This window comes from Nuphar pumila, chromosome 6 (genome assembly GCF_984573655.1).
Source record: "Nuphar pumila chromosome 6, dmNupPumi1.hap1.1, whole genome shotgun sequence".
In the NCBI taxonomy this organism is placed as follows: Eukaryota; Viridiplantae; Streptophyta; class Magnoliopsida; order Nymphaeales; family Nymphaeaceae; genus Nuphar; species Nuphar pumila.
The window spans coordinates 129,571,845-129,716,023 of record NC_143254.1 but is presented as its reverse complement, the minus strand read 5'-3'; the positions used below and the strand labels follow the sequence as shown (position 1 = coordinate 129,716,023).

The 144,179-nt window shown below is 39.1% G+C and overlaps 3 protein-coding genes across 4 annotated transcripts; 1 reads left to right on the top strand and 2 right to left on the bottom strand.

Annotated features, from left to right (window-relative positions):
- Positions 1-3,938: 3,938 nt before the first annotated feature.
- LOC149836204 (protein RESPONSE TO LOW SULFUR 3-like) lies at positions 3,939-4,710 on the bottom strand. Its single transcript, XM_090009058.1, has one exon. The coding sequence runs from the start codon at positions 4,575-4,577 to the stop codon at positions 4,251-4,253; it is 327 nt and encodes a 108-aa protein (XP_089865184.1). The 5' UTR covers positions 4,578-4,710; the 3' UTR covers positions 3,939-4,250.
- Positions 4,711-29,927: 25,217 nt separating this feature from the next.
- LOC149836202 (DUF3754 family protein, putative (DUF3754)) lies at positions 29,928-140,983 on the top strand. 2 transcript variants are annotated; one of them, XM_090009057.1, is made up of 15 exons: positions 29,928-30,379; positions 31,855-32,172; positions 33,585-33,764; positions 33,882-34,017; positions 36,188-36,510; positions 43,032-43,161; positions 44,057-44,173; positions 44,306-44,350; positions 95,409-95,488; positions 108,131-108,227; positions 138,143-138,232; positions 138,328-138,381; positions 139,101-139,166; positions 139,242-139,415; positions 140,365-140,983. In XM_090009057.1, exons 1-15 carry the CDS (start codon positions 29,985-29,987, stop codon positions 140,374-140,376), a joined length of 2,217 nt encoding a protein of 738 aa, XP_089865183.1. In that variant the 5' UTR covers positions 29,928-29,984; the 3' UTR covers positions 140,377-140,983. The 2 variants fall into 2 exon arrangements, 1 of the variants encoding a protein (XP_089865183.1); XR_016432405.1 differs by lacking the exons at positions 138,328-138,381; positions 139,101-139,166; positions 139,242-139,415; positions 140,365-140,983 and having other exon boundaries at positions 108,087-108,227.
- Positions 92,466-93,499, bottom strand: LOC149836203 (uncharacterized). Its single transcript, XM_090010824.1, has 2 exons — positions 92,831-93,499; positions 92,466-92,594 (listed from the first exon to the last, which is right to left on the bottom strand). Exons 1-2 carry the CDS (start codon positions 93,462-93,464, stop codon positions 92,566-92,568), a joined length of 663 nt encoding a protein of 220 aa, XP_089866950.1. The 5' UTR covers positions 93,465-93,499; the 3' UTR covers positions 92,466-92,565.
- Positions 140,984-144,179: the final 3,196 nt, after the last annotated feature.

Sequence of the window (144,179 nt, the reverse complement as noted above, 5' to 3'; positions counted from 1 at the left end):
AAGACTCCATGCACGGCTGGTTTTCTTCATAATAAAAAACAAAAATCCAAAAAGACTACAGTTTAAAAACTTGTCGGGTTGACTCAGTTGGCTCGGCCCGCTCAGTCACCCGGTCAAAAACCAGGTTTAACTCAGCTTTAACAAAACTTGGCCGAGTCTTGGGTGAGTCATACATATATATACGCATGTAATATATTATATATATTATAGGAAATATAATAGAAATATAATGTATATTATATATATAAATATAATTATATATGTATTAATAAAACTATACATTAAATATATTGTAAAAATATCATATAATATATATTATATATAATATATTGTTAAAACCGTCTAATTGAAGGGAGAAGAAAGGGTCATAAACACAAAGAGCCAAAGAATGAAAGCCACTGATCATGCCCCCACGATGAGTGGAGTCCGGATCAGGTGCAATATGATTGCACAAAAATTTGTCCATTAAGCCCTAGATCGCCTTCCATCAGGTCTTGTTCCCACACGTGTGATCAGGTGCTTAATGCACAAATACGTGTATCCTACACAGGACAAGTTAATGACGTCAATTGCCCTTAGGAGGTTCAGCCTTTTACAACAACTTGATGGATGCAAACTAATTTAAAATTGACGGATATATATTTGCTATTATCTACTATATTCATAATCTTGTTGAAAAAACATAAGCGAAAGTTATATCCACTCAATCTGCCCTCGTAGAAATGTTTAACATAGTTTGTTTGCTATAGATTACCTTTTAGATCTCTATCTTCATGCAAAAAATATAATTTTTTTGAGTCATAACAGTTTTGCATATCATGGGCCCTTGATTCTTAAAGCCCATAGAAAACCAACTTATATGATGCAAAAACATAACCCAAAATTCTGTTTTCTACTAAAAAATTATATAGATCACATCTATTAGGTTAGATCTACAAAAAAAATGGAGAAAAAAAGGATGAAAAAATAATGTTTTATACTTAGATTGCATGTACAAAATTATTGTAGCAAATTTATTTTCTAGCTAAACGTGACCATTTGTGAATTGAGATCAGGTGCAATATGATTGCACACTTTTAGTGTGCACGTAGTTTCCTTGTTCTTCTCTCCTTTCGTGGTTCATCTCATTCGAAACAGGAGCGTTTCTTGAGCAATCGACTTTCCTTAATTGGTTTCTCTCTTAAACTCTCGTTGAGATGGCCACCAAAACTACTTTGCCTTAAACCGAGCTCAATCGGTCTGTAACAGCCCCTCTCAAGTTCATTGGGGTTGAGACCATGTTGAACTTGCTGCACAACATTTTGTGTTGACTGAAAAAAATTTGGTTAAGACATGCAATTTGATCATTAGATGATATGTACCTTCAACTGCTTGCATAGTTGGTGTATGAAATATTGGATGAGAAGTAAGATGAGTTGTCCCAACATTATTACACTACAGAATAAGAGAACTGATCATCTTCTCATTAAACTCTTGCAGAAGATAATGGAGCCACACAAGTTCAGCTATAGCCATAGGCGGAGCTGGGGGGGGGGGGGGCAGTTCTGCCTCCCGGCCCAGTTAAAAAAAATAAAAAATTTAAAAGCCCAGCCCTGATTCCATATGAAATAGATTTTTATCCATTTTTGTAGCCCAGTCCTAGCCCAGCCCTGACTGCAGCAAATAGTTTGATTTGTCCATATGGAATAGATTTTTATTAATAATTGTAGCCATTTTTTATTTTATCTCAAAAAAAAAATTGGAGGGCGCTGCCCCCGAACCCCAGACTATCACACAAAATTTTTTTTTCTACACCCCTGTTTGCCCCCCCCCCCCAATCCCCCGCCTCACATGAATCTTAGCTACGGCCCTGACAAAGCTGGGGGGGGGGGGCAGTTCTTTCTCCCGGCCCAGTTAAAAAATATAAAATATTTAAAAGCCCAGTCCTAGCCCAGCTTTGATTCCATATGAAATAGATTTTTATTCATTTTTGTAGCCCAGCCCTGATTCCATATGAAATAGATTTTTATCCATTTTTGTAGCCCAGTCCTAGCCCAACTAATGTGTTTTTTGAAATGCACCTGATCACCCACCATCTTTGAGATGCAACCTATAAGCTGTGGGGCCCAATAACAGTTGGTGGGTGATGAGGTGCAGCAGCACACTTAAAGTGTGCAATCACATTGCACCAGCTGATCCTCCCTCGCCAATTAGAGTAACTGGGCATCATAGTAAACTTTAATCATGCTTGGTATATTCTTAGATTACTTAAGAATATGCGACTGCAAGTGCAACCTCAATAATATAGCTGGCTACAAGCACTTGACCCCACTAGTGAAAGGATCCAAAGTGCGTGCATCAACAAAGTATAGGAAAATAACAATTATTGGCGAACTTGAGAGGTATAGCTGGGGAAAAGCATTATTTATCAAATCTTACTAAAAGATTTCTCCACCCCTTTTAGTTGAAGAAACTTCTCCAAGTAGAGCTGGAAAAATTTATACCAAATGATAAAATCCTTTATACAAAGATTTTACCATGTTTGGGAACAGTTGCGAAGATTCCGTTATTTCCAGTCTTCTCCAGCTATTTTTCAACTTTCAAATGTATGATAAGGCCTTGCATGCTTGGACATGATAAAAGTATTATAGAAAAATTAAACTATTGCCATGGAAAAAAAATGTTGTGCAGCCGAAAAGAACGTTTGTGTGAAAATTCTTGGTCTAAGAAAAATTTCTCTGCCTCCCTTCAAGGAAGAACTTGACGTACAGTGAGAAACATTTGCCTAGAAAAAATTGTGTGTAGAGTAAACATCGGCCAATTAATAATTAGATTTGGGTTCAATATTAGAGTTTTATATCAGAATCCAAACCAACTCTGAATTCAATATCTGAATCTGGTTACATATAAAAGGTATATCCAAATAGATATTCAAGCTAGTTTGATCTGGATTTGACATATTAGTTTCATCATTTTAATCCGAATCCGACTCCAAACCCGATTAGGCATGTCTTATTAGGTCAGATTCACCTCTAAGGGAATAATTCGATGCACCAGTTATCCATAAAAAATAAGATAATTTGTAAAATGAGATAATTAGGTAAGGGTCCTTTTCCCACCACCGGTTCCGTCAATTCCATTTGGCTCGTTCTCAATTCTCATCAATGCCATTGTTTTCCCTTCTTTACACCGTCAGCAAATCTCAACAAATAGCAAACCTCATCAACCACGACGATGAGCTGGCTTAATTGAAAAGTCTTGCAGCTGTCTCAACGCACGGATCCCATCGTTTCAAATTGGATGGGTTTCATCACACATTCAATCCTAACCGTTCAGCATAACCATCTGCATTGGATGGTTAGGATTGAAAGTATGATTGGTCACATCTTATTTCAAATGATAGGATCATATTCCTCTCAAACGGAATAAAAATAAAGAAAAAACTTTCAAATCACCATAGCAGGTCATGCACGTTTAGTGGCAAAAAAACGCCCATTGTTTCTCACCTTTCACATCTTTCCTTCTCATCTCCAAAAAGATGCGTCCAACTTTGAATTGTTCAATCAAACCCAATATACCCCCACCAACGGGGTTTCGCTTGTTTGGTAGGAGCTCTTAGTACACGTCACCTTGTGTTGCGACGTTGCAAGTTCAAATCCCAATAATATGATGTATAACTGGTGGGTCTGCCTAACCCCAGCTAAGACACGCTCCAACGGGTCTGGTACAGTGGAGGGGCCTTGTTCATCTAAGCTGGTGGTCAGGGTTCCATTCTCACGAGCGTCAGTCATTTGCATTAAAGAAGGTATAGGATAAGCCCTTGTTTAGCTGAAGCTTTAGGACTCCCTTAAGAAAAGAGGTACGCCCACTGGCAGGCTTAACGAGAGCGATTAATATTAAATCTCTGATTTAGAGAGTGGTTTCTCCGTCTTTTTTGATAAAAAAAAACAATGCACAAGTTTCGAGAATCATTATGTCCATTACCAAAACTAAATTCTGTATTAACACATTAATTACACGGATCAATTTACATTCTTCTCAAGGAAGAGCACAGACGGAAGATCCACGAGTACTACAAACATGTAAACACACACTCAAATCAAAACCAACCCCTAAAGGCAAGCTGGGTTGGGCAGACCCCTACCAGTTATACAACTATACCATTGGGTATTAAGTTTTGAACCTGCAACGTCTCAACACAAGGAGATGTGCACTAGCTGCTCCTACCAGACAAGCGGAGACCCCTTTGGTTGTGTCTCATGTGGGCGTGGTCAACCATGGGACTTGAGGGCGGTCTGGAGGAGGTGGTGGGCGCGGGAGAGCTGCTCGGTGAGGGACTGGATCTTGTAGTGGTAGGATCTCGCCTGGTCGACGTTCTCCGCCTCGAGGTCGCCTAGCTGCGAGCAGATCCGCTCCTCCGCCTCCTCCGAGCACTTCAGCCTCACCCTCGTTCTCTCCAGCTCGGCCTTCATCTGCTCCTCCCTCTCCAGGCTCCGCCTCAGCTCCGCCTCCAGCTCGTCGTTCCGCCGCCTCAGCGCCACCTCCTCCTCCTCCGAGCGCCACCCCTTCGTAGCCGCGAAGGCGATCCCCGACGCCATTTTCCGGCGACAGAAAACTTCGCCCTTATTTTTTTAGGGGATGGGATCGGGAGCTTTTAAGAGATCTGTGCGAGTTTTCATGAGAGCGGTCTGGGTCGGTTTTATAGAGTGAGAGACGCGGGGTGCCGGGCGGAAAAAGGATAAATGTATGAAGGAGATACGTTTGCTTGATAGCTTGAGGGCGAGGCTACTAAGTGACGTGAAGGTTGACAATTCTATGGTTCCACGTGGCGTGATGAGGGGCCGTCTACCTGTCACCGTCTGGCTACTATTGAAGACGCAGTGAGCCGCTCATCTCGCGAGATGGACGGACGTGACGTTGCCCATGGAAGTGTGCGTGGGTGTTCCGATGCCGTGTCATCTCAGAAGCTTACCTGTATACAGCAGCGCATAAAAGAAATGGATAACTTGGAAAGAAGGTAATTGAAATTCGGAGAACTGTTTGAGGGCGGATCAGGTGCAATCACAATGTACATTTTGGGTATGCCGCTGCACCTGACTGCCTTTCGTCCGTGGGGTACAACCTGTAGTGTCAGCTGTGGCACTCGATAGAAGATAGAGGGCAAATTAGGTTCAGCGGCAGCGGTCGCACTGGTATGAATATAGGAATGTCAATGTGGATCTGATTTTGTCTTATATATGATTCTGTTTAGTTGAATTTGGTAAGTCCTAACTAGAGTCACTAGAACATGAGAACTACAAATATGAGCATTTTTAATATTTTTTTTGCAAATCCAACTATGTGGTTGTGCTTGGCATAATGAATTTGCTAAGAATCAACCAATTGAATGCTTGAATATTTATGAAAATTGAGCCATATGAATCAAAATCCTATGATTCAAGAGCGAGTTTTTATAGAACCAAGCATGTAAATCACATCTGTACTGTTAGATTGAAGAGACAAAAACAAAAACTTCATAAAAATAGCAGTTCACACATTAGTTCTCATATTCTAGTGACTTGTCCTAACTATATTGGATCATAATCGGCTGCAGATGTGATTTTGAATGATGTCCAAATTTAGTGGACATCTGAATCTGATTACATGCAAATTAACTGAATTTGGTATGAGCTTTTTATCATCAGCATCTGAATCCAAACTCATATTTGTTTAGCCAACATCCACTTAGTCGAATCTGGAGTTAGCCACGTCTGACAATGTGTTGTCATTACTGGATCTGATACAAACGGATCTAGCTAATGGATTTCATGCTTTAGTGCGGATAAAAAGTGCCTTATCCAAATCCTTTTACACGTATTTTGGTTTTGGATTGTCAATCATAGCCAGCTTCTTTTAAGATTTGGATATGTAACCTGTCCCGTTTATCCAATTGGATCAGTAAGGGCTCGGTATTTGGCCAGTCATTTTGTAAGGTCTTTTGGTTCATGTGTTAGGCCATTTATTTGAAAGCTTTTGATTCAAATCTTTATTGGTGATCAGGGGCGTAGCTAGGATTCATGTAAAATAAAAAATGGCTACAATTATTAATAAAAATCTATTTTATATGGACAAATCAAACTATTTGCTGCAGTCAGGGCTGGGCTAGGACTGGACTGGGCTACAAAAATGGATAAAAATCTATTTCATATGGAATCAGGGTTGGGCTAGGACTGGGCTTTTTAAAAAAAAAAACAAAAAAAATTAACTGTTTCGGGAGGCAGACCCCCCCTAGCTACGCCCTTGTTGGTGATCGGATTTTGTCTCTTCCCATTTGTAATCAACTAAAACTAATCACCAACGGGGGGGGGGGGGGGCTCCGCTTGTCAGGTACGAGCTGTTTGTGCATGTTACCTTGTGGGTTGTGACGTTTTAAGTTCCAAACCCAATGTTACGGTTGTATAACTGGTGGGGTCTGCCTAACCTCGATTCCGGATCGGGTGCAATATGATTGCACAAATATGTGTACAATCATATTGCACGTGAAAAGATCACGCCAAACCTCAGCTTGCTTTAAAAAAAACTAAAACTAATCAATTCTTGGAGATCAGAATCTTGTCTCTATTTGATATCTGAATTTGCCCAGCACATTACCTGCTCCTAATTTGCAATTGAAATACCCCACTTACAATACATGAAATATGCAAATAAGAAATGGTTAGAGGGCATTTTTATAAGTATTCACATTATATGCAACCGGGGTGAAGTCGCTGACAACCACCCATCTTGACATTGCTCAGGATTGCAGGACACTACAAGAAATCTGTGGATTAGCGATGATCTCAATCAGTCGTTAATCTGTCGCTAAATAATTTAATGATGGATTAGCGTCGGCTTAGCGATGGATAGCTTCCATCACAAAATTATAGTCGCTAATTAGCAACGAAAACTATCTGTCCCAAATTTTGTCGCTAATTTGCGACGAATTAGCAAATAACATGATTCGTCACAAGGTCGTCGTTAATATACGGAGATTTTGGTTTTGCGACGAATTAAAATATATCACAAAAATATTGGTCGATTCACATTTACGACGGATTAATATTCGTCCCTAATCCATCGCTAAATTGGACGCCGGTAGTAAATAATGACGAAAAATATTCATCGCTAATCTGTCACAAACAAGAAAAAAAAATTAAAAAAACTATTTAAAACATAAATATTGAGAAAAAATTCTCATGGTACAATTTATATTTTTTGTGTATAAAAAACAAAGTACACATGAAAAATACATATAAAAAGCAAATAAAACAATTTAACGGTCCAGTATACTTTTCGCCAAGTTCTAATTATTTACAAGTGAACATTTACATTTTTGAAACAATAAGAAGGTACAACAAATTCAACACATGAATCTAATCATCGCCAAGATTATGTGTGTCATCTTCTTCACTGTCTCGATCTGCCCCTTCAGCTCCTCCACGCTGATTATCTGTAGCAACCTACAAGAGAAAATAAAGGTTAATATTGATAAAAAAATATAATAAAATAAATTATATGCAATGCACCTAAGTTAAGGCAATCAAAGTAACAAGAAATCTAACGACATGCAACACATCACATGGAACTTTCATACCTGAGAGGCACCTGCAGACGAAGTTCCCCTGTCCCGAAAAAACTGCATAACTCATTACGAATAACATCGAAAATTGCTTCATGTAAATAGTCACACATTGTGTCCTTAACGAGCTGGCGTACACCAGCCCAATAATTAGGTGGGTCAGTCGGATGCTTGGAGCTGATCCTAACGAAAGAACTCTGTGAGTCGTGACTCGAGGAAGCAACGACTGGTGAGGTGTTCTTATTACTTCCAAACCCAAACACACGACCCTTTTTGGGTTCACCTATTGCAGTCACCCATGCTGCGGGATCAAAAGGTGAATGCTGAGTGAAGTCATCGCTCTACCATCTGTTGCTTGTATGACTCCTACAAAGTAATGATTACAGTATGAATTAAGAATTACAATATTTATGATAACTTATATATTATAATGTTTATTAATACAATAAATACATATCATTGTCGTTCTCGCCTTCTCTGATACGAACTCTCCCGTGGTCTTACGTTTATGTGTTTCAACAAACACATTTTTGTATGGCACAATGCCTCCTTTTTTTTCTTCCTGCGAAGTTAAATGATAAAAGAATTATTTAACAGGTTTGCAACAATACTTATAAAATTGACAATATATAGATTGATGAGTTACCATTTTCCTCAGATGGCTCCTAAAAGTTCTAGATCCACCTGTGTGTAGATGGGCAACAGACATTTTTGCTCAGTTTTGTGCAGCCTTCGTTGTGCGGTTTCAAAATTCATGTCCCGCCCACTTGTCGCATATTGCATCCCAAACATCTAACCTGATAGTAGGAGGTTCATGGCTCTTCCACTGCAGTGGATCATCTATCCTGCCAGATGCTTATCTTGCTGCAGTCTTCATATTGTACAACATGTCTGCAAATCGATTGACATCTACCTTTTGTCACACCCTCCTCGCATTCTTCTCCTCCATCGTAGTCGCGAAGTGATTCAAAGCCTACAAATATTTTTAGAAAGTTAGTAGATAATTATAACCAAAAATTAAATATGAAACACATTAACTATGAGAAATGATTGTATACCATGAATGCAACACCTCCTTCAGGTACTCTTTTCATTGAGCGATCGGTCCTCGTAAATGTTAAACTAGTGAATTCCTAATCTCTCGTATTACTTCTTGTTGCTCGAGCCTCGCGCTACACATGAATTGATACACATTAACTATCAATATATAATATTTATAAGATAAGTGAAAATGAAATACTTACGGTTGATTATCAATATACACTATTTGAATGAGTCTTCTTGTGTCAAACTGAGAAGACCCTGCATCCAGCGTTGTCTTGTGACTTGTACGAACAACTGGTGTAGGTGGGTCATGTGTAGGCGAAATATCATCTGTAGAAAAATGAGTTAGAAATTCACAAAACGCGTATTTAAACTAATTAAGTATACAATTAGTTAAATGATATACCTATCAAAGCAACCCGTGAAGATGAAGGCTGAGACTGGCTACCACTGGGTGATCGACCACTGTAACCTCCACGAACCATATTCTAACAAATAAAAAATGTCATGTAATACATTCAAACATTGCAATACATTCAAACATTGCAATACCTTCAAATTATTATAATATATTTCAATACATTCAAATAATTCAAATCATTCACATCAAATATTGCAATACATTCAAATCATTCAAACATGTTACAATACATTCAAATCATAACTCTATACATATCAAAGATATATTCTAATAAATAAAAAATGCCATACAATACATTCAAACATTGCAATACCTTCAAATCATTGCAATACATTTCAATACATTCAAATCATTCGCATCAAATATTGCAATACATTCAAATCATTCAAACACGTTACAATATATTCAAATTATAACTCTATATGTATCGAATATACATTCTAACAAATAAAAAATGTCATGCAATACATTCAAATATTACAATACCTTCAAATCATTGCAATGCATTTTAATACATTCAAATCATTCACATCAAATATTGCAATATATTCAAATCATTCAAACTCGTTATAGTACATTCAAATCATAACTCTATATGTATCGAAGATACATTCTAACAAATAAAAAATGTCATGCAATACATTCAAACATTGCAATACCTTTAAATCGTTCAAATCATTGCAATACATTTTAATATATTCAAATAATTCAAATCATTCACATCAAATAGAGGTTTGTATTACAAGATTTATTTCACTAGCTCGAGAATTCTTCTTCATCACTTATTTAACTTTCATATTCTTCTTCTTCCTCCTCCTCTTCTTCATTTTCTTCTTTGTTCGCCTATCCACTTGGTATATCATTTGGATCACATTCTTTCATGAATGTTCCATCGACCAATGAAGATATGACATGCATACCATACGCAACATCGTGACCATAAGAGAAGTCATACATATCATCTGATTGATAGCAATCACTCTCTTCAGTTAACTTGTCTTCCTGTAACTGATCATACTCGGGGTATAGTTTGGACTTCACTTTGCAAACTGCCCACCATTCATTTCTATCTGACTTCTTTGTACTCAGATATGAAGTATAGTAAATTTGTTGAGCTTGCGAGGCTAATATGAATGGTTCATATGTTACAAACCTTGATTTATGATTTATCTCCACAATGCATGAGGCTTTGTCGACTCTTATTGTAGTGGGATCAAACCAATGACACTTGAATAAAGTTACCCTATTATTTATGCCTAAGCTAACTCCATTATTTCTTTTATAACATCGTAGTAATCATGTTCATTTTCACAGTAGCTACTACCCTTGACACACACGTCACTATTCATTATTGATTTGTTTACATTGTAGTCGTTTGTATAGAATTAATAACTATTTACGATGTACCCGTTGTAATATTGCACAACTTTGGTTAGACCATTTTGTAAATCACATATTTCTTGATTTTTAACATCACCATGACGGACTTACAAACATAAACAATGATTGTGATCACGACCAATTAAGTAACTTCTTGTTTTTTACACGAAGACAATTTATGTCATCGTCCTTACCAACTCTTTAAATCATGCCACAAACTTAGTTTCACGTTCTTTGTGTACTTTTGCATCAGTGAGATGTGAAAGTTCTTTTCGCAACTCTAGATCAAATCGCCTGCACTTATTAAATACTCATATTACTGAACCATGTATGCACGTATAGAACATAAAAGAATATAGATTTGTAATGCGTCTACATATACTTACTCGATGTATGGGTCGATCGTTGAGCAATTAAAAAGGATATAGATTTGTGTTGCGCCTTGCTCTCGATCTTCCAAGAGTCTTGACCGGCAACAGCCAAAGGTATGCCCAAGTGGTTGAAATATCGACAGTTTGTTAGTTACAGTAAATTTTTCTCCATCATCGTTACGAGGTGGGCATATGTAACGTATTGGAATGTGAGGTTCAAAGTACATAGATGAGAAATTTGAAATCTCTTCTAAAGTGTATGCCTCATAAATAGAGCCCTCTACTCTTGCTTTATTCTGATTTTTTTTTAGGCCAAACATGCATCTGTCAAAAATATACATCTCGGATTATAATAAATTTCTCAATAGCATTGAAGAGTCAAATATAAAAAAATATATATCTTTCAAATGGGTACATCCACCGATATTGCACAGGACCATTAATCCTTAGTTCATATGGCAAATGTATGATCAAATGTTTCATAATATCGGAAAATGCTCGCGAAAATATCTTCTCTAACAGATAAATAGTAGTGACGACAGAATCCCCAAGATTCTTTACCTCAGATACTATGACTTCCGATGCGCACAAATGTTCTAAAAAATCTACTCAACTCAAATAATATCCCTCATATAGGTTTGTCTAACATATCATCGAATGCTAAAGGTATCAATTGTTGCATAAAGACATGATAATCATTGCTCTTCAACCCATATAATTGTCCATCATCTATCTTCATAGCCCGAATAATGTTAGAGATGTATCCATCTGAAAATCTCAACTGTCTCAACCGTTGACATACCTGCTTTATTTGATCTGGTCTAAGCACGTACCATGTCTTTGGTTTAAGTACTTTGTCATTGTACTCTTGGAGTTCAAATTCTAGTCTTTTACATATTACTTTTAAATCCATACGGGCTTTCGGATTATCCTTCGTTTTCCTTTTAACATTCATTACTATATTGAACACATTATCAAACACATTTTTTTCACATGCATCACATCGAAATTATGTCGTATCAATAAGATCGGCCAATATGGTAATTCCCAAAATATAGATTTCTTTATTCAATTGTGATCCTTTTCAAATCCAAGGAAGGGTTGCGGGCATCTGTCAGTCCATATGAAAAGTATCACAATCTTCTTAAAAATTTTATGTCAGACAATCTTGTGGGTGGACCTTTCATTTCAGTTGTGCCTGCTTAAAACACATTCTTTTGTCGTCGGAATGGATGGTCGTTGGGTAGAAATTGATGGTGACACTCAAACCAACACGGTTTTCTTCCATGCGTTAATCTAAATGATTTTGTATCCTCCATGCAGTACGGACATACCAACCTCTCATGTGTGCTCCAACCAGATAAAATATCATATGCAGGAAAGTCACTGATTGTCCCGACAACCACAGAGAGAGAGAGAGAGAGGAGGGCAGGACATGGGTTGTCGGCCCTCCGGCAACCCGAAAGAGGGGGGGGGGGGGGAGATGCGGTAGGGGGCACCGGCCTCCCGACAACCACAGAGAGAGAGGGGAGGGCCCAGCAGGGGTTGTCGGCCCTCCGACAACCCGAAAAAGAGAAAGGGGCAAGCCCTCCAACAACCACAAAGAGAGAGGGGGGCGACAGATGCAGCAGGGGGCCACCGACCTCCCGGCAACCACACACACACACAGAGAGAGAGAGAGAGAGAGGAGGGCATGGCAGGGGTTGTCGACCCTCCGGCAACCCGAAAGAGAAAGAGGGGGCGGGAGATGTGGCAGGGGTCGACGGAAGGAAAAAGAAAAGAAAAGAAGAAGAAGATAGAGGGGTGGGGGTTCACCTGTGGTTGTCGGACGGGAGGCGGGCGAGCGACAGAAGGTCGCGGGGCGACGGGAGCTCGACGGGCGGCGTGCAAGCGACAACAGAAAAAAAAAAAGGAAAAAAGAGCTCGCATTAGGGATTTACGAGAAATTTAGCGACAGATTAGCGACGGCCAAATTCCGTCGCATACTCCGTCATAACTTTGCGATGAAGTAGCGACAAAAAAAAAAATTTGCTGAGCCATCGCGTATTTGCGATGGAGTTTGAGACAAAATTTGATCGTCGCTAACTCGCGATGGATTCGCGATGACATATTTTCCATCGCTAATTCCACAAATAATTCGAATGTTAGCGACGAATATTTTTCTCTCGCTAATCCATCGCAAATGGGCGACGAAAAAAATCCGTCGCAAATATCCATCGCTAAATGAACCCAACAGTAATTAAATTTGGTTTAGACATGTGTCAGCCACTTGCTGCAAGGTCGAAGCTGCTTGAACTCCCCGATTGAGTAGGGTGGACCTCAAGGATTTTACCAATCTAAGGTCATCCAATGTGCGGTCAGTGGTGGGGGTTTTTCGTTAGATTATCTTTTTTCCAAAACTAATCTAACCAAGCGGGTTGGATGTGGTTGCCGATGTTGTCATGACTGGATCTGATGCAAACAGATCTAGCTAATGGATTTCATGTTTTAGTGGGGATAAAAAGTGCCTTATCCAAATCCTTTTACACGTATTTTGGTTTTGGATTGTCAATCATAGCCAGCTTCTTTTAAGATTTGGATATGTAACCTGTCCTATTCATCTAATTGGATCAGTAAGGGCTCGGTATTTGGTCAGTCATTTTGTAAGGTCTTTTGGTTCATGTGTTAGGCCATTTATTTGAAAGCTTTTGATTCAAATTTTTATTGGTGATCGGATTTTGTCTCTTCCCATTTGTAATCAACTAAAACTAATCACCAACAAGGGGGGCTCCGCTTGTCTAGTAGGAGCAGTTGGGTTGTGACGTTTTAAGTTCCAAACCCAATGTTACGGTTGTATAACTGGTGGGGTCTGCCTAACCTCGATTCCGGATCGGGTGCAATATGATTGCACAAATATGTGTACAATCATATTGGACGTGAAAAGATCACGCCTAACCTCAGCTTGCTTTAAAAAAAACTAAAACTAATCAATTCTGGGAGATCAGAATCTTGTCTCTATTTGATATCTGAATTTGCCCAGCACATTACCTGCTTCTAATTTGCAATTGAAATACCCCACTTACAATAAATGAAATATGCAAATGAGAAATGGTCAGAAGGCATTTTTATAAGTATTCACATTATATGCAGCGTCACTGACAGCCACCCATCTTGGCATTTCTCATGATGGCAGGATGGGTGTGATCTCCATCTCGAGAAATGTTAAGATGGGTAGCTGTCAGCAGCATGCAGCGTCACTTAAAAAATGTAATGGGATAGCATTTGTTACCCGCGTGGGTAGGAACTCCTTGGTTGAAACTTACAGGTGGGTTGTTTTTTTACCAAATCTCACCTCATGGATGTGTTTAGCATGGTGAAAAATAATAGGAATAGGCCTTTGGGTCATAGTTTTTTTTATGTAAAAATGTGTTTTGAGGTTAGAAATTTTGGTATATTATAAGCCGTTGATTTTTTTATCCCTATAAAACTTGACATATCCGTCAGAAAATCATGACCCAATGGTCAGTTTCTACTCAAACTTAATAGATCACATCTGGAGGGTTAGATGTGCAAAAAAATAAAAAAAAAATATTACATGTATTTCACTTGGGGGTTTTCTTACCCACGAGGGTAGAAAACATTAACCTAATATTCCTTACTAGTTACTTTTGAAAGACCGACAAGGTCCTTCAAGTATATTTCAAAAATATATACAGCATAAGCATAAAGATCTTTATTGTTGCGCAAACTGATTGTTTACCAGTATAGATAAACATCACAATAAGGGGGCGTTTGCATGTCACATAAATTGGGGCTTTTTCACGAAAACGCATCGACGGGCAAGCATTTATGCAGGCCCCCACCGTAACCAAACAAACTGAGCACTCCTTTTCCTTGTAGAAAAGGAGCCCAAAGTCCATGAGATCACACCACTTTCAGCGAAAAGGGTTTCAGTGGGGTGACCAGAATCGGTTTTCATGGAAAGGAACGGGCACACACACAAACGCCCCCATGCTCATGGCCAGCATGCATGTTGCATATATTGTGAAGGCATAAATAAATATATAGGAGTGTAACTGGGTCAAGTACCCGGCCCGATATTGGTGGACCCCTGGGTTTGGGTTGGATCCAAAATATAGACTCGTAGTAAAAAACATGTCAGATTTTGGGTATTGTAAATGAAGACCCGAACCCTAACAAACCCAACCTGGATTATGTACTCTGACCTAAATGGTTCTCCAAAACTAAACCAAACCCGACCCGATCTATCTCAACATTTCTAATCACTAAACATTACATATTCAACTAAACATTTAAAGATGTTGATGTTAGGAAAGTTTTAAAATTGGTGATTTCTTTCCACCAAAAGTGCTTTAAAAGGTTTAGTCTCATATCTAAGAGAAATCAGTTTTTCTAGTGGTTTAAATACAGTCTTTGTTCTCTATTCTTTACTTTGGTAAGCCTTGAGTCTTTCGGTGGCTTGCGGACGTTGTTGTGCATCATGCAGCAACAGACGCGTGTGTGCGTAAGGGCGCTTGAGGCGCAATGTGGCGATTTGATGGCGTACTTTGCACTTCGCATGCTCGCAGTGGTGCGAGGTGCAAATGTCTATTTTGACTTTTCGGTTTTGAGTTATCTAGCCGTTTGAAAGGCTTTAAGTTGCATGTATATCGAGTTTATGTTGCATTGTGACTGTTGGACGCTTTTGAAGGTCTTTGATTGACAGTCAAAGGTGGGTGACCGTCCAGGTACCTTTTCGTTCTATTTTCAAACCGTCAGATTTATGGTCATTAATCTCATTTATCGCAAAACGTTTTGGCCTCTCTAAAAGTTTATAAATATCTTCTATTTTCATCTTTTGAAAACACAAGAATTTTCTGACTCTCCAATATTCTTCTTCCTTCTTCTCGATTTGGCTTGTTGAGTACAAGTGTGGTAGAGATCATCTGTCCTTGTGAAGCAATGACTCTCTTGAGGTTCAAGCCTAGTTGTATCCTGGGAACTCTGTCGCAACAAACCCCTTTTCGCTTCTTTGGACTTTCCGGAGTGGGGCGATTGAAGTTCTAAAGATAGCGATCTTAAGAACGTGCCTCTAGGCTTGAGATCTCTTTTCTGAAATCCATTTTTCACAAGGTTGGACTAACAATTGATAAACTTAAAATTAATATGCATTGTATTTTTATTAATCTAAACTTTAATTTTATTTTTGCATATACTTCTTATTGCCCTTTTATCCTAGAAATTGTTGGATTGAAGCAAATCTCACAATAATACTTTGAGAACTCATTAAAGTTGATACATTTTGAATATGATATGTCATTAGTTTTTTTATTTCAACTTTAAATGTTTGATTGGCATGGATATATATTTTTTATATTCTGATTTTATCACTATTTAATATAGATATTAAGCTTCTATTTTGTTAGCATAAAATCTTCTTAATAAGAAGTTAATTACATCAATTTATGGGGGTAACTAAGACTAGAATATTGATCATACGAAGACCTAAGTTGAAACCCGGACCTGTTAAGACCCGAACCGTTAAAAACCAAACGTGTTATGAGTCTACTAAAAACCCGACCCAATATATACCCAAACTTGTTAACCCATATGTTTTGCCTCTTGTCATCCAAACGAGGCCTTAAAACATTGAGACAATTTATTTATTTTATGAACGAGCCAGTTTGAGCTTAAGCAGGCCAAATTTTATTATTTTAAATTTTGAAAAAAAATGTACTTTTTTTGGGTAAATGACCCAGTTTAAACTAGGCTTATTTAACTTGGGCTTGCCATAAACTCAACCTCGGCTCAGCTTGCCACAAACAAGGAACCAAGCTTGAACACCCTCTCTTCGGTTAGTTGGTACATTGGGCTCATTTACCTTTCATCTTTCAACTTGAATGCCTTCATGGGGCCCACTTAACCATGTGTAGAGCCTTAGTGGTCGAGCTCTTGTGGGCTGGTAAATCCTTTACTATATCATACAGCCCTACCTCGACGTTGTTGGTAGGAGTTGTCAGTGTGCATCTCCTTGTGGTGGGGTGTTGCAGGTTCAAACCCCAGTGGTACCTTGAATAATAACGGGTGTGTATGCCTAACCCTAACTTGCCTTTTTTTAAAAAAAAAAACATAGAGCCTTGTGAAGGGATGACATATCACAATTATTTTTGCATAATACCAAATATGATGTGATGGGACCACATTTTTAGGATCTTTGTTTTTAAGGCTAGGCCCTTGCATCTCCTTTGTCCAATTGATTTGCGCGGAAGGTTCGCGTTGGAGTGCAAGTTGTCTTTGCTCTTTCTTCTTTTGAGAACGGGTGTGAGGCGCCACTTGTAACACTTGTGAAGTGTGTGCTCGTGAGTATGATTTCACTATAGCATCTACACTATTACAAGGCTTTACAAAGGGGTTTTGTCTAGCTAACTTGCTAAAATACAAGGCCCTTACGAAGCAAGCTAATCTACACACTTGAATGGGCCGATCGGCCTATGCAACCAATGTTGCCAAGGCTGCCACTTAAGAGAGCACCTCCACGCTGCACACACAGCAGGGAGGTTCTTAGCTCGAGTTGTCACGCAGGACAGGCTTACACAGGCCAATTGCAAGGCATTGCACTAAGCAACTACAGGAAGGCACGCGGCAAGGTTGCTGCAGGGGTGCGGCGCATGGCGCAAAAGATATGCATGGGCGCGGCAGTGCACGACTAAGCGAACAGACGTGGTGCGGTGCAGCAGGCGCTCAGGGAGGTTGTGCGGCAGGCGTAGCGTGCGGCAGGCGGTGCGCGCTGCAGGCGATCGGATGTGCGACAAGTGGACAACGCGTGACGGGGGCTATGCACTGAGGGAGGTTTGCACTGCAACATAGAGCAGGGGTGCGGCAAGCGCGTGCGCTGTGGTGCGCGGAACGCGTGTGCGTAGTGCGGGCTGCATCATGCGGTGAATGCGCATGGCTGGCAGCGGGCGCAGAGTGTGGCACAGTCAATAGGATGACTGTCACGGCACAAGACCGATCCTGGACCTGTGACTTAATTCTGAAGGATCACCGAACCAGAGGTGTTAAACCTCCACTGCAACAGCTGGACGATGTCTTCTAACCGAGAAACCTCCTTATGTTCGTAGACATATAAAAACTCTCGCAAGCCTCGGAATGCTTGTCGAATGGCCGATGGAAGTCCGTGTCGATCCGGTAAGAAGATCACATGCAACGAAGTGAATATCCTTCCTGAATCAAACTGAAATAGATGAGAGATAAGTCAGGAGCTCACCGATTCTTCGGATGAGGGTGCACACTCTTGACATCTTCTCAGCAACTCGCATTTGCAGAAGATTCGCAGAAATGCCAGATGTGCGTTGAATCAGTCTAGGCTCGAAGCACTTGACCGAACTCAAATCCAACACTACTAGCTTCAGACTAGTAGCAGTTTGCCCAAGGCTTGATGCGCACGTCAGTCTCAAATTTCTCCAAAAGGAGAACTGAATGCACAAGGCACCAAGAGAGAAAACTCTCAAAGACCGAAGTTAATTTCCATTCAATTATTTCAAAGATACAAATGAGTACACAAGAGCCTTATTTATAGGCTAAGGAAAACCGAATACCGCCCTTCTCAAGTGGTCCCCAACTGTAGTAGCTCCCATGCGTTGAACCTGGTCCGTTCTTGCTTTGGCACCCCAAGCGCCCCTGCATTGCATCTGGTCCTGCTGACCTGGCGCTCTCTCCACCGCCCATTAGTACCTGCTTGGGTTCGCTGAACCTAGTCAAGCTGAGGTGGTTGAGGCGCTTACACATGTTGAACTCCACGCTGGTAGTTGTAGCCTTTTGTCGTGGCTTGCGCTGGCGTGACAGCACTACTGAGGCAACCGGCTAGAGGTGACTTCACTGCGGGTCGCATCAGTCCACCACGCTTCGCCTACTCTTTGTCCTCAAAGGCAAATTTTTCTTCCTTATGGTTGCTTTCTTCCATTCGTGACAATGCATCTGCTACTCTATTATATGAATCTTTTTTATATTCAATCTCAAAATCATAGCTTTGTAATTTTACAATCCATCTCTGTTGGCTCACTATAGTGATGCGTTGTTCCATAAGATATTTGAGGTTGTGATGATCAGTTCGTACTTTAAAACTTTGCCCAAGTATATGTGGTCTTTACTTCTCAATAGACAATACTATAGCGAGCAGCTCTCGGTCGACCCCCGAAAATGGGAAAACCAAGGCTGGCACTATGTGCCAGCCCAGCTGCCAACGCACTCAGGTCTGAACTTGGGTTCAGACCTGAATGCAGCAGAAGGTTAGCCGAACGGGGTAAGGGTGCTCAACACCTAATGGTGCGCACCCAGTTCCAACAAAGGGGATACCAAAACCGGGCTGGCACCAAGTGCCGAGCCCGGGCTGGAGCTTGGCTCACGAATTAGCCAGCCCAAACGGGCTGTAGTACTGGTCTGAACCCATGGTTCAGACCGACACTTCAACCCAAACACAGCTACACAAAAAAAAGAAAACCAAAAATGTAAACATTGTGGGTGACTAAGGCTGGGCACGCGAACCATCCGCAAGGTGCCTGGCGCCAAATGTGTGATGAAAGGGTTGGCTAAGGGGTTTGGTCCGCTGGACCAGACCGTGCAACCTCCAAGGTCACAAACAAGATCCCATGGCTCGTACCACAGCTGAAAGAAAAGGGTTGGGTGCCTGCCATGGGCCGGCCTCAACCTGCTAACTCGCTTAGGTGACTCGTGCGCCAAGGATCTGAATGGGACCAATGAACCTCAACTGAAAAAAAAAAAGAAACCGAAGGGCCTGGGCCCTTCTTTCTAATGGGGCCTGGTCACACCGTGACCCAGGCCACACATGGTTGCAGCACCAGTCCCAACATGCTGGGACTGGGTTGATGTGATCATCGCAAAATTTTTTTTCCTCTCTTGTAGTTTTTCTCTCTTCCTTCTCTTTTCTTTTTCTAACCTCTATTGTTCACCTTTTTTGGTATAGCCTTACTCATAAATGTTATAGGTTGTTCATGTTGAAGGAGAACTGCCCCAATCTCATAGTCACTTGCATCTGTTTCAATTACAAACTCTTTTGAGAAATCTGGTAATACTAAGACTGAAGCATTGTTCATGGCTTCTTTAAGTATTAAAAACACAGAATTGGCTTTCTCATTCCATTCAAAAGCATTCTTTCTCAATAACTGTGTGAGGGGGGCGGCAATGGTTTCATATCCCTTAATGAACCTTCTATAATACCCTGTTAGGTCAAGGAAACCTCCAAACATTTTTATATTTTGTGGTTTAGACCATTCAAGCATATATTTTTTTTTGTCGGGATCCGGCATTACACCAGTTTGTGATACAATGTGGCCTAAATACATGACTTGAGTTACTCCAAACAAGGAACCAAGCTTGAACACCCTCTCTTAGGTTAGTTGGTACATTGGCTTATTTACTTTCACTACTTTTGACATCTTTCAACTTGAATGCCTTCATGGGGCCCACTTAACCATGTGGAGAGCCCTAGTGGCAGAGCTCTTGTGGGCTGGTAAATCCTTTACTATTATATCATGCAGCCCTACCTCCACGTGGTTGGTAGGAGCTGTCAATGCACATCTCTTTGTGGTGGGGGCGTTGCAGGTTCAAACCCTAATGGTACGTTGAATAATAACTGGTGGGGGTATGCCTAACCTTAACTTGCCTTTCAAAAGAAAAAAATGATAGAGCCTTGTGAAGGGCTGACGTATCACAATTATTTTTGCATAGTACCAAATATGATGTCTGTTGGTTCAACATCAACAGAAGCTTCTAGAGAAAGAAAAAGTGTTCCCTTCGTTTATTTTTTGAAAGTCAAGCTAAGGTTAGCTGGACCCCGACTAGAACAACAGCCGCCCCGTGTGGCAGAGGGATTGGATCTGGGGTTGATTAAGACCTCGGTGGTAAAAGTGGCCCCTTCTTGGCATCTTCTTTCCTGTGATATTATCCTGTAGGCTTATCTCCCTGCCCTAGCTAAAAAGTAAAAAGGTTCTCAAAGAAACACCATCAAGCTACCTAAGATACTCTTTTGAGACCTGTTATATTAAAAAGGGCAACCTATATATAGGTGCGTAATGTATTGTGAATTTTAGTTTTTCAATGTTTTAGATATGTGCTTGGCTTTTCTAAGAAATTACTCACGTGATTACTTTTACTCGCTGGAATTATTTGTGAGTGGGGAGTAGGTGCCTATTGGGAGCTGCCTTGAGTAGAGTAGGGGTGTCAACTGGTTGGGTTTGGTTGGGACCATAGCCGTACCTGTGTTTTATGGGGCCTGAGTGGGAGGAAAAAAATGGGCCCCTTATTAATAGTAGGAGTTCGGGGCAGCGCCACAGAAATTTTTTTTAAAGAATCAAAATAACAATAAAGTTTGCATTCACATTAAACAAATATAATATTTCAAATATTTATATTATATTAAATAAAAATGTATAAAATATTCATATAAACTACCTAAACAATACTCATTGGCCTTAAAAATGGGCCCCTAAAATTTTTTAGGGCCCAGGGGTCCTGAGGCCCAAGCCCCATTAGCCTCTTTACAGGTCCGGCTCTGGTTGGGACCCAGGTAGAACCAGACTTGAATCATATTTTCAGGTATGGTATTGGGTGCAGACCTGAGTCTAATCAGGTCTACTATAAGAGAAATCATACCCGAACTCGATAAGAACTATATGAACTAACTCTGACCATACCTTGTAAAATAATATTTTTTACATTGAAAAATTACGGCGAAACTCGGATTGGGTTTGGTTCAGACTCAGGTGAAACTAGACTTGAATCGTATTTTCGGGTATGGTATTGGGTCCAGAACTGAGTCTAATCAAGTCTATTATAAGAGAAACCATACCCCAGAAATCGATAAAAACAAAATGAAGTAGACTCGAACCATACCTTTTAAAATAATATTTTTTTATCATTTTTACATTGAAACTCGTGTTGGATATAAAGTTTCACAAACTATACCTGGGTCCATGTATTAATCAGACCTTTGAGTCCAGACCGGGTCTTAATCGGGTTTTCTTATTTGTCATCATACCCGGACCCTATAGGGTTTGGTCCGGGTTGGATCCGGTAACCATGAGCCAATCGGGGGACTCATTAGATGAGTTCAATGCTAGAAAACGATGCTTGGATCATTTTTTTTTAATGAAAAATCTAGAATTTTGAAGCCTGAAGATTTGTGAAAATTTAAACCTTCTATTTTCAAACCTTGGGATAGACGTAGGGTTGGGATCGGAAATGCCTCTACGTTCAATGTATCGAAGGAGAGTTCGTTTTGCTTGAGGGCGAGCCTATTGGGTGACGTGAAGGCTGACAATTTTGTTGTTCCACGTGGCGAGGTGTGTGGCTGTCGACCTGTTTGTTTTCCCTGTCATCGTCTGGCTGTGATTGAAGACGCGGTGAGCCGTTCATCTCGTGAAATGGACAGACGTGGCATTGCCGATCCAAGTGCGGTGCTTTACGGTACCATGTCAATCTCGAGATGAATGGTTTGGATTGGGGAAGGTAGTTGCATACAGCAGCGTGAAGAAACGGATAACTTGGGAAGATGGTAATTGAAATTCGAAGCACTAGTGTTGGTCGACGGTGGGATATAGGCATGTCAATGGATGATTTTAACTATATAGATTTGCAGTTGCAATATAACCAAGGTGAAGGGCAATCACGTGCTTAATGCACAAATTTTGTGCCATGTGATAGGTACCCTATCCGTACTCGTAGCGAAGTTACAAATGATGCAAATAAAAAAAATGGTCTACCATTAGGGTTTGAACCTGTAAAGTCCCACCACAAGTAGACGTGAAATGACAGCTCCTACCAACCACACAGAGCCCCATTGGTAAATATTCCTTCACAGTTACTCTTGAAAGTAAAACAAGTTTTTTTTTTTCTTTTGATGACGAAGAGTTGTCTGCAGGTTCAAACCTGAGTAGTGTGGTAAGTTTAATAAAACTGGTGGAGTCTGCCTAACCCAGCTTGCCTTTCAAAAAAAAATGGTAAACACCACGATAAGTACTAATTGGTCAGGGGCATCTTTTGAGTACAATTATACAGTCCATTAGTGCTGTCAAAGGGTTGGGTATGATTCCATCGAGCAGGTTTGGTAACAAATAAAGGGGTCAAATCAGATTGCCATAATGGACCCCGCAGGAACCCAGAAAGGAGAGTGTCGTATCATGAGGCCTTCGTCAATTACTTGTGCATCAGGCACTAAAACACATTGGACTATTTTGATAAGGCACATTCAGCGGAATTCTAATGTTCTGAAAAGCAACAGTAAATTTAAAAAGCCCGACAAAATTGTTAACGACAAAATTATCAACGATACATGAACTGTTATTAGAAGATAGTTAGGTGTGTCAAGAGAAGAATTACACTCTTAATAGAATTTAAAAACTAAAATATATGATCATCAATTTTTGCGTATTGTTAGATTCAATTGTAATTATTGGTATATCGAGAAATAACATTAATAGATCTTGACATTAGGTGATGATTCTTAATATTTTGATTGGTAATGATGATTAAAACTTAATTAATAAAATATAAAATATGTGTTAAGATATAATTTAAAATTGCTTTAAACTTTGAGAATTTAACCTGTTTTGAGTATCTACAGGTTTTTATATAAGTGAGAACTTGATTATATGCATATTAAGTAGAGACATAATGCAAAAATAATATTGATAATTAAAATTAAATAAATCATTTATGCATATTGCATTGATTCATGCATCCCTAAATGTTTAATTTAGCATAAGATTGTTGTTGAATAAATTGAATTGCTTATATGCAAGCTTGTTCTGAATATGCGATGTTTGTTGAGCCTTCTTAAACTTATACTTTATTTGATTTATGCTAATTTCTTTAATATTAAACTTAGAGAGGGTATCATACTAGAACTTTAGTTCTTATCATGTTTTTAAAAAAAAAAATCAAATACAGAAGCATAGTGATGGAGGGAGCAACTTACTGAAGGGTGCGGGGGTTATGACGTGGTGACCCAAATTCTGACTGTGTTGGAAGGTTTTTTGTTTTGAGAAAATATGTGAACCCTAATTAATGGGGACTATTCAATTAAAATAAATTCAATTTCAGTTCATAGTTTGCTTTATTATATGTCTGCAACGAAGAAATAAAGTTACATTCATCAAACTTTTGATGTTCTAAAAAGCAAAAAGAAGCTTCAAAAATTAAAAACCTGAGAGAATTGTTAACGACACATTAATTGTCGTTAGTAGATAGCCAAGTGTGTCAGCCGAAGAATTACACTCCTAATAGAATTTAAAGACTGAAATGTATCGTCAACAGTTTTCTAACGACACATGAATTGTTGCTATCATCTCCCTAACAATACATAATTTGTCGTTTGCATTTGCCTTACAAAATTGGTCAAAATTTTCAAAACAGCCTCTTTAGTGATCATATCATGCATTTTTATGCATTCCTATGCATTTCATCTTGCATTTTTTTTAACATGTTTTATTGCATGAACTCAATTAATTACCAATTAATAAAAGCCTACATAATTTTATCTTAAGATTATCCCGTGGAGCTTTTACATATTAATTTTGGAGATCTGCAGATAGAGGCTATGGATGGAAACGTCTTCAGCATATTGCATGTACTTCCAGAGTCAACAATATGTTGTTGACATGATTCTCTCAAACTATTTGGTCACTTAAAAAGAGCTTGACATCATCATCAATCAGTTGATGTTTGCTTAGAGACAAAAATCTGCTTACACTAGGCTGGGTTAATCTTTTATTTTTTCGTTTCGTGGGATTAGAATTACTAATTATTTAATTCTCCATATTTCCATGTCTTTGAATTGTGGCATCATGAAGTATGAGTTAATCTGATTGGTCTCAAGTTAGTTTTTTTTTATTGGGTGTGTTAGTTTCTAGGTTATTATGGCTTTGAACTATGTATGCTTTATGGAAGCCTTTTAATACCTAGGGTTCTTGTTTCTTTACAATTTGCTTCACTGATCCCGTGTGGAAGTCATTTCTCATATACGCATAAGTTTGTACTAGTCTATGGTCTTGGAAAATTGATACTTATATTCTCTCCCCTGTGAATATCTCTTTGGTATCTGGCTTGTTTATAATATAGTTTCAGAATGTTCACTTCTTGCAATTGGTTTGTTGACTTACGTGCCTTTCTAGCGATTTCAAGTCAAGTCTAAGAGGCCGCGTGTGTATTATTTTTCTTACTTATATGTACAATATTAAGTAATTGTGCTTTTATTTATTAACTTTATGATAAAGATAAATCGGTGAACAATATAAAAATTATTAAATATGTTTGTTGTTCTTCTTTCTTTTGATGTTATTTATATGGTTTTTGAAATATTGACTATTTGATTACTTATTTGTTAGAAGTTTGTGCTCCTTCCTTACATCTTGTTGAATGCATTTTAAAATCTAAACATTATCTCGGGTACACTGCATTATCCATAAAAAGGTACTCACTTTGGTCTTCATATCAAATAAAGCTAAAATTTGAAGTCCAAAGATATCTTATTAAGGAGAACATGTTGATTCAAGCAAGGTTGCTAATTATGAATATGGTAGTCTCCCCTCGCTAGTATAAGTTATTGTAATAGTAATTGTTTTTCCTTTTTGTTGCGCAGTTTGTTTCTACCATGGTTTAGATTCTTGGCTCTGCCGTTGGAGAAAGTAGGTCAAAGATGGTTGTGGTAGAAGTAGCAGCCGGAAGAAGTTCTCTCTCTACAACAATGAAAGTAGTGACTGCAGCCGCAATGGCCACAGGTGTTGGTATTGGTAGGGGTTTATGCCAAAGCCTACATCTCTCTCTCTCTCTCTCTCTCTCTCTCTCTATATATATATATATATATATATATATATACACGTGTGTGTGTGTGAAAAGCGGTAGGCGTTTGAACATGTTGGCCGTTCATCACATGCTTGAAGGATAATTAGTGTAAATAAAAAATTAATGTCAAAAATGAGTTTTTTCTTTCAAAAGAGTAATAACAATGACAAATGTTCAAACACCTACCGCTTAGCAACAATTTTTGTTACATTGACCTTTAGCGGCAACTTTTATGGCCGCTATTGCTCGTTTGGCGAAAAAACTTGTTTTTGACGCTGTGATGGACAACCCAGATAATGAAGTGCGTGTCAAGTACCTATACACTACTCTCTCTCTCTCTTATATATATATATATAAATAAGAGAAATTGATAGTTGCTCAAACGTTAGATTCTCAATGAACATGCTCAATGGGTTTTTTGGCCCTATAAATGCCTTGGGCATGGTCGATTTACTAAGAAGACACACTTGGATCATGTGTTTTCAACTATAAAATTGATGTTTGGAGTCTCAAAAATTTACAACAAAGATTTTGGATCGTTGATTTTTAGAACCTTATAAAAACCCAGCCATGTGTTGGAACAGAACGCTTCAAGAGCTAATCCCTATAAAATCATCACGTTCGTTGGGCACTTCACATCTACCAATCACTATATATATATATATATATATATATATATATATATATATATATATATATATATATATATATATATATATATATATATATATATATATATATAATGTAGTTTCTGAGCATCCAGTTTATGGGAGCGGATCACTGACATAAAAACCAAAGCTCAACCTAATTAATGTCAGGCGAAACCAGACCAGATAATAATCTGGACTGGTTTTCGGCGGCCATTCGAATCATTTGGGCCCATCAGGCCTTTACGGCCTCAGCCCGATGGCCACCTCTATTGTAAACTAACAAGGGTTGCATAGCTACTTAATTGCAAGTTATATATCGATCAAAGCAGCATGGTTGATGGGCAAATAATTTGGAGCCCTAAGTTGTATCCAAGAACTCCAAAATGTATTAGCAATTCTCTATATTCTGAATGTTTTGAAAGGAAAGTTCAGTTACTTGAATGCCGCAGTCAAGTATTTTCCAGGCTTGTATTTCAAACATAGGGAGCTCAACAACGGTTGCGAGTTCGAATACCAATGGTATATGGTTGTATAAGTGGTAGGGGTCTGCCCAACCCACCTTCCTCTGTCAAAAAAAACAAAAACAAAGGGCGGCTCGAGAAATATTTTCCATATCGGGATCTTTTTTTTTTTATGAAGGACAGAGAAACCACCCCGAGTAAGAGATCTGACTGCGCTGGAGGCAAACCTAAGGTCGCTTGCCTGGTGCAGTAAAACTGTAGCGTACCCTTCGTAATCGCCTTGCTTCGGCTTAATGTACAAGGAGCGGACTCCTGTGAGGTTTGAACTCAGACCACCCGTCTAGCAGCCTAGGCCCCATCCCACTGCATCAAACCCCTTCGGGGCTATCCGATTGGTTCAGACTTTTTAATGGCAAACAGTCCATTGTTAGGCCGAATGAACCATGTTGTTCAACTTGGTCCATGAGGCCATCGAATGGTTTGGACTTAAATCATTCACGGGGGTTTGCAGGTAGGGGTGGCAAAATCTGACCTGACCCGACCCGCCAGCCCGCTTCTTAACTGGGTTAGGGTTGGGCTTAATCGGGTTCGTGTCATAAACGGGTCGACCCGCCTAACCCATTTATTAAACATCTCGTGTTCATGTTAAGGGTATGCCAACCCGCAACCCGTTTATATATATTAACTTATTTAACCCAAACTCCTAACTTTACACTTTAGTCACTCACCTAACTCCTTCCTAGCCAGCTGCAACCAAGAGCCTGAGACCTCTCCTCTCCACCTCGTTGCCATCACCGCACATGCGCACACCACCACCCTCTTCTCTCCTCCCTCTTGTTCCTCCTCTTGGTTTGGCACCCAAATAAAGCACGCCCAACGTTTCATCTCTCCCGCTGAAGGCACCTCATTTTTTGATAAATGGGTCGTTATCGTGTCGGGTTATCGGGTTACCCGTTTAATAAACGGGTCGTGTTCGTGTTGAGGTATTCTGACCCGCCAATCCGTTAACCCGACCCACCAACCCGCCGACCCGATTGCCACCCCTATTTGCATGTCACGGAATGGGGTGTCGCAGCACCCCTTCCATGGATTCATCTGCCGCGGAAATGGAATCGGATCTCCCCACGGAACCGTTTTTGCGAAAAACCCACGTTCAGACGTTCAGCGTGTATGACACGGTCGTCGAGGTTTTTTCCGCGGAAATGGTGGATTCCACTGTTTGTTTTGTCACTCTGGGCCTGCAAAAATGTACGCCCGTCAATACGTTTTTGCGAAAACAGCCCGCTTTCCGTGACACGCAAACGCATCCTCAATCTTCTTGCGTGGCTGAGCGAGAGGCACAGAGAACCAAACAAGATCCAGACCGTTTAGAAACGCCCAAAACCTACTCTTATCCTAACTGGGCTTGTCGCATGCTGCGATGCAAACCAGTAATGCGGGACGTGGGCTTAAGTAATGTGCTCGGACTCTGGCCTAATTGAAAACCATACAGCGAACATGGAGCCGGACCCAAACCTAGGGAGGTGAACATGATGGATCTGGGTTGGATCAACCTTGACCCGACCCTCTGATGGTGGATCCAGACCTGACTTGAATCTCACAATAAACCTTCAGATTCGATTATGAGTTGAGACTTGTGGTACTGGATCTGCTGAAATAGGTAAAACACTTTTTTTTCTTTCTGGAAATGCAAAACTGGTTGATCTAGACCCAGTTAAGACCCAGACACTACCAGTTCTTTTTACCTGATTATGATTAGGATCCAGCTATTCGGGGCCATATTTGCTCCCAAAGATACCCGGGTTTGAATATATACAGATCCTATATTACATATATCTAGGGATGTAAATGGGTCGGAGTATGGTTGGATATAGGCATTACTAAGTGACTTAAATTGATCAAGCGTAATTGGATCCAGATTTGCATTTGGAGTCAGATGGGGATCCAACCTTCTTAAAATCTGGTGTTTACGTCACCTTGTGTTGGGATGTTGCAAGTTCGAATCCCAATGGTATGGTTGTATGCCTAACCCCAACTTTCTCTTTCAAAAAAAAAAGAATTTTCTTGGATTTGGATGGATGTGTGGAAATACAATAAAAGATAAGATTCAGAACGAGGAGATACGTAAGAAGGTAGGCGTTGCACCCATTGAAAATAAGATGAGAGAGAATCGTTTACGGTGGTTTGGACATATTCGGCGAAGGCCTAATGATGCTTCAGTTAGAAGGATGGAAAAATGGGAAAATATATTAGTTAAAAGAGGTCGAAGTAGGCCTAGGAAGACATGGATGGAGGTGATAGGAAAGGATATGAATGCTTTAAACCTCACCGAGGACATGGCATTGAATAGAAATGATTGGAGGAGAAGGATTCATGTGGAAGACCCAAAATGATTTTCTTTTTTGGTTCATATCGCCGACCCCAATTGTTTTGGGATGAAGGCGTAGTTGTTGTTGTTTGGATTTAAATGCAATAACCTGATACTGAATCCAGATACATTTATTAATCAGACCCTATTCCGGCTCCGAGGACCTGAATCCTAGCCATTTAAACAATTGCATCATGACCGGGGTCACCCACGTGGTCTGCGGGGTTGCTGAGACAAAGGCACCGGGTCAAATCCCACTGGCGCAAGTGTCAGTCGCTTTCAGAGGTGGGTCACGTGAGGCAGGGTGGTCATGGGGACCACCCGAGGTTTTACTCAATTTTGTGAGGGTTCCCCGTCATAAAAAAATTAAAAACAACAAAATATCGACAGCCAAAAACTTGCAAGAAATAATTTTTTTTCAAAAAACTCATGGTTTTCGGCAAAATATCAGCTATTAAAAACAAACAAAAAAACTAAAACTTATGAAGAAATTTAAATAAAATATATTTTAAAATAAAAAACACATTTTTTTTTCACAATAAATAGCTGTCAAAAACATAAATATCACGTTTAAAACGTGTTATTTATGTTTTATGAAAACCATGATATTTTGAAAAAATCGCGAGAAATTGCTGTTTAAAACTTTCAGATAATTTCTCGAGACATTTTCATAAATATCGCGATATTTGTCACTATCATTTTATTAAATTAATTGATTTAAGGAAAATATATGTTTTCAGGAAAGAAAAAAAGAAAAACAGAAGCGCAAGAAATAAAATCCGCGGAACGCCGATTCCCTCCACTCAAATCTCCATCGCTCCCGCTTTACCGACTCTCTCTCTCTCTCTCTCTGGTTCGTTCTCCAACGAAGCGTCATGAATTCCCTCCTTCACCCTTCGTTTTCCCCTCGATTCCTCTCTCCCAACGCCCCGAACGCCGTCTCTACCCTTCGCTCTCGCGAGCCCTCTTTCATCTCCTTGTGCTTCGCCACCCAACCTCCCCTCCTCACCACATCGCAGAGAACCGTTCCCGAATTCCGTGAATTCCAATCCAAGAGCGAAGGATTCAGCGAAGCCGAGGAGGAGGAAAAAGAAGAAGAAGAAGAAGAAGAAGAAGAAGAAGAAGAAGAAGAAGAAGAAGAAAAGAGTATCTCGGGAATTCCCGTTCCCAGACAGCGGTACATCCCTGTCTCGAAGCAGGCTCTTCTTGATGGCTTGCTGTCGTTGTTCAAGTCGCGGGAAGAAGCCGACGAGTTCCGTCTTGTTTCCTCGTGAGTTCCCGATTGGTATATGTTTTTTTTTTCGAGATTTTGTTTTGCTTTGTGTATTGTGTCAGATTGCGATTCGTTTCAGGGAGCTATGGATCGATCCAATCTAACTAGGGAGCGATTGATCGATCCGATCTAACTTTGGAAACATTTTTAGGGTGTTTTTTTGGTTTTTTCAATTGATAGGAACGTCCATAACTTGAGGAAGAGTCACGAGTTGGCAAACAGAAGAAAAAATGTGTTGTATTTCGGGAACTGATTTACGTTATAGTCAAATTTCCGGGCAAAGCATAATTTCCTTTGTTATTGTGCGAAAATTTCCGGTTGAATCTGGCTTTATCTGCATTATCTTGCATGTGATCCAATGATTCCAATATCGATCATGCGCGTCACTCAACCCGGGGAGAGGGGGGACGGTTTATGTATATTGTCTGTAATAATGCATAACTGCCTTCGGTTCAAGTTTCAGTGTTATTATGTAACAATGCAGACTGCTAACATAATTTATCAGAAAATATGCTGAACTATCGGATAAATATTCACTATCACTTGATGCTGATGATTGCAACTACAGTTGCTACTCTATGTCTGATTCACTGGCTCATTGTTCCCAAGATGCACGCCAAAGAAGTTAATAGACAAAATGTAGGAGGCTCGATGATTTATCGTTAAGGATCAATTTTGATGTTTTGTGAAGGTTTCATTTCTATCTACTGGATAAACATGGCTATCACTATAGCTAGAAAGAGATATGCAACTTATAAGGGACAGACTCTATATTTGAAACCAATGGATCTATATCCTTTTTACACTTGCTATCAGAAAAGAATTGCCATAAGAAAAGAAAGCTTGTCTCTGTTCTTGATTGAATTAAAGTGTTAAGTATTGCATCAATCATATAATTGAGGTTCAATTCCATAATCTATCTATGCCGGCTGTTTTGAAGCCTACAATGATGGTTTCCAGCATAATATGCAGAGATAACAGTCAAGGATGTGAAAGTTACAATCATAGCCTGCATGTCGTGTGCTTTGATACTTAGAGTGAATCATAAAAATTGTATTTAGATGTCATTATATTCATCTCTAAGTCTATGTATCTATAAGATTCTGAACCATGCAAGTGCACACACACACATATAATTCACTTGATTACGCCTGAAAATATTCTAAACATTGTGGTTATGATTTTGACCATGATAACTTTGAATAGAATGCTTCTGACAAATCTCAAACTCTGTGTCTCAACCTTTACACAAAGATTTGCTTGATCCGCATCTGATGTCTATTAATACTTAATTATGTCACTAAAGTAGTCTGCTGTGCCCTATTTTTGTGTTATGCCTCTAGTTGTCATGCTTCATTCATATTAATGATAATTTTCTAGCTGTCATTCCTTTTTCTCTACTTGAAGATGTTATGTTCCTGCACATCTTGGGGTTCAAGCAAATTGAAAAATTGACAATGTTCTGACTGCAGGTGTCTGGATTCTATCATTCATGCAGAACACAAGGGCATGCTGGAAGAACTGAGATCAGATTATGCTCTTTCTCATTCATCATACGTAAAGGAGAATGAAGATACTGAGAGAAGTAACTTCCATAATAGAGAAGACAAAAAAGTCACACCCAATAGCCAGACAATAGCCATGCAAGATTCTGTTGGACTTGAGAATGTTCAAATTAATCATGAAAAGCAGGACATAAGTGAAACGTCACTGCATTTTCCATTGAACCTGAGTTTCCTGTCGAGATCGACTGTTTGTGATGCTCCAAATGTTTCAGCTAGCAAGTCAAGGTTGGACACTTTTTCTTGAGGTTTCAATGGATTATTGCCATAGGCCGGTTTGTGTTTGAACTTTGAAATATTGGTAATCATAAATGATTGAGAAATATGAAAAGCCATCCCACATGTCGATGAGACAAGGCTTGATGATCCTTATGTTTTAACAATTATGATAGGTTTAGATGCACTATTTAATTCAGCTCGTAAGCACTCAAGTTGAATTCTGCAAATCTTGATGTATAAGTATAACAGATAGTCGTTTTCATCTATTTATGTTTTTGTGCCTATTCAATATGTGTCACCTACAGCTGCATGATTGTATAAAATTAGTAGCATACAACTGCCCAATTCCTTTTTCCATCTGCAGAAAACACACATACCACATGCACACACTGACACACTTAGTAGTCATCAACGCTAGGCCTAAGCATTGACCCCTCTAGGTGCTAGGCAGTGCCTAGACATCAACTAGAGAACCACAGAAGAATTTAATTACATAAAAAATATAAAAATCATAAAATTAGAAAAACTGAAAAACTTAAATGTTTCAAAGCACACAATCAAAACATGATTACAGTGTTTCAAACATTATAAAGTATAAACACAAAAGCGGTTAGCTTGCATCTAGGTCATCTAGGTGGCTTATGTGGAATTTCAAATACTAAGCTCACACGCACACACACATCTGAACCACGATACCATATCTATTGCGGTTTTGAACCATGATACTGTATGGTGGTATGCACTCTTGTTTGCATAGATCTAGCCACCCAATGTCGGATTTAACCATATAGATGTGTTTAACATGGTTTGTTTACCACATTGGTAGGTTTAATCATCTCCAATACATCATAAGATTCAATTTTTAAGATTGTGAAAATGATGATGGTTTAGAAATGGCCAAAAACATCAGCACAAAAACATAGTAAATAAATCATTCTAAACATGATCAAAGGTTAGATTTTACTTTTGGAGATCCGATCTATGCAAATTAAGAGCTTACCTGGTGGTTTGGTACCACAACAGACTCACCGTATGCATACTTGCTGACTGATATTGCAATATCCATTGTTATGGTGGTTAATGACCAGGTGCTTTATATGATTATCCCACCTGGAATAATGGAAAATTGCAATATCAGATCAAGCCACTTGGAATATTCCAATCGGACCATGCTCTATATCTTCTGAACCAGAGATGAGAGATGAGGGCTTGCCATGGAGTGATATTTTCCTTTTGTTTTCTGTATGTTTGATTGCCTTTTGGTGCAGTTGTATGCTTCTTGTGTAACTTTTACTGTCATTCTTTAAGCTTTTTAACATTGTTCTTGATCTTTTTTCTCATATATATAATATAAATCTCATGCTTGCATAGCTTAGTAAGATTTATCAGGAACTCATCTCATTATAGGCAATTGCATGTAGAGTTGCTGTGGCAACTCGCTTCCAGCGGTCCTTCATGAAACTTCTGCACAATGCTCAGTTTGAGGAACTCTCAGTTCATGATTTACAGTTGACTTCAGCACTGAACACTGATTATCTTCTGACATTACCAGTTTACGTTGATTGGAAGAGAGAATTTGAATCCAATGCAATTATATTTAGGTGAGTCATTAGTCTTTATCAAGAATTGATTCATTAAATTTAATTTTTACTGACTCTGCTTCTCTATGTTGGAGTTCTGAATCCTGATATACATCGAAATTTCCTGCTATAAGACAGACGTGGGTTTGCTGCTGAGAGACAGAAGGGGTTGTTGATTGTTGAAAAATTGGATTACCTACAGTCAAAACTTCTGCAACAGATCTTCCGAGTTCTCTCTAAACCTTTGGCGAAAGCTGGCATGTGGATAAATGAGGTAAATCGATTTTATTATGCTTCAACTAACAACAGGAAATTTATGTGAAATGATTGTATGGAAAACATCCACTTTCAACATGACTTGAAAATTTTTGGGTTATTTTTTGTGGAACTTATAGATTTTTCTGAGATTTTAGCTGAATCAACAGCTGATAATTTCGTATAAATAATGGTATCATCATTAGATAACGTCATCAAAACTGTTTAATGGAATCTTGATGTACCAAAAATTATCGAAAAAGGCTGCTGAATGTGGTTGCTGAAAGGTATGGACTCAAAGCATTTGTTTTGAACTAGCTTTTATGCATGTAATACACGAGACAAAACAGAAGATCTAAAAGTCATCATTACTCAACAATATTATATACGCGAATGGTTTATCAGCAAACTATTTATATAATCCACGCTATGCTCATCCTCTGATTCATTTGTACATGTAAAAGATAAAAGTTCATGTAAAATATGTGTCAACTGTGATGATCTGGTTTATGATCTCCTAGCGAATCCGTTTGCAGAAAAATACAGTGGAGATTTGACTCTTTTGATCTAAGGTGCACCTCGCTGGATATACTATTTCCCTTTTGTTCTAGTGCTTTGAGAATTGAGATATGATGTCTTTCAGATATTTTCATCATTCCTTCCAATATCCTTCAAATGAAGTAAAACCAGTCACAAGTATCGGTATCAACTATATCTCGGTGAGGCTATTTATATTATAGGTTTGGTGATAAATCATGAAAAAATCTTGGGAAAATCTCAGTGCTTAAAAAATATAAAAATAAAAAAAATAAGTAAGAAAATATCATGTTTAGATAATAAAGTACATATATAATAAAAGAAATAAGTAAAAAAATGCAAAATAAAGAAGAAAAATACATTTAAGATATAGAAAATAAATAAAAACAATAACAATAATTGATAATATCACTATATTTTCATGAGAATAGTGTAATATTCTCGTGATACTATTGCATTATTATCAAATTGGTAATTTTTCAAAATATCTTGATATTTTACCTATAATATCGTTTGATGAAAATACAATGCTAATATCACAATATTTTGAAAATATCACCGATATCTGTGACTATGAGTAAAACCCTAAAACTATATCTTCATTTCAACCCCAAAACACCAAAAATATCCACACGAACACAATATAAGAAATATACCCTAATTGCTCAACACCAAAGGACTCAAATACCTAATTCATCAAATTCTCCTCCACACCAACATGGATTTCCAAAATGAGAATAGATTTGGCATACTTGAACCCCACGTATTAGGGCTAGCTTTAGGGTTTGCTGTAGAGATAAAACAATTAGGGGCCAAGAGAGAGAGATCTAACATCATTGGCTTTAGAAGAAGAAGAAGAGAAGTATAAGAAGGAGGAGGAGGAGAAGAGGAAGAAGAAGGATCCTAAGCTACAACATGTTCATGTGTGCAGAGAGAGAGAGAGAGAGAGAGAGAGAGAGAGAGAGAGAGAGAGAGAGAGAGAGAGAGAGAGAGAGAGAGAGAGAGAGAGAGTTCTGGTGCTGGCGTTGTGGGGCGTCCAGTAACGTTTTTGCCGTGTTTGTCGAGGAGCTCGATGCAGGTGATGGAAGAGAGGAGACAACGAGCCCGATAACGAGGAGATAGAGAGCCCTCAAATTCTCAGAATGAAAAATACTACCTAGGGAGGTGGTAATTCAAAATTTAAGAAATTGAGGATATTGAGAATTCTCAATATCATGCTTAGATAACCCAAAACACTGGAAATTGACCTGGCAAGGCTTGATAATTCCCATTCCTACAATTTCCACCCTATCCAAACACACCCTTAATATCATTTGCTGAATTTGCAGTAATAATATTGCAATATTTTGAAAATATCATAGATATCTGCGTCTATGATTATGTGAGGCATTATGGTCCAAGATGAAGCATAAAGGGTTTAATTGTACATCAAATTCTGCTTCCACATCTGATGGATTTTTTTTTAATGTTTTTAGACATATTTGAACCATAGAGTGGTTATCAGTATATGATAATTTTATGACAGTCATGTACAAGTTTTTCACTTTCTTATTCTTATTTGTGCTTTGAATTTTGAAAGCTCCTTCAATGTATCTTCTTTATTTGTATGCATATAATTGAAGTGAATATGTTTCTTTTTCTTTCTGTATTAGATGTGGTTCCAAACTGGTCATATGGAGTGGATGGAGCAGTTGCTTTCTGTGCTAAAGAAGTCATATTGGTCAGAGAAATTGCTTTCTGATGATGAAAATGTTTCAGATGACCAATCAGGAGTCAATCATCAATTAGATGATGACCTTCCAATGTGGCTTGCAGCACAACGTGCAGTTCTTCGTTATGAAGGTTTACTGTCTCCAGTCGGGCCCCGTGGAAGATTACTAAGGAAATTACTTGCATGGATAGGATTTATTCCCTCCTTTCCACCAAAATCTATAGTACCTAACAGCAAACAAATAAATATGGAGCCTTATTTAAGGTCAGCATACTTAACTGTTTATTGCTCTTATCTTATTTGTAAAGATATACCATCAACGGATGTCTTTGCTGTTATTACTTTTGTGATGAGGATGTACTATATATTTGTATTGCATGTGATCAGAAAAATGTTTGAAAGTTACAAAATAAACCATTATTAAAGGAGAATTAGATTAATATTTTGTCAGCCGACTGCAAGTAATCGGGATAAGGTTTTGAGGTGCTTTTAGCTCTCAAACCAGCTAGGGCACAAGTAGACGCTATCATTGCTATTTCGTACTAGTCGATCCATCAATGATGATGATCACGAAAAATACTTTAGATCAAGGCTGTATGTATCATATCGGAAGCCATATCGTTTGGGCCCAAAATAAGATACGTATCATAAAAAATCATAAATTTTGAAAAAAAAAATAAAAATGCTAAAAAAATTGTAAAAAATCAGAAAAAAATAGCAAAAATTCTAAAAAATCATTACACCCAAAACACTGATGAAATGCAAAAAATGCAACCACAAAATTACATGTGAAGCATTTATGTCTCTACGAGCTACATAACACATCATCAATCATCAAATCTCACAAGAACAATAGTAATATCTTCAATTAAGAAGTAAGAACATGCCACAACATTCATCAAAACGAAAAAAAACCAAGTTTATGAATACTTAACAGTTACAAATTACAATACATAACCAAGTTTTTAAAAAGTATACCATCAATCATCATTATCTTCTCCTCCTTCGACATTCAAATCATCTCCTTTAAACAGGGGTATTCGTCATCTACGTCCTAAGCTCCCTTCATGTTTATCCATTAAATATCCTCTTTATTTTGGAGGTCTGCTTCTTCTTGAACCCATTCATCCAATACATCGAAGTTCTCTAAACTGATGGGATCAATCAAACTGTTCTTTGTGCCTCCTTAATGACAACTTTTGTATTCACTTAAAAAGATAACATGCAAATTTAAATTTAGTTGAGTTTTGTATGCATAAAAAAACATTAAATAATACATGAATATGGCAAATAAACTTTATAATTTTAAAATTACCTTTGCCTCGGTCGTAGGTTGTAGCGAATGTACACAAGGTCATCGAGCATTTTGTGCTCTAATGTGTTTCTTCGCTTTGTATGAATTTGCTCAAAGACACTCTAATTTCTTTTGCATCCACTTGCACTGTATGTTTGACTTTTGATGCGAATAACAAAAACTCTTAGGTTTGAAACATCACTTTCAAATCTAGTCCACCAGATGTATGAAAAAATAAGAAAATGAAAAATCAATAAGACAATAATTGATACAAATCATACAATCATATAAAACATCATAACTAAATAACAATATGAAATTAAAATTGAAATAGACAAATAAATTACCTGAGCGTATTGTGGTACGGTTTTTCACTGTTGCAAGTCTCCCCATATCATACAATGCATTGTCGTAAATTTTCTTTTCCTTATGAATTTGATCTTGAATGGCATAATCAGGGTTCAACCTTTCAATGCAATCTAAGAGACCCTTGTTGACTTTCCTGTCCATCTTAAATGTAGGGGAGTATCTAAGTGCAAGATTTAAATAATACGTTGCAACATGAAGATGTTGAAGAAGCTGCCCAACCAACCTATGGTCAATGATGTTCCATACAGTCAAATACAATTTTTTCTTTCTATTTAAATAATCTCTAATGACCTCTTTTGCCTTATCCATGGCCTCATAGATATAATCCACAGCTGGTCTGTCTTCGTTGTCAACCAATCGTAGCATCTTCGCCAAAGGTATACTTATTCTCAACAACTTAATACATGAATCCCAAAATTCATTTCTAAATACAATATCTCCAATTTCTCGTCTTTCTTTTTTGGGAATGAGGATATGCATTCCAATCATCTGAAGAAAATATTTTTTTAAGTGCACTTCTATTCTTTACAAGACTCTGCACAATAAAAAAATTGTAACAAATCTAGTAATTGCACTACGAATCAACTCGGTACTATTATTATACTTTCTCATTAAGCTCAAAACTCATGCATGATTATAAATAAATTTTATAATTTCTTGGCAGCATTCAACTGTATGTTGTATGTCATTCATGCTGCCAATGTTCTCAAGCATGAGGTCTATGCAATGGGCAACACACAAGGTCTAAAAGAATGACCCATAATTTTTTGCCGGTTCATTACCTGCTACCCTATAATTCACTGTATTATTAGTAATGATCTGTACAATGTTTTGAGGTTGAACCTCTTTCACAACCTGTTAAAAAACCCTCAACAATACATTTGCTATCTTGGGCGTATCAGACAAATCAATTGATTTTAAAAACATGGTTCATTTGAGGCAATAAACAAGAAAATTTATCAAAGTCCTCGACCTTTTGTCTGTCCACCCATCTGCCATGATGTTACACCTAGTCTCTTTCCATGATTGCCTCATCTCATTACAATAAGCCTTCACTTCATTTATATTAGCATTTAAAATCTTTCCTCTCAAAGCATGATATGAAGATATCTTGTATCCATATCTAATACTGGTTATGACATCTGCCATGACCTGAAAATGAAATGAATTTGCTGCATCAAAAGGAATGCAAGCATTATAAAACCATCTCCCAACTACGATATTCGCCTGCTCGACTAAATGTTGAGGAGTACTAACAATATGAATGTCGGGTTGCGCCCCAAGAGCATGTAAAAGTGTCTTCAAAGAGACACTACGATCAAGACCCTAAGTCTTTGAGAAATGAGGTGTGCACAAAGGCACAATAAGAACTCTTAGAACACTTGTGCACAAAAGCACCACCCACAATGGCTCACAAATGCACAAAGGCATAAAAGAATGAGTAAATCTCTATTAATCAAAAAATGGCTTTGACACAAAGCCTCTCAAAAAATACAAAGAGGAGAGCTCTATTTATAGAGCATCAAAAGGCATTTAGTGGGCCTTGGAGGGGCTCCACATAAGTACATTATTTGAAAGAAAAGAAAAAGAAATAAAAGAAAAATAAAATTATACAAACATATTCAAAAAGATGAATATGCGTAAAATAAAAAAGAGAAAAAGACTAAAATACCCCTATAACTGATGTATATTTGTATATATATAATTAGATAGATACATGTATATTATATGTATATGTACCTCTCTTTATATATATAATATATGAGCATTACAATGATAATGGATTACAATTTAACATGGCAATCCTAGGAGGGAAAAAGCTCTTAATAGATCCTCTAGCTCTACTTCCTCTCGAAGAACTCTATCTTACTCCTCTTCTTTTTGTGCTCGTGACACTACTACTAGCACCAACCACACATTTTTTCTTCGCTGTAGAACTTTCTACTTCTGATGCTATGTTAGGGGCCGTAGGATCAGAAATAGGGAGTTTATCTTCGTCTTCCCAAGGTTGCACATACCCAATTTCTGCCTCATTCATCTCCTTTTTTTTTTCTCAAACCAGTAAGTAATTGTTGGCATTTTCATTTCACGGCATCCGACAAAGTCCTTGATGTACAAGTGCAACATTTAGATGTATCCCAGCTAAATGATGCTTCAACCGAGAGATACCACTCGAAATAACAGTACAACAATAGTTGCACTCGATTTTCAACCGATTTTCGCTCAAAAAATGAAAACATTACGTTTCAGCCCCTTTTTAAATTCACAACACCTTTATTGTACGATACATATGATACACACTCGTATCGCGATACGAGTGCGTATCATATCGTTTTTCTTCATAGTAACGATATGCAGTGTTTTAAAACTCGTCGAGTCAACTCGTTGACTCGGCTCGGCTCGACCCTCCAGCGAGTCAACCCGGCAAGGCAAACTCGGTTTGCCAAAACTCGGGCTTGACTCGGCCTGACTCGGGCGAGTTTTGGGATGTTTGAAATTTGTTTTTTGAGTTTCAAATTACAGTTTCAAAATATATAAGTACATATATTTTAACAAGGGTTACGCCCAGATTTTGTATAAAAAAGAAAATAAAAATCATTTAAAGATAAAAAAGCATTTAAATCCATAGAATAAAATCGCCATGTTCGAACTACTGTTCACCCTGTGTTATCAACTTATTCTAGCAAAATATTTTAAAGAAATGATTCTCACTATATATGGAGGGTCAACTGTGCCTATGGGAAGTCACATTTAGGTTTCATCATCCATTTGTTATGTGAACAAGCATGGTACATATTCAAATATTAGTAGTCTTTTTATAGTTGTGCCATTAATATATTTCCTGCATAGTTTTATACATGAGAAAATTGCTTATTTATGTTGATATTGGGCATTCTGTAAACTTTCAATATGCACATATATCCCTATTTTACATTTATGGATTTGTTAGAGAGGGAATTAAAACTTTTAAAACAAGCTAGCATATATGATTGGCCATTTTAGGAACCTTAGGTAGTAGCAGACTGAACTCATGGTGACCAAATCCTCTAATTCAAGTCATGAATTAGTCAAAGTGCTTGTATAGATATCAAATTCAATTATTCAAGCAAACCTCTATAGCTCTTTGCAGTTGTTTTTATATTCTTATAGACATTTGGAGACTATGTTTACTCAAAAACATGGTTTCAGACAAATTATATATTGCTTTTCTTTTAAAATCAAAAGTTAACAAAACCCGGTCCGAGTCACCGAGTTGACCCGCCGAGTCACGAGTCAATAAAGAACGAGTCGAGTTCCGAGTCACGGGTTTTAAAACTTTGACGATATGTATCGTACCATACAATACAGTACGATACAAATACAAACGACCTTGCTTTAGATACGAAGTAATATATATTTGTATTGTAATGCGATCATGAAATCAGAAGTGACTTGTAAGAAGTTGGCCAGTTTAAAGTTTAGCAAAAGTATGGCAATGTAATAAGATCATCCAAATTTTGCTATCTGATGTGGTGGCTGTCTGCCTCAATGTGTTCGGTATGGTATATGGTGTTTTTCTTTTAGAAAAAGAAAAATGGTTTGGGTAAGATGACACCTTTATATGAACAGACCAAAGCTGGCAGGCTCCATAGGCATAAATAAGAGAATCACTGAAGAAAATGTAGAAGTCACATGTCGTCATATTTTCCATGTAAACTGTTGCCTTTAGAACATAGTACCAGAGTATTAAAATTTAACTAATCATGTATGCTGGTGCATGATGTTCAGAAGGATGATGGTCATTTAGATTAGGCTCCAAGATGCTGCATAGAGTCGAAAAGAGATGCACCATCAGATGCATGCTTCCTTGTGTTCAGCAACTTGTATGTGCCAGCCATTAAAATATTTGGAGACAAGTTCTAAGATAAAATTCAGTTAAAAATTTAAAATACCAGACACTCATCTGGAGTGTACGAAACCTCAAACCAAATCTGTGAGAAATGTTAAGTTTGTTATCTCAAACTAACAAGGGTGTGGCATGAGCATGGCACCTAATTGTTGGGTGTGGTCCATGGATAATGATTTGTGGTATTTAATTGCTAACTGATGTTGAGCATTAAAAAGTAACAGAAGTGACAAAGCAGGACTGGAGATCAAACATCCGGAGCTCTTATCCATTAAGCTTTTGATACAGAAGTTTTTTGTATATGTGGGACATAGAGTTTATCATTGCTAATTGTCAAGCACGAATAAAGACAAATTACTTTTATTTATGTTGCATCTGCAATATGCCACACCCAAAAAGATATATTTCTTCTTATTAATGTCGCACAATCTTATGGTGTGAGTATCAAAGCTGATTCCTTTAATAAATTCCATGCCATGCATGGAGAAGATACTTCTGATGCCTTGCATACTATGGATCATGGTATTAAGCAACCCTAGAAACCCTAGGCCTTGCTCTCCAAGAAATTTTAATTTCTTACTAGCTCTGTAGCTCATCAACTGTAAGATTCATACTGTTCCATCTTTATGGAGGAAAGTGAAGCGGTATGTAAACAATTGCCCAAATGATAATAGAAAGGTGCACACAGCATCATGTATATAGACATCCACAAGGCTATAACATAAAAGTAAATTAAGATGGTTCTTGCCCCAATTTTTCTATATGGATAAAAAGTTAGCGAAAATCCTGCCAGCATATTTGTGGATGAGACAATTCACACTCATCTGCAAGCACAAAAAACAGAGAAGTTTGGAGAACTGTTCTAATGTTAAAAATTCTGATGCTTTATTCCATTGTTGACTCTCTGTCATTAGCTCTTAGTGTATTTTGATCATTTGATATATTTGAGTCCTTGTTTAGTATCAAATATTGATTGGTCTGGCTTTAATTTGCTTACCTTGTGTCAATATTTCTAATAGCTTCAACATGGTATGCTTATACTGTTGTTCATAATAACACTTATGATATAGATTGTAGACGTACCAACTTTTGTCTTTATAGATTATTTGGTTCAAATTGGTAGTGTCCATTTTTCATTGCAAAAAAAGCATCCATATTTTTATTATCAAATGCACGATCGTATGTTGGTTAAGATTGGATTGATCAGGTATTTATTGCATGAATTGTCTTCTTCAGGCCTAATTTTTTGTCAAGGATAACTCTCAGTGATATATGGAAACCAGCAAGCAAAGGATCTTGTGAAAATGATTTGTGGAAAATGTTTAAGGCTGCCTTCCACATACTTTTCACACAGTCGGTTCTTCAGGTACTCTGGGAACTAGTGAAGCCTTGTTTTCTCATACTTCTCTGCTTTATTTGACCTAAAAAGTTGTTGCTTGAAAATATTTATCTGTTATTTAGTTTGATCTTGTTTGCTTACTGTTGCGCCTTAACTTTTATCTAGTAACTACCTTTAGAAAATCCACTATGTTTTTCTTAATCATGGTTTCCTTGAACCAGATTAATGGTAATATAAATATCCAAGTTGTTATACATCTCAGTTTGATTTGTTGATGCTTGGATTCAATTAATTGACTGATAGTGTTCCTATTAAATGATGCCACCAACGTGCCATAAGTGCATGCTTAATTATTCAATAAGCTGTTATTTTTACTTTTTGAGCAATGGTCATTACCCATGCTTGTCAAACATTGACCTTTCAGTAGGTATGCAAATTAAATATGATTCCAAGAGGTTTATTTTTGATCTTTCATTTAGTGGCTGTACAGAAGAGATATCTTGCTTGGCTCAGTTTTTTTTATCGTAATTTTACTTCAAGTAGTAGATAGAAGCTAGAGATGGGGATGTTCTCTCAAAGTGAATGAGTTTCCCAGTAACTGATGCTATCTAAGAAGAAATTGCTTTCGTGGAAGTACAAGTACCTGGCAAACTCCCTGTTATGCCTACTGATTCTTGTATGCTTGCTTGATCATACTTGATTAGTTGTTTCTTATGTTACATTGGCACAACTTTTAGGATTTCTTTTGTACTAGGCATTTTCACAATTTGGTAGTTTCAAGTGGCAAAAGAAATTTGGTAGAACATTCTATAAATGTTTTTTTATGACGAGGAACCCTCGCCAAAGCGATGGGAAACCCCGGGTGGGGCCCCACTACACCTTTCTTTTCATAATATAATCTAAAATTTTGTCACAAATTCAGGAGCCTGCTTTCAAAGAATTGATATTGCTTTATTCAGAACAAAGGGACCATATAGAAGATGAGCTTCCTTCCTTACAGTTGAAAATTTATGAGAAAATCCCTGTTCCAGATCTTCCTGTAAGTAATACAATTTTCATTTTCTTATTTTCTTTCATCTAACTGTAAGTTTGGCCTAACATTTATGGTCATTATTGCATGATCTCTCTCTCTCTCTCATTGTAATTTTCTTTCTCTTTTTTCAACTTTTAGGTTATATTTCCACACAAAAAGTTGTCTTTTCGGATTCTTGACACGGTAAGTTGTTTTATGATTTTTTGTCATGGTATGTGATCCTTGTTAAGACCACATACATTTAGAGACACTTTGTATGCACAATAGGTATTTCCATAATTTGACTTAAATGAAATTTAAGGACATTATTGTAATTCAAGTTATAGAGTATTATTAAATAAAATAGGGCGTCCTGCCCTATCTCAAGTCTGGATGCTCTCTTTGGTTTCTATTTCTCCTTCTCTTGCAGAGTGTATCATTGGAGGTGCTCAAACTTCTTAACCATATGTTTTATTACTTCATCTTAGCTACATCCTAATGAAATTCTCTTAGATATGTATAAATCAGTCTTTCTTGGGGGTCTTAGGTCACATTTGGAAGTGAGAAATAGTAGGAAAAGTGAAAGTAGGAAAGAAAATATTCTAACTTTTCCATCTGTCCCATACGAGTTTTGAATGATTTTTTTTTTCTAAAAATTCAGATTTTTGATAGGAAAAATTCCTCTACATGTGGGGGGTGGAGGAATTTTTCCTATAAAAAATTCTCTTTCTGCATTAGGGCAACCACTCACCCAAAAAATCTCATTCCATCAGCTGCCACTTTGTTGCTTTCATCTTCACCTTCCTCCGATGCACCTCCATTTTCAGATCTCTCTCTTGGATCTGGTCGACCCACCTCCCTCTCTCTCTCTCTATATATATATATGTGTGTGTGTGTGTGGAGAGAGAGAGAGAGAGAGAGAGAGAGAGAGAGAGAGAGAGAGAGAGAGAGAGAGAGAGAGAGAGAGAGAGAGAGAGAGAGATTCCAACCTTAATTTTCTTATTACACAAAAACAAGATAATTTTTCTGACACTTTTCAAGTCCGTTTTACTCATGCTACACAATCAAGCAAAAATTCATCATTTAGAAAAGTTATCATATCAAAACTTCTCATAGGAATTTTTTTCTTTTCCTATGGGATTTTTTCTTGCTTTTTGATGCATTCCTCATTTCTGTGGACTTAGCTCTCGATCCAAACGATGCAGAACCAACCTCAAGTGACCCAGATCCAACACCATTGGTCTAGAATTTGCAACCGCATCTCCTGCAGGACAAACCCGATCCAAGATCCACCCCATCCATGCAGCCACATCAGCATGTGACCCACCCTTGGACGTCCCCCTATGAAGGCCTTGATGGCAAGTGGGACCCACATGGGGCTCCCCCTCTAGAAGCATCCATGGAGGGGCGTGTTGGTCTACCCCCTATGCACACCCCCAAGGGCCTTAACTCCTCCAAGAAAATCGTGTGCCCCTTGGGGTGCCTTCCTTAATAGGCTTTGTTTAAGCCCAAAATGCCCTTATGAGTTGGGCCTCCTTAAATGCCTTGAGAAGGGTTTTTACTTAAGATAGATTAGGTGCTTTGGTTCTTGTATTTTGAGTTTATGAGGCTTAGAGTGTTATGCTTTTGCTTTAATATTTCTTGTAATTGTTGATGTCAATTATGGAGGGGGGTCCATCTTAGTGTTTTGAACAGGAATGAAAAATATATGAATCATGAGCTGAAGCTCTCTCCTCTCCAAATTCGTCTATCTCTCTCTATCTTGGTCCTGACCCTTTCTTCTCTTCTTTCCCTTGGCTCGTAGGCCTTCTTCCAAACTCGGGTCCTTCTTTGACCTTATTGCGAGTCTCTCCCCTTGATTAGTCTCTCTTACTCATAGTGATGACTGATCCCTAGTGGATCTGACCACTACAAATGGACCTAGGCTACAACCCATGCCCATCTTCACTAAGGTGCTCAAAGACTCACTTAGGTGGACTCACCGTTCCGAAGTGTTCGTGCGTTTCCAGTGGTTACAACCCATCCTCAGCTGTACCAATCAGTTGCAGACCTTCCCTAAGACCCAAAAAGTCAAAACCACCTTCACCTAGGCTCAAACCCACTTTTGTACCTCCTTGACCCAAACCGAATATAGTTAACCAACCCAATTATGCATGTGATTTGCAGAATTTGACCCAACTTCCCTAGGTCATATCTCCCTCATCCGACCTTATCTAACCCTGCAATTTTAACCATAGGTGCTCTAAGGTGTCTCCAACCTACCTTCCAAAAATCAGCCCCAAACTTCAAACCATTTAGGAGAACCAACCTTTTTATTGAACCTTGCCAAACTTGAATCCCAGTCCGGACTCTATTTTCGTTTTGCTGTTCCCGACCTCATAAATCCCAGACCCTCAAATTTTAACCAAACATTCCTTCTAATAAGACAAAAAGTATAAAATTATTCTGCATTGACAAATGTAAGGAATTAAGGAATAATTTCCATTTAAATTTAAAAGCTTTCATGATAAATGTCATGATATAGTGTAGATGCCATAGACTACCTTTAATATCGTTTTGTCAAACATTGTGATAACATCATGTGTTTTCTTCAAAGTCACCACAAGATAAGAGATATTTTTGACTATTGCATGGGCAATTTGAGCATTGTGACAAACATTTTCCAATATATTCTAAATATTGTGTTAAAATGCAGAATTTTGTTTGGAAGTAGGATTTATAAATTTGTGATAAATTGAATTTTGCAGTCTTAGTGGGAAAAATGTATATCTCATGACAATGCCATGATTGTTCAAGTTGTTGGAGAAAAAACTATAATGAAATATGCGGAAGAATCCAAGAATGCTAAAGCATTCACTATGTCCCACACGGACAAATGCAACAAGCAAAAGAGAGGAAATCCACTAAGGGATATACGAAAGGCCTTATAAAAAGGCTACACACATGAAAAATAATATCACTATTATTGAAGAGGAGCTCTCAAGAGCAATACAACATACAAGGGGGTTTCCCCCTATTTATAAGAAAAGGAGACCAAAGGGGCTCCCAATAGAGTCGTTGGAAGCCCCCAACGGTCACAATTGTGACCGTTGGGGGCCCCAACGACTCTATTGTGGGGCCCCTTTTCGGTATCCAAAATACATTTTAAAAAATAAAAAAACAAAAATAAAAAACAGCAAAATAAAAGAAATAAAACAAGTACCCCTATTGGGTACTTGTGAAAAGACCATAATACCCCTATCGGGTATTATGGTGAATATACATCTATATTTATATATATATAGATGTATTATTACATATGTTTTAACACCCCCCTCAAACTTTACGGGGGAATGACCGAAAGTTTGCCAAGAAGGAACAAGAAGCGAGGAGCAGGCAGGGCTTTGGTGAAGAAATCTGCAAGTTGATATTCTGAAGTGACATATGGCAGTGTAACTGTCCCACGAAGATATTTATCACGTACATAATGACAGTCCATTTCAGTATGTTTAGTCCTCTCATGGAAAGTGTGGTTGCTGGCAATGTAGATGGCACTTTTGTTGTCGCAACAAAGCTTCGAAGCACCGGTAATTTCGACTCCCATATCTTGAAGAAGACTTCGAAGCCACACCAACTCCATTGTAGTAGTTGCCATAGCCCTGTATTCTGCTTCAGTAGAAGACAATGAGACTTTCTGCTGTTTCTTGCACCTCCAAGCAATTAGCGAATCTCCTAGGAAAACACAAAAGCCAGTAGTTGAGATTCGATCATTTGGGTTTCCTCCCCAGTCAACATCAGTATAAGCTAGTAAATCTAAGGAAGAGATTGAGGATAGGAATAGCCCTTTAGTCAAAGTATTTTTAATATATCGAATGATCCGGAGCACAACACTCATATGCACAGATGTAGGAGCATGCTGAAATTGGCTTGCAAAATGCACAACATGAGCAATATCCGGCCTGGTGATAGTCAGATAGGTGAGGGAGCTTATGAGTTGCCTGTAGGGCGTAGGATCATCCAGCAGAACTCCATCCTCCAGTCGTAGTTTAGCATTGATAACCTCGGGAGTCTCCACCTTTTTATCATCTGAAATCCCAGATTTGGAACATATGTCTGCAGCAAGCTTCATCTGTGACAATATATACCCTCGAGGAGAGTATGCAACTTCTATACCAAGAAAGTACCTGAGAAAACCCAGATCATACATATCAAAATTATGTTTTAACATATTTTTAACTTTAAGAATACCACTTTCATCATTGCCAGTGATGATCATATCATCAACATAAAGCAGAAGGATGATGATACTATTACCTGCACGTTTAACAAAAAGAGCATTGTCAGTATAACATGAGCGAAATCCCAATTGTAACATGATAACACTAAATCTATCATACCAAGCCTTAGGGGCTTGTTTAAGACCATATAAAGCTTTTAATAACCGAAGGGTTTGACCTTGGTTAACACTGATTCCCGGCGGAGGGTCCATATATACTTCTTCATTCAACTAACCATTAAGAAAGGCATTTTTAACATCTAATTGGAATATAAGCCATTTCTTAGATGATGCTACCACAATTAAAGTTCTAACGCCTGTCATGCGAGCCACAGGAGCAAAAGTCTCCTCATAATCGATGCCATACTCTTGTGAGTATCCCTTAGCAACTAATCTAGCTTTATAACGTTCTAGGGAACCATCACTTTTTGTTTTGACTTTGTAGACCCATCGACATCCTATAGCTTTCTTATTTGGAGGAAGGTGAACTATTTCCCAAGTTTTAGCTTTATTTAAAGCATCTAGTTCAACTTTCATTGCTTCAACCCAATGAGGTATACTTTTTACTTGATTATAATGGGAAGGTTCATAGTAAGAATGCAAGGCAATTAGACAAGCTCTATAGTTAGGTGAGAGAGTTTCATATGAGACAAACCTATTAGGTAGAATTGATGCTCTAGAAGAACGCCTAAGGGAGGTCTCTTCTAGGGGTTCATTAAGCCGCAAGAATTTTTCTAAAGCACTAATAGGTTGGGCTTCCTCACGCCGAGTGTATACTTGGAGATTGTCACCATTAGTTGGTGATACATCATTATCATGAGAATCACGAGTATTTTCTAAAACTTTCGGATGACTCAAAGAGTCATCATTTGAATCTTCTAAAAGATCATTGATAAACATATAATCAATTTCATTTGGTTTTTCCAATATTTCAAATCCATTTTCATCTTCTAAAAAGGTCACATCTTTGGAGATAAATAATTTATTGTTTTTATAGTCAAAGCATCTATAGCCTTTTTGATTTTCACCATATCCTAAAAATACACATTCTATTGCTTTAGGTGACAATTTATCTCTTTTATGTAAAAGAACAAAGCATTTACACCCAAAGATTCGAAGACGATTGTAGTCGGGTTTCATATTAAAAAGTTTTTCATAAGGATAGATATTGTTCAATTTTGAAGATGGCATCCTATTGATTAAATAGGTGGAGGTTAACATGGCTTCGGCCCAAAAATTTTTAGGAATATTTTTAGAAATGAGTAAGGATCTAGTGGTTTCCAAAATATGCCTATGTTTTCTTTCTGCTAGACCGTTTTGTTGAGGAGTTCTTGGGCAAGATTTTTGATGACAAATGCCATGTTGTTTTAGATATGATTGAAAATCATTTGATAAGTACTCTCCACCCGAATCGGATCTAAGAATGGATATTTGACTTTGAAATTGATTTTGAACTTTTGCATGGAATTCTTTAAAGAAGTTAAAAACTTCCGATTTAAAGTTAAGAAAATAAATCCATACATATCTAGTATAATCATCAATAAAAGTAACATAATACGAATAACCACCTTTAGATAGAACCGGAGATGACCCCCAAACATCAGAATGCACCAATTCAAAAGGTCTTGTTGTCACAAAGGATCTAATAGGAAAATGATTAGACTTTATTTTGCCAAAAATGCAATCTTTGCAAATGATATCTTTTTCTTTAGAAAACTTGTGTCCAAAAGGAAAAAGATACATTTTAGAGTAACTTGGATGTCCAAGCCTTTTATGCCAAGTTTCAATATTTTTGTCTTCGACATAAGTACAAAATGAGGTATTTGGAAGCATTAAGTTATTCATAAAATAAAGGTCTCCCTTCCTATGGCCTTGCCCAATCCGCTTCCCGGACCGGAGATCCTGCACAAAGCACCCTTGGGATGAGAAAGATATTTCACATCCATGGTCGGCTATTTGAGAAACGGAAAAGAGGTTAAGATTTAATTTTGGCACTATTCTAACTTTTGGAACAAGGAAATTTTGAACATTTTTAGAATCAAGAGTTCCAACACCATTTATTTTGAGAAAAGTTCCATCGGCCGTAGAGACACAAGACATTTTTGAATTGGTGTGCACATTGGTTAATGCATTTTCATGAGGGGTCATGTGAAAGGAAGCTCCGGAATCTAAAATCCAAGAGTACGTACCGAGAGGTGATGATGAGGCAATGGCGGCACCGGAGGTAGAAGAAGTAGCCTTTAGAATTTGTTGGAGAGCGAAGGAAATTTGTCCAAGAGTATCTTTGAGATCCCCGTTCTTGCCGTCATCTTCTTTGGTGGATGATTCTTCAACGGAAGCCACCTTTGGCTTGAATGCTCAATTTAGCTTTGGGCAAACGGGTTTAATATGCCCTGGCTCATAACAATGATGACATATAATCATTTTTCTTCCACCACTCCCTTGCTTACCAAAATGAGGTGGTTTGTATGTTTTGACATGATTGCCGGGTTTAGATACGGCAAGAACTTCATCAATGCTTTTACCCATATTATGCCTAGTCTCTTCTTGAGTAATCTCGGCAATAGCCTCTTCTAAGGGAGGAAACGTAGATCTATGGAGAAGTGAGGATCTAACTTGTTCAAATTCGGGATGAAGCCCAAATAAAAATTGAAACAATCTATCTTGTTCCATTTGTTTTTGTCTTAGTACCACATCCTCCATAGACACCCATTTAGGCTCTAAAAGAGCCAATTTATCTCACAACGGATTTAGAGGACTATAATAGTCTTGTATGCTCATGTCACCTTGTTTTGTGGTTCTCACTTTTTCTTGCAAAAAATAAGCTCTTGCAAGATCCTTTTGGGTAAACATACCCTTCATAAAAAACCAAGCTTCATTTGCCCGACGGAATTTTGCAATATTTGCACATACCTTAAGTTCAACATTGTTCATAAACCATGCTAGGATTTTTGCATGGTTACTCTCCCAATCTTCCATTTGATGATGATAATCTTCAATAGCCTTGAGACGAGCATCGCCTTCAAGTGCTTTCTCTTGATCTTCTTCCATCTTTGTGAGCTTAAGTTGGGGTTCCGGAATGGTCCCCATTACATAACCCCAAAGCTTCTTGCCTTTGAGATTATTCTCCATTGCGGATGCCCACATCATGTAATTTTTCCCATTGAGCTTGAATGATAGATCGATCTTGACTTCCATTGCTACAAAATGGAGGTGAGAGAAAAAAAAAAGAGGAAGTACAGAGATACACGATTTTACCTTAGAAGATCGTATGGCTCTGATACCATGTAATGAAATATGCGGAAGAATCCAAGAATGCTAAAGCATTCACTATGTCCCACACGGACAAATGCAACAAGCAAAAGAGAGGAAATCCACTAAGGGATATACGAAAGGCCTTATAAAAAGGCTACACACATGAAAAATAATATCACTATTATTGAAGAGGAGCTCTCAAGAGCAATACAACATACAAGGGGTGTTCCCCCTATTTATAAGAAAAGGAGACCAAAGGGGCTCCCAATAGAGTCGTTGGGAGCCCCCAACGGTCACAATTGTGACCGTTGGGGGCCCCAACGACTCCATTGTGGGGCCCCTTTTCGGTATCCAAAATACATTTTAAAAAATAAAAAAACAAAAATAAAAAACAGCAAAATAAAAGAAATAAAACAAGTACCCCTATTGGGTACTTGTGAAAAGACCATAATACCCCTATCGGGTATTATGGTGAATATACATCTATATTTATATATATATATATAGATGTATTATTACATATGTTTTAACAAAAACTCCAGTCTGTTTTTTACTCCCTTTTGTCAATTTTTTTGGCTTTCTCCTTTTTCTTCTTTTACCAGATTCTTCTAACCAAAACTTTAGGAAGTGAAATTTAGGATAATCTCATGAGAAGTTTATGGCTGGAAATTTTCAATTTTAACTTTGTGGTTGTGAGTTTTAGGAACTTATATGATTGAAAACAACAATCCTGGGGTACAAAAAGTAAAACCTTGCATGACTCTTATCTTCCAAGGTTAACGTGTGCGTACTATAGACATGTATTTTGTTAAATGTACTAACTAAAACTGTCCTCCCAATGGAGAGTCAAGGGTTTCATCATTTAAGGAGATATTGTAAAGAACCAAAACGCCTTTGATCGTAAGCAAAAGTCCACCAATAACCAAAGTGGATTAGCACAAAAGTGGTCACTAAGGACACACCTGCAAATCCCACAAAGGGGATATGCACAAAGAAGACTCAAATATTAAAAAATAATATTTTATTATTCACTTAAAAATATGCAAGAAGCATTACAAGAATGAGGGGATTTATCCCCTTTATATACACTCAAAAAGACTCAAATAGAGTTGTTGGAGCTAGTCCAACATTTATATATGTAGCCATTGTACTAGCCCAACCGTTAGTCAAAACTAGTCGACATTAGGTTGACTATTCAAAAAGAAAGAAAAATTAATAAATAAAAAGATTTACAAGTTGTATTGAAAGTATATATATATATATATATATATATATAGAATATATATTATATGTATATACAATTTAACACTCCTCAAACTTACGATAAAATAACCGAAAGTTTGTCAAAGAAGTGAAATTTAGGAGCAAAGAGAGGTTTGGTGAAAAAGTTTGCCAATTGATACTTTGATGTGACATAAGGCAGATAAATGACGCCTTGAAGATATTCTTTTCGTACATAATGACAATCCATCTAGATGTGCTTGGTTTTCTCGTGAAATTTGTTGTTGCTGGCGATATAGATATCACCCTTATTGTGACAACATATCTTTAAAGCTCTTTCAATTTGGATTTTCATTCCAGCCAACAATCTTCTCAACCATACCACCTCCATTGTAGTAGGGGCTATGGCTCGGTGTTCAACTTCTGTTGAATAAAGAGAGACTTTCTGTTGCTTTTTGCGTCGCTACAAGATTAGAGATTTACTTAAGAAAACACAAAAACCTGTGGTTGAATACCTATTGTTGGGTTCACCTCCCTAATCCTCATCAGTATAAGCAAGTCTAATGCAGATGAAAAAGACATAAACATGCTTCTTGAAATAAAATTTTTAAGATATCTAATAATACGCAAAACAACCCTCATATGAACAGATGTCAGAGCATGCTCAAATTTCCCGGCTATGTGAACAACATGTGCTATGTCTGGTCTAGTAATGACAAATAAGAGAAAGCTCTAATAAGCTGTCGATAGGGGTGTTGTGTCGTCAAGAGGCTCCTCCTCATCAATTTTCATTTTGACATTTGTAATTTCAGGAGTATAAACACTCTTATCATCCGTAATTTCAAACTTGATAATAATATTAAAAGCAAATTTAGATTGAGATAATAGATATCCTCTAGGGTAATATGCAACTTCTATCCCTAGAAAGTATCTTAGAAAATCCATATCAGCCATTTCAAAATTAATTATAAAAATATTTTAAATATTTTTGACTCTCTATTTGTCCCCTGCAGTGATAACGTCAATGTAGAGGAGAAAAATGGCTGTACCTGCTTCCTTAGCTGTCATAGGCGCTAGGCGGTGAGGCCCTAGGCATGGCCTAGGCGGTACCCAAATAATTTTTTTTAAAAAACATATAAAGCACTCACACCAAAAGCCAGCACTAATTTCAATCAGTTCATAACCACCACAATAACACCAAGATAGCACAACACAAAAGAAACCCAATCTGAATCAATCTCAAAACCGTAACTGATATCACAGATTCACAGCTATGACAAGCACTCATAAAGAAAGCAATCGGCAGCACTACATTATATTAATAACTCTGCCTAGATTTTCCAGTGATTAGGGACTCTCTAATCAACTAGTAAGAGCATAAAAATCCAATAAATTCTAGCCTTTCAAAATTGGACAAAACTTTATGTGAAGCCTAAAAGATGTGTCATTTCAAGGATTTCGGTCTTTCAAATGGTTGCAAGAAACCTGAAAATCCAAGACACTCATAGTGGGTGTTTGGATGTATGCACCAACATCTCTGGGATAACTAGTAGTGATGCATTTTTCTCCATAGCGAAATACCCCAACTTATCCCAGTTTTTCTGGATAACTAGGGCAATCAGGGAGGACTAATTGAAACAACACTTGGTGATTATTTCCAAATTTGGAGATTTGGTATTTCAATAGTCAGGAACCATTTCCTCCATAACTTTCACAAGCGACTTCATGGAAAATAAGAGATTTCCTTTATGAAATTTACAAAAAATAACCTCCCACATATTTGTAGAAAAGTAACATCCAACCTGAGGTTCTATTAAATCCAAAGCCGTTTGGAACCATATTTCTCCTCAAAAAACAGTATAATCAATACTCCATGGTTAGCAAAACCATCTTTTTAATTAATAAATGCAAAAGAATGAAGTACTAAGATATTATGTCATAATAGACCTACCAATTAACCCTGGGATACCCACCTGAAAAAACTAAGTAATCAAACCAAGTATAGAATAAACAGATTCAGCTAGGAATGCAATATGGAAAGGCTTTGTTACTCGGTATTCCAGAGAGAGAGAGAGAGAGAGTTGACCACCTTCTTCTTCTGCCCTAGCGAGACTGCGAAAGAGAGGAGAGAGAACCGAACGAGAGAGGGTTGAAAAAGGAAAAAAATGGAACCTTTTCTCCCTTTTATATGCCGAATGAGTCAACTAAAAAAAAGTGGATCGACCTAGGCTTAAGCCTAGGCGAGCTAGGCGGTAATATAGGGCCTCACCGCCCAAACCTGGTTGTCCAGGCGGTGGGGCTAAGCCTAGGCATCGCCTTTGACAACTAAACCTGCATTAACTTCTTTAATAAAAAGAGCAGTGTCTGTCAAACAAGATCTAAAACCAATATCAAACATAACTCTGCTAAATCTATCATACCAAGCTTTGGGAACTTGTGTCAAACCATACAATGCCTTTTGTAGGCGAAGAGCCTTCCCTTGAGGAATGCCTATACCTGGGGTGCCTCCATGTATACTTCTTTCATATGATTTTCATTAAGAAAAATATTTTTAACTTTCATTTGATATATCGATCAATTTTTAAGTGAAACAACTGTAATGAGGTCTCTAACAATGGTCATGCTAGCAACAAGAGTAAATGTTCTTTCATAATTTATGCTATATTCTTGCGAATATCCTTTGACAACTAGTCTGTCTTTATATCTCTCAAGGGTCCCATCACTCTTAGTTTTTATCTTCTATACACACCTACCACTTATGAGTTTCTTTCCTTATGGAAGGTTTTGAAGAGTCCAAGTTTGAGTCTTTTCTAATGCTTCCAATTCTTCTTTCATGGCTTTAACCCATTCATAATTTTCTTTGGCTTGAGCATAAGATGAATGTTCTACGTAAGAATGAATCAAGGCTATACATGCTTGGTATTTTGAAGAAAATGAGTCATAGGATACAAATTTCGATTGAGGTTTTGATATTCTAGATGATCTCCTAGTTTGCAGTTCATCTTCACTTTCAAAGTTAGATAAATTTTCAAGTGCACATTGGAGGTTTTTGGTCTCCCGTCTAGAGTATTGCATGCAAGTTTGATCATTATGGGATAGTTTTTCAAGCGATAGTATATCTCTTGATCATTAATATTCTCAAGATCATGCTCATAATCACAATCATCAACATCCTGTTTTGAAACAAGATAAAAAAAACTCAGTTACTTAGATTGTTTCTTATCAAAGAAGTTTTATTTAAAAAAAGTCACATTTCTTGAAATATATAATTGTCAACATAACCAAGGAAGGCACGGAAAATAGCTCTAAGAGAAAATTTGTTATTTTTATTGGTTAAAACAAAACACTTGCAACAAAAAACTCTTAATCTAGAATAATTGGGATAGGTTTAAAAAGTTTTTCAACTAGAGAAATATTTTGTAAAGATGAAGATGACATTCTGTTTATAAGATAAACATTGGTCAAAATAGGTTCTGCCCTATGTCACAGGGATTCGGCTAGCAGGGTGCCGCACCCGCGTCGACGCGACTCGACGCGGGTGCGGCACTGGGTGCGGTCAACTCGATCCTGGGTGCGTTGACCGCACCCAGGATCATTTAGGTCCATGGGCTGCGATTTTTTTTAAAAAAAAATTACTCTGTCATGGCTGAAATGGGCTGCTTCTGCTGACAGCAGCTGTCTGTCAGGGCTGCGATTTTTTTTTAAAAAAATTCTGCTGACAGATCTGTCAGCTGCGATTTTTTTTTTAAAATTCTGCTGACAGACAGTAGCTGTCTGTCAGCTGCGATTTTTTTTTAAAAAAATTCTGCTGATAGACAGCAGCTGTCTGTCAGCTGCTGACAGCAGGTGTCAGCAAAAAGGGAACCCCCGACCCCCTTTATATATATATATATATTTACATTTTGCCCCAGCCGCACCCCCGCACTCGGGTTTTTTGGAAGTGCCGAATCCCCGCACCCGCACGCGCACCCGCACCCGCACCCGCACCCGCACCCGCACCCATGTGACATAGGTTCTGCCTAAAAAACCTTAGGCACATGGATAACAATAATCCAAGTTCTTGAAGTTTCAACAATATGTCTATTTTTTTTTCCAGCTAAGACATTTGGTTGTGGTGTGTGGGCAAATTTTTTGATGTGTAATGCCTTGTGAGTTGAGATAATTTTTAAATTCTTTGTACAAAAACTCTCCCTTTGAATCAGTATGACATATAGAAATATCTTTATTAAATCTATTTTTAACTAATTTGTTAAAGTTTCAAAAATATATATATCCGGTAAAGTCATCTACAAATATCACATAATATGCATATTTACCTTTTGATATAATTGGTGTTGGACCCCAAACATCTGAATGAACTATGTCAAGTGGTCTAGACGAAAAAAAGTTATATCATTCTTAGTTGTCAAAAGCGGTGCCTAGGCGCCTAGGTCAGCCTGACCGCCTGGTCGACCAGGTTTGGACGGTGGGACCCTATATTACTGCCTACGCTGTGACAACCTAGGCTTTTTTAGAGCCTGAACTTTTTCTTTTTTAAATTTTTTTTTGAAGATTTTTTTTGATGACATATCATTTGTTTTCTTTTTCGAGGCGGAGGAGAAGAAAAAGAAGAAAAGACATGTTATTTGTCCATTACTTGTATTTTGTCTATTGTTGATAATACTAATAATAATAAGACATATTATTTGTCTATTGCATGTATTATGCCTATTGTTAATTTTTTTGTATATATGATTTTATTTTTTGTGTATTGTTCTTCACATTGTTAGTTGTATTATTTGTTTATTAAGTTGTTAATTTATTCTTAATTTGTTTGAGCAAGTTAAGGTTATGTAATATAATTGCTTTACAGTCGATGTCAGTTTTTATAAACGATTTTTGAAAAGATTTTTAAATGAAAGCAACATGAAAGCCAGACACCAAAAATAAAACCGGCTCGCACGAGTGGTAGAGTCCGGGTCGATCTCAGGGAACGGGGGATACTTCGTATTCAAACACACAAACTAATCTATGCTTTATTGTAAAAAATAAAAGAAAATAGCTAATTAACTAATCAACTAACTACAACAGTGCGGCCCTACGTAGAGGGTTTAAACAATTATTAAAATGGTTTTATTACAAACCCCAAATTTAAAATGAAATTAAACTTTCTAATCTAAAAGAAAAGAAAAACATTTTCAACGCTTGCGTCTTCTTGTCCCGTCTCAAGGCGTGCTACCATGCATTGCTCGCTCGCTTGTCTCCACTCCACGCTTCCCTGCAAGATACAAAAGCAAAACACACAACAGGAACAAGAAATCTACGATAGAAATAAAAAAAATCTAATGAAAAATAACAAAAACATGAATGAACAACATGAACTAACTATTAACCAACTTGTAACAACCTACACTAAATGACAAAATAGCAAAACAAATTTAACTGACTAAATTTAACTAAATACAAGATACAAGAAAAACAACTAACACTAAGAAACTATTTTTCAAAATAACTAACTAACTATTCACTATTCAAATGAAATAATAAAAATATGAATTTAAACTAACTATGTTAGCACACAGAAGGAACCACTTAATCAATAGCAACGTAAATCTAATCTATTTACTTAGAAAAAAATTAATTTTATAATGCAGATTAGCCTAATGCTGAATTATATATTAAAAAAAAACGAAATTCAAAGATTAAGTTATGATCAATTCACATCTATATAAGGGATTCAAAATGGCTTATTACTTTGCAACGAATTACTAACCTCTAATTACTAATGGAATAGTATTAAAACTAGCTAAACGTCAAACACACGACCACTTCTAAATTAATAAAAATTGCAGATTGATTCAATACGGTGGTAGGATAGCACAACAGAATGCAAGTTATTCTACACTACTTCATCATAAAGCATTAAACTTAATTATAAAGAAAACACTAAAGTAATATTACTATCCTATGATGTAAAAAAAAACTTACAGAAACTAATTTAACGATGATGATGTAACACTAAAATATTAACATCAACTGCTAGGACAGTGAATGTAATAAGAACAAAACTGGCTAAACATAATGCTTAATGAAACACAGAACTAACATGTTATATGCTAATGCTAATAACCAAGTCACGCTAAAGCTGGTGGTAAAAAAAATTGCTGAACCTAAATAATTAAACAAAAAAAATGTTGATGTATAAACTAAAAATTGTTGACCTAAATAATGAGAAGAAACACACAACCTAATTAACAAAAGTCGTTGAAGCTAAAAAAGGGGAAACGATGTAACAAAAATAAATAAATAAAAGTAAAACGTTGAAGACAAAAGCTAACCGATGAATAACTGATAAAGAAATAACTAAAGAGACAATAGATTGCACAAAAATGCAAAAACACACAGAAATGTGAGAAAATCAAAATCACAGATGCAAACAATAAAACGCTGATTGAAAGCAAAACACAATATATTTTTTTTGGCATTTTCTATAAGCTATTCACAAATACGTTAAAACAAAAGGTAGAGAAGGGAAAGAAGAGGAAGAAGAGAAGGAGAACTTACCAGATTGTGGCTGGAAGGGTTGAGAGAAAGAATGGTCTCTCCTAGGTGTTGACGTTCCCGTTGTAGAAGCACCCCACCGGCGAAAAAGAGGGGTTGAGAAGAGAAGAGGAGGAAGGTAGGAGGAGAGAAGATGAACCAGTGGACAAGAAGGGTTGAGAGAGAAGAGGGGAGCCGTCTCTTCCAAAGGGAGGACAACCCCTCTTTTTTCTACGTTGAGTTTTTAAAGAGAGAATGGGGGTTTGTTAGTTCTAACCCTAACTCCTTTATTTTCTACGAAATTCCAAAAAAGGCTTAAAAACAAAATGTTTTCTAAAAAACTCTAAAAATCTATATTTTTTTACCTAACTATTTAAACTTTCTAAACAAAATAACGCACCTTTATTTTTTTAATCTAATTTGATTAAAAATCTAAATCCTAAGGAAAAATACGACTAACTAATTTCTAAAGAACCTAATTCGCAAAATTAACTTGCAATTTATGCTTTTTCCGAATTTTATCTTTTTTTTTCACGCATTTTCTCGAAACTAATGATAAACATGGGATTTTAATGCAATTTCTTATTGGATCATGCATGAATTAAATGATTTAAATGCTAAAATAAATGCATGATCAGCAATGTTAAACAACATATTATTTTTCTATTACTTATTGTTGATTGATTTTATGTTGTATACATGTTTCTTATTGTGCTTTTTATGTTCTTTTTTTATTTGGAGTACCGCCTAGGTCTTTTTAGGGGCTCACCGCCTAAGCTCCGCTTAGCGCCTATGACAACTAAGCTATATCATTAAATGATAATCTTATGATTTTTTCAAGAACACAATCTTCATAAGTAAAGTCATTAATATTACAAAATTTTTTCACTCTTGAAAAATATTGAATTTTGGATACATTTGGATGTTTTAATATTCTATGCCATAAATCTAAATATAATTTTTGAACATCACAAAAAAAAGTATCTTTGAGTATCTCTAAAACTCAATTTTCCTGATTGGTGATCCTGCACCCAACATTCATTTGAAGAGAAGGGGATATTACAACCATAATAAAATATTTAAGAAACAAATAAAAGATTTAAATTTAATTTGAGAATGTATATAAATTTTGGGCTATTTTTTTGTGTTTGAAAGATTTTTCTCAAAATTTCCTATTCCTTTGATTTCAAGAGATGTACCATCGACAGTGAAAACATTTGACACACTTGAGTTTATATGACATTTAAATTAAATATCATGATTTAGGGTCATGTGAAAAGATGCACGAGAATAAAGGAGCCAAGAAAATTTACAGGGGTTGGAGTAGGATGAGACCGCGACTCCCGTTGAAGAAGATGACCTTCTAAGAAGAGGTTGAAAAACTTCTACCAATTGAGATAAGGACTTGGCTATTCCAACGGACGAGTCTTCAGAGTTGTCAATGTCCTTAGTCTCTTGAGGTGTTTCAACCGTAGCTACTTTTCCATATAATTTTTTCCTCCCTTCTTAGCTTAGGACACATAGGTTTAATATGTCTCGGTTCATGACAATAATAACAAATAATTTTTTTGTTGTCATATTCATTTACTTGTCTCCCTAAGTGAGGTGGTATATAAGTACGAGTATAGGTCCCGAGCCTAGAGTTGTCAAACACAAATTCTTCATCATTTTTGAGAGAATTTTTCTTCAATCTATTCTCTTCCATAGTTTCTCTATTGTATCAATAATTGAGGGAACCTTTTTTATATGTAAAAGAGCCAATTTGGTGGATTCAAATTCCGACCTTAATCCATTCACAAATTGCTAAAAATGTTCCACATCGATTTGTCTTTGGCGGAACTCAATATCTTCAAGAGAATGCCACTTTGGTTCAAGAAGCGCCAACTCTTTCCAAAGTTCAGATAACTCGTAGTATTCCCTAATGCTTTTGTTCCCTTGGGTCATGGTTCAAACTTTGTCTTGAAAGTTGCACGCATGAGCAATATCCTTAATGGAATACATGTTTTTGAGGTATTCATAAGCATTGTTAACATGCTCGATTTTCGCAAGGCTAAAACACTTTTTGATATCTACACTATTGATAAGCCAAGACATAATCTTGGCATGCCTCACTCTCCACTCTTTCCATTTTTTCTCATAATTAGCTATGACCCTAGTTTTTTACCATCCGAAAGAGGATCTTCCTTCTCGTTCTTCACCTTAGTGAGAATGAGTTTAGGCTCCGGGTCAGATCAATGCACTAATCTCCACAACCTTTTTTCCCAAATGTGGTGCTTCATAATTGAAGACTACATAACATAGTTTGTATCGATGAGTTTCATAAGCATGATGGTGACACTTTCTTTATCATCCATTCTTACAAGGGTAAATAGAGATAGAGAGAGAGAAAGAGAGAGAAGAGATGCAAAGGAGATAGATTTAGAGAAGGCATGAGAGCATGAGCACCACACCACACCACACCACGAACTTTGAGTAAGATCAACGAACACCCAAACCAACAAACCAAGCCAACCTTCAAGCGAGCAATACTCGATCAATCATACAAACACTTGAATGTGAATCACCAATGAGCAAGCAAGCTTGTATTGCAACCACCAACAAGAGCGTGAAAAGAACACGATCTTACGAGCCAACAAACAATACTATCTTCAATTTCAAACATGTGGCTTTGATACCATGTAAAGAATTAAAACACCTTTGATCGTTAGCAAAAGTCCACCAATAACCAAAGTGGACTAGCACAAAAGTGGTCACTAAGGACACACCCACAAATCCCACAAAGGGGATACACACAAAGAAGGCTCAAATATTAAAAATAATATTTTATTGTTCACTTGAAAATATGCAAGAAGCATTACAAGAATGAGGGGATTTATCCCCTTTATATACACTCAAGAAAACTTAAATAGAGTCGTTGTAGCTAGTCCAACGGTTCACTTGAAAATATGCAATATATACACTCAAGAACACTCAAATAGAGCTGTTGTAGCTAGTCCAATGGCTATATTTGTAAACATTGGACTAGCCCCAACGGCTATACTTGTAGCCGTTGGACTAGCCCCAATGGCCAGTCAAAACTAGACAACAATAGGTTGACTAGTAAAAAAGAAAGAAAAATAAATAAATAAAAATATTTACAAGTTGTATTGAAATTATATAAATAATACATATATATATACATATACATACCTGGGTATGCATATATATATATATACATTAGATGTATATACAATTTAACAAAAACTAACTAGTATTTTGTTAAATGCACTAACTAAAATCGTCCTCATACTGGAGGGTCAAGGGTTTTGACATTTAGGGTAGTACGCTTGGGTTAGTCAAATTTGATTTGTCAAGTTAATTTTTTTAATTTCCTTAAAAGTAAAAATTTGTTTACTCTTGTAAAACATGAAACAGAACAACATAGAAAAAGGGAAACATATGACAGTTGGCAGAGTCCAAATTTTCCCTAAAATCAGTGTAAGATTTGGCCTAGATTTGATCACGTACGTGGTTTCATTTAAAATTAGGGAATTTTCTTTCTATTTTTTGTCTCAATTACGTTTGAAACCCATTTGATGTGCATCACATTCCAAAAATCCATATTAGATACCCTAACTCTAATCCGAAGAAACTAAATAATACTGTAAATGTTATGATTTTTCTGTGATTTTTAAATTTCTTATAACTAAATATATTTAGCACCAAACTGCATTGGCATCTAAGGCTTGGACATCTTCAATCATCACAAGTTGTTGCCTTGGGGATGTATTTGTAGATACCCAGTTTTTTGACTTGCCCTATGAGGTTATTTATATGACTTTGATGTGTTTGGGTTGAAATGGTTGTCTTCATCTCTCATGAATTCACGAAGGACTTGGCTTACTGCATGCATTTGCATATTCATCCTTGCATTTTATCTATCCTTACTAATGTTTTCTTGCTAGGATGCTTCAGGAGAGTCTTTAAATTGGAATTTTAAACTTAAAGATGTCCAATAGCATCTAATGAGCTTCTCGATCAGATCTTGATCAAGATGTCTTAATTAATTTGTAAAATTGTTTGACTTAAGTTCAAACTAGGGTCAAGCTTGATCTGTATGGCCTAAGCCTGGTCAACCCCAGCCTAAGAAGCATAAGTTCATCCATTTGGTTAATCAGTGCCGACTTGGTCAAATAAAAAAAAGGTCTATTAACATTTAAAATGAATTACTTCTGATTCTCTAGATGTGATCCGGCTAATCAATCTAGGCTTTGGAATTTTACAATGTTGGAAAGTTGGATTAATGGCTTGTTACCTTAAATAACCTTGATTCCAAATAATACCATTTTGTCCCTAACATTTTCTAAAAACACCAAATCAACCTTGTTTAATTATGTCTTTTAACCAAGGTGACCCTATTTTTTTTCCAAATTTGTCCCGCTAACATTCCTAAGCTGTTATTCCATTTGAAAGGGAGGTTACTGAAAGGAAACAAGGTTTCCCGAAGATGTTTACCAAATCAACAAAGTAGACACTCAAAGAGTTCCACCAAAGTACCAACAGAACATACACAAACCACAAAATGGTCTCACACACCAAATCCAATCAAGGTGGTTAACACAACAATAAAATAATATTTTATTGATGATAGAATAATGCAAAAAGCATATAAAGTGGTGGGGTTTTGCCTCATATTTATACACATGAGAAAGAGGCTCAAGAGACTGTCGTTGGGGGTGTAACGACTCTAAATAGAGTCGTTAGGACCCCAACGACTCTCTATGTTGACCAGTCAACAGATGTTGACCAATCCTCTCCCAACTAAAAAGAAAAAGAAAAACTAATCCTAAACTAACCTTAGTTACTATCTAGTTATACCTTAATATATATATATATATATATATGTATGTATATTTATATTTTTAATACTCTCCCTCAAACTTACGGTTGGATAATTGAAAGTTTGTTCAAGAGAAAGTGAAATCTAAGAGCAACAAGAGGTTGGTGAAGAAATCCATCAATTGATATTCTGAAGTGATAGGGAAAATCGATAGTGCCATATAGATATTCCTCTTGTACATAGTGATAGTCCATCTCAATATGTTTGGTTTGTTCGTGGAAGGTCCAGTTGCTGCCAATGTAGATGAAACTTTTGTTGTCATAACACAGTCGTTATGCTCTTTTATTCTGAACTCCCATGTCAGCCAACAATCTCCTTAGTCATACCACTTCCATAGTGTTTGCAACCATGACACAGTATTCTGTAGTTGAAGAGAGAAAAACTTTATGTTACTTTTTATACCTTCATGAAATTAACAAGTCACCAAAAAACATACAAAAACCAGTGGTTGGATGTTGGTTATTTGGATCACATCCCCAGTCAACATTAATATAAACAAATAAATCTAATGATGAAGTAACAGATAAGAAAAGAACTTGAAAAATAGAAGTTTTGATATATCTAATAATATGCAAAACTGCTCCCATATGGACAGTGGTGGGTGCATGCTGAAACTGGCTCGTTGTGTGGTCTGCATATGCAATGTCAGGTCTCGTAATTAAGAGATATAACAGTGCCCCCAATAAGTTGTCTGTATGGTGTTGGATTTTCAAGTGGTTCCCCATCATCAATCTTAATTTTGACATTCACAACTTCGGGAGTGTCAACCTTCGTATCATATGAGATACCAAACCTAACAACAATATCTAAAGCAAATTTAGATTGAGTTAGCAAATATTCTCTAGAAGAATAAACAACTTCTATACCAAGAAAATATTTAAAAACTCCCAAATTAGTTATTTCAAAATGTGTTTTGAAAAGCCTTTTAATGTGTTCAACTCCTTTTTTGTCACCTCCTGTGATGATCATGTCGTCCACATAAAGGAGAAGAATAATAATACCTGCATAAGAAATCTTAACAAACAAAACTGTGTAAGACAAGATTGAAATCCAACATCAAGTATAACTTTACAAAACCTGTCATACCAAACCTTTGGTGCTTGTTTAAGGCCATACACAATGTCACACAGACTCGGCTAGGGGGTCGATGCACCTGCATGGACATGCCCCGACATGGCTTTGGACACGGGGCAGACACGGTCAACGAAGAGTCGGACTCGGTCAACGCACCGGGGCCGAGTTTGTCTATGTTTTAGACTCGGTCAATGTTGACCAAGTCTATATTCGTCCATTTTTAGGGTAAAAAACTAAAAAAATGTTATTTTTTATATATATTTTTAAATATATATAAATAAACCAAGGTTGCCAAACTAGGAAGCGGAAGTGGGAAACGATACGGGAAGCGAAGGCGAAAGCGAGAAGCGAGGCATTTTAAAATATATACGAAGCGGGAAGCAAAATTTCAATTTAAAAGCAAAATATAAATAAAAAATAAAGCAATATGGAATCAAACAAGAAACAAATAAAAACTAAAATAAAATTGATCATTCTTATATTTCATGATTTTTCTATAAAAGAGTTAAATTTTTATTAAAATCTAGTAATGATGGTTACCAATTTAAAAAAAGTACATGGAAAGTGAGTGAAAGCGTAAGAGAAAATACATGAAAAAGATGAAAAGAAATGTGAGAAAAGTATATAGTATGCATAGACCATGTGTATGAGAAGCATAGAAGAAGCGTGGGGGAAATCAAGCTTCCCATGAAGTTTCGGAAGCGAGGAGTATCACGCTTCTGAAGCGAGTTTTTGGGAAACGAGCTTCCCACCTACCTAAGAAGATTCTGATAACTCTGATATAAACAGTCTGTGCTGTGTGCACAACCTGTGCTGTGTGCACAGTCACAGACTGTGCACTTTTTTTTTAATATATATATATATATATATATATAGCCGATTTCCCGTGTCCAAAATTTTTGAAATTGCGCCGCACCTGCACCCATGTGACATAGGCCATAGATGACCTTATCTAAACAAAGAGCCTTTCCTTTAAGAATAATTATACAAAGCGGTGCTTTCGTATAGACTTCTTTAACGATTTTTTCATTGAGAAACACATTCTTAACATCAATTTGATATATAGGCCATTTCTTCACAGAGGCAATGGCTACTACTGTTCTAATTGTGGTCATTCTAACAACTGGGGCAAATGTTTCCTCATAATCTATTCTATACTCTTGGGAGTATCCCTTGACAACTAACCTAACTTTGTACCTTTCTAGAGTTTCATCAGTCTTGGTATTTATATTGTATACCCATCGGCAACCTATGAGTTTCTTTCCTAGGAGAATATATTGGACAATCTAGGTATTCGCCTTTTCTAAAGCATCTTATTCTACCCATTCAGGATGTTCCTTTGCTTCAACATAGTTTGAAGGCTTTATACAAGAATGTATCAACACAATGTTAGCTTGATACTTGGGTGAAAGGTCCTCATGAATCACAAATTTCTTGGGGGTTTTGATACTCTCGATGACTTTCTAGTTTGTATTTCTACATGGTTTTCATTATTAGTATATTTTTCAAGGGCACATGGATGTTCAAAATTACTATGCTTGGAATATTGGATACCGTTTTGATCTCAAGATTGTTCTTTACTTATCTCATTATCATGGGGTTCTTCTTCACTCACTATATTATTTCTGATTTCATGATCCTCGTCAAGATCAACATCACAATCACCAAACTTTGGAATTAGATCCAACGTAAAAGAATATTCAGTTATTTTCTTAGGATTTTCAATTTGATTTTTTTTCTAAGAAAGACACATTTCTTGAAACATACAAATTTTTATTTTTAAAATCAAAGCATCTATAACTTTTTTGGTTATTTTCGTATCCCAAAAAGACACAAGGGATAGAACGAGGAGAAATTTTATCATTTTTATTAGTGAAAACAAAACCTTTGCATAAAAAAACTCTTAATCTAGAATAATCAGGGGTAATTTTAAAAAGTTTTTCAACTGGTGATATATTTTTCAAAGCGACAGATGACATTTTGTTAATAAGATAAAATGCAGTCAATGTGTCTTCGACCTAAAATTCTTTAGGTACTTGGTTTGAAATAAGCAAAGTTCTTGTGGTTTCTATGATATGCATATGTTTTCTTTTGGCCAAGCCGTTTTATTGTGCAGTGTAGGGACGAGATTTTTGATATATAATACCATTTGATTCTAGGTAATCTTTAAATTCTTTTGATAAAAATTCTCTCATTGAATCAGTGCGAAAGATAGAGACATTTCTTTGAAATTTATTTTTAAACAAATTGTGAAATATTTGAAAATATGAAAAAACTTCAGATTTGTGTTTAAGGAAATAAATCCACATGTGTCTTGTAAAATCACAAACAAAGGTTGCATAATATGCAAACCCACCCCTAGACTTAGCATGTGCTGGGCCCCAAACATCCGAATGCACTAACTCAAGCGGTCGTGTAGAGACAAAAGTTCTTTCTTGGAATGACAATATTTTCATTTTGTGAAGAATACAATCTTTACATTTAAAATTTTCAAGATTATAAATTTTTTTCATATTTTAAAAGTGTTGGATTTTGAATACATTAGGATGGCCAAGTCTTTTATGCCATAAATCTAAATCTATTTTCTGAACATTATAACAAAAGGTATTTTTGGGTATTTCCAAAAAAATCCATGTAGTATAAGTCTCTTTCTCTATGACCTTCTCCAATCAGCTTCTCTGACTGGCGATCCTGCACTCGACATCCAATAGAAGAGAATGAAGCATTGTACTCATGGTCAGATAATTGAGAGACAAACAGAAGATTTATGTTTAACTTAGGAACATATCTAATTTTTGGAATAGAAAAACCTTTTGAAATATTTTCGAAATTTCCTATTCCCTTTTTCTCAAGAGATGTCCCATTAACAGTAAACACATTTGATCCACTTGATTTCGACATTCAGATAAGATATCACCATTTGGTTTCATATGAAATGAAACACTTGAGTCAAGAAACCAAAGAGATCTATCGGGGTTTGAGATGCCAATAGAAGAGACCGTGGCTCCAGTTGATGAAGCTCCTTTGAGTAGAGGTTGAAAAGCTTTTACAATTTGAGTCAAGGACATGCTTTCAATGGTTGAATCTTATGTAGTTTTGAGCTCATTTGACTCTTGTGTAACTGAGACAACCTTCTTCTCATAGAGTCTCTTTAATTTAGGACAATACATCTTGACGTGTCCTGGTTCACGACAATAATAGTAAATGAATTTTTTTCTTCTTAAACTCATTGCCTTGTTTTCCATAGTGATCATTGTTTGGTCTCCTATAAATAGGTGGTTTGTAAGCATGAACATGTTTTCCCGTCCTAGATACGGTTAGGACAGAGTCATCATCATATTTAGATGTCTTCTTTTTTAGTCTATTTTTCTCCATAGCTCTTCAATGATATCTTCAATATACGAGACTTTCCCTCTATGAAGAAGAACCGATTTAGTAGACTCAAACTCCAGTCTTAGACCATTGATGAATTGATAGAAATGCTCCGCGTCAATTGTCTTTGGCGGAGTTCCATGTCTTCGGGATATTGCCATCTAGGCTCAAGAAGAGTCAACTCATTCCAAAGGTCAGATAACTCACTAAAGTGTTCTCTAATACTTTTTTCCTTGTGTCATAATACGTACTTTGTCTTGCAAGTTGCATATATGCACAATATCTTTAAGAGAATACATTCTCTTAAGATAGTCCCATGCTTTATTTGCATGTTCAAATTTATCTAGACTTGAGCAATTCTTCATATCAACACTACTAATGAGCCAAAACATAATCTTGGCATGCCCCCATTTTTCATTCTTTTCATTTTTTCTCATAAGTAACCATCACATTGGTTTTTTTCACCTCTGCAAGAGACACTTTTTTTTCCCATTCTATCTTAGTAAGAATTAGTTTGGGTTCCGAATTAAATCCATCCACTAATCTCCACAACCCTTTTCCCTATATGAGGTGCTTCATGATTGAAACCCATGTTACATAGTTTGTCATTGAGCTTGATGGGTTTTATAGTGACATTATCATTGCCATCCATGTTTACAAGGTGTTAAGAGGATAGAGAGAGGGGAGAAAAAGAAGAGAGAGAGAGAGACAGAAAAATAAAGAGGCTCACGAGCACTCCACTATCAACAGGGCACGAACACTCCTCCATAAAGTGAGCACCACAAACTTTTTTCTTAAAGCACAATCACGATCTCATAAGCACTTAAATGGATTTTGCAAAAAAGGCTTTAACTCTTCCAAATGAGTAGCATGCTTCCCAATGCACCAAAAAAAGCAGCTTGATCTTCAAGCTCTAATACCATGAAAGAAAAGGTTTCCCAAAGTTGTTCGCCAAATCAACAAAGTGGACACTCAAAGAGTTCCACCAAAGCATCAAAAGAACATACACAAATCACAAAATAGGCTCACACCAAATTCACCAAAGGTGGTTAACACAACAATAAAATAATATTTTATTGATGATAAAATAATATTTTATTGATGATAAAATAATGCAAGAAGCATACAAAGTGGTGGGGTTTTGCTCCATATTTATACACCTGAGAAAGACGCTCAAGAGTGAGTCATCCAACGACTCTTAATAGAGTTGTTGGGACCCCAACAACTCTCTATGTTGACTAGTGAACATATGTTGACTAGTCCTCTCCCAACTAAAAAGAAAAAGAAAAACTAATCCTAAACTAACTCTAGTTATATATATATATATATATGCACATACAAACATGTGTATATTTACATTTTTAACAGTTACATTATGACTGTCACGGGCCTACTTCTTTAATAGGCCAGTGCGACACAATGGTCCTTTCTTACCGCCGCAAGCCTTTCAGTTGCTCGCTTGCAGCTGCAAAAACTTCTATAGCTGAAAGTGCAAGCAAGCGAGAGAATAGAGAGAGAGAGAAATCACAATCACTCGGAAGCAATCACAACGAAGGTGAACAAAAGAAAGCTCTTCGCATTTACATTCATTCACATTTTTGCCTGAAGGCTCGTTACAATTCAGATTTACGGGCTGACCCTTCAGGGTATTTTTCAACCTGAATCAAAGTACATGGGTGGCCCGGATAAAGTTACAAGTGACTTGACACTTTACATAAAGACTCAACCAAAGCAAAACAGACTCTAGACACAATTGTACAAAGTAGGTCGCAGGGGAACATGCTCCCCCCTTCAAGTCATGCGTCACCCTCGGTGCCATCTGCTTCGTGTTAGGCCTTGACTTCGGTCGGATAGTGTCTCTTTATCCATAATGTTGGCTCCCACATCGGCTTCGCTGTCTCCTCCCACTGCACCAGATACTTCTTCGCTTCGCCCAAGTAATTGTTGAGACGTTTCTCGTCTTGTTGTGCTGCCGGGGCCCTTTGCAGGATAGGAGCGCGTTGTGGCACGCTACATTTTGGATCCCCCTCGTCCGCATGGAACAGTTTCAGGTTGCACACGTGGAACACCGGGTGCACCTTGAAGTTTGGGGGCAGGTCCAGCTTGTTCGCTAAGTTGCCCACTTTTTTGGTGATGGTGAATGGTTCCTCGTACTTTCTGATCAATTCGTGGTGCCGTCCACGAAAAATGCCTGTGCGATCTGGGTAGAGTTTCAGCAACACCGGGTCCTCAACACGGAACCCAGCAGGATGACATCGCTTGTCCGCCCACTTCTTCACCCTCTTGGACGCTTTGTACAAAAACGTCTTCGCCAGCTCGGTCTGCTCGTGCTAATCTCGAACAAACTGATAGGCAAAGGATGACCTTTCCTTCTCCTGCGGGGATAGAGTATGTGGGGTCATCGGTTGTTGTCTCGTGGCTATCTCGAACGAGCTGTGGCATGAAGACTTGCTCTTCTAAAGATTGTAGCATAATTGGATCACATCTATGAGCTTTACCCAGTCCTTCTGATTGACGCTAATAAAGTGCCTGAGGTATTGCTCCAATAGTCCGTTGATGCACTCCGTCTGCCCATCGGTCCGTGGCTGAAAACTTATTGAAAATAGCCAATCGGAGTCGAAACACTTCACGCCAGAATTTGCCCGTGAAGCGAGCATCACGATCGTTCACAATGCTTCTTGGTACACCCCATTGTTTCACCAAATGCTTGACGAACAACTCCGCCGTCTTCTTTGCAGGTCACTCTTTGGAAGCTGGGATGAAGGTGGCGTATTTAGAGAAACAATCCACCACTACCAGGATGGAGCTAAAGCCATATACCTTCGACAAGCTAACAATGAAGTCCATGAAAATGCTTTTCCAAGGACGTTCTGGGATAAGTAGAGGCTCAAGGAGGCCAACAGTTTTCTGGTTGGTCCCCTTGTCTTGTTGGCAGACGAGACACGTTCACACATACCCCTCCACATCGTCTCTCATTTGTGGTCAATAGTAACCACGTTCAAGGAGTGCTGATGCAACGAGTGGATCAGCTTCGATGCACTTGGTTGCGGAAGACGATGGCACGACTCTCACAGTCGTACGATGTGCAGAAGATAAGAAGAATGTCCACCGAAAACGATGGCACTTGCTTTTATTTCAATATGATTCTCAATCGAACAATAGGGTGAACATAAACAAAATAAGACAAGCAATAGAGAATGAATAAAAGAAAACCCAAAGAAAAACTGCTGATAGAAAAAAGAAGAAGGCTGCTGCAATATTCCAGATTCCCTCTCACGCAACCTTAGAAGAGGGTTTTTAAAGCCTGCTAGTGGACCCGGGTCTCAGGTCCGATCCTGGACCTGAGACGTCTTCACTCTGTAGATGGATCTGGGACGATCCGGGCCTTCCCTCGTCTGGAGTAGGTGCGTAGGGTCACGTCTCTGCATCAGGTCACCTTATCTGCGATCAGATCCAGCTCCTGGATCCGATCGTCCATCCCCTGTGGGTCGGGTTCCCTGGCCATGCCTGGGTCACGCAAGACAAGCCCAATCTGGTTCTGCTCTGCATCATTCTCCCCTGGTTGGGAAGAAGTCGGCTCTGACGACTTGTTGTCTCCACAGTAAGCATATAGATTAGACACATTGAAGATATGCGAGATGTGCCAATCTTCAGGCAGTTCAAGGAGGTAGGCATTCAGACCTAATTGCCAGAGGATCTTGAAGGGGCCATATTTCTTAGGACTCAATTTACCATAAGTACCCACTGGGAAACGCTCTGGATGCAGGTAAACCCATACTAACTGACCAACTTGAAATTGAACATCACGACGACCTTGGTCTACGAAAGCTTTGTAGGCTTCGTAGCTTTCAACAAATTTGGTGTGGACCTGTCTCTGGATATCACGCATGTACTCAATGGCATCAAATGCATCTGGGGCTGGGTCCGGAAGACTAGACACAGGTGCTAAATCTACGACATGGGTTGGTGACCGCCCATAAACTACTTGAAAAGGAGACTTGCCCGTGGATCGGTTGATGGAACTGTTATTTGCGAACTCGGCTTGCGGCAATACTAGGTCCCATGTTTTGACATTCTCCCCAACGAGGCTCCTTAGCAAGTTCCCTAGGGTACGGTTCACAACTTTGGTTTGGCGATCGGTTTGTGGGTGGTATGCACTGCTGAACTGGAGCTTGGTTTTCATTAAGGCCCATAACGATTTCCAAAAATGGCTAATAAAACGCGTGTCACGATCTGAGGTGATCGTGTGGGGGCAAACCATAGAAGCGGGCCACGCCCTTGAAGTACTACGAGGCTACTAACGAGGCGTCAGTGGTTCGCTTACACAGGACAAAGATAGCCATCTTGAAAAATCGGTCAACCACAACTAAGACAGAATCTAAACGACGAAAGGTTCTGGGAAGACCCACAATGAAATCCATGGGCACATGTTCCCATGGTCGCTCAGGGATAGGCAACAGAGTATAAGAACCACTATTCTGACGTCGACCCTTGGACACTTGACACACTTGACAACTTTGAACAAACTTGACAACATCTTTGCACATTTTGGGCCAAAGGTAGCGTTCATTCATCTAACAGAGCGAACGTCTTATCATGTCCAAAATGCCCAGCTAGTCTCCATGTAACTCGGAAATCATTTGGAGTCTAAGAGAAAATGCAGGCATGCATAACTTATTACCTCGAAAAAGGTAACCGTTATATATACTAAATCATGGGTCAGCTGTGCTATAAGGGGCGAGGCACCCTTCCCAGACCTATTGAAAATCAGGGTTCGTCAGGTACAACTCATTGCACTGCTGGAACCCAATGACCTGCACTGACATAGTCATCAAAAGGTTATTCTTCCTGCTAAGTGCGTCAGCTACCTTGTTTAGAGTACCTGATTGATGGCGAATAGTGAATGTGTACTCTTGCAAGAAACTGACCCACTTGGCATGACGATCACTCAACTTCTTTTGACTATTCAAATACTTTAACGCCTCATGATCTGTGTACAAGACAAACTCCTTATAAATAAGATAATGCCTCTAATAACGAAGGACTTGTACCATGACATAAAACTCAACGTCATAAGTGGAGTACTGACACCTGGTTTGACTCAGCTTTTCACTAAAGAAAGCAATGGGTTTGCGGTTCTGACTCAAGACTGCACCAATTCCCACTTTAGAGGCATCACACTCAAGCTCAAAGACTGCGCTAAAATCAGGAAGGGCTAAGACGGGGGCACTAGTCATTTTCTCTTTGATGAGCGTGAAGGCCTTTCCCGCAGCAGACGTCTAATGGAAACTAGTACCCTTTAAGCACTCCGTGATAGGGGCCATGAGGGTGCTGAAGTTCCTCACAAAACGACGGTAGAAAGTGGCTAACCTGTCGAAACTACGGATCTCTCCTATAGTCTTTGGGGTAGGCCATTCTACAATCGCACGGACTTTGGCGGGATCCGCCTTAACTCTATCAGACGACACAATAAAACCCAAAAACACAACACTTGCCATCATAAACTCACACTTTTTGGCATTGACATACAACTTTTCCCTCCTTAAAATATCTAAGACCTGACGCAAATGACTCAAATGATCAGACAAAGAACTATAAATCAAAATGTCATCAAAATAAACAACAAACTTCCCTATACAAGAACGCAATACTTGGGTCATCATGTTCATGAAAGTACTCGGGGCATTTGATAACCCAAATGGTATGACTAACCACTCATACAACCCATCACGTGTCTTGAATGCCGTTTTCCATTCATCCTCCTTTCGGACACGGATTTGGTGGTACCCACTTTTTCAATCAATTTTGGAGAAAATAGAGGCACCTGCCAACATATCAAACATATCATCCAAACGAGAAATGGAAAAACAGTATTTGACAATGATGCGATTGATTGCTCGACTATCAACACATATGCGCATGGACCCATCTTTCTTAGGGGTATACTGGGCGGGTACCACACAAGGGCTCACACTCTCACGAATAAACCTCTTTCGCAATAACTCCTGAACCTGCCTCAACAACTCGGCATGCTCGGATGGGTTCATGCGATACGCAGGGAGGTTAGGGAGACTCGATCCCGGGACAAAATCAATGACATGTTGCACCACCCTCATCGAAGGTATCAGGAAGGTCGTCTAGCATAATGTCGCAAAACTCCTCAACAAGGGTCACGATGTCCACAGGAATGGGCAACAACGTACTCATCAACGGCTTAGTCACCTGGGCATAACAATAACCGTCCTCCCGACAATGGCTCAAGAAAGACCGGTAAGATAGGCATGCGAGCCGAGGAATTCTCTCAAGCTTATCCACAGTGGGAAAACCAGTTTCCTTGATAGGGAGGACTATTTTATGACCCTTAAACATAAATGAGTACATGTTCCTACATCCATCGTGAATGGTCTTGCGATCAAACTGCCAGAGACGTCCCAAAAGAATGTGACACTCTCTCATAGGGGCTACATCACACCACACCTCATCGTGGTAATGCTCCCCCATGGAGAACCGAACTAAACAACGTTGGGTGATAGGGGAATTCGTTTCCTCTTTTGAACCATGCCATCTTGTATGGTTGGGATAATTTCTCCGTTTTCAGGTTCAAGGTGGACACGACACTCTCGGACACCATATTCTCACACGCCCCAGTATCAATTATAACATCATATGCATGCCCCTCACAGTTGCAACAAGTTCTAAAAATGTTATTCCGCAACCATTTTGCAGGGGTTGACTCTCGAGGTGCGGTCAAAACATGACAGATAGACAATAAATTTTTGACGTTGCTGTCGAACTCTACGACTTCCCTCTCGTCATCACCTTCAACCAATGACTCACCCTCACTCTCACTATCAGACGCTGACTCAACAATACCCTCAACGAACTGGGCGTTCTTGCTCACGGTGGGGTACTTGGACGCAACATGTCCTAACTCCTGACACCTAAAACAACAGATGGTAGATTCACTAGGCTTGGCCTTGGACCTGGTATGGTATGCGGGTCCGGACTGGTCAGGCTTGCTAGGGTCTACTCTTGGGGTGGACTTGGAGTCTTCCTTCCTTGGGGAGCTCGCTCCCCTGGTTGGGAAACTCGACTTAGGTCGACTGGATTGGTCACTACGGGAGGTCCTATATTCCTGCCTCCTTTTCAATTTTTCCTCCACATTCATGGCATAACTGCTTGCCTGATCCAATGACTCGACTGTGACACAACTGAAATCATCAGAAATAGCAGGACGAAGACAAAAAACGTACCTCGTGACCTGCTGGCAGGCGATCTCCTCGATCTGCACTCGCAGGGATAGACGATGAAACTCAACAGTGTACTCTGCCACAGTACGGGTGCCTTGACGCAGGGTCAGGTACTCCTTGTAGGCTCTCTCAGCATGATCTAACGGCACAAACTTGGACTGCATCAACCTCTGCATCTCCTCTTATGTCTATATGTGCTCTAGTCCCTGCCGCTCTCTCGACCTCTGCAACTCAACCCACCATGTCTGCGTTAGGCCTCTCAACCGAGTGGACGCTAGAGAGACACGACGATGCTCAACAACAGTGTGGTAATCGAAGAACTGTACGACATAGGACCAGTCGAAGAACTGCTTTACATCGAATCGTTCTGCGAACTCCGGAAGATCTAACTTCACCCCCGTATGTGGAGGGGTGCTCTGGTGCTCTCTGCTGACGGGTCTCCACCATTCCTGCGGGGTACTCGTTCCAGAAAGCGTCATCATCCATCACGATCTCATCTCCTTCTCCACGGTACTGCTCGCCTGGTAACTGATGCTGACGAACTCCCACGACGTGTGGTCAGTGCTCAGGTCGCGTCGGTCCTTGCTGAATCTGCATAGCTGCTGCTGGAATCGGCCTTGGTCTGGCCGCCCCGTGAGTAGGAACCATTTGTGACCGACGTTGAGGCATCGATACGACAGGAGGTCCAACTAAAGGTGGAAGGGCTGGTCGGGTCTCAGGCTCTAGGTGGGTAGGAATAGGATAATATGGGTTTGGATTATGGGTTGGGTTTGGGTGGAGGTAGTGGGTCGAGTATAGTGCGGGGTTCTGGATCGGGGATAGGTTAACGGGTTGGGTTTGGTACGAGTATTGGGTTTGGTTGGTGTAGTATTAGGATGACTCACTCGATTGGATCTGAATCGGGTCAAGTCCTAAACTATTCGTCGGACCCAGAATGGGGTAGGTGGGATCATGGATCGAGTTGTGGTGTGAGAAGGCTTGGTTTGAACTCGAGCCTTGATCCACAACAAGATGGGTCTGGTTTTGACCAGACTCAAATTCAAACTGGAGCTCCGTCCGGGTCTGATATGGGTTTGGGTCGGCATTGGATCCATTTTGGGGATCAAAAGTAGTGGGTTGGGCCTGATTTGGGGCGAACCATGAACCAAACCCAACTAGGTAGGTAGGGTATGGGGTTTTGAGGCTCGGACCCGCTCCCGGGGACCCAAAGGATGGTCCCCGAGACCCGGGTCCGGGCCCTACTAGTCTAGGCTCCTGGTCGGACCCTGTCGGGTTTCGGTCCAATCCACAGGGGATCACCCCCTCTTTGCTCGTTGATGGGCTGCGATCGAGCCCCCACGCACTGGTGTTGGGAGGGTCGATAGGCCAGCCCTGACCCAGGCTGACGTTGGCGCGCCTGCAGCCAGACCCTGCATCATGCTTGGGCCTTGCAGGCCATGTCTGGCCTGCAGCCCCTGGGCCGTGGGTCGGTGCCAAACCTGCACACCCAGGCTGAGGTTGGGAGGTCCTTCAATGGGCCCCTGGGTAGGCTGGAGGGCTCTAACCACCTGAGTGGCAGTCGTGCCAGGGTTCAGAAACGACACCTCTTGCTGGAGTGTCTCGCTGCTGGCATTCCTGCGCAGATCCTCCTCGATGCCCTCCGGTTGCACGACAGGCTGACAGTTCAGTTGGGCTGGGTCGATCACTGCAGTATTGACGAGACCGACAACACCGTCGCCCACTCCCGTACCTATTTTTTGTGTTGACGTCGTGTGCGGCTCCACTAGCGACGAGCCGACTTTCAATCCCGTTCAGCCGTTTTGATTTCCCTGCCACTTCTTTGTTCACGCGCAACATATTTTCTTGCATTTTGGTCATCATATCCATCATACGCATCATTGGATCTTCGTTGCCGGTTTCCTCCCGCTCTTTTCCACTTGCAGGATCGTTCCTCGCCTCTTGAGCCATGCCGCTGACAAAGGAGGAAGGCTGGCGCTCTAATACCACTTTGATGCAGCGAGGGGATCGACTTCGATGCACTTGGTTGCGGAAGACGATGGCACGACTCTCACGGCCGTGTGATGTGCAAAAGATAAGAAGAATGTCCACCGAAAACGATGGCACTTGTCTTATTTTGAAGTAATAAAAAAGGAATAAAAGAAAACCCAAAGAAAAACTGCTGACAAAAAAAGAGGCTGCTGCAATATTCTAGATTCCCTCTCACGCAACCCTAGAAGAAGGGTTTTAAAGCCTGCTAGTGGACCCGGGTCTCGGGTTCGATCCTGGACCCGAGACGTCTTCACTTTGCAGATGCATCTGGGACGATCCGGGCCTTCCCTCGTTTGGAGTAGGTGCGCAGGGTCACGTCCCTACATCGGGTCACGTTCGTGCATCGGGTCACCTTACCTGCGATTGGATCCAGCTCCTGGGTCCGATCGTCTATCCCCTGTGGGTCGGGTTCCCTGGCCGTGTCTGGGTCACGCGGGATAGGCCCGATCTGGTCCTGCTCTGCATCAAGTGCTAAGGTCCTTTCCTGACCTGGATGACCTGCACATAAAGTATCATGACACTCCTTAAGCAATTCGCGGCGAAGGCTTTCCCACCGCAACACAAAGATGCGTCTCCCTTTAGTCACGAGGAGGCTGTCTCGTAGCCAACATCGTCGAGTCTCCTGCCTGCGTCAGAGAGACAAGGTGTTGCGCTGTTGTGTCCTGCTGCATTCTTTCGCGGATGCGGTCCAACAATGCACCCTTTAAGCAAACTTTGGAAGGCTCCGCCCGCACAACCGCCAGTTCTGCCTTGCGACTCATGGCATCATGAACAACGTTGGTTTTTTTCACCTTATACTCCAAAGCGAAGTCGAACTCAGCTAAAAATATTTGCAATCGAGCTTGCTTGGGTGTGAGCTTTTTCTCTATGTCACAGGGATTCGGCTAGCAGGGTGCCGCACCCGCGTCGACGTGACTCGACGCGGATGCGGGTGCGGTCAACCCAATCCTGGGTGCGTTGACCGCACCCAGGATCATTTCGGTCCATTTTTGTTTGGATTTTTTTTTCAAAAAAAAAATTTGCCCTACGAAATGGGCTGCGAATTTTTTTTAAATTTTTTTTCTGCTGACAGCAGCTGCCTTTTCAATTTCGTAAAAGATTTTCTCTCTCCACAATAAATGACAGCAGCTGCTGCTCCTGCCTTTTCAATTTCGTAAAGGATTTTCTCTCCACAATAAATGACAGCTGACAGCAGCTGCCTTTTCAATCCTTTTTCGTAAAGGATTTTCTCTCTCCATAATAAATGATAATGATGGCTTTTTTAGTAAAGGATTTCCACTGTTCTCCTGTTCTCCTGACGAAATGGGTGCGTGCAGCTTGTAAACACCCCAAATTTTCACCTCATCCAGTGTTTGTCCATTTCATAAGTCATTACAGATCATTGCATGTCATTGCATGTATTCTGCATAGCATTGCATGTCATTGCATAGCATTGCAGGTCATTGCATCTCATTTTCGAGATCCAGCACTCCTATTTCAAAACATTCAATCCAGATTTGAATTTTAAAGCTTTTATTCCAAAATCAATTTCAAAACCTGGGTTTTTATTCAATACTCTGTCATTTTCCAACCCCAGGACTTTATATTTCGAAATATTTTCTCAAGGAAACAATCTGGATTCATTTCAAATTCAAATTTTAATCGATTCCAATTCACAGATGAGACCCATTGAGGTGGTGTCGCTTCTGAATTCCTCTATTCATCAAGTTTATCAAAATTTTGAAAGTTTCAGTCCGATCAGGACTCTGTCTCAGAGTCCTGATCCGGTCAGGAGTCTGTTTTGAAGTCTGTTTTACTTCCATTTTTAATCTTTTTCGTTTGTTTTCGAAATTTAGGTCATTTTACAGAGTCCAGTTAGTTCAGGATTCTATTTTAGAGTTCGGTCGAGTTAGGAATCTAACCCTGACTGTGTTTTCTGACTTATTTCATCATTTTTTGATAAAATCTTTTGAAAATTCTTTCATTTGGCTTTTAAAATCTAAAATCTCAGAGTCCTAAGAGTTCAGGACTCTAACTCGGAGTTTCAGTTCGCTTGAGACCCTATTTTCAAAGATCTTGAATTTCAAATGTCGATTTTAACCCTTTTTCAAAGCCATTTTCAGTGTTTATTTCAAAATTTCTAAAACTCGATGTAGGCCCACTCAGTTGGCACCATATCCAGAGGATTTCTAATTCAGTTAGGATCCTATATCATTTCAAAAATTTCAATTTCAAAGTTTGCTTTTGAAAAGCTTTTGAAAACTCCTTCAATTTCAAGTTTTAAATTTGTTTTTTTTGAAAAACTCAAGTAGGGCCCACTCGGGGTGGTGCCATATTCGAGTCAGTCAGGGCTAGACTAGGGTTAGTGGATGTCTTGGTTAGTGTTAGAGGTTTAGAAGAGTCAACCATTTTGAAAAAAACTCATTTTGAAAGTTAGTTTTTAAAACTAGTGTTTTTAAAGGTTTTTAAAGGTTTTTAAAGTTTTTTTAAAAAAAAAAAATCAAATGTAGAAAATGCCAAGTGGCATTACATTTGGGGATTTTTTAGGAGAGTCTAGGGGTTAATTAGGTATTAAATAGGATAATTTAGGCTTGGGGTAGGATAGTCTTTACACCCCAAAATCGCCCCCCTTAGAAGAGTCCAATTTTTTTAAAATATTTAATTTTTAACCTAAATTTTTTTATATAAATAGAAGGCTATAGGGGGTCGATTTTCCCAATTGGCTTTCCTTTAGATTCTTGGAGCTTCTCTCTCCTCTCCAGCCCTTCCTCCATTGCAGCAACCTCAAGGTAACTATTTTCTCTAATTTTTAGTTTTTATTTAATGTTTTTCATTGTTTTAAACATGATTTAGCCATTGGTACCATCATCTTCATGGATTAAACCATGGATTCAACCTCAAGAACCATCAAGAATCAGCAAGAACAATCCAAGAAGGTGATCTAACCCTGTTTTGGGTGATTTACAGATATTTTAATCCATTAGAATTGATTTTAATATGATTCTTTGCATTAATAACCAATAAAATATATGATTTGCCCTTTTAATGGGTTAAATCTATGTTTTAAAGGTGATATCAAAGTCCAGCCATTGATTCCCTGTTTTTTATTTTATTTTCATGGTTTATTCATGTTTGTTTTACGTTCTATAGCATAGAAATAAGTTTTATTTATTGTTTTATGGTTTATTTTATTTATTTACATTAGTTAATGCATGGTTTTTCAAGTTTCTTAAATTTCTGTGTGTTCTAGGTTTAGAACAGTAAAGATGATGTTATTTCGGATGGAAGCACTCATTGTTTATTTCTGATTTTTTTATATGTGGTGCATGCATGAGTTATTGAGTTACTGTAGAAGAATCAGAGGTTTTGGATCTCGGGAACCCTGTCAAAAAAATCAGACATCAAATCGGGTTTTTAAAGTTTTAAAATCGTGGTTAAAATCAAGAAGGTAACTTGCTGTTATGATATTTCTCTCATCTTATATCCGATTTTAGATCTGTAAAGTGCTATGGATTCACATTGAGTAGGTCTGTCTTCTGTGAAATTTTCGGATTTTTTGATTACTGTTTAGTATTTTTCCCCTTTCAGAGAATCTGTTTTTAAAGTTTAAACTCGTTAGGGTTTACCAAAACCCTAATCAGACTTGTGTTAGTCATAAATCCCAAACCACAGATCCGATTTTAGATCTGTAAAAAGTGAGTATTGTTATTTTTCTGTCTACTGTTCACCACTAAAATTTCAGAATTTTTTTTTTAGGATTGCTATTTATTCCTGTATTTTCAATCTGGAATAGCTGTTTTAATCCCTGTTAAAAGTGATATATTTTAGCTCAGATTGCCGGAAGGGTTTCTCCCTAACCGGAGATGATTTTTCCGATCTGTAAATTGGGAAATCTCTGTTTTTCTTTCTAGTTAGTCTCTGTAAAATTTCATAAATTTCCATGGAGATTTGACCCCTGGTTCAGGTCTTGGACTGAAACTGGTTGGTGAATTAGGTCAAAAATAACATATTTTTAGGGTTTAATGCAATTTTCGGATTAATTTAATGTCAAAAAATTATTTTTATAATTCCAATTCGACATTAGGGTTACAACAAGTTCAGGTACCAATTTTTATGGATTTTGGAATCCATTTGATGGCTGAATCAAGCAAATTGCAAAACCGGGTTCCTGAAAGATCCAAAAACACTGCTAAAATCACAGTTTTTGTGATATTATTGGATTTTCGTGCATAAGCATATATTTTTAGGGTTTAACCATGTTCATAATCATATTAGGATGCTTTAGGTTTAATTTGATGCTCATTTGATTTTATTTAGTGCATAAAACCTAAGTTTTTACCAAAATCTATTTCTAAAAACCCTGATTTCAAGGCCATAGTCTTGCTATTAGGGGCAATTTGGTCATTTGACCTAAATTTCGAAATCCCTAACCCTAATTTCATATTTTTAATCATGTCATAGCATATTTGGTTTTAGTTTATTCCATTCAAATTTCAAAACTTGCATTTTATTAAAATATCTTTTTAAAAACCCTAATTTCAAGGCCATAGTCTTGTTATTAGGGGTATTTTGGTCATTTGGACCACAATTTCGAAATTTCATATCTTATCTTCCTTATTTATTCAATTTTATTTCATATTTTATCATTTTGATTTAAGGGAATCATGGCAAAAATGCTTATATCTAGCAAAATCCAACAATTTCCTGATATTGTTGGATAAATCTAGAAAAGCCAACATATTTTCATTAACCAAGTTTTCTAGTTTTGCAGGTACATTAAAGACTTTATTTTTCATGTATTTAAATTTCAATAGTGATGTAATTTGTAATTAAACTTTGGAATAAGAATTTACATTTCCTGCTTAGCTTAGGTTGCATTGCATATAGTTTATTTTCTTTTATAATGTTAATGTGTGATGGATGATGATTCATGCATATTCAAACTCACTATGGTCTACACGAATGGCACATGCACTAGCTTTTATGAAGTTTATAAACTTGGTGGAATTCATATTTATGGCCATAGTCAGAATATGAAGGATATCTAGATTTATGATCTTCACATTAGCCACATTCAACCTACACTCTTAGGCTAACTTCAAAAATGCACTGCATTTCTCAAAAATACAAAAAGTATTTCTTAATTCCTCAAATCCATATTCATTCATTTCATGCATTTGCCAATTCCAATCTCAATTCAAAGTTCATTTTTTCAAAATCCCCTAAGTCTTATAGCAAAATCGATTTTCCCAAAGACATTGAATTTCAAAGGATATTTCAAATATTTCCCAAGTTCCAAATTCAAATTTTCTAAGTTAGAATTTCAATTTCCAAGTTTGAATTAAGAGAAACCAAGTCTCTCAGAATCAATTTTCACCAAATGTCAAGGATTCCTCAAAATCGATTTTTACTTTTCTCAGAAATATTTTCCAAGTCCTAATTCACGATTTTCCATGTGATATCATTTCCAAGATTTACATTTTCTTAGTATTTCTAAGTATTTCAAAGCAAACATCATGTTTTTCAAAATGTGCATTTTCTGAAAATTCATAGCACATGCCTAATTCTCTGTGCATTTAGAAATTAGAATATGATTTAGACAAGTTGAATAGAATAGAGCATAAGATTGATCCTTGGTTCAATTACCCCTGTTAAAGGTGGCAGGAACGGTTGAACCTCGTACCGACAGACGAGTCCCATTCTTCGGAATTTTCCCGCATTTTAAAAACGGAGGCGAGTTATTTTCAAAAATCTTTTTCAAAGGTCAGTTTGATTTGCAAAAGTAAAATTTTGCGATGATAACACAGCTGTATATAAAATGAAATTTGAAAAAACCCGCGTCGCATATATATATATATATATATATATATATATATATTATATTTTTGCCCCTGCCGCACCCCCGCACCCGGGTTTTTTAGAAGTGCCGAATCCCCGCGCCCGCACCCGCGCCCGCACCCGCACCCGCGCCCGCACCCGCACCCGCACCCATGTGACATCGTTTTTTCTGTATCTGGAAATAGCTCGTGGTGACATTTGTCTTGACAATAAACTGGGCACCCAGAAGATAGTGCTGCCAGATCATGAGGCAGTGCACGATGGCCGTTATTTCACGCTCGTGCAATTGGATGATCCTCCTGTATAATAACTCCGCCGATAGCGAAGTCTGAGGCGCCTATATGAACTTCAAAGGGTCTGGAGTGGTCCGGCAGCCACAACATTGGTTCCCTCACCAAGGTCTTCTTCAAGCCGTCGAAAGCGTCTTGGCAGGCTCTTGTCCAGAGCCATACCCGATTCTTCTTTAGCAAAGTTGTGAGGGGCGCAACAATAAGGGAGTAGCCTTCGATGAATTGTTGATAATAGTTGGCCAAACCAAGGAATGACCGCAACTCTGGCACTTTGGTCGGCGGATTCCATTCCAGGATGACTCTTATCTTTTGCCAGTACATGTGCAACAAACCACGCCCCACGACGTGATCAATAAAGCTGATCTCTTCCTGGCCCAAGAGACACTTCTCTCGCTTGACATAGAGGTCATTCTTCTTCAGCACCTGAAATACTGTTCGCAAGTGTCCGACATGTTTTTTTATGCTGCTTCTGTAAATCACGATGTCGTTGAGATAAACTATCACGAACTTGTCTAAGGGTAGAAGATCTTGTTCATCAACGTTGTGAATATGGCCAGAGCATTAGTCAACCCAAATGACATTATTAGGAATTCATAGGCACCATAGCGAGTGACACAAGTCATCTTGGGCTCATCACTGTCAGCAATCCTCACTTGCCAGTAACCCGATCACAGATCTAGCTTTGAAAAGACACAGACACTGCCTAACTAGTTGAACAAGTCTGCTATTAGTGGCAACAAATACCTGTTTTTCACTGTGACCTTGTTCAACGCTCGGTAGTCCACATAGCCGTTTGGAGCCATCATGCTTCACCTGAAAAAGTACTGGGGCACCAAAGGGTGCTTTAGAAGGATTAATGTATGCTTTCAACATCTCTTCCAACTGCTTGCACAACTCCCTCTATTCAACCGACCCCATGCAATAAGGGACCATGGCAGGGGGCTTTGCTCCATGGGTCAACTCTAACTTATGGTCGATCTCGTGTCTCTTCGGCAGACACTTCAGCAGTTTCAAGGGCATTACTTCCCGAAACTCAGCCAATAGTGGGGCAAGGGTTGGTGGCACTGCTGTTTTCACCTTCCATTCTTCGGTGCGCTCGTCGACTAGGAATGTTTGATCTCCACGCTTGACACCCTTCTTCAATTGCATAATAGATAGCATTGAAGACTTACCTCCAAGAATAAGGCACTACATCGTGTGTGAAAAGTTTAGCCCCATGATTATCAATGAGTTGAACTTTGGCAGCATCTTCACATTCTAGTTGCGAAAAAACTCCATGCCCAAAATTATTCTAAAGTCGTCTAGGGACACCACTGAGTAGTTGTCTTTGCCGACTCAACTCCCAATTTGGATAGCCACATCTCTTGCTTCACCAAGGATTGGCTTGGCCTCACAGTTCACCGTCTTGATGGTCCTATGTTTTGGCCCAGGCTTTAAGCCCAACCGCTCCGTCTCTTCCTGCAAGACGAAGTGATGCGTGGCCTCGAAGTCTACCATTGCCGTAGTAGACTTTCCATTCGTAATGACTTCTAGATACATGAGCTCTTTACTAACCAGCATGCTCTCGGCTGCACAACTTCTAACTGCGTTGCTCGTCTGCATGGCTTCCGTTCTTTGTTGCACGACCTCGATGTCACTACTTTCGGCCTGCAATGCATTGGCCTGCCCGTCGTCCTTCACGAGGTGCTTTGGATATTGTCTGGCAATATGCCTCTCGCCATAGAACCAACAAGTAACAACCGACCCTTTGTTGCTGTTATTGTTGTGCTTTCTATAATTTTACTTCTTTTCAAAATGGTATTGGGTTGACGACTCACATTTATTGTTGCGCCGATCCTCCTTTTTGCCTTCGTGGTCCGGCTTCTTCCCAGCCTTAGTCGATGGAGTGAAGGATTTGTACTGTGTATCCACTAGTCGCTCAACCGTCACATACACATTTTTCAATGTCTGGAAATTGCTCCTCTCCACTTCGGATTGTGTCCAAGACTGTAGTCCCACAATAAACCAGTTGAGTTTGTCTTCATTCTACATATTGGGTACATCTAGCATGAGCTTCTAGAACGTCCTGATGTGGTTTTGCAAGGCTCCAGTGTGCTTGAGTTCTGTCACCATTCGATAAGCTTGGCACTATATATTCCTTGGCATAAAATAGTTTCGTAGCTCACTTTTGAAGGCTTCAAAGGTATCAATCATGTAGTGACTCCTTTTCATGTCGCTACACTTCCATCTCCACCAGGATATAGCATCTCCATCGAGTAGAGCTGTTGCCGCCTTCACCCTGAGGTCTTCGGCCAATATATTCTGAATGTGTAAGTAGTCTTCCACATGGAACAAAAAAATTTCTATGACCTTGCTATCCCTGGAACCATTGAATTTAGCTGACCTCGACACATCTATCTTTGATGGCCTATCGTCATTTTCGTCATTGAGGGTAACTGTCCTCTGCAGAGTGCAGTTATTCAATTGAAGCTCCTTAACTTTAGTTTGCAGGGTGGTCACTGTCATAGTTAGCGAAGTAACTTGTCCCATCAACATGTTTACCTGCTCTCACAGGCTCGTCACCTCGTCGTCAGTCCTTCGAACGACTCAACTACACGTGAAATTGCTTTCTCGTGCGAAGTCACATAAGCCAACAGTCTGTTGACGATCGTGGCCATCTGCTCATGGCCCCGAGGTAAACCATCTCCTCGGCTTCGACAATTGCTTTTCCTTTGGTGTTCCGCAAGTTGAAATTGTGCACTACGATGTCTTGCTCACAAATCGTGGCTTGTCGATGCGTCTCTTATCATCGACTCCTAACTCCCTTCCCCAGCTTGAGAACGAGCTCTGATACCACCTGTCACGGGCCTACTTTTTCAATAGGTCGGCGCGGTGGGACTGTCCGTCCTTACCGCCGCAAGCCTTCCGATCGCTCGCTTGCAGCTACGAAAACTTCGATAACTGAAAGTACAAGAAAACAAGAGAATAAAGGGGAGAGAAATCACAATCACTTAGAATCTATCACAACGAGGGTGAACAAAAGAAAGCACTTCACATTTACATTCATTCACATTTTTGCTTGAAGGTTCGTTATAATTTAGATCTACGGGCTAACCCTTCAGGGTATTTTTCTGTAATGAAACAGTGGTCTTCAACAAATACATGAATAACTCACAAACACGTGTCTATTGGAGACACTACAAGCATGACCCTTGAAAGGGTATAAAAGGAAGAACACTTGAAAAATAAATAATACTTTATTCATGCACAAAATGCTTAAGAAACATTGTCATTTACATTGAAGGGGTTCACCCCTATATATACAAAAAAGTGGAAGAGAGAGGAGAGCTCATTTTGAGCTCTCCAAAAGAGACGTTGGACTCTAGTCCGACGACTCTTATTATAGCTACTGGACTAGAGTTCAACAACTCTTATTATAGCTGTTAGACTAGAGTCCAACAACTATTTGCACAGTCAAGTTTTTGGATCAAATATCTAGTTTCTATTGAACTAGATGTTAAAAAATAAAAGAAAATAGAAAAAAAAATAATAAAGGAAAAATATAATAATAATATTAAATAATATATATGTATTACAACTTACATTTTAACACTCTCCTCAAACTTATGGTACAATAAGCAAAAGTTTATCTAAGAGGGAGTGAAATCTGAGAGCAGCGAGAGGCTTGGTGAAGAAGTCTTTTAATTAATATTCTGATGTAACATATGGCAGATCAATGGTTCCATGTAAGTATTCCTCTCTGACATAGTGGCAGTCCACCTCAATGTGTTTAGTTCGCTTATGGAATGTCCGGTTGCTTGCAATGTAGATCACACTTTTATTGTCATAACACATCTTTGAAGCTTGCATTGCTTCGGCTCCCATATCCACTAGCAATTGTCTGAGCCAAACAACCTCCATAGTGGTGGTTGTCATGACTCTGTATTCAACTTCAGTAGAGGAAAGAGAGACTTTATGGTGCTTCTTGCACCTCCACGAAATTAAGGCTTCACCTAGGAACACACAAAAACCAGTAGTTGAGTGCCTATTATTGGGATCACCTCCCCAGTCAGCATCCGTATATGCAATTAAATTTAATGAAGATGAAACAAGCAAGAAGAGTCCTCGTGAAAGAAAGGATTTTAAGTATCTAATAATATGCAAAACTGCTCCCATATGCACAGAAGTGAGAGCATGCTGAAACTGACTGGTTGTATGAACCACATGAGCTATATCTGGCGTAGTAATAGAAAGATAAGAAAGAGCTCCAATAAGCTGTCTCTAAGGAGTAAGATCATCAAAAAGTTCTCTATCATCAATTTTTATTTTAACATTGACAACTTCTGGAGTGTCAACTTTCTTATGATCTGAGCAAATTTAGATTGAGATATCAAATACCCTCGAGGGGAATAAACGACTTCAATGCCTAAAAAATATCTTAATAAACCTAAGTTAGTCATTTTCAACCTCAACCAAAGTACATGGGTGACTCGGAGAAAATTACAAGTGACTCAATACTTTACATCAAGACTCAACCAAAGCAAAATAGACTCTAGACACATCTGTACAAAGTAGGTCACAGTGGAACAATGACCACTTTGGAATTATTTTTGGGCTTTATAAAAATTTCAAAATTTGGACTATGTTTTTGAATATTTTTAAAAATGGACAAATGCTGTTTAATTCTCTAGATGGCATGGACTTGGAGGGTTCTTTTTCTCTGCCAAAAAGAAGAAAAGAAAAATGATTCTTCCTAGCACTGACAGGCACCAATAGAGAGAACTCAATTGAGGCCTTACTAAGGAATAACTGAAGGTGACCAATTAACCAGGTGTGACAGTTTTCATTTTAGGTTTCTTGATATTCTATTATTCTAAAGGAGTGAAATATTTAATTGCCTGGCAGTTGCTAGGTACAATCAATGCGTAGTCAAATTAATCAACCATGCATTTTGTCTAAGGGACTTATTTTTCTGATTTTTAATCTTTTATAAAATCCCAGTTCTTAAGATGAACATTTCCAATTCTCTACTGGTTACTAGCAAAAGTGGTAACTTATCAAATCCACACAGTATCATGCCTGGTTCAATAATGGTTTTCTGTAACCTTTCAACCTGAGATGCAAGTACAAGGTATAGTATTTATAATCAGTGACTGAACAATGATCACAAATCTACTAGATTCAAATTTCTTTGTTGGCATTTGTGCAAATGTAAAATAATTCATCATGCACTCAGTGGCAGATATTCTTGTCATCACCTAAATGTGGCTTATATATTGGCAGGGCTTGACAATTATGTTCTCATATTAGCATTTTAACTGTCTAGTACCCTTGTTTCTGTGAAAACAAGTGAGAGAGAGAGAGAACCTTTCTTGAGAAGTCGGCAGCCCTTAATGTCTCGGTTGCTGCACTCGTGCCTTTATTAGTATAGGGTTACAATTATAATTTACAGGGACAAAATTGCCCCTTATAAGTAACACATGTTACATTATAATACAGCTAAAGTAAAACTCGTGGATGGATATGGATCCGATATCGGATCCATATCCAATCCATATTCCACATTCTAATACCCTCCCTCAAGTTGTGCATGGGGTTGAACCATGTGCAACTTGTTCTTCAGATACCAGAAGCGATGACTTGTAAGACCTTTTGTAAACATATCGGCAACTTGATCTTCTGAATGCACATAAACTGGTTCAATCTCTTTGTCGGCTATCTTTTGTCTGATGAAATGTTGATCGATTTCAATATGTTTAGTCCGACTGTGATGAACAGGATTGAATGCAATTTGTATAGCACTTCTATTATCACACATAAGTGTCGAATTTGAGATATCCTCTCCCATCTCTGTAAGAAGGTGCCTAATCCAGGTCACTTCTGTTGTGGTAGCTGCCATAGATCTATACTCTGCCTCTGTGCTAGATCTTGCCACAGCCTTCTGTTTTCTGCTACTCCATGAGACAAGATTTCTCCCAATGAAAACACAGTATCCTGAAACAGACCTTCTCTCATCTGGATCCCCTGCCCAGTCTGCATCTGTATAGGCAAGTATGTCACGTTTTGGTGATTTCCATGAAGACTGAGTGTATGTGAGTCCATCACCCACCGTTCCTTTGAGATAGCGAAGGATGCGTTTGACAGCATCCATGTGACCAGTCTTTGGTTCATGCATGAATTGAGATACTTGATTGACAGAATACACAATGTCTGGTCTAGTGAAGGTAAGGTATTGTAACATACCTACTAAACTCCGATACTTGACTGCATCAGGATATAACTCACCATCACAAATACTGAGCCTTTGGTTAACAACACTGGGTGTGGGTAGAGGTTTACAATCTGTCATTCCTGCTTTAGCCAGAAGATCAAGAGTGTATTTATGTTGAGTTAATGACATTTTATCACCTTGTCTATCTACCTCTACTCCAAGAAAATATCTCAGCTCCCCAAGGTCTTTCATTTTGAACCGCATACTCAATAGAACTTTAATTCGCTGAATGTGGTCTGGAGCATTACCAGTGATAACAATATCATCAACATATATGAGTAAGAAAACCACAGTGGTACCGTTCCTATATATGAACAGAGAATGATCAAGTTGGGAACGAAAGAAACCATGTTTATGGATTTCTAAGGAAAAACTTTCAAACCATGACCTAGAAGCTTGCTTCAATCCATACAAAGCTCTGGTTAACTTGCATACATATTCTTTTGGGCTTCCCTCTGCATAACCTTGAGGCTGCTCCATATAGACTTCTTCCTTTAAGTCCCCATGAAGGAATGCATTCTTAACATCAAGCTGACTGAGGATCCACCCATGTTCAATTGCCAGGCCAAGTATAATGCGAATAGTTCCCATTCTCACCACTGGGCTGAATGTCTCATCATAATCCTAACCATATTCTTGAGTGAAACCCTTGGCCACAAGACGCGCCTTGTACCGTTCAATGCTACCATCCAGTTTATATTTAATTTTATAAACCCATTTGGAACCAACAACATTTTTATCTGGAGGACGGCCAACTATCTCCCATGTTCGACATTCATGAAGTGCCTCGATCTCCTCATTCATCGCTTCAATCCATTTGTTGGATTGTATAGCTTGATGAAAACCAAGTGGTTCATCGTGTTTTTCAATCTGGGATAGAAAGATCTGAAAGTCCATAGAAAAGTTGTCATAACTAACCCACTTTTCAATAGGATGCCTTATCCTGCCTGATCTTCTTGGTGCTTCTCTGTTATTAGACAATGCAATGTGTTCTTCAGTAGGTACATTCGTTTGCTCTCTAGATCTCCTGGTATACACATTTCCTTTGTATCTTTGACACTCTGCTTGTGGTGCATCATCTGAAACTGTCTCACCATGTATGCTTTCAGGAGGCAGAATAGTATGCTCGGCAGCATGTGAAATAAGTTCAGCACTAAGCCATGGATCATACGAATTAGCAACTGAACCAGTAGGTTCACGATTGGCATCTGTTTCTTTTCCCAGAAAATTATTTTCATCAAAAACAACATTTCTGGAAATTCTGATCTTCTTATTGGCAGGATCATAGCATCTGTAACCCTTGTGTTCATCTGCATAACCTACAAATTGGCATATAGAGGCTTTGTCTTGGAATTTAGTTCTCATGGATTTGTCAATATGAACATAACATGTGCATCCAAAAACTCGTAACTCATTATAATCAGGATGTGCACCAAAGAGAACATAATAGGGAGATTGATTTTCAAGAATAGGCATGGGAAGGCGGTTTATCACATGAGTGGCAGTGTGAAAGGCTTCAGACCAAAGACTAATGGGTAAGTTACTCTCATGCATCATACTCATTGCACTTTCCACAATATGTCTGTGTTTACGTTCAGCAATTCCATTTTGTTGTGGTGTGTACGGGCAAGAAACTCTACGATGCATCCCATTATCTTGGAGAAAATCTAAAAATTCTTTAGAGGAATACTCACCACCCCCATCACATTGGAGAATTTGGATATTTTGAGAGAATTGATTTTTAACATAGGCATGAAAGTGACGGAAAATGGAAAAAACCTTTGATTTGTATTTCATAAAGAATATCCAGGTAAAACGAGAGAAACTGTCAATAAAGGATACATAATATTTACTTTCAGAAGAGGAAGGATTAGGAGCTGGGCCCCAAACATCTGAACATATTATCTCAAAAGGTATAGAAGCTCTTTTATTTATTTGATGAAAGGGAAGTACATGACTTTTGCAGACCTGACAACTGGGACATATTTTATTTCTCAATAAAGATGAAACAGACTCCGAAAGAAGACCGTTGGACACTAACTTTTCAATAAAGACTTGACTACAATGACCAAGACGAGAATGCCAGAGATCTGACTTATTACATTTGGATGTACTTAAGACACTTTTGAGGACGAGATCAGACTGGGGCTTCAGGACACTGGAGGCTGGATCTTCATTAAAGACATACATGTCTCCACGTCGCTCTCCTTTAGCGAACATCTCCTTCGTTTGAAGATCCTTGACAAAGACAGAAGTAGGAGTAAATTCCACAGAAGAATTGGTAGAATCAACAAGCTTGGAAACAGATACAATATTTTTCTTTATATTTGGTGCATGAACAACATCAAATAAAGGAATGGATGACTTAGACAAAGGAATGACGACATTGCCTATGTTCGAAATAGGGTGGTGAGTCCCATCTCCGGTTACAATATTAGATTTTCCAAAATAGGGAGTCATAGTAGAGAACTTACCTGCATTACCAGTGACATGGGTTGCTGCCCCAGAGTCAACATACCATATTCCATCATCATTTTGCTTCAGATTCAAGTTGGCCATAGCAGATAGAAGGAGATCCTTAGCATCCTCACTGACTCGGAACGTACCTGCAGTTCCTGATGCACCAACATTTCTGGTGTTTTGCATTCTATTCCGATTTTGTGGGTTGAACCAGCAGTTGGCCTTGATATGACCTCGCTTGTTGCACTGATAGCATGTGGGAACATTCTTTGAAAAATTGGCATTAGAATTTGGTGTAGGTAGTATCCCACGTCCACCCTGAATTGGATTTTCCTTGCCTCTGCCACGCCCTCTCCGTGTACGATCAGCAAACATCCCTGTGACAAGAATCTCATGCGTAGATGATTGCCCTGCTGAAGCATCAGATATGCTTTTCAAAGACATCTCGTATTGGAAGAGTTTAGCACGTAATTCCTCAAAACTGGGCAACGAAGGCAAGCATAATAAAGAAGTGACAAGAACATGATACTCTGATCCCAGGGCATTCAGAGTTTGTTGCACCTTTTCTTTATCGGACACTGGATATCCAACAAGGGCTAATTGATCTGTGATGCTTTTGACTTGATTTAAAAATTCAATAATGGTCATTGCTCCCTTCTTTAAAAGCTGAAATTCACGCTTGAGAAATAGTACCTTAGCCTCTGATATCTGAGAGTAGGTTTGAGCTAAAGTTTCCCACAATACTTTAGATGTGCAATCATCAGGGATAGAAACCAAAACTTCTTGCGACAGTGTGGAAGTGATATATGCGATGAGAGCCTGATCACGTTTCATCCAAGCAGTAAATACAAGATTGCGGGTGGTGCTTGACATTGCTCCATCTCCTTTTTCTTCGGTGGTGACAAATTTCGGAGGTATTTGAGTGGAGCCATCCAAGTGACCTGAAAGATCTTGACTGCGAATAAAAGGGGTAATCTGCCTTTTCCAAGTCAGATAGTTATTTGTATTCAGTTTTTTCGAAACCAGTTGCCCCAGGAAGTTGGAGGAAAGACTAGAATTGCCTGAAGAATCCATTTGTAGGCTTATGACAGAGATGTGGCTGAAAACAAAGAATAGAGTGACGCAGCTTATGACAGAAATAGGTACCAGAAGAAACAAATTCAGCCTTCTTGTGTAAACTGTGAATGAATGAAGAAGAAGAAGTAACCAACTGTGAATGAATGAAGAAGAAGAAGGGACCTGCAGTGGCTGTGTGAATTAAGAAAAAGAAGTGCAGATGCTGTGTGTGAATTAAAAGGAATACGAGAGATTACAGCAGTTGCTGTGTCTTGATTAAGGGGAATAAAAACAACTACAGCAGTTGCTGTGTGAAATAACAGGAATAAGGAGAACAATAAGAAAAGAGGGTGAAATCACGGAACTATAAGAAAAGAGGGTGAAACCAAATCACGGTGAAACCACGAGGAATAAGAAAAAATGAATTACGGTGAAATCACGACAAATAAGAACTCAGCTTCTTTGTGAGTGAAGGGAACAAACAAATCAAGAAGTAGATGCCTACAGAAAGGAATAGGGAAAAAAAATGGGAACCTGATTTACGTGAACTGATTCACGTTGCTGAGGAAGGCAGATTTACGAGTTCTGAAAACTCGACTTTTGCTGATTTACATGAACTGGTTCACGTTGCTGAGGAAGGCAGATTCACGAGTTCTGAAAACTCGGCTTTTGCTGATTTACGTGAACTGATTCACGTTGCTGAGGAAGGCAGATTCACGAGTTCTGAAAACTCGGCTTTTGCTGCAGCAGTCTTGGCTAGTGCACGTGAACAGATTTGGTAGTTCACGTCGCTGAGGAAGAAGATCCTTTTTCACCCAGGAATACAGCGTACTCTGATACCATGTGAAAACACGTGAGAGAGGGAGAGAGAGAGAGAGAGAGAACCTTTCTTGAGAAGTCGGCAGCCCTTAATGTCTCGGTTGCTGCACTCGTGCCTTTATTAGTATAGGGTTACAATTATAATTTACAGGGACAAAATTGCCCCTTATAAGTAACACATGTTACATTATAATACAGCTAAAGTAAAACTCGTGGATGGATATGGATCCGATATCGGATCCATATCCAATCCATATTCCACATTCTAATAGTTTCTCCATGGTAGATACAGACTGCTGAGTGTATCATGCTGTCATCTGTTTGGATGTGTGAGCGTCCTGTTCTTTTCTTTGCCAATTATTTGTATTGCATATTGTCAATTCTGTCTGTGTTCATGTTTATGCAAATGCTCATGTATGATTCACATTTATAAGCTTGTTATTTTTCTGCCAAAACACCCTTGTAAGCTTTCTATTGGTTTGCTAGACTTACTCCCAGAGCTCTCTTTTTTTTAATGCTCATGTATGATTCACATTTATAAGCCTGTTATTTTTCTTCCAAAACACCCTTATAAGCTTTCTATTTGTTTGCTAGACTTACTCCCAGAGCTCTTTTTTCTCTTTTTCTTTTGAAAGGGAATCCCACAGCTCCTGTTAACCAGCTACATGGTAACTGTCTTGAGTCCTGACCCTTGCAAGATCTTTGATATGTACTTAGGTGCGCTTGGATGTTGCAAGCATTTTGGGATTGTTGGCATATTTTGTGAACTACAAATTTGAGAACATCCTTTTATCCCCGTAAGTTTTTAATTTGAGTTCATGCTAGTGGAAACTCTGTCAAAGCATTTTGAGGCAAGGTCATTATTTTGAGGATTATTTCTAGTATAGGTGCTTCATGCTTGTTGTTTGATTGACAATTTAGGCTTCTTCGATATCAAAGCCATTATAGTCTCTTCTCTATGTATTCAGCAAATATATGCCGTACACTCATTAAGATATTATGCTTTTAGTATAAAAAATGGTTATTAGCTACTGTTTATTTGTCATCATATTAGATTTAAGATAGCCCTATATTTTATCTTCATATTAGTACACATTTAAATATATGTTGTCATAGGGAATTGCATATTTAAGTTAACCCTCATATCAGAATTGCTTGTATTGAGTGATGACCTTCATTAAGACATGAAACTAGGATTATTCTTTTTGTAGCAGTCAGTGTTTTAAAACTCGCCGAGTCAACTCAGTGACTCGGCTCGGCTTGGCCCTCCAGCGAGTCAACCCGGCAAGCTTAACTTGGGCTGCGAAAACTTGGCTGTTGACTCGGCTTGACTCGGGCGAGTTCTGGGATGTTTAAAATTTGATTTTTTGGGTATTTCACACACACATATTCACTCTTGTACTGAATAATACATCTTTCCCATGGACTGTCAGGAAAGATCTTTTTGAACAAATAACTGTTATAGTATATAAATCAAACAACAAAGCATTCTAGTCTATAAACCCAATTAACAAAGAATTCTATGCATCTAAAAGCAGGGATTTCTTTCAAGACACATATGGAGATTGGAGAGTTAGGACCTAAGGATTCCTTATCTGAATATCACATATTACTTTACATACATGATACAACTTCATAAAAAAACTCTGCCTCTATAACTAACATTGCCCCATCACCACCCTTTCGTGGACCACTAGAGGTCCAAGGCAACTTCTAGTTTTCCACTTTATGTTCTTTTAAATGATAGTTTATCTTATACAGTGATACTTTTCCCCAGTCTCTAGCATTTGGTGCAGCTTCTGGGCCATTTTACCACCATCATCTGTCTCTGTTTCTGCCCTTTAAATCTAAGGCCTGCAGCAATTTCACTTTTCCTAACCTCTAATCTTAGGCATTGAAAATTTTATTCTATCTTTTTTCGAGCTGCTAATAGCTATTTGAATTCTTTCAAGGTGATGCGAGGTGCAGAAAATTTGTCCAACTCCATTATGTGTTCTTTGTTTGTCCAAAATAATGAATCTCTTAACTCGACCTGCCATTCTCTCTATATTGTATGATTCAAGTGACTGCAATCCATAATCACACAGGATACCAGTGCCATTGGGATCATGTAGTTCCCAAGGGCTATGAAGGTGTTGGCGTGATGAATCACTCTTGTACTGAATAATATATCTTTCCCATGGACTGACAATTTATATATTGTTTTTCTTTTAAAATCAAAAGTTAACAAAACCCAGTCCGAGTCACCGAGTTGACCCGCCGAGTCACGAGTCAATAAAGAACGAATCGAGTTCCGAGTCACGGGTTTTAAAACCTTGGTAGCAGTTGCTACATGGTATCATAATGGCATATCCATCACATGTTCCTCAATATCTAAAAATTAATTTTCAACGGGATCAAGGTTGAAACTGCAGCTTGTGGTGAACAACTAACATTCTATGTAAAACCCGAAAAAAAAATAAAAAAAATACTTGGATTCGGGTTAGATTCGGACCCGACCCAGACCCAATGGAGGCACCGCCTCCCTCGTGTCTTTTAAAGACAACGAGGCAAAGGGGGGAGGTTCTCGAAACCCCTCTTTGCTCTCTCGTCTCTCTCTCTCGACCAACCCCCTTGCCGATCTTGCATTCGTCGAGCATGACCACCGGCATCCCACCACCGACGACCCTCCTCCCCCCCGACGAGCTCTTCGGCGACCTCCAGGTATGCGCCAACCCCTCATCTCCTTCTTTGTCCGTCTATCGCTCCCTCTTTCCCTGCGTTCTCTTGTTGCAGGGAAGGGGCAAAGCCCTTCCCTGCACTCCCAGTGGCTAAGGGAGGGGTCGAGCCCCCCTCCCTGTGCCACTATTAGGAGGGGAGGGATCGAGCCCCCTTCCCTGCTCCTTACTCTTCGTGTGGTCACGGGAGGGGTCGACCCCCCTCCTTGTGCCCACTTTTAGCAGGGGAGGGGCCGAGCCCCTCCCTGTATCGGCAGGGGAGGGGGCCGAGCTCCTCCCTGCTCTTTTCTACGGCAGGGGAGGGGGTCGAGCCCCTCCCTGCTCACAGTTACGACAGGGGAGGGGTCGAGCCCCTCCATGCTCTCTTTTACGGCAGGGGAGGGGGCCGAGCCCCTCCCTGCTCCTTGTTACGGCAGGGGAGGGGTCGAGCCCCTCCCTGCTCTCTTTTACGGCAGGGGAGGGGGGGGGGGACCGAGACCCTCCCTGCTCCCTGTTACGGCAGGGGAGGGGGTTGTGCCTGAAATGAAATGGGGATCTTTGAAACACGAGCTTAGATTTACAAGGGCAAGTGTCAAGAATAACACTAAAGCATAACCCTTAAAAAGGGTATAACTGGAAACAAAATAAAAATAAAAATGTATTCTTTATTGATATGAAAATCCAATTGCTTAAGAAGCATTGAAATAAAATACAAGAGGGGCTGCACCCCTTTATATACACCTCTGAAAGAGGACTCAATAGAGCTGTTGGAATGTGTCAGTCCAACAACTCTATTAAGAGTCAAGTCTGGACAGGACTTGACTAGCAACAGTCATTCTAGTTCAAACTGAACTAGATGACATAAAGACAAAAAATAAAAATAAAGGAAAAAAATACAGAAAAGAAAGAAATTAAAAATGTATTTATATATATATAATAATATAATATTATTATATATACATATATGTACAGTTTTACATTTTAACACTCCCCCTCAAACTTGCGGTACAATGAGCGAAAGTTTGTCTAAGAGAAAGTGAAATCGGGGAGCAGCGAGAGGCTTTGTAAAGAGGTCTGCTAACTGATATTCTGAAGTGACATATGGCAGATCAATTATCCCGTGTAGATATTCCTCTCTGACGTAGTGACAATCCATTTCGATGTGTTTGGTGCGTTCGTGGAATGTTCTGTTACTGGCAATGTAGATCGCACTTTTGTTGTCACAACACATTTGTGAAGCCTTTGTTGCTTCAACTGCCATGTCAGCAAGCAGTCGTCGGAGCCAAACTACTTCCATGGTCGTGGTTGCCATGGCTCTGTATTCAGCTTCGGTTGATGAGAGAGATACCTTCTGCTGCTTTTTACACCTCCACGAGATTAATGATTCCCCTAAAAAGACACAAAAGCCAGTGGTTGAGTGTCTGTTATTGGGATCACCTCCCCAATCAGCATCAGTATATGCAATTAAATCAAGAGAAGAGGAGGAAGATAAGAAAAGTCCTCGTGAAAGAGAGGACTTGATGTATCTGATAATACGCATGACTGCTCCCATATGAACAGAAGTAGGAGCATGTTGAAATTGACTTGCTGTATGAACAACATGTGCTATATCTGGTCTGGTAATGGATAGATAGGAAAGTGCCCCGACAAGCTGTCTGTAAGGAGTAGGGTCTGCAAGAAGTTCTCCATCATCAATCTTCATTTTAACATTAACAACTTCTGGAGTGTCAACTTTCTTATCATCAGTAATACCAGACCTGAAAACAATATCAAAAGCAAATTTAGTCTGAGATAATAAATATCCTCTAGGAGAATAAGCAACTTCAATGCCTAAAAGATATCTCAACAAGCCCAAATCAGTCATTTCAAAATGAGATTTAAGAAGTGTTTTAATTGTTTCAACTCCCTGTTTATCGCTTCCGGTGATGATCATATCATCCACATAGAGAAGAAGCACAATGATCCCTGCATCAGAATTCTTAATAAACAAAGCAGTGTCAGTTAAACAGAATTGAAAACCAATATCAATCATAACACGACTAAACCTATCATACCAAGCTTTTGGTGCTTGTTTAAGTCCATAAAGAGTTTTTTCTAAGCGAAGGACTTTACCCTTAGGAATACTTAGACCAGGAGGGGGTTCCATATATACTTCTTCAACTAGCTTTCCATTTAAAAAAGCATTTTTGACATCCATTTGAAAAATAGACCATTTTTTGATAGAAGCTAAGGCAATTAAGGTTCAGACAGTAGTCATACGAGCCACCGGAGCAAAGGTTTCTTCATAATCAATCCCATATTCTTGGGCATAACCTTTGGCTACTAAACGGGCTTTATATCTTTCAAGAGTACCATCACTCTTGGTTTTAATTTTATAAACCCATCGACATCCTATAGTTTTCTTCCCTGGAGGAAGATCTTGAATATTCCATGTAGAAGCCTTTTCAAGTGCATCTAATTCAGCTTTCATGGCTTCTATCCATTTGATATCATTTTTTGCTTGAAAATATGTGGATGGTTCTTCATATGAGTGAATTAATGCAATAACTGCCCTATATGTGGGTGAGAAAGACTCGTATGATACAAACTTTTCTGGAGGCCTCGAGATTCGGGATGATTGTCTAGTTGGAATGTTAGAATATTTCTCAAGTGCACATGGAGTATTAGACTCTTGTCGCCTGGAATATTGAATACTAGTATCTCTATGAACTTCTTCATTTTCAACATTAAGATCAATAATTCTTGGATCATCATCAAAGTTACAATCAAGGTCATATTCATCAGATGTTGATGTTAGATCTAGCAAAAAGGAGTACTCAGTGACGTCTTTTAATTTTCTAAAATCAAAGAAGCTCTCCTTTTCAAGAACGAAAACATTTCTAGACACATATAGTTTATTATTTTTGAAGTCAAAACATCTATAACCTTTCTGGTTTTCAACATATCCTAAAAAGGCACAGGGAATCGCACGAGGGGAAAGTTTATCATTTTGTCAGTAAATATGAAACATTTGCACCCAAATATTCTTAATCTAGAGTAGTCTGGAGAAATGTTCATAAGTTTTTCAATGGGAGTGATATTTTGTAACGAAGAAGATGGCATCCTATTAATGAAATAGGTGGCAGTTAAGGCAGCTTCTGCCCAAAAGTCTTTAGGGACTTGATTTGCTATTAATAAAGTTCTAGTGGTTTCTATAATATGGCGATGTTTTCGTTCTGCCAGTCCATTTTGTTGAGGTGTATAAGGACAAGATCTTTGATGTGTGATGCCATGCAATTTAAGATAATTTTGAAAATCTGTGGATAAAAACTCTCTCCCTGAATCTGTGCGAAAAATAGTAATATCATTTTGAAATTTGTTTTTAACCATATTATGAAAAGTTTGAAAGTATGAAAATACTTCAGACTTATGTTTGAGAAAGTACATCCACGTATGTCGGGAGAAATCATCGACAAAAATAACATAGTAAACAAATCCTCCTTTAGAAATTACTGGTGCAGGACCCCAAACATCCGAGTGTATTAATTCAAGTGGTCTTGAAGAGAAAAAGGTTCTGTTCTGAAATGGTAATCTTTTCATTTTGCCGAGAATACAATCTTTACAATCAAATGATTCAGAGTTACAAAATTTCCCTAGATTTGGAAAATGTTGGATTTTGGCTATATGTGGGTGACCAAGTCTCTTATGCCACAGTTCCAACTCTATTTTTTTGAATATTATAACAAAAAGCTTTCTTCGGCATTTCCAAAAAATCCATGTAATAGAGTCCTCGTTCTCTATGGCCTTCCCCAATCAGCTTGCCTGACTGGCGATCCTGTACCCAACAACCATGAGAAGAAAAAGAAATATTACACCCATAATCAGAAATTTGAGATACAGATAAAAGATTTAAATTTAATTTGGGAACATGTCTAATTTCTGGAATAAATTTTTTTTTTTTTTTATAAATTTTTTCAAAATCTCCTATTCCTTCTATTTCAAGAGAAGTCCCATCAGCAGTAAAGACCTTTGACACACTTGTTTTATTTTTAACACATTTGGATAGACTTTGATTATTTGGGGTCATATGAAAAGATGCACCAGAGTCAAGAAGCCAAGAAATTTTACCTAAATCAGAAAAAGATGAGGCTGCTGCGCTGGTTGAAGCTTCAGATGAGGAAGAGGCACCTTTGATGAGAGGCTGAAGGATCTCCATTAGTTGGGCCAGGGAAACTGGTGCATCCTGATCTTTAGGCTCCGATCCAGCAATTGCAGCTCTTTTTTCTCTCAGCTCCTTAAGTTTGGGACATTGTGGCCTGTAGTGTCCCGGTTCATGACAGTGATGACAAATAACTTTCTTCTTATCATAGTCACCATTTTGTCGGTTAAAGTGAGGAGGCCTATATGATCGAACATGATTCCCTGGTGTAGACACGGCTAAAACGGAATCATCTTCAATTTTTAAAGAACCTTTCCGGAGACGGTTTTCTTCCATTGTTAACTCTTCAATAGTTTCAACAATAGAAGGAATTTTTCCCCGGTGAAGTAGGGCCGATTTAGTGGTTTCAAATTCCGGCCTTAATCCAGTGATAAACTGGTAAAAATGTTCAACATCGAGTTGTTTCTGACGAAGCTCGATGTCTTCGGCACAATGCCACTTTGGTTCTAAAAGGGAAAGTTCTTCCCAAAGTTCGGACAACCCATTGTAATATTCACGAATAGTTTTGTCTTCTTGTGTCATCATTCGAACTTTTTCTTGGAGGTTGCACACGTGTACAATATCTTTAAGGGAATACATATTCTTAAGGTATTCCCATGCCTTATCGGCATGATCAAATTTGGCAAGACTTGAGTATTTTTTAATGTCAACGCTATTGATAAGCCATGACATTATCTTCACATGAGATATTCTCCATTCTTTCCATTTCTTCTCGTATGAGGCAATAGCTTTGATTTTCTCTTCTTCCGATAGAGGGACCTCTTTATCTCTCTCATTTTTAGTAAGAGATAACTTAGGTTCCGAATCAGAACCATCCTCAATCCCCCATATATGGTGCTTCATGATTGAAGCCCATGTTACATAGTTCGTATCGCTTAGTTTCATAGGCATGATGGTGACTTTATCATTGTCATTCATTGATTACAAGGAGAGAAAAAATAGGGATAAAAGACAAACAAGAAGGAAAATGAAAAAGAAAGAAGAAAAAATAATACAACAAGATGTGAAATCTTCCCCAATGAAGTGATAAAACACTTCTCTTCAAGTGGTGAACACTTTTGCAAACGGGCATGGAAACCGAGGCAGCTTTTCCTCAAGGGTTAGTACTTTCGCGGCTTTGATACCATGAAATGAAATGGGGATCTTTGAAACATGAGCTTAGATTCACAAGGGCATGTGTCAAGAATGACACTAAAGTATAACCCTTAAAAATGGTATAACTGAAAACAAAATAAAAATAAAAATGTATTCTTTATTGATATGAAAAACCAATTGCTTAAGAAGCATTGAAATAAAATACAAGAGGGGCTGCACCCCTTTATATACACAACTGAAAGAGGACTCAATAGAGCTGTTGGACACAATCCAACAACTCTATTGCTAGTCAAGTCTGGACAGGACTTGACTAGCAACAGTCATTCTAGTTCAAACTGGAACTAGATGACATAAAGACAAAAAATAAAAATAAAGGGAAAAAATTACAGAAAAGAAAGAAATGAAAAATATATTTATATATAGAATAATATAATATTATATATATATATATTTATATATATATGTACAATTTTATATTTTAACAGTGCCCCTCCTTGCTCCCCTTTTTTCGGCAGGGGAGGGGTCGAGCCCCCTCCCTGCTCCCTCTTCTCTGGCGTCAGGTAGGGGCTTCACTCTTGCCTGTTCGCATGCTCGTCAGGCAGGGGTCAGGTCCCTGCCTCTTTGTGTATTCGGCAGGCAAGGGCGGAGCCCCTTGCCTCCCCCTTTGTGGCCAACGGGCAAGGGCCTAGCCCCTGCCTCTTTGCTTTTCGGTTGGCAGGGGCAGAGCCCCTTCCTCTCCTCCGGCATCAGGCAGGGGCTTTGCCCCCTGCATGTTCGCATAATCGCTAGGCAGGCGACAAGTCCTTGCCTCCTTGCATGCTCGACAGACAGAGGCGAAACCCTTGCCTCTCTTCTACTTTGTCAGGCAGGGGCGCAACCCTGCTTGCCCTCGCTTTCTGAGGGCAGGGGTGCAACCCCTTGCCTCCTCGTAGTTTGCTGACAGCAGGTCAGCAGTCATCCCCTGCCCTTGCTTCTTGTGCTGATAGTAGTGCGCAAGGGCACGATGCCCTTGCCTCTGCTTCCTTCACGTTAGGTCAGCAGCAGTGCCTCCGACCTTCTATTTTTGGTGTTAGCTTGCTAAGACTGTCGCTTTTGCAGCTCGTACGACGGATCCCGCTCGCGCTTCGCGACCCGAGCCGTCAATCGTTTACACCCGCAGGCGCCAGCAAGCTTGCAACTCCCCAAGGTAGGGGAAGATTGCACAAAGGACTTGGATAATTGAATTGAGTTCAATTAACTAAAAAAGACAATTAAATAAATATATATGCATATATATATTTATACGAGTACACATTTAACTTAAGGACGCGGTTTCGCGATCCTTGTTTTTTACTTTCTGTTAGTCTTTACTTTGTCGTCGCGCTTTGCGCCCAGGTTTTGTGTTTGCGCTCCTGCTCACAATCTTTACCTTGTCGTCGCGCTTTGCGCCCAGACTCCTGCTTTTGCAAATGTTTCGTTACTGCCTTGGTTTTCGCTCATTGCATGTGCTATAAAGACATCCTCGTGGAGGATGCAAATGCATTTACCGCTCTCCCTCTTGCGATAAGAGTTGAGTCGAGAGCTTAGCGATACATCCTCGTCTAAGGAGAGGGATCCCTAGCAGGGATCCTGGCTTTTCGAGCGAACAGTCCTGTAAGTTGACTTAAGAATTTAGGGAGCTGCGCAAAAGCATCAAACTGCCCAAATCGAAGTATTTGGAAGGATGTATTTTGGCTGGTTTTGTTCGTTTATTCGACATATCTCGGGTAGCCCCGAATTAGGGCTTGAGCGAATCTCTTAGCGAGGGTTCTGTTGAGAAACCCGTATCCCGTCTATCGAGGCCGGTATTGAGTCATGCGAGGCATGTAGATACCTCGATAGTGGATGAGATTCTTAAAAATCGCATGCCAAATGTTGGCACAAGCTGTTGGTTGTTTCAAAAGATAAAGAATGTTAAAGTAAAGTTTGAAAAACATTACTTCTTTGTGAAACACTTTTGTTGAGGCTTCTATTGAGGAACTATACCCCTTTCATCCTAGAGTACTTTCGTGCACTATACGCTAGTACTGCGATGATCGGATGAGATGGTCGTGCGACTCCGAACAGTGCTAAATACATAATGTTGTAAACACATAAAAATGAGATCGCCTTCACAGGCAAGATGCTCATTTGGTCAAAAGATCAGAGCATATAGAATGAGTCGTTAGATAATTTACCCCTGACGTACTCATTCGCCTTTGTGTTTCTGTCAAGGGAGAGGATGGATCAGTACAAAACTCCAATGGACATGTTAACAATCACCTCACGGGAAAAGATTCGGCTTCCCCAGTCATTGGAGTTAGGGGAAGGGACTACCAGACATTATCCTAGGTGGTAGATCCCATGGACTTCTGTAGAAGTTGGATGCATCCGTTGCCAAGTACCTGCCTTTGGGGAATCATTTCTCGGCTAAAGCCGTCCCCTTAGGAGCGAACTCAACTAGCTATTCGGGTTATTGAAAATACATAGAATAACAGACGCCCAAACTAGTCTCGGTTGTTTATACGATTTGTTTGCGCGTACCCGCATGCCAGTAATATCGAAACATAAAGCCTGTTCACACTAGTTGATGAGTCATAAGACTTGCTAGTTGCGTGGGAGTTCACAGCTTACGATCAAATGGATCGTCATGTTGCGTTTGACAGTTGCACTGCTTACCTGCTTTGTACTGCATACCTGTTTAACTGCTGATCTGCTTTAAACGGCTTAGCATGTTGAATTAAATGCTCTTAATTCAATTTCCTGTAGTCTCTCTTGTGCACTTACTAGTTTTTCGCGAAACTAACCCATTCTATGGGTACAAGTGATGATTAGGTACACCACGGGCGATGGCGCGATGACTTCAAGGTTTCTTTTTCCTGTTTTTAGCTCGTGTCCTGGATGTTTTTGGGTTTTGTCACGGATTTTCCTTTGGATATTCGAAGTTTGTACTAGTTGGGAACTTCTTTTAATGAAAGTGGCTTTTCCAAGTGTTTTGCAAGTTATATGGATTGTGAGTTTTGGTTCTTTAGCTAACGTGCCCAAAGTTGTCAGCTTGCCTTTCTAAATACAACAAAAGAATTATCTTCCGCTGATTTCATAAACAAACTCTGAAAAGTAAGAGATCTTTATAGTCTCTTGCCTATTTTCTGAAAGGTTCGCAAGTTTGAAATTTTGGGGTGTTACATTCTAGGTATTGACTCTAGTCCTGGTTATCTTGAATTATAGTTTTGAAAACCTGTCATTGACCTTGTGAACCACTTGTGTGGAATTGCCCCTCTATTGGATTAAGCTAGTTGGTTGAACATGAATCTACACTCATATTTTGTATTTTAAGTTTTAATTGCACATGGTTGGCCTTTTGTATAAGAATTAGGGCAAGTTGTAGTTTGTTTAATTTACTTGTGCATAAACCTGCTCACAAGTTCATTCATAAGTTCTCATTTCATGATAGTTGATTGTGGGTACTTAATGCTAGTTTATTCATTCAAGTCTGATTTATCTGTTCGACTATGATAAATTTATAATTGAAATTCTTTTTGATACTTGGATACTATTACATCACTTAAGTTTTACTTATTTGTTGAGTTTTTCTTTCTTAATGTTATACATTTCTATTATTGTATAAAGATTTTCCTACTTACATAATAGTGCTTCCATATTTTTATGTTTAATATAAACGTTAATCCCTTAAGTCACTGAATTGACGTTGTTAGTCACAAGTCAATTGGGTTTTCAAACCATGCATTCTCTTTTCAAAATTAAGCTCTAAGATCTTACAAAAATCCAAGACCAACAAAACTGCCTCATGCGACCGCCTATTTTGGATCCAATGAGCATTTTTTTTTTCTTTTAAGTAATGCAAACTAAGCAAAACTATTGGAAGTTTTGCAGCATATATTATGACAAAGAAAACACAAAGGTAATTCTAACCAACCATAGAATACATGATTAAATAAAGGTGTACCAATTGCTTGTTAAGTAGTACCTTTTGGCATTGAATGATTGCGGCAAAGGCTTCCCACCCAGTAAAGTCAATGGAGATGCTTATGAATGAGCAAAATTGAGGTTGATGATGCTACCTGTTTTGACATATGAACTAATGTGTATTTCGTCTTCAAATATCTCAGTTAATATTAGTTCAAGCATTCCAACATTACTGTCATCAAGTAATCACAAAGGTGTTTCCTTTTCATTGCAATCCATAATGGATTAGGCCATAGCAATTCCAACATTTTGTCATAGTTTTTTTCTCTTTCAGAAGTCAAATCTGTGCTGCCAACCTGCCTCAACTGCCCTCTTCCTTTTTCTGCAACCAATCAAAATGAAGAGCATTTCAGTAGTTAGCTTGAGATTCATTTTCATGGTATTATGTGCTTTAGCTTCGATGGTACTAGTGGCATACAACAAGGATCTCAGACTAAAGATGTCAACACTTCTGCTCATCCTGTAAAATTGTTACCTCTGAAAGCATTGGAGTTATCATTATTAACTTTTTGTGAACAATGAGAATATTCCTGCTATTGACACATATTTTTAGCAAAAAGTTTGATCCATAAATCATTATTTTTGTGTGGAGCTGTTAATGTCCGTGCCCACCCATGGACACTAACATGTTCACCACTGTGGCCATTCATGGCCATTATCATGTTCACACAAATTTACACCCCTAACAAAAGTAAAATATCATGGTGGTTTCAATGGCATTAATTGTCGCTATTATAGGCAAATTTTCTAATTCTATGAAAAGTAAATCAGTTTTGGGATGAAGGCGTAGTTGTTGTATGAAAAGTAAATCAGTATTCTGTAAGGAGAACATATTAACACAAATTTACACCCCTAACAAGAGTAAAATATCATGGTGGTTTCAATGACATTAATTGTCGCTATTATAGGCAAAATTTCTAATTCTATGAAGAGTAAATCAGTATTCTATAACGAGAACACATTAACAGATGTATATTTCCAACTTGCAGCAAACAAATGTCTCCTTTACTCTATAGAATCACAAGGTTTGCCCATAGTAGTGGCAATTAATTCATTAAAACCACCATGGCATGTTCAAGCGTGTTAGAGGTATAAATTTTCTGGCGAACATGTTAATGTCCATGCATGTTAACAACTTCCTTCATGTCCCAGTGATGATTTGAAAGGTGTGGCTGCCACTTCCTAGGAATGCTTTGAGTCCCAACACATGGACATGTTACAACTTGCATCAATATTATGTCTTCAAACACATGCACACATATACAAGCAATATTTAGATTTGTGCATACACCGTTTTGGCACATATTTTCTTCTAAATGTTATTCATTTTCCTGCATGTGGTCTTTCTTGCAAGAGTAACATCATAAGATTCACTTCATTTATTTTTCTTTCCTCAATCTTCTATTTTTTATGGTGCTACAGTGCAACATTTGGGCATTATCTCATCAATCGTGATTGTTATCCAGATCATCTTTCTTGCTTGATGTGATTGCTGTAACTGCACTTATAATATATGTCACTCGTGTCGCCCTGGGGTACAAGCAGACATGGGATCGGTATCAAGTGAGTTTCACAACTTATTCTCTTAACTACATTGTGTAATGCTTTCAAGATGAATGTATTTAATTTTCAGTTATATTCATTTATGGTTTTACTTATGATGAACTACCTTACGATGTAACATATCCACTTAGTGTTGCAAACTGATCGGATCTGGGTCAGACCTAGGTAAAACTGGTACCATATCCAATTTTACAAAAGTGTTTCCGGTTCTGAATCTGAATCCATCTCGGAATGCACATAAAATTCCAAACTTGGTACTGGATCTGACGTTTTTAACATTGGATCTGATATCCAAAAGTCTCACCCTTTTAAAAAAGATGTGGGTAGTGGCAATATGGTAATATTTAAAAAAGAAAGCTGCTTCCATTGAATTTCTTTTGGAGGTGGAAGTATGGTAATTTTTAAACATGAAAGTTGCAACTGTTGTAATTTCAGGATTGTTTGGTTTATTATACTACCACAAATTATATATACCTTCAACCCCTCACCCACTCCCACCTTTCAAATTTCAATTCACGCTACCAGTGGCACAACTTAAGGGGTTTGTTGGCCCGGGTTGGGTCGTACCTGGTTCCAACTTTAATCTTTGTCCAATCCCGACCCGGATCTGACTGAACCTGAAACATTTAGTTCCGGGTTTGATCTGTTTTTCAAAACAGAACAACATTTCTTCTCTGGATCTGCCTGTTTTATTTTCGGTGAGGTTGTAATTAGGCTAAGATCCGACCTGTAACGCCCTAAAATTTCAACTTTCGAACCTTTCATAATACAGGCAAGAGACTAAAAGAATCTCTTTATTTCAGAGTTGGTTTAAGAAATAAGCGGAAGACCATCCTTTTGTTAATTTTAGAAAAGCAAGTTGACCACTTTGGGCACGTTAGCTGAAGAACCAAAACATACAACCCATGCTACTTGAAAAAGGCACTTTCATTAAAAGAAGGTTTCAAAAGTACAAAATTCGGATGTCCAAAGGAAAATCCGTTACAAGACCCAAAAACATCAGGACGCGAGCTAAGAGCAGGAAGAAGAAAGTCTTGAAGCCATCTTGCCATCGCGCCATCGCCCGTGAAGTACCTATTCATCACCTGTACCCATAGAATGGGTTAGTTTCGCAAAAAAAAACTAGTAGGTGCACAAGAGAGACTACAAGGAAACTGAATTATGTACCTTTAATTCAGTAGGTTACGCAGTTTAAAGCAGATACGCAGTTAAACAGGTAAGCAATGCAAGTAGGTACATAGTGCAAACGCGTAAGTAGTGCAAACGAATAGGTAGTGCAAGCGAGTCAGTGGTGCAAGCGAATCAGTGGTGCAAGCGAGTCAGTGGTGCAAGCGAGTCAGTGGTGCAAGTGAGTCTCACTACTCAACAACCAGTGTGAACAGACTTTATGTTTCGATATTACTGGCCTGCGGGTACGCGCAGGCAAAACGTAGAAACAACTGAGACTAGTTCGGGCGTCTGTTATTCTATGTATTTTGAATAACCCGAATAGCTAGTTGAGTCCGCTCCAGAGGAATGGCTTTAGCCGAGAGAGGATTCTCCAAAGGAGGCAGTGCCACGGATGCATCCAACTTCTACAGAAGTGTTGAGCTAACTATTGTAGCCCCTTTCCCCTAACTCCAATGACTGGGGAGGCCGGATCATTGCCCGTAGGGTGGTTGTTAACAACCTGTCCATTGGAGTTTGTACCGCTCTGTCCTCTCCCTTGACAGACCATTAGAAACGAATAGGTACGTTAGGGGTTGCTTAACTAACGACCCACTCTATGCTGTGGTCTTTAAACCACTCGAGCATCTTGCCTGTGAAGGCGAATGTGAGGCCATTTATGTGATTCCAGCATTGTGCATTTCGCACTGTTCGAGGTCGCACGACCGTCTCATCCGATCATCGCAGTACTAGACGTGTCGTGCACGACTACAAGTACTCTAGGATGAAGGGGGTATAGCTCCTCAAAAGAAGCATCAACAGGAGTGTTTCACAAAGATGTAAAGTTTATCAACTTTACTATATCCTTTGAAACAGCAGTACCTTGTGCCAACAATATGCCTGCGATTTTCTAGAACCTCATCCGCTATCGGGGTATCTACATGCCTCGCATGACTCGACACCGGCCTCGATAGACGAGAAAACATGTTTCTCAACAGAAACTCCAACTCGTCTGCAGGACTGCATACTCAAGGAGTCAGGATCCTTGCAAGGTATCCCCCTCCTTAGACGGGGATGTTACGCTAGCTCCTATCTCAACTCTCGTCGCGAGAGAGAGAGAGGTGAATGCCTGAGGATGCCTTTAAGGCATATGCAAAGAGCAAAAACCTGCGCGGCATCTGCAATAGCAAATCAGTAATAATACATACAAAAACAAGAGTCTAGGCGCAAAACGCGACGACAAGGTAAAGGCGGTAAGCAGAGTTGCAACGCTGAACCTCGCCACGATGCGTGACGGCACATACAAACCATAAGCAAGAATGCAACACGAGATCTCGATGTGATACACAATGGCAAGGATAGACTGACATAAGGAAAATGGCAAGGATCGCGAAACCGCGTCCTTGAGTTAAGTGCATACTCGTATAAATATATATATATATATATTCATTTATTGATCATTTTTTAGTTTAATTGAACTTAATTCAATTATCCAAGTCTTCCGTACAATCTTCCCCTACCTTGGAGGGTTACGAGCTTGCTGACGTCTGCGGACGTACACAATTGACGGCTCGGGTCGCGGAGCGCGAGTGAGATCCGTCGTAGCTGCAAATATGCGATATTAACATGCAAGCCCAGACAAAAGCAAAAGCAAGGCAAAGACTCAACTTCTCCAATACATAGAGCTGGGACCAACCGTCCCAAATGACTCAAAAAAAAAGATGGGGCAGGGCCAAATGAGCCTTGCCGCCCAAAGAGGGATGTAGTCAATGTGAGCAGATGACTCACGTTCACTAGAAATTCCTCGCTGGAGATCAACATTTGTAATGATCTGTCCCCATTACGATGTAGCTTGCAAAGATTCCCCGGGTCTGTCGACCAAGGGTATAGGCTCGCGCACAAAGGGGTAGGGGGGATCGGCCCCTGCTGGCAAACAAAAAGGCAGGGGCCGATGGCCCCTGTTAGCAAACAAAAAGGCAGGGGCCAAGGGCCCCTGCTGGCACACAGAAAGGCAGGGGCCGATGGCCCCTGCTGGCAACCGAAAGGCAGGGGCCTATGCCCCTGCTGACAAAAGAAAGGCAGGGGCCATAGGCCCCTGCTGGCAAACGAAAGGCAGGGGCCTATGCCCCTGCTGACAAAAGAAAGGCAGGGGCCATAGGCCCCTGCTGGCGTAAAAGAAAGGCAGGGGCCATAGGCCCCTGCTGGCAAACGAAAGGCAGGGGCCATAGGCCCCTGCTGGCAAACGAATGGCAGGGGCCCATGGCCCCTGCTGGCGTAAAAGAAAGGCAGGGGCCCCTGCTGGCAAACGAAAGGCAGGGGCCATAGGCCCCTGCTGGCAAACGAATGGCAGGGGCTCATGGCCCTTGCTGGCGTAAAAGAAAGGCAGGGGCCATAGGCCCCTGCTGGTGCAACAAAAAGGGGCAGGGAGGTGGGGCTCGACCCCTCCCCTGCCGTAGCAGAGAGCAGGGAAGAGGGGCCCGGCCCCTCCCCTGCCGTACGGAAGTAGGGAGGGGGCTCCGCCCCTCGCCTGTCGTACGAAAGCAAGGAGGAGGCTCAGCCCTCCCCTCCCTGTGTAACGAAGAAACGAGGGGGAAGGATCGGAGAGAGAGATGGAAAGAAGGAGAAGAAGAGGAGGAAGAACGTACCTGGTGGTCGGCGGCGGCGGCAGAGAGGGGTCGCAAGTGGCGGCTGCAGACGAGCGAGGGAGAGTCGGGAGGCGGTGAGGGAGAGAGACAGCGAGGGGGGGGGGGTCGTATTTGAAACCCCCTGCCTTATTTTCTAAAGAAGGCACGAGGGAGGCGGTGCCTCAATTAGGTCCGGGTCCGGATCCGACCCGAATCCTAACCTTTTTTTTTTTTTACGGGTTATTACATCCTACCCTCCTTAAAATAATTTCGTCTGCGAAATTTTTATTCCATGCACTGGTCAAAATACAAGTCAGGGTATTTTTCCCTGATATCCGACTCAGGCTCCCATGTACATTCATATATTCCATGGTGTTGCCTACGTACTTTTACAAGAGAAATCGTCTTCGATCTGAGCACTTGGTCTCGACGATCAACGATTGCCACTGGTCTTTCCTCGAACGTCAAGTCTTTTTGGATATCCACATCATCATAATGAATGATGTGTGATGGGTCATGAACGTATCTTCTCAGCATAGATACGTGGAAGACGTCGTGGATCTGAGCGTACTGAGGAGGCAGCGCAACACGATAAGCCGCCTCACCTATCCGATCCAGGATCTCAAAAGGTCCGACGAATCGGGGACTCAGCTTTCCTTTCTTCCCAAAACGGAAAACGCTCTTTGTAGGAGATACCTTAACAAAAACCATATCTCCTGTTGAGAACTCGAGCTCTCTACGTCGACGATCGACGTAACACTTCTGCCGACTCTGCGCGGTACGCAAACGTTCCCTGATCATCTGCACTTGCTGAGTATAGTGCTGTAGCACTATAGGTGAATCTAACATCCGTTCACCAACCTCATCCCAGTAAACAGGTGATCGACAAGGCTTCCCGTACAAAGCTTCGTACGGGGCCATACCGATACTCGCATGATAACTATTATTGTACGCGAATTCTGCCAACCCGGTATGAGAGTCCCATTCTCCCTTCCAGTCTAACATGCACGCTCGCAGCATGTCCTCCAAAGTCTGAATCGTGCGTTCAGATTGTCCGTCGGTCTTAGGGTGGAAAGCGGTGCTGAATTTCAGTTTCGTGCCCAAGGCCAACTGCAGTTGTCCCCAAAACCTGGAGGTGAACCTCGGGTCACGATCAGAGATGATTGACATAGGAACACCGTGCAATCTCACAATCTCCCTGACATAGAGGTCTGCCAAGCTGTCCAGTGACTGACTGAGCCGAATAGGGAGGAAATGCGCTGATTTAGTGAGTCGATCCACGATCACCCAAATCGCATCGTGTTTCCTCCGCGTCCTCGGCAAACCGACGATGAAGTCCATCGTGATGTCCTCCCACTTTCATTGTGGAATCTCTATCTGCTGCATCACTCCGCCTGGTCGTTGGTGCTCGATCTTAACCTGTTGGCAAGTCAAGCACTTCGAAACGTATTCGGCTACGTCCCGCTTCATTCCACTCCACCAATATCTGCGCTGCAAATCTTTGAACATCTTTGTGCCGCCCGGGTGAATCGTGTACTTGGACTTGTGGGCTTCAGCGAGAATCTCATCTCTCAAAATAGGGTCTTTTGGCACCTAGAGACGATCCTTACGCCATACACCTCCTTCCTCACTCAGACGAAAGGGGGTATCGGCCCGCTGCGCTAGAGCCTTCAGCTTTTCGTACCGCTCATCGATCTTTTGACTAACAAAGATCCTAGATAATAGCTCAGGTTGAGCTACCATGCTGGAAAGACTGATCGAAACTGGAGTGACTGCAAACGGTTCCCACGATATCAGATCCTCGATCAGTTTCCACCCCGCAAATAACAAATTGACAGAAACGCTGGGAGACTTGCGGCTCAGAGCGTCGGCCACAACGTTCGCTTTTCCCGGGTGGTAGGACAAGGTAAAGTCATAATCCTTGAGGAATTCCAGCCAACGCCGCTGCCTCATATTCAGCTCCTTCTGCGAGAACAAATATTTTAGGCTCTTATGATCTGTAAAAGCCTCGAACCGCTCCCCATACAAATAGTGCCGCCATATCTTCAATGCGAAGACCACCGCTGCTAACTCCAAATCATGAGTCGGATAATTCTTCTCATGTATTTTAAGTTGGCGCGATGCATAGGCGATCACTCTATCGTTCTGCATTAAGACGCAACCCAAGCCTGTTCCGGAAGCGTCGGTGTAAATCACGAAGCCGCCTCGACCCGAAGGTAAGGCCAAAATAGGAGCAGTCGTAAGACGTTCCTTCAACATCTGAAAACTGCTCTCGCACATGTCGTCCCACACGAACTTAGCTTCTTTCTTCAGGAGTTGCGTCAAGGGTAGAGAGATCTTAGAAAAGTCCTGGATAAATCTTCGATAATACCCAGCTAATCCAAGAAAACTCCGAATGTCACGAACATTCCTCGGTTGCTGCCAACTGAGTACAGCCTCGACTTTCGCTCGATCCACGGACACACCTTCCTTGGAGATGACATGTCCCAAAAACATGATCTCCTCGAGCCAAAACTCGCACTTAGAGTACTTAGCGAACAAACGCTCCTTTCGCAAAGTTTCGAGAATAACTCTCAAGTGCTCACGATGTTGCTCCCAGCTATCGGAATACACCAAGATGTCATCGATGAACACGATCACGAAGGTGTCAAAGAAGGGTTTGAACACCCTATTCATGAGATCCATGAACGCTGCAGGAGCGTTAGTGAGTCCGAAGGGCATGACCGTAAATTCGTAATGCCCATACCTGGTCCGGAAGGCCGTCTTGGAGATATCATCTCCCTTAATTCTGAGTTGATGATACCCAGATCTAAGGTCGATCTTTGAGAAGATCTTGGCCCTCTGCAACTGATCGAACAAATCCTCGATGCGTGGCAACGGGTACTTATTCTTTATTGTCGCCTGGTTGAGCATCCGATAGTCGATGCACAAACGCAATGATCCGTCCTTCTTCTTCACGAACAAGACAGGAGCTCCCCAAGGCGAGACGCTGGGGCGGATGAATCCCTGATCCATCAACTCCTGCAACTGCTTCTTGAGCTCTTCGAGCTCGGCTGGTGCCACCCGATATGGAGCCTTAGAAATTGGCGTAGTACCCGGCAGCAACTCGATGTTGAACTGCACCTCACGAGGTGGAGGAAGGCCTGGCAGTTCCTCCGGGAAGACGTCTGGAAAATCTCGCACAACCTCCAAATCTCCCATCGAGACTCGCGTCGGCTCGGACTGGACGACACTAACCAAAAAGGCAGTGCATCCCTTCCTGAGGTAGCTCTGCGCCTTCAGCGACGAAATCAACTTGCTTGCCCGAACAGGTTTCACGATCTTGAATTCCACCTTGGGCATTCCTGGGGGAGACAAAACAATCTTGCTATCTCTGCAAAAAATCTTGGCATGATACTTGTGCAGCCAATCCATGCCTAGGATGACGTCAAATTCCGTCATCACTAGCAGGATAGCACAAGCCGGTAAATGCCAATCTGCCAGGATTACGTCCAACTCTGGTACGTAGGTCGCACAAACAGTATTTTTCCCAATCGGGTTATACACTTCAAGGGTATTATGTAAGGGTTTTACAGGTACGCGCAAAAACTCAGCAAAATTTACCGAAATAAAAGAGTGTGTGGCACCACAATCAAAAAGCACAAAAGCCGCTTGATTAGCGACAAAAAGGGTACCTTGCACTAGGTCGCCCTTGGTCAGCTGCTCAGCCTTGGCTGAGTAGACGCGTCCCGGTGCCCTCCTTTGACCGCTCGCCTGCGGTTGCGGCGTCTGATGCTGCTGTTGCGACTGTGGTGGCCGAGGGAGCAGAGGTGCTCCGCTGGTCTGCCTGGCGTCGTCAGCCGCCTTTTTGCGACAGTCGCGGGCGTAGTGGCCCATCTTGCCACAATACAGGCATCCGCCTGTGTCGAGCGGTCACGCCTGCCCAATGTGGGATCGACCGCACCTGGGGCACACATTGCCCGTCTGCTGCCTGGCTGGAGGGTTGCCCTGAGGCCGCTGACGCTTCGAAGGAGGATATCGTTTCCTTCCTCCTTCGCTCTTCACAGGAAGGAACGATCGTTTGCCTGGGTCACCGGAAGGTGTCTTCGGCTCACCACCCGTAGCGGGTGGCCTCCTGCCCTGTGTACTCTTAGTGCGCTCCCAGGCCTCACTCAGGAGGGTGGCAACAGCAACTGCCGCAGAGAAGGTCGAGGGCATGCTGGTTAGGACCCGATGCATGAGCCCCTCCTTCAGCCCCCGAACAAACTTTCCTGCTCGCTCGCGATCATCCGCGAACAGGTTGGGACAATAGGGTTCTAAGCGCTGGAATTTGGCGATATAATCCGTCAAACTCGAATTGCCCTGGCTGAGCTCCAAGAACTCCACCTTCTTCTTCTCCCTCTCATGAGGCGGGAAGTAGTTCTCCAAGAAAGCCTTTCTAAAAGCTTCCCAAGGAATGGGCGAAATTCCCGAAAACTGCACACTCTGGGCCATGTCCCACCAACTGCGGGCATTCTCCTTCAGCCTAAAGGTCCCGAATAACGTCTTCTTGTCATCGGGCACTGACAAGACCTCGAACACTCGTTCCACCTCCTTCACCCAGTTATCGGCCATGTCTGGGTCGGGCTTGCCATCGAAGGTCGGGGGGTCAAGCTTCAGGAATTTCTCATACGTCACTGCGGTATGCGGCTTCGGCTCAGAAACGGGCGCTGGTTCCCTTTTAGAACGAATCTGGTCTCGCATAGCCGCTGCTAGGGAACTTATGGAATCCAACACGAATCCCCGCTGATCTGACCAATCGTCAGCAGACCCTTCATTCGAGTTTCTTGCCATCCTTGGAGTAAACAAGGAATACCAATAATTAGAATTTTCAGGAGGCTCGAAATAGGCCAGAAACAAAAGTACCATTCATGTTTAACATGAGTAGTTTAGGAAAACCCAGCAATGTTGTTACATAAGCAGAACGCGTCAAGCCTCTTAGCTTAACAATGCAAAATACGCCTACTAAGCAAAAAGAAAGGTATACTCACAGCGCGATGCGGATGCTCGATGGTCAAGAATCCTTGCTTCCCTTAGCTCTGATACCAAGTTGTAACGCCCCAAAATTTCAACTTTCGAACCTTTCATAAAACAGGCAAGAGACTAAAAGAATCTCTTTATTTCAGAGTTGGTTTAAGAAATAAGTGGAAGACCATCCTTTTGTTAATTTTAGAAAAGCAAGTTGACCACTTTGGGCACGTTAGCTGAAGAACCAAAACATACAACCCATGCTACTTGAAAAAGGCACTTTCATTAAAAGAAGGTTTCAAAAGTACAAAATTCGGATGTCCAAAGGAAAATCCGTTACAAGACCCAAAAACATCAGGACGCGAGCTAAGAGCAGGAAGAAGAAAGTCTTGAAGCCATCTTGCCATCGCGCCATCGCCCGTGAAGTACCTATTCATCACATGTACCCATAGAATGGGTTAGTTTCGCAAAAAAAAACTAGTAGGTGCACAAGAGAGACTACAAGGAAACTGAATTATGTACCTTTAATTCAGTAGGTTACGCAGTTTAAAGCAGATATGCAGTTAAACAGGTAAGCAATGCAAGTAGGTACATAGTGCAAACGCGTAAGTAGTGCAAACGAATAGGTAGTGCAAGCGAGTGCAAGCGAGTCAGTGGTGCAAGCGAATCAGTGGTGCAAGCGAGTTAGTGGTGCAAGCGAGTCAGTGGTGCAAGCGAATCAGTGGTGCAAGCGAGTCAGTGGTGCAAGTGAGTCTCACTACTCAACAACCAGTGTGAACAGACTTTATGTTTCGATATTACTGGCCTGCGGGTACGCGCAGGCAAAACGTAGAAACAACTGAGACTAGTTCGGGCGTCTGTTATTCTATGTATTTTGAATAACCCGAATAGCTAGTTGAGTCCGCTCCAGAGGGACGGCTTTAGCCGAGAGAGGATTCCCCAAAGGAGGCAGTGCCACGGATGCATCCAACTTCTGCAGAAGTGTTGAGCTAACTATTGTAGCCCCTTTCCCCTAACTCCAATGACTGGGGAGGCCGGATCATTGCCCGTAGGGTGGTTGTTAACAACCTGTCCATTGGAGTATGTACCGCTCTGTCCTCTCCCTTGACAGACCATTAGAAACGAATAGGTACGTTAGGGGTTGCTTAACTAACGACCCACTCTATGCTGTGGTCTTTAAACCACTCGAGCATCTTGCCTGTGAAGGCGAATGTGAGGCCATTTATGTGATTCCAGCATTGTGCATTTCGCACTGTTCGAGGTCGCACGACCGTCTCATCCGATCATCGCAGTACTAGACGTGTCGTGCACGACTACAAGTACTCTAGGATGAAGGGGGTATAGCTCCTCAAAAGAAGCATCAACAGGAGTGTTTCACAAAGATGTAAAGTTTATCAACTTTACGATATCCTTTGAAACAGCAGTACCTTGTGCCAACAATATGCCTGCGATTTTCTAGAACCTCATCCGCTATCGGGGTATCTACATGCCTCGCATGACTCGACACCGGCCTCGATAGACGGGAAAACATGTTTCTTAACAGAAACTCCAACTCGTCTGCAGGACTGCATACTCAAGGAGTCAGGATCCTTGCAAGGTATCCCCCTCCTTAGACGGGGATGTTGAAATGAAATGGGGATCTTCGAAACACGAGCTTTGATTAACAAGAGCAAGTGTCAAGAATGACACTAAAGCATAACCCTTAAAAAGGGTATAACTGGAAACAAAATAAAAATAAAAATGTATTCTTTATTGATATGAAAAACCAATTGCTTAAGAAGCATTGAAGTGATATACAAGAGGGGCTGCACCCCTTTATATACACAGCTGAAAGAGGACTCAATAGAGCTGTTGGGCACAGTCCAACAGCTCTATTTAGAGCTGTTGGAATGTGTCAGTCCAACAACTCTATTAAGAGTCAAGTATGGACAGGACTTGACTAGCAACAGTCATTCTAGTTCAAACTGAACTAGATGACATAAAGACAAAAAATAAAAATAAAGGAAAAAAATACAGAAAAGAAAGAAATTAAAAATGTATTTATATATATATAATAATATAATATTATTATATATACATATATGTACAGTTTTACATTTTAACACTCCCCCTCAAACTTACGGTACAATGAGCGAAAGTTTGTCTAAGAGAAAGTGAAATCGGGGAGCAGCGAGAGGCTTTGTAAAGAGGTCTGCTAACTGATATTCTGAAGTGACATATGGCAGATCAATTATCCCGTGTAGATATTCCTCTCTGACGTAGTGACAATCCATTTCGATGTGTTTGGTGCGTTCGTGGAATGTGCTGTTACTGGCAATGTAGATCGCACTTTTGTTGTCACAACACATTTGTGAAGCCTTTGTTGCTTCAACTGCCATGTCAGCAAGCAGTCGTCGGAGCCAAACTACTTCCATGGTCGTGGTTGCCATGGCTCTGTATTCAGCTTCGGTTGATGAGAGAGATACCTTCTGCTGCTTTTTACACCTCCACGAGATTAATGATTCCCCTAAAAAGACACAAAAGCCAGTGGTTGAGTGTCTGTTATTGGGATCACCTCCCCAATCAGCATCAGTATATGCAATTAAATCAAGAGAAGAGGAGGAAGATAAGAAAAGTCCTCGTGAAAGAGAGGACTTGATGTATCTGATAATACGCATGACTGCTCCCATATGAACAGAAGTAGGAGCATGTTGAAATTGACTTGCTGTATGAACAACATGTGCTATATCTGGTCTGGTAATGGATAGATAGGAAAGTGCCCCGACAAGCTGTCTGTAAGGAGTAGGGTCTGCAAGAAGTTCTCCATCATCAATCTTCATTTTAACATTAACAACTTCTGGAGTGTCAACTTTCTTATCATCAGTAATACCAGACCTGAAAACAATATCAAAAGCAAATTTAGTCTGAGATAATAAATATCCTCTAGGAGAATAAGCAACTTCAATGCCTAAAAAATATCTCAACAAGCCCAAATCAGTCATTTCAAAATGAGATTTAAGAAGTGTTTTGATTGTTTCAACTCCCTGTTTATCGCTTCCGGTGATGATCATATCATCCACATAGAGAAGAAGCACAATGATCCCTGCATCAGAATTCTTAATAAACAAAGCAGTGTCAGTTAAACAGAATTGAAAACCAATATCAATCATAACACGACTAAACCTATCATACCAAGCTTTTGGTGCTTGTTTAAGTCCATAAAGAGTTTTTTCTAAGCGAAGGACTTTACCCTTAGGAATACTTAGACCAGGAGGGGGTTCCATATATACTTCTTCAACTAGCTTTCCATTTAAAAAAGCATTTTTGACATCCATTTGAAAAATAGACCATTTTTTGATAGAAGCTAAGGCAATTAAGGTTCAGACAGTAGTCATACGAGCCACCGGAGCAAAGGTTTCTTCATAATCAATCCCATATTCTTGGGCATAACCTTTGGCTACTAAACGGGCTTTATATCTTTCAAGAGTACCATCACTCTTGGTTTTAATTTTATAAACCCATCGACATCCTATAGTTTTCTTCCCTGGAGGAAGATCTTGAATATTCCATGTAGAAGCCTTTTCAAGTGCATCTAATTCAGCTTTCATGGCTTCTATCCATTTGATATCATTTTTTGCTTGAAAATATGTGGATGGTTCTTCATATGAGTGAATTAATGCAATAACTGCCCTATATGTGGGTGAGAAAGACTCGTATGATACAAACTTTTCTGGAGGCCTCGAGATTCGGGATGATTGTCTAGTTGGAATGTTAGAATATTTCTCAAGTGCACATGGAGTATTAGACTCTTGTCGCCTGGAATATTGAATACTAGTATCTCTATGAACTTCTTCATTTTCAACATTAAGATCAATAATTCTTGGATCATCATCAAAGTTACAATCAAGGTCATATTCATCAGATGTTGATGTTAGATCTAGCAAAAAGGAGTACTCAGTGACGTCTTTTAATTTTCTAAAATCAAAGAAGCTCTCCTTTTCAAGAACGAAAACATTTCTAGACACATATAGTTTATTATTTTTGAAGTCAAAACATCTATAACCTTTCTGGTTTTCAACATATCCTAAAAAGGCACAGGGAATCGCACGAGGGGAAAGTTTATCATTTTGTCAGTAAATATGAAACATTTGCACCCAAATATTCTTAATCTAGAGTAGTCTGGAGAAATGTTCATAAGTTTTTCAATGGGAGTGATATTTTGTAACGAAGAAGATGGCATCCTATTAATGAGATAGGTGGCAGTTAAGGCAGCTTCTGCCCAAAAGTCTTTAGGGACTTGATTTGCTATTAATAAAGTTCTAGTGGTTTCTATAATATGGCGATGTTTTCGTTCTGCCAGTCCATTTTGTTGAGGTGTATAAGGACAAGATCTTTGATGTGTGATGCCATGCAATTTAAGATAATTTTGAAAATCTGTGGATAAAAACTCTCTCCCTGAATCTGTGCGAAAAATAGTAATATCATTTTGAAATTTGTTTTTAACCATATTATGAAAAGTTTGAAAGTATGAAAATACTTCAGACTTATGTTTGAGAAAGTACATCCACGTATGTCGGGAGAAATCATCGACAAAAATAACATAGTAAACAAATCCTCCTTTAGAAATTACTGGTGCAGGACCCCAAACATCCGAGTGTATTAATTCAAGTGGTCTTGAAGAGAAAAAGGTTCTGTTCTGAAATGGTAATCTTTTCATTTTGCCGAGAATACAATCTTTACAATCAAATGATTCAGAGTTACAAAATTTCCCTAGATTTGGAAAATGTTGGATTTTGGCTATATGTGGGTGACCAAGTCTCTTATGCCACAGTTCCAACTCTATTTTTTTGAATATTATAACAAAAAGCTTTCTTCGGCATTTCCAAAAAATCCATGTAATAGAGTCCTCCTTCTCTATGGCCTTCCCCAATCAGCTTGCCTGACTGGCGATCCTGTACCCAACAACCATGAGAAGAAAAAGAAATATTACACCCATAATCAGAAATTTGAGATACAGATAAAAGATTTAAATTTAATTTGGGAACATGTCTAATTTCTGGAATAATTTTTTTTTTTGTTTTATAAATTTTTTCAAAATCTCCTATTCCTTCTATTTCAAGAGAAGTCCCATCAGCAGTAAAGACCTTTGACACACTTGTTTTATTTTTAACACATTTGGATAGACTTTGATTATTTGGGGTCATATGAAAAGATGCACCAGAGTCAAGAAGCCAAGAAATTTTACCTAAATCAGAAAAAGATGAGGCTGCTGCGCCGGTTGAAGCTTCAGATGAGGAAGAGGCACCTTTGATGAGAGGCTGAAGGATCTCCATTAGTTGGGCCAGGGAAACTGGTGCATCCTGATCTTTAGGCTCCGATCCAGCAATTGCAGCTCTTTTTTCTCTCAGCTCCTTAAGTTTGGGACATTGTGGCCTGTAGTGTCCCGGTTCATGACAGTGATGACAAATAACTTTCTTCTTATCATAGTCACCATTTTGTCGGTTAAAGTGAGGAGGCCTATATGATCGAACATGATTCCCTGGTGTAGACACGGCTAAAACGGAATCATCTTCAATTTTTAAAGAACCTTTCCGGAGACGATTTTCTTCCATTGTTAACTCTTCAATAGTTTCAACAATAGAAGGAATTTTTCCCCGGTGAAGTAGGGCCGATTTAGTGGTTTCAAATTCCGGCCTTAATCCAGTGATAAACTGGTAAAAATGTTCAACATCGAGTTGTTTCTGACGAAGCTCGATGTCTTCGGCACAATGCCACTTTGGTTCTAAAAGGGAAAGTTCTTCCCAAAGTTCGGACAACCCATTGTAATATTCACGAATAGTTTTGTCTCCTTGTGTCATCATTCGAACTTTTTCTTGGAGGTTGCACACGTGTGCAATATCTTTAAGGGAATACATATTCTTAAGGTATTCCCATGCCTTATCGGCATGATCAAATTTGGCAAGACTTGAGCATTTTTTAATGTCAACGCTATTGATAAGCCATGACATTATCTTCGCATGAGATATTCTCCATTCTTTCCATTTCTTCTCGTATGAGGCAATAGCCTTGATTTTCTCTTCTTTCGATAGAGGGACGTCTTTATCTCTCTCCTTTTTAGTAAGAGATAGCTTAGGTTCCGAATCGGAACCATCCACAATCCCCCATAAGCCTTTTCCCCATATATGGTGCTTCATGATTGAAGCCCATGTTACATAGTTCGTATCGCTTAGTTTCATAGGCATGATGGTGACTTTATCATTGTCATCCATCGATTACAAGGAGAGAAAGAATAGCGATAGAAGAGAAACAAGAAGGAAAATGAGAAAGAAAGAAAAAAAAAACAATACAACAAGATGTGAAATCTTCTCCAATGAAGTGATAAAACACTTCTCTTCAAGTGGCGAACACTTTTGCAAACGGGCACGGAAACCGAGGCAGCTTTTCCTCAAGATTTAGTACTTCCGCGGCTCTGATACCATGAAATGAAATGGGGATCTTCGAAACACGAGCTTTGATTAACAAGAGCAAGTGTCAAGAATGACACTAAAGCATAACCCTTAAAAAGGGTATAACTGAAAACAAAATAAAAATAAAAATGTATTCTTTATTGATATGAAAAACCAATTGCTTAAGAAGCATTGAAGTGAAATACAAGAGGGGCTGCACCCCTTTATATACACAGCTGAAAGAGGACTCAATAGAGCTGTTGGGCACAGTCCAACAGCTCTATTTAGAGCTGTTGGAATGTGTCAGTCCAACAGCTCTATTGCTAGTCAAGTCTGGACAGGACTTGACTAGCAACAGTCATTCTAGTTCAAACTGAACTAGATGACATAAAGACAAAAAATAAAAATAAAGGAAAAAAAATACAGAAAAGAAAGAAATTAAAAATGTATTTATATATATATAATAATATAATATTATTATATATACATATATGTACAGTTTTACATTTTAACAGATGTTACGCTAGCTCCTATCTCAACTCTCGTCGCGCGAGAGAGAGAGAGGTGAATGCCTGAGGTTGCCTTTAAGGCATATGCAAAGAGCAAATACCTGCGCGGCATCTGCAATAGCAAATCAGTAATAATACATACAAAAACAAGAGTCTTGGCGCAAAACGCGACGACAAGGTAAAGGCGGTAAGCAGAAGTGCAACGCTGAACCTCGCCACGATGCGTGACGGCACATACAAACCATAAGCAAGAATGCAACACGAGATCTCGACGTGATACACGATGGCAATGATAGACTGACATAAGGAAAAGGGCAAGGATCGCGAAACCGCGTCCTTGAGTTAAGTGCATACTCGTATAAATATATATATATATATATTCATTTATTGATCATTTTTTAGTTTAATTGAACTTAATTCAATTATCCAAGTCTTCCGTACAATCTTCCCCTACCTTGGAGGGTTACGAGCTTGCTGACGTCTGCGGACGTACACAATTGACGGCTCGGGTCGCGGAGCGCGAGTGAGATCCGTCGTAGCTGCAAATATGCGATATTAACATGCAAGCCCAGACAAAAGCAAAAGCAAGGCAAAGACTCAACTTCTCCAATACATAGAGCTGGGACCAACCGTCCCAAATGACTCAAAAAAAAAGATGGGGCAGGGCCAAATGAGCCTTGCCGCCCAAAGAGGGATGTAGTCAATGTGAGCAGATGACTCACGTTCACTAGAAATTCCTCGCTGGAGATCAACATTTGTAATGATCTGTCCCCATTACGATGTAGCTTGCAAAGATTCCCCGGGTCTGTCGACCAAGGGTATAGGCTCGCGCACAAAGGGGTAGGGGGGATCGGCCCCTGCTGGCAAACAAAAAGGCAGGGGCCGATGGCCCCTGTTAGCAAACAAAAAGGCAGGGGCCAAGGGCCCCTGCTGGCACACAGAAAGGCAGGGGCCGATGGCCCCTGCTGGCAACCGAAAGGCAGGGGCCTATGCCCCTGCTGACAAAAGAAAGGCAGGGGCCATAGGCCCCTGCTGGCAAACGAAAGGCAGGGGCCTATGCCCCTGCTGACAAAAGAAAGGCACGAGGGAGGCGGTGCCTCAATTGGGTCCGGGTCCGGATCCGACCCGAATCCTAACCTTTTTTTTTTTTTTACGGGTTATTACACGACCTGTTTTCAACCCTATATCCACTCCATTTTTTTTTTGTGTTTGCATGGTTTCTGACATTTTTGATAGTGTTTTAGAGGTCTTCGATGAGAACTATTGTCTCACTTTCATCTGGACTGGAGCCAGTGATTACGAGGGCTTTGGTGTATGCCTTTCCATATCCAATGTTACAGAAGTTCATTTTTGAATTTTTATTATGCCATAATAATGGTTGTACATGTGAATGAATTTCTTCTTTTCTTGTTATGAACTTGGACCTGTAAATGATAAAATTTTGAGCTTTTGGCATTACAAAGTAGAAGCTGCGACTGCAATATCCACTTGTCACTTTGGTCATTTTAAGCATGAGTTTACTCTTCATCCTGTAGCATATAATTGTTAAAATGTAAAATACATGTATATAATTATAATAATATATTTATATATTATTATTATATATATTTTTGTAAATATAATTTTTATTTTTTTCTTTCATTTTCTTTTTATTTATTTATTATTTAGTTCTCATGGAACTAGATAATAACTATTGGTCTAGTTCCAATTGGAACTTGACCATACGCATAGTCATTGGGCCTAGTCCAACGGTTAGAGGAGAGCTATCCTCTAACCCCTTCTCACTTGTATAAATAGGGGTGCATTCCCTCATGTAAAAATACTCTCAATGCTTTTTAAGCATTTTCTTGTTATTAATAAAGTTTTATTATTTCTTTTTATGTTATTCCATTTATACCCTTTTGTGGGTCTTGTCTAAAGTGTCTTTTAGACACTTCTTTTGAGTGATTCAAGTGCATTCGTGGAAGACCACCATTTCATTTCATGGTATCAAAGCAAGGAAATTTTTGGATCTTGAAAAGCTTTCACCTCGATTTCTGTGCTTCACTTGCAAAGGTGTGTTATCACCTTATTCTTGCAAAAAGTGTTTCATCACTTGGCAAAGAGTGTTTTATCACTTGCCAAAAAGTGTTTTATCACTTTATTTTCGGCTATAAGAAGATTCGTTTGAAGAAAGGACTTGAGCTACAAAATAGTATTGTATCCTCTCTTCCCTTCTCTCTACTTTCTTTTTTTTCTCCTATTTTCTTCACAAAGATGAATGACAATAATAAGATCACCATCATACCCATGAAGTTAAATGATACTAATTATGTAATGTGGGCTTCAATTATGAAGCACCACATTTGGGGAAAAGGTTTATGGGGAATAGTGGATGGTTCCGATTCGGAATCTAAACTATCCCTCACCAAGAAAGAAGGTGATAAAGAAGTTCCTCTAACGGAAGAGGAGAAGATCAAGGCTTTAGCCTGATATGAAAAGAAATGTAAAGAGTGGAGGATGGGGCATGCAAAAATTATGTCATGGCTTATTAATAGCGTAGACATTAAAAAATGCTCTAGCCTCGCTAAATTTGAACATGCCGATAATGTATAGGAATATCTTAAAAATATGTATTCTCTTAAAGATATTGCACATGTGTGCAATCTATAAGAAAAAGTTCGGACAATGACTCAAAAAGACAAATCCATTCGTGAATATCACAATGAGTTGTCCAAACTTTGAGAAGATATGGGATATCGAGCTTCGCCAAATGCAACTTGATATGAAACACTTTTACCAATTTGTGAATGGTTTAAGATCGAAATTTGAATCCACCAAATCGGCCCCTCTTCATCGTGGAAAAATTTCTATTATTGTGGATACTATTTAAGAACTTACTATGGAGGAAAATCGACTCAGAAAGAGTACTCCAACAATTGATGATGATTCTGTTCTAGCAGTGTCTAGACCAGAAAATCATACTCGCACTTATAAGCTGCCTCATTTTGGAAGACAGAGTGGTGAGTTTGACAAAAGAAAAGTTATTTGTCATCACTGTTATGAACCGGGGCACTATAGGCTTCAATGTCCAAAATTATAAAAAAAAGACGAAAAGAGGGCCACATCTGTTGAAACCGAGCTAAAAGATAAAGATGCAACTGTATCTATGGCTCAACTAATAGAGATTCTTCAACCTCTTCTCAAAGGAGTATCTTCTTCAACTGAAGCCTCAACTGGAGCGACAATAGCATCTGTTTCCAGTCCATGTAACATCCCTTGGCTTTTAGATTCTGGTGCCTCATTTTATATGACCCCAAATGACAAAAGTCTATCCGAATGCATTAAAAACAACTCATGTATATCGAAGGTTTTTACAACAGATAAACATCTCTTGAAATAAAAGGAGTATGATGTTTTGAAAGTTTTCAAAAATCCATTTTTTTTTGTATTCTAGAGGTTAAATATGTTCCTAAACTAAATTTGAATCTCTTATCTGTGTCACAAATATCTTATTATGAATGTAATATCTCCTTCTCTTCTAATGGTTGTTGGATACAGGATTGCCAGTCAGAGAAGCTGATTGGGGAAGACCATAGAGAACGAGGACTATATTACATGAAGTTTTTGGAATTACCCAAGAATGTATTTTTCTTAAATGTTCAGAAATTAGAAACAGAGTTATGGCACAAAAGACTTGACCATCCTCATGTCTAAAATTCAATACTTTCCAAATTTGGGAAAATTTTGTAATTCTGAAAGTTTTTCTTGTAAAGACTGCATTCTTGGTAAAATGAAAATATTATTTTTTTCTAATAGAACTTTTGTCTCTACAAAACCTCTTGAGTTAATACATTCGAATGTTTGGGGACCTGTACCAGTTATCTCTAAAGGCGGTTATGTGTATTATGTCATCTTTGTTGATGATTTTTCTAGACACACTTGGATTTATTTTCTTAAACATAAATCCGAAGTTTTTACTCACTTTCAAATATTTCATAAGATGGTTACAAACAAATTTCAAAGTAATATTTTCATTTTTTGCACTGATTTAGGGAGAGAATTTATGTCTAAAGAATTCAAAGACTATATTAATCTATATGGCATTACACATCAACGATCATGCCCACACACTCCACAATAGAATGGTCTTGCCGAACGTATGCATCGGCACATTATGGAAACTAATAGGACCTTACTAATTGCAAGTCACATTATAAAAGGGTTTTGGGCTGAGGCTGCTTTAACTGTCACCTATCTCATTAATAGAATGCCATTTTGTTCATTAAGAAATATATCTCCAATAGAAAAACTTCTCAATTTATCTCCTGATTATTCTAGATTAAGAGTCTTTGATTGCAAATGTTTTGTATTTACAAACAAAAATGATAAATTTTCTTCTCGTGCAATCCCATGTGCCTTTTTAGGATATGCTGAAAATAAAAAAGGCTATAGGTGCTTTGATCTTCAAAATGGAAAGTTATATGTATCAAGAAATGTATCTTTTTTAGAAAAATAAAGTGCTTTTGAAAGTGAAAAATCCAAGGATATTACTGAATATTCCTTTTTAATTGATTTAACTTCAAAATCTAGTGAATAGGATTTTGAGTGTAACTTTGACAATGATCAAAGTCCTATTACCTTTGACAATGATATTGATAACGAAGACCAAACTTATAGGGATGTTGGTCTACAATATTCAAGACGAAGAGACGACGAGCAAAACCCTCCATGTGTATTAGAAAAATATTCTAATGTTCCCCCCAAAAGGACTTCTAGAATCTCTAGACCCCGGGAAAATTTGTATCTTATGAATCTTTTTCACCCACGTATAGGTCAGCTATTGCATTAATACAATCTTATGTTGAACCTTCATCCTATTCTAAGGCAAAAAATCATATAGAATGGATTGAAGCCATGAAAACAGAACTGAATGCATTAGAAAAGGCCAACACATGGTTTATTCAAGACATTCCTCTAGGAAAGAAACCAATAGGCTGTCGGTGGGTCTATAAAGTCAAAACCAAAAGTGATGGGACCCTGGAAATGTATAAGGCCCGACTAATGGCAAAAGGTTATGCTCAAGAATATAGCATTGACTATGAAGAAACCTTTGCCCCTGTGACCCGTATGACCACTGTTAGAACTCTAATTGCCTTGGCTTTTATTAGAAAATAACCTATATTTCAAATGGATGTCAAAAATGCCTTTTTGAATGAAAGTCTCGTGGAAGAAGTTTATATGGACGCCCCGTCTGGTGTTAGTATTCTTAAGGGTAAAACTCTTCGTCTTTGTTGAGAATAGGTGGTTTTAAGTGAAGTTTTTTCAGATTAGATGCTATTTGAAATTATGTTTTCATAATGGGCGTAGTTGTAATTATTCTTTTAAGCCTCTCTCTATTTAACATAGAGAGAGGCCCTAATAATAAGTTAACGAGTTTTCTTTCCCTGTGCAGCCGTCTCTCTCTCTCTCTACCTAGGGTTCGGTGCATCTTTCTACATGGTATCAGAGCACAGTCGATCGTGGGAGCGTGATCGATTGTGATCAAAGCACAGTCGATCGTGGGAGCGTGATCGATCGTGATCAAACTACGATCCAACGAAAATATCTTTCTAATCAGGTCAGCGATTAATTTTTTTTTGTAAGATCTGATGACAGATCTGGGCGTGCTGCTGGTCGTGGATGCTTGTTGTTGCCGAGTTTTTTTCCTGCTGTGAGTTCCTGTCGTGATTCTCTGTTTCCGAGCCTTATTTCATTCCATGGTGCCGAATGTTTGCCTTGCCGTGACTCCCTGGTGCCGAGTCTTATTTCAGCCGTGATACCCTGATGAATGTTTGCCTTGCCGTGACTCCCTGGTGTCGAGTCTTATCTCAACCGTGATTCCATGATGTTTGGGCCACAATTTTTTTTTCTGTTTCGTGATTTCATGTCGTGACATCCTGGTTTTTTGGAGAAACAACAATCACACTCGTAGTGGTGTTGCTAGTGATTGAAAAATGACTGACTGTCAAGCTGTATATGTTTGGGGAGCAGCCTCTGTTATGATTCAGGGTCTGCGTATGCAGAGGTATGTTGGTTGTGATTCACTGATGTGCTGAAAAACAGGTTCTGCGTATGCAGAGTTATGTTGGTCGTGATTCGCTGATGTGCTGAAAAAAAATAGGTTCTGCGTATGCAAAGTTATGTTGGTCGTGATTCACTGATGTGCTGAAAAAAAAATTAAAACTATTTTTCATGTTTGTGGGCTGCTGTTCACTACTGTCGTGGAAACTGCAGGCTAGATTTCCTACTGTGCTAGGAAAGTACTCGTGTTGTGGGCTGCTATTCCTTACTGTCGTGGTGTTTTTTTTGTGTGTGAACAACTGTTGATTGTCATATTGGTTGGTGTGTGAGTGTAACACACGTTTTTCCTGTGTTGATTGGAGTCTGTCCAGTTTTTTTTTTTGCTGAAAAGAAGTATGGCTGAAACTTCGAAATGTGATTCCAAATTGGAAAATATTGGAGAGTATAAGGCATTTTCCAATCCCTTTTCGTATGGCTCGTCTGTAAGGTTGAATGAAACTGACTATGCCTGGTGGTCCAGAACTTTTATGATGTCGGTATCTGGACATCGCAGAAAACATATCTTGTTGGAAGACAAACCCACTGAAAAAGTGGGAAAATATGTTACCTGAGATGAAGATAATGACATAGTTATGTCATGGATTATGAATAGTGTCGAACCCCATATTGCAGATGGTTTAATTTACTATAATACAGCCAAACAAATGTGGGACAATCTTCGAGATACGTACTCACAAGAGACTAATGTGAGTCGTATCCTACAAGTTGAATAGGAAATATATAATTTACAGCAGGGAGATCAAACCTTGGCCCAGTACTATGCCTCCGTCAAAGCTGCCTTTGAAAGACTTAATGCTCACAGACCCCTCTGTTGTTCGAAACAAAAAGATCATCAAGAACAAACTATGGTTGCTCGGTTTCTTACAGGTTTATCTTCAGAATTCTCTGTTGCAAAAGTCCAAATGTTGACTGGTTCAGATGTACCTACTCTTGCTGAGGCATATAATCGTCTTAGTAGACTTGCGATCTCTCTTCCACAATCTCAGCCTGTGACTCAGTCATCTGCTCTAGTTGTCTCATCTGGTTATGGGCGTGAAAATCTTCAGAACAGCAGAGGATGAGGTATGGGAGGCAGAGGAAAGCTTCAATGTACATTTTGTGGAAAATATGGATATTTAGAAGATCGTTGCTGGGATAAGCATGGCCGACCAATCTCTTCTTCATCAAAGTCATATGCCCCTAAAGCAAATGTTACTACTCTCGAGGCAACAAAGGCACAGGAAAATATCTCTGCAAGTGACAGTAGTATCACCCTCAATCGTGTTGAATATGATGAGCTGATAGCTCTTCGTCCTTTGAGTTCCACTCCTCTTGTAGCTGGGGTTGCCTATTCAACCGGAAATCATCTTCATCCAACTGACAGTAAGTGGATTATTGACTCTGGTGCATCCAGACATTTGTGTGGAAATTCACCTCTTTTTTCAGATCTAAAGGATATTAATGCTTAGCTTGGAGTCTCATTAGCCGATGGGAGCTCCTCCTCGGTTGTTGGTCAGGGAAATATTTCTATATCTTCCTCGTTACAGTTGCAAAATGTTCTTCATGCTCCAAAATTTCCTCAAAGTTTACTCTCTGTTAGTTGCATTATAAAAGAACAAAACTGTAGAGTAATATTTGATCCGATGGGTTGTCATTTTCAGGATTTGCTCACGGGGAAGAAGATTGGTAGAGGCTATGAAGAAAAGGGAGTTTACTACCTACATCATCCAATGGGTACTGTTCATGCTGCAGTGGAACATTCATTCAGTCCTGTTCAGTGGCATCGTCATCTTGGTCATCCTTCATTGTCAAAGCTTCGTTCGGTCTTTCCTCAGATTCCTTCCACCACATCTTTTCAGTGTGAAGCATGTCAGCTGGGCAAGCATCATCGAAGTTCGTTCCCTTCGAGTCAGAGTCAGTCCAGTAATAAAGTCTTTGAACTTTTTTATGCAGATGTATGGGGTCCTAGTAAGATTCCTACTAAGACTCAGTGTCGATACTATCTAGTTATTGTTGATGATTTCTCTAAGTTGTCATGGGTGTTTTTAATAAAGGAACGATCTGAAGGTCCAAGTATTATCAAATCCTTAATTCTTGAAATAAAAACTCAGTTTGAATCTATTGTCAAGATTGTTCGCACTGATAATGCTCTCGAGTTTAAATCAAAAGGTCTGTTACAATTTTACCAAGATCATGGCATCCAACCCCAAACTTCCTGTGCCTATTCATCTCAACAAAATGGGGTGGCTGAGCGAAAACATCGACACTTGTTTGATGTTGCCAGGACCATTATGATTCAATCCAATGTTCCTGCGTTATACTGGGGTGCTTGCTATCTGATCAACCGCATGCCTTCGTCTTCTGTGGGTGATCAAATTCCATTATATATTCTTAAACCTAATGCCCCACTCTTTTCTTTCTCACCAAAAATATTTGGATGTGTTTGTTTTGTACACAAACTTGGCCCTGACCGTGATAATTTAGCTGCTTAAGCTACAAAATGCATATTTATAGGTTATCCTAAAAATCAAAAGGGATATCGATGTTATGATCCTATTTCTCGCCGAGAGTATGTCAGTGCAGATATATCTTTCTTGGAATCCACTCCATATTACTCCATTTTCGGTTTCCCACTGCAGGTTGATCCAGTTGAGTCTTTTCCATTACCTATACCTCATTTTCCTTTGTAATCTATGCCCTCATTCCCGAACCAAACTTCATCCTCTTCCAGATTTAATAATCCTCCATTGGTATATGTGCGTAGAGCTCCACCTCCGCAAGAGCCTTCATCTTCTTCTTCTCCTGAGATAAGTTCTACTGACAATAGTGATCTTCATGATGATGATAACAGGCCCATTGCTCTACGAAAGGGGACACGACAATGTACCTTATATCCCATATCTCATTTTGTCTCCGATGCTAGAATTAGAAATTTGATGAAGTCTTTTATTTCAGCCTTATCTGTTGAAACTATTCCTCTGAACTATCAGCAGGCAGAGCTTGATAATCGCTGGAAGCTGGCTATGCAAGAAGAAATGGATGCTTTAATATCTCAGCATACATGGGATCTAGTTGATTCCCCAGCAGATGCCAACATTGTTGGGTGTAAATGGGTATATACAATAAAGTACAAATTTGATGGTTCTATTGAAAGGTACAAGGCCAGATTAGTAGCCAAAGGGTATACTCAGACATATGGTATTGATTTCTTTGAAACCTTTTCTCCTGTTGCACGGATGGGTACCATTCGTCTTGTTCTCTCAGTAGTTGTTCAACATGGTTGGAGCTTGTACCAATTAGATGTGAAAAATGCATTTCTATATGGGGATTTATCTGAGACCGTTTACATGCAACAACCTCCAGGATTCGAGGTTAAGGTGGAGTGTCAGAAGGTGTGTAGATTGAGAAAGGCGATTTATGGCTTGAAACAAAGTCCTCGTGCATGGTTTCAAAAGTCGTTTGAAGTGATGTCACACTTTGGCTTTAATAGGTCAGCAACTGATCATACACTATTTATAAAGAAAACTAGCTCTGGCATAGTTGTTATGGTGGTATATGTGGATGACATCATTCTTACAGGAGTTGATGTGAAAGCTATTGAAGCCACAAAGGCTCATCTTCAAAAACACTTTGTTACAAAAGACCTTGGTTCACTCAGGTATTTTCTGGGTATAAAAGTTGACAGGAGCCGTGAAGGGATGATTTTGTCTCAACGGAAGTATGTTCTTGACTTATTAAAGGAAACAGGAATATTGGGAGCTAAACCAGCAAATATTCCCATGGACCATAAAGTTCAGTTGTTTGAAGAAGGGTCAAAACCGGTTGATAGCAAAAGCTATCGCTCCCTAGTAGGGAAGCTACTGTATGTAACTGTGACCAGGCCGGATATTGCTTTAGCAGTAAGCAAAGTTAGCCAATTTATGGACAAACCAACTGAGGTACACTGGAATGCAACTATTATGATTCTCAGATATCTAAAATCTTCTCCTGGAAAGGGGTTATTGTTCAGGAAACGTGTAATTCTGGAGATAGTGGCCTATTCTGATGCTGACTATGCAGGATCTCTAGTGGATAGAAAATCTACCACAGGATTCTGTGTGTTTCTGGGAGACAACTTGATTTCTTGGAGAAGTAAGAAACAAAATGTGGTTTCTAGGTCGAGTGCAGAATCAGAATATCGGGCTATGGCCCAAACAACTGCTGAATTGATGTGGGTTCGTACTGTTCTTCATGATCTTCAGGTGAAGGTTTTCTCTCCCATGACCATGATGTGCGATAACAAAGCTGCAACATATATAGCGAACAATCCTGTATTTCATGAGAGAACAAAGCACATTGAGGTTGATTGCCACTATATAAGGGATATGGTTCAAGCTGGTCATATCACTACCAAATATCTAAAGTCGGAAGACCAAGTTGCAGATATGTTTATAAAACCTCTTGCTAGACCAAATTTCTCAAAATGTTGTGACAAGCTGAGCATGATTGATATCTATGCTCCAGCTTGAGGGGGAGTGTTGAGAATAGGTGGTTTTAAGTGAAGCTTTTTCAGATTAGATGCTATTTGAAATTATGTTTTCATAATGGGCTTAGTTGTAATTATTCTTTTAAGCATCTCTCTATTTAACATAGAGAGAGGCCCTAATAATAAGTTAACGAGTTTTCTCTCCCTGTGCAGTCGTCTCTCTCTCTCTCTTCTCTCTCTACCTAGGGTTCGGTGCATCTTTCTACAGTCTTGAGAAGGCCTTTTATGGCCTTAAACATGAACCAAAAGCTTGGTACGACTGATTTAGTCATGTTATGATTGATATTGGATTTCAATCTTGTTTGACTAACACTGCTTTGTTTATTAAAAAATCTGATGCAGGTATCATCATTCTTCTCCTTTATGTGGATGATATGATCATCACCGGAGGCGACAAACAGGGAATTGCCGATATCAAAACTCTTCTTAAAACTCATTTTGAAATGTGACTTAGGATTATTAAAATATTTTTTAAGAATTGAAGTTGCTTATTTTCTTCGTGGGTATTTGATCTCTCAATTTAAATTTGCTTTTGATATTGTTTTCATGTTTGGCATTATAGACGATAATAAAGTGGACACTCCAGAAGTGGTCAATGTTAAAATGAAAACTGATGTTGGAGAGCTTCTTGATGATCCTACCCCGTTCAGACAGCTTGTTGGAGCACTTTCCTATCTCTCTATCATTAGGCTAGACATAACACATGTTATACACACAGCTAGTCAATTTCAACATGCTCCCACTTCTGTTCACATGGGAGCTGTTTTACGTATTATTAGATATTTAAAGAGTTATCTCTCACGAGGCTTCTTCTTGTCTGCATCATCATTAGATTTAATTGCTTATACTGATACTAACTCGGAAGGTGATCCTAATAATAAACACTCAACCACTTGTTTTGTGTGTTTTTAGGTGAATCTTTAATATCGTGGAGGTGCAAGAAGCAACAGAAAGTCTCTCTTTCCTCTACTGAAGCTGAATATAGAGTCATGACAACCATCACAATGAAAGTTGTTTGGCTCAGGCGATTGCTTGCTGACATGGGAGCTGAAGCAACACAAGCCTCACGAATGTGTTGTGACAATCTACATTGCAAGCAATCGGATTTTCTATGAGCGCACCAAATACATCGAGATGGATTGTCACTATGTCAGAGAAGAATACTTACATGAAACCATTGATCTGCCATATGTCACATCAGAATATCAATTAACAGACTTCTTCACCAAATCTCTCGCGGCTCCCAGATTTCACTTTCTCTTAGACAAACTTTCGCTCATTGTACCGTAAGTTTGTGGGGGAGTGTTAAAATCTATGTCACAGGAATTCGGCTAACCAGGTGCCGCACCCACATCAACGCAATGCGAGTGTGCATGCAAGTGCGGCACCTGGTGCGGTCAACCCAATATGTAAAAAAAAAGAAACCCCATCGAGGGAGTCTCGCCTGAAGAAGAAGAAGAAGACAACGAGGAAATAGAGAGGCGAGAGGGAGCTCACCTGAAAGGGGGCCAGAGGTCGCATCGCTGGCACAGGAAGGACCGGCGTCGGGTGGCCGAAAATCCAAGGCTCGTTGGAGGTGGGGCTTGCCAGCGTCAGGTGGCCGAAAAATGAACGGGAGAGAGGGAGCCTGCCGCGGGGGGAGAAGGCGAGCGAGGAGAGAGAGTGAGCAATGTGGGGAGGTTCAGAAGGAAGGAAAATTTGGATTTTTTTAGAGGCAGACATACCCACCTGAACGAAGTCGCAGTCAATCAATTTCTCGAGATCCTCCAACTGGATGACGTCGTGGTAGACGTATCGCCACACCTGATAAGTTTCAAAGAAGACAATTAGCTCGAAATTAAGTGCAAAAGGAAGGAGACAGTGGGAGCGGTGCTGGGAGAGGCAATGAGGGCAGATGGTGGTGACGCAGTCGAGGCAGAAGATCTTCCTCTCGTTCTCCTTGGAGAACTCGTGATATGATAATCACACTTCGAGAAAGTGTAGCCCAAGGCTTTTGTTTTTATCAATGTCTGCTGCTGCGGCTGTTCACCACATCTGTCCCCTCTGCACACTTCGAGAAACCCTGCCCTGCATGCTTTAAATAAGCACGCAGGGTATGTTTTATTGGCTTTGGATCTGGGTCGGATCCAAATCCGACCCGGGTCCGATTTTTTTGCCGCACCCCCGCACCCATGTTTTTTTAAAGTGCTGCATTCCCGCCCCCGCACCCGCACCAGCACCATCACACATGTGACATAGGTTAAAATGTAAAATACATATATAATAATAATATATTTATATATTATTATTATGTATATTGTTGTAAATATAATTTTTTTTTCCTTTCATTTTCTTTTTATTTATTTATTATCTAGTTCTCATGAAACTAGATAATAACAATTGGTCAAGTTCCAATTGGAACTTGACCATATGCATAGTCGTTGGATCTAGTCCAACGGCTACAAGGAGAGCTCCTTAAGAGCTCTCCTCTAACCCCTTCTCACTTGTATAAATAGGCGTGCATCCCCTTATGTAAAAATACTTTCAATGCTTGTTAAGCATTTTCTTGTTATTAATAAAGTTTTATTATTTCTTTTTATGTTATTCCATTTATACCCTTTTGTGGGTCTTGTCTAAAGTGTCTTTTAGACACTTCTTTTGAGTGATTCAAGTGCATTCGTGGAAGACCACCATTTCATTTCAATATTTGTCTTACATGCTTCAAGAAACTGCAAATGTGATTAAACACAATGTTCTTCTTTTGTCATGTTAGAATTCTTTGTTAGAACAATTAGAAAAAATCCTTTCTTTTTTCTGCAGTTTCTTTCCATGTGCAGTTCTTTTTAACTTACTATTTTCGGACAACTGCAATGTTTTTTCTCTTTTTTTTTTATTGATCTGTAAGCTGGGGTTAGGCAGGCCTCTTGCTGGTTACATTTTCAATAATTTACATTGATTTAAAAGCGGGAGACTACATAAGTGGTTTATCTTTCCATGCACAATCAATTCCTGTCCCATTCCAAGAGTTTCTACACTATCGAAAAAGTTGGTCTGTTAGTACATTTAATTTTGAGGGAGTCGAGGGATGTTTTACAAATACTTGATCCCCTGTTTGGAAGAGTTGGAATTCCTCAGGCCACAAGATATTGGTCAGTACTCAAAGCGGGTTTAGATATTTCATGTCAAAGTGGTCATCATTCTAGCAAATCCTATCATTATGTCCCATTTTTATTAGAGTTTTTTCCATAACCGTCCTTTCCTTATAAGGCAAACCCAAAACCATCCTTGTCCCATTTTCCAAAATCATCCCTCCCATTTTTCCAACCATGCAAAACCATCCTTAAGGTAGCTAGACGTCACATGACGAAAGAGTGTTTTTGTCCTAACATTTTGAAATTTGAGGGCGATTTTGGAAAATCAAATAAGATATTGATGTTTTTGGATATCATCCATAAGGTAGGGATGATTATGAAAAAACTCTTTGCTTTATTCAACTTTGTGGCAACTAAGTTGCTAGATAATGTCTCACTCTAAGACTCTAAGAATTGCAGTGACCCTTCATTGATGTAGTTTCATATATTTGCTCAATGTGTTAATTGTAATCTTGAGTGATATGTTTTGTTTGTTTGCTTTTTTACAGCTTTTGGTAAACAAGACACTCTATGAAAAAACCCTAGCAAGTGGTTTTGGCACTGTTTATTTTCTTCTCGATGCATCTGAGCAGCAACAGGTGAGATATGTGATGTTCAATGAACAAATTTTGCTTGTTTTTCAATCTTTTTAGTGCACTAATTTGGAATGTTGCAATATTTCTGTCTCCTGCAGTTTAAAGAAGCAATTTTGGCATATGCGCACCTACTACAGCTGGAAAAACATCAGGTTTTCTTTTTTACTTATATAATATAATCACCTGTGAATCAGTGAAGATTCTGCAAGAACCAATAGACTCATAATAGGGCGACTATGCTCATTCTCAATCGCTATCATATTCTTTGTATCATCTGGTTCAATACTTTGTAGTGCTAGCATATTCCCCACATTCCCCTCCAACCGCATCCCCCTGAATCAGTGAAGATTCTGAAAGCACCAATGAACACATACTATGACTACTATGCTCATTTTCAAGTGCTATAAAGTCAGGTTCTTAATAACCATTGGTTCAACATTTTTGTAGTAGTAGTGTCTTCCTCTCATTTCCTCTCCTAGCTGATCCCAGAAACTTCTCTTTGATGCCCAAAGAAATCATTCGGTATTTATGTTGTTCCTGTTATAAATTTGTGCCGGATAATAAGCCAAAACAAATTGGCTGGTTTAGCCTCAACAGGCTACGGTTTGATCATTTTTACTTACGCATGTTGCATCACATTAATTGGAAGAGAAAAGAATGAAATCATTTCCATAGTTGTTCAATGCTCTCAGTCAACTTAGGTTGAAAATGGTTCAGAGCTCCAGTAAACCAGCCCATATGCATGTACAAGTGTGTGTGCGTGTGCTGTTGAACACTTAATGTCTGAAAGGCTATGTCTTTCTATTATACAGTATTGCTTTTCCTTGCATATGTTTGTCTTCTGCTGCTTAACCATCCGCTGTTGATTTAGGTTCCCTGTAGGAAAAAAGTTGCTGACATGTGTGAAAGATTTATGTATGAAAAGTTCAAGGAAAAGGTATGAATTAGTGTGTTCAACTGCATCTCCTTGAAGCTTGAGAATGTGAATGATCAATCTTCTGGTTTCATATAGGTGGAAATGCCTATTGACGAAGCTATGGAAACCTTGCTTAGGTTGGGGTTAGTAACAGAGATTGTTGATGAAGAGAACATCACACTCCAGGTTCTTCCATGTTTAAAGGCATATGAGGGTTTCAAGAGACACTGGGATTGTTTACTTGGGCGAAATACATTACAGTTTGAACAGGTAACATTCAAGTAGCCTGATTTTTCACATGCTGTAGTTTTTAGTTATTATTGTAATTAAAAGGAAATTATTACAAGATAAAGGCGATTCAAATGTATGTCTAGGCGAGTTTTCTGGATTCAGGAGATTCTTTTATTGCTTTGCCACTCAGAACCATTCCCATGACCACTTAGATCTCTTCATGAGCCAGCTCAATTGGGAGGAATAGTACTTCCAAATTCCTGTCTGGTTGAAGAAAACCTTCAGAGGTTCATGCTGTATGTTCTTGGTCCGCATTATAATCTGTCACATGGATGCAAAATAGGGACATGATTACTTTGTGGAGTTTTTCATTAAACTAAAATAGAGTATTTGTGTGACAGATTGGAATGCAGCTAGGGCTAGTAAACGAGCCGAACGAACCGAACAAGGCATGTTTGGGCTCGGCTTGTTTACCAGTGGATTGAGCTCGTGTTCATTTTTAGTCGAGTCCCTGAATGAGACATGCCGAACACGAGCTGGCTTGTGTAAAAGCATTCCATCTTATTTATACATGGAATACATATTTTTATATATTACACTTAATAGTTCATATTTTATGTTTATATATTTTCATTCACCCTTCTCTTTATATATATATATATATTATGCATTATTCTTTTTATATATTACACTCAATATATTATACATAAAAAATTAATTTTTTATCTATATGAGCTCTCTTGAGCTGAGCCGAACACCCTGTGTTTGGTCTCGACTCGTTTAAGCTAAACGAGCTACTCGTGGCTCGGCTTACCATCTATATGAACCGATCATGAACGAGTTTGTGATGAGTCAAACCAAGCCGAGTCACGAGCTGCTCGGTTCATTTATCAGCCCTAAATGCAGCTGCTCTGCTGAGTGAAAAATCATAACATGTTTAGCTTCATTCTTTTTCCTAACTGCTAATGCGTTCATTTGTTTTTGTCAGAGTGCCAAGTGAAAGAATGCTGTATGCAGCCTGATTTTCAAGGAAAAGACAGCCTTGAACATGTGATTGGTTTTTTTGTTCCTGGCATCATTTTCATGGAACCCTAAAAAAATGCACGTGTAAAGATGTGCTGTGCTTCTCAATCGGTTGGGCAATTCCATTGTTGTACAACCACCTCTAGATATGGTTCATGGTATATAGATCAAGGAAAATTAATTACCAAACGAAGAAGGTAGAACAGAAGGCATGTCTTCATTGTTTCATGACTTGAAGGGCACCATCAAGAGAGTGAATGATTGGTAGGGAAGAAGGTAGACAAATTGCTTGTTTCCATCTTTTTCAAGCTTTCTAGATCACAAATAATAGTTTTTCCTGCCAAAGATGTCTGTTCGATAGTTGGAGCTCAATTTTCTGTTATGGCCGGGCATTAGTTGGGTGTGCATCTTTATTTCATAATTCTTAATTTGCCAGACTCGTATTTGGTTTGTAGGGAAGAAGCCAGATCCAGCGAAATGGATTTGAAAATGGATCCAAATGTGCATTTTGATCTGGATTAAAGAAAACCTTCTTGTACATATAAAGATATTTTTTGAGAACACATGGACATGTTTTTTAATCATTTTGGACCTAGTGCATGTCATGCATATTCATTTGACGTGTGTTTGAGTTGAACATCCACTTTGGGATTTCGTATTGTGTTCGTTGGCAAGATCATTTACAAAGGTGGTTGTGGGGTCCACTCATCCCCTATGTCATCCCCCATCTTCATACCCTCTTAAATATTATGATTCATGCTGTTTTGACCAAATCCGACTTTATAGATGGATTCAGTTTGGCCGATTTAAAAAGAATCGACACGTGGATCCTATTTTTTTATGAAGAAATGTGATTTTTTAAATCACAAAATCTTATGTTTTGTAAACTGTTGATTTTTGAATTGCAAAAAAATCTTGCACACAAGTCGGATTTTGGTGATTTAAATGCCGATACGATGTAGATCACATATGTAGAGTCTGACAACTTGGATCAATTAAATCCCAAGGAGGGTTACAAAGATATGTGGAACCTATTTGGGGGTTGAATGTGCTTTTGTTTAATGTTGCATAATATCATGGAGATTTTGAATGTCAGATGATATTGTTAGTAGATATGGAAATCCTGACTACAGATTCTTTCCTACTTTCAACATTCAGTATTATCTTGAATTGTTTTATTTATAGTTGGCGGGGGGGGGGGGGGCATGGTGTAATGTTTCCATGGACAGCATCCTGGTTAATTGTAGATCGAGCATCACTTTTTTTTTGGCTAGAGTTTGCCAACTTTTAACTGATCCACTTCCTTACGCCTTGTACATTCAGAGATAGATTTTATATCTTGGTTTTATTAGTTTTGGCTGCAAGATGAGCTCGTTTGAAAATTTATATAAATTGTGATAATTTAGACATGGGAAGGAATCTTAGCCTCAAAACTTTGGATATATTGTTTTTAATGTCTTATAATTCAGGTTATGAGTATAAGCTTGAGTGAGTTGGGGTAACGTAGTGTATTTTATTCATTAGGGATATTTGTAATAGACTCAACATTGTCTCTCCGACAGTTAAGCAATTTGATATGTGCGATAGTAGGTAGCACCATTGAGACATAATGATTAATAATTACACTTGTTAGTAGCCTTTTAGATTGGCCGTGTTTTATATTTATATTATATGTTTATGTACTAAGTGAACAAAGCTTTTTTATGCTCATAATGGTAACTAGCTTAAGCACGTTATATTAAAGCCCAACCTTTAATACATTTGCCAATGTGTCTTCAGATAATATATTAGTAAATATGCATATAATGAGCCAAAATTGTAATTTGCCAAAAAGTTTTTTATTTTGCAAATCTTGTTTTTGAGACATGTTTATAACTATTGTGTTAAATTTTGTTTTTGGTATCTTCAAATTTTTTACAACTTTTAGAGTTTTATTTTAATAAGAAATTATTACCTAATGAGAGATGACCCTATCAATTAAGTGTGGTTGGAGATTGACATTAACTGTGATTTATTTTTTTAATAGAAGATTGAAGTCTCTATATTCTATAAATAGAAAGTCTCATCCTAGAGAGGAGTTATGATTTTTTTTTTTAGGCAGCTTTGTGCTATGTAGTCAAGAGGTAAGCATTCAGGTTACTTGTAATGTGGGAGCACCACTTTTTTCTAGCTAAAGAGTTTGCCAGCTTTTAACTGATCCACTTCCTTACGCCATGCACATCCAGAGAAAGATTTTATATAGCCTTACGTAACTTCTAATGAAATTCATGGATAATCAAATATGACCTTGATATGTTCTTAAAATGTTGTTTTGGTATTGCATGCAATTATGACTTATGCAAATACTTTATCTTAGTTTTACTAGTTTTGACCGCAAGATGAACTCGTTTGAAAATTTATATAAATTGTGACAATTTAGACACGGGAAGGAATCTTAGGCTCAAAACTTTGGATACACTGTTTTTAATGTCTTATAAATCAAGTGATGGGTATAAGCCTGAGTGAGTTGGGGGTAATGTAGTGTATTTTATTCATTAAAGATATTTGTAGTAGACTCGACATTGTCTCTCTGACCGTTAGGCAATTTGATGTGCGAGAGTAGGTAGCACCATTGAGAGATAATGATTATTAATCACACTTGTTAGTAGCCTTTTAGATAGCCTGTCTTATATTTATATTGTATGTTTATGTACTAGGTAAACAAAGCTTTTTTATACTCATAATGGTAACTAACTCGAGCACATTATATTAAAGCCAAACCTTTAGTATATTTTTCAATGTGGCTTTAGATAATATATTAGTAAATATGCATATAATTAGCCAAAATTGTAATTTGCCAAAAAGTTTTTTATTTTGCAAATATTGTTTTAGAGACATGTTTATAATTATTGTGTTAAATTTTGTTTTTGGTATCCTCAAAATCTCTATAATTTTTAGAGTTTTATTTTAATAAGAAATTATTACCTAATGAGGGATGACCTTGTCAATTAAGAAAGTGTGGTTGGAGATTGACATTAATTGAGATTCATTTTGTTAATAGCAGACTAAGTCTCTATATTCTATAAATAGGTCTCATCTTAGGAGTAATGTAAAAATACTTTTGGGTAGGTTTATGCTATTTAGTCAAGTGGCAAACCCAGGTTTGTCTCATTCAATGTGCTCCTAAACCTAGGATGGAGACAAAAACTTGAGCTCAATTATCTTTTGATGATATTTCAAGTTAAATTAAATTGATTTAACCTTGTGTCTTATTTTTTCTTTAATTTTTTAATCAACATGAATTTGAGAGCTTTTATTGGTGAAATGCATGCATTTTCTCTTTCTTAATGATATTATTAATTTATGTATATTATTTATTCAAACTTGTGTTGGGATCTTATACATGTATTTGTGTCGGACAATACCCCCAAATCGAATAACATTTGACATAGTTAACTTGTGAAAGCCATGAACAACATCCTGGTTAATTGTAGAGGGAGCATCACTTTTTTTTGGCTAAAGAGTTTGCCAGCTTCTAACTGATCCACTTCCTTATGCCACAGAGAGAGATATTTTATATAGCCTTACGTAACTTCTAATGAAATTCATAGATAATCAACTATGACCTTGATTATGTTCATGAAATATTGTTTTGGTATTGCATGCAACTATGACTTATATAAAGACTTTATCTTAGTTTTACTAGTTTTGGCTTCAAGATGAGCTCATTTGAAAATTTTATATAAATTGTGACAATTTAGACATGGAAAAAACTCTTGGCTTCAAAACTTTGGATACATT

What these genes read in the sequence shown, in the direction of transcription:
- LOC149836204 (XM_090009058.1), bottom strand. Translation starts at nt 4,577, where the DNA reads ATGGCGTCGGGGATCGCCTTCGCGGCTACGAAGGGGTGGCGCTCGGAG.
- LOC149836202 (XM_090009057.1), top strand. Translation starts at nt 29,985, where the DNA reads ATGAATTCCCTCCTTCACCCTTCGTTTTCCCCTCGATTCCTCTCTCCC. An exon ending in CTGGCATGTGGATAAATGAG is followed by an intron (nt 34,018 to 36,187) that starts GTAAATCGATTT and finishes TTTCTGTATTAG; the next exon opens with ATGTGGTTCCAAACTGGTCA. An exon ending in TACAGCTGGAAAAACATCAG is followed by an intron (nt 138,382 to 139,100) that starts GTTTTCTTTTTT and finishes CTGTTGATTTAG; the next exon opens with GTTCCCTGTAGGAAAAAAGT.
- LOC149836203 (XM_090010824.1), bottom strand. Translation starts at nt 93,464, where the DNA reads ATGACCATTATTGAATTTTTAAATCAAGTCAAAAGCATCACAGATCAA. An exon ending in CCATGTCACTGGTAATGCAG is followed by an intron (nt 92,595 to 92,830) that starts GTAAGTTCTCTA and finishes GTCTTTGTCAAG; the next exon opens with GATCTTCAAACGAAGGAGAT.